This window comes from Squalius cephalus (assembly GCF_949319135.1).
Source record: "Squalius cephalus genome assembly, chromosome: 5".
In the NCBI taxonomy this organism is placed as follows: Eukaryota; Metazoa; Chordata; class Actinopteri; order Cypriniformes; family Leuciscidae; genus Squalius; species Squalius cephalus.
The window spans coordinates 28,705,560-28,821,103 of NC_137126.1; the positions used below are offsets into that span (position 1 = coordinate 28,705,560).

Consider the following 115,544-nt stretch of genomic DNA (forward strand, 5'->3'; position numbering starts at 1 on the left):
TTTTAGAAGACGAGAGAGTTCAACTAAATCAATCACACATGGCAATAAAAATCTTATTCTAGTACCCTGAATTTGGAGGAGGATATTAATTGGCTGACACTTGTACACTGTTGTTGTGCCTTTGATTAGGGGTTGAACTGAATGTAAGTGCCCCCCTCTCCCACGCTACTGGGTTACTCATCATGATCCTTGACACCTGACCCTTGAAAGATAAAGGTCAAGTTGGGAATGTGCTGAGGTTTACAGAACACCACTTATCAGAAAGACACAGCTCAATCTGTGTTCATGTATGTCATTCTCAAAAACTAAAAGAATTAAGTGAAATAAGTATTTATGGATATAAATCAGTGTAATGTGTACTGTACGTGGTGCAAGTGTGTTGTAAAGAGAGTGGTGAAAGGCTGCAGTTTGTCAGAGTGACAGAAGAGGGCAGCAGAATCTTCATGACATACCTCTGTGTGGAATGTGTGTGTGCGCGTAATGAAATGTGCTGATTGATTTTGTGCTTCGGAATTCTCAGAAATACATCCAACTGCTTCATAAGGAGCCATAGAAACCGCAAATCTACACCAAAAACACACATAAGTCAAAGCCCTTCAGTTAAACTGTTTCTTATAACAGTATTCGGGTTCGCTTCAGTCAGAACTGATCTCACAGCACATCCAGGAACTATATTTTAAACTGATTCTATTCTGTTGTTTTGCTTTCTCATATTAAAAATACTCCAACTTGACTGTTACCATTTTTGTCTAGCATATAATGTGAAGAAGTTAAGACTGTTTTAACAGTTTATTTACAGATATTAACAGTATTAAATTAGTTGTAGAGATTTATTAACCTTGGATTAATAAAGATGAAAAGCTAAAGGGGAAACTCTCTGTGACCTTCTCTTTCTTCTTGTAATCTCTTCAGGGTTTGTCCTTCGACAGGCACAGATTCATTTGTTTGTTTCTTTGTTAAACACTAATAGTTAAACTGTCGTGATGTTTATCTTTGGAGAAAAGTCTGCTTGAATATCTGTTGTGAAATGAGATAAATTAAACTCAATGTGAATTAGAAATAGCTTTCCTAATGTTTGAGCTGCTCATATTTTCAGGAGGTGTGTGTGGGTCTTTAAATGCCACAAAAGTGTGGGGTCAGAAATATTTTTTTTTCTGAAACAAATTATACTTTTATTGGTAACACTTTACAATGTGGTAAAATCTATTTTTTTCTGTTTTATTTATATATTGTTTTGCTTTCTTATTGTAAAGGATTTTAGATAAACTGATTGTTAAATGTTGTCTTTAAATAAAGTATGACTTGACACTTTACAATAAGGTTTCATTTGCACCACAAATTATTTAAGCATTGATAATAAGATTTTTTTTTTGAGCAGCAAAACAGAATTTTTAAATTTAAAAGGACCACATGGCTGCCGAAAATGAAGCTTTGCCATCGCAAAAATAAATTACATTTTAAAAGATTATATATAATATGTAAATATGACTGGCCTAATAAAAACAATATTGTGACGCCACATTTAGATGTTGGTTGTATCTGAGTGGCCAAGATTTTTTGATAGGAAAAAAACTTCGACCATCTATATTATCCACAAAGACAATTGAGCAGGGCCAGTAGAAGCCCCCCATGTCCAAGCCATGAGACCCCACACTGTGATTCACAGATGGAGTTGAGTGATGGGCTGTCACAGTTTTTCCCCAGACTCTCTCAGTACCAGCCATATTCATTGCATTAGTCTTTTAGACTTGAATTAATCATGTACATTATATATGCACTAAAAAGGTGTTCCTGGGTCTGTTTTGTGGCCGTTCGGTGGAATATTCATTGTTTGTTTAGAAAAATATATCTATTTTTTTTTTTTCAAAAATTCAAAAAGAACAGGCTATAACTGCTACTTTTGAATATGCAAACTCACACAAACACAAGTGACACCTGTTAATATGTCAGACCCCAGACCTGTAAGACCCAACATGTTGTGTGTGTTTGTATGAATGAATGACAACAGTGTGTGTGCTTCTCTGGAGAACCGCTGTTCTGAGCTGATGTTTGGAGAGCCCGTATCCGCTCAGCTATACAAATACTGACTCACAATTATATTACAGGCTGTGCGTATGAGTGTATCTGAATGTGTGGTCCATGGCCCCGTACACCTTCCCCCAATGACAGAAAAATTGTCCTCTTTGCCAAGTTACATTAGTGTCAGTGCAAAGAGGAGGTGAGGTAAACCATGTGCAATCACATGGTAGATCAGATTAAGTGTGAGTGTTTGTGTGTGTGTGTGTGTGTGTGTGGGAGTGTGATGGAGAAAGATAAAGTACTTTACAATACAGCATCAGGAAAATTACCACCACATCCTGTCTATCTAAATTAAATGAGGTCTGTAATATCTGGAGAAATCCGTTAACATTCCCATTGATCTCAATGGCAGTCGATGGTTGACACAGGACCCGAAGCAAGCAATCGGCAAGGTGCCATCTTAAGCTTCAGGCTTCAGTCAATCACCTGAGCTGTAAATGCCATGTGACTAATCATTCTTGAGTTGATTGGCTGAGGGCAGCACAAAAGCATGCAATGTCCAAAAACCTTCACTGAGCTGTCAAAGGCAGCAGACAGGCATTTGTCAATTTCATGCTTTTAAGTTACAAAAAGTAAAACATTTTTCCATTTAATTTATTTTAAAATGTAATTTATGATGGCAAAGTTTTTTCTGCATCATTACTCCCGTCTTCAGTGTCACATGATCCTTCAGAAATGATTCTAATATGCTGATTTGCTGCTCAAGAAACATTTTTTACACAATTTAACGTGCTCTTGCTGAATATTTATGAATGATTTAAAAATTATATTTCTATAAGTAAATACATATATTGCAAAATAAAAAGTAAAATACATCAATGAAGATATTTTTTCTCTTTTTCCCAGAAAGATGTACAGTAGTTATGGCATTTACCAGCAGAGCTTAACTGCTCATGCTAACTAGCCAACACTTGGATGACTATCAGCCTTTACACACACACACACACACACACACACACACACACACACACACACACACACACACACACACACACACACACACACACACACACACACACACACACACACACACACACACACACACACACACACACACACACACACACAAAATGGTATTACTATCGTTTTCAGGACATTTGGTCCCCATAACATAGCATTTACCAGGACCACACACACACACATACAGTATTACACACACATCTCAGACAAAAGCAAGTAGTGTATTTAGAATGGTGCACACATGCGAAGAAATTACATTCAATGACACTTTCAATTAACTGTGTGTGTGTGTTTTGTTTTGAACTAGATGGTGTTTGAATTTAGACTCGGAAATGAAATGACACCATGTGTTTGATTTTATCGTCGTCTTACTTGATCCTGAACTGTCACATACTATATATCACAGAACTGGCAATTTGCTCAAGATGAAACAAGAGAGAGACAGAGAGCTGTGCTGGTTGAGTAAACTTACTTTTACAGAAAGATACACAGCACAGACACTGCAGACACTACAGTCTTATTTTCATCTATGTTTCTTGAGGTTGACACACAAACCAAAACAACATTTTAATGGAAAACCATGAAAAAAATCCCTGGTTTGAATAAGTGAATAAACGTGTGTGTGTGTGTGTTCTAGAGACACGCAACAGAGAACCATCTCAGAGAACACATATCGCTGTATCCTTTCCCACTTGTCTTTCCCTTTGACCCCTCGGTGCTGACAGATTCATCGTAAGCGGTTGCCTTCCTGCTAAGAAAACTTTTAACACCTTCTATTTGCACAGATGTAGGCATGCAATGCTCACCCTAATCGTCTTCTGTAGAAGTGCTGTGGCTTTCACAGCACAGAGATATATGTTACCCAAGATACCTAAATGAACCACATCTAAATATTTAAGACATTTAATACTGAATCATATGATCTGGACAACACCCAGATTTAAGCTATGCTTTATCCAAAAATGATCCAGTGTGATCAGTCTTATTTTGATGGGAAATCGGGCTGTTTTTGTAATTTGGGGTTGCAGTTCTGACCATATTCTTTCGCAACGTGTCCATGAGACTGGAGAGAAAAGATGTGGGAGGACAAAAAGACATTGTTATGTGAAACATGTTGATAAAAGACACACAACGGCAGTTTGTGCAAGATTGAGTATGTCTGTATCATCATAGTCTTCTCTCCAGAAGCCTTATGAAAGGATCAACCTCAGAGGCTTTACATACTGAAAATCTGAAGGACTTCAAATCCCATGATACTCCACTGAAATAACAAAGGAGAGAGATGATCAACTGGTCCAACATGGAAAAACTCCTGCAGCTGAACGTATTAGAAACACATAAAAGCTCATCTGTTCTAACCCTGGAACAGAGAAATATATATATAGCTGTCATGGTAATGATGTTTCATGTGGTTTTGTGAGGTGACATTTCTATTAACATTTTGGTTTAAATAAAGTCAAAATATTATTCAAATTATAACATATATTTTGATAAGTACTCTATTTTGCAATATCAAAAATATTAAAGTAGAGATGAAACAGACGTAGCGGCAGATCTTTCCTTCCATATTGTGATGTACATCTGAGTGAAACGATTATCAAAAAAATGTTTAAAAAAGTAAGATGCCTTTACAACATAGGCCAATTTTAAGTATTTGAAATATTATTTAAAAAGTCAAAATGTGAAGAATTTATTTAATACATAAATAATATTTAATAAATAAAAAGGAACTTTTTTGTTTATAAAATGCATTAATATATATATATATATATATATATATATATATATATATATATATATATATATATATATAAATTAAATCTATAATTTTTTTTAATATAATTGAATAAACCTGGGTGCATTTAGTTACTTGATCAAAAGTAATTTTAAGAGGCAAATCATGAAGAAATAACTACTAACAAATGCACATAAGTGTAATAACATGTGAGCTCTTCATGTGAAAAGTACTGTATGTCTAAATCAACACACACACACACACGCACGCACACGCACACACACACACACACACACACACACACACACACACACACACACACACACACACACACACACACACACACACACACACACACAGGCTATGTAAAATAAACACTGTGACAGATCTAATATCAAAGTATTTCTCATGAGATGAAGCGTAAGCTAAGGAAACCTTTCCGTCTGTTTCTCTCGGTTTCCCTGTTTTTCTCGGTTTCTGTCTGACACACATTCCTTTGCATGTCTCAGTCTCTCTCTCTGTCTGTCTCACTCGGCTCTTCTGTGTATGAATGTGAGAGACAGAGTCTCTTTTTGTGTTTCTTTGTCTGTCTTGCTTTGTTAACTTTCTCCTTTTCTCTCACATTCACACACACAAAAAGCGAAGAATCGTGAAGCTCTGACCCACGGAAAAGTCAAAGACGGAATTAGAGGAGACTTCAGGAAGCAGACGCTTACTTGGGATGCATAAACGCAGTGAAGCCAAAACCCCCCATTCTGGTCAAAACAGCCAATTTACTCATCAAAGTGTTTAGGCTGCCGCTACTGCTGCGGATGGCTGTGACAAGGCCAGAGAGGAAGATGACAGCGTTGTGCTTTGACGTCTACAGTGAAGGCTGAGGCTTTATGCATAACACAGCAGATCTCTAATAATGGCAACACACGCTGTTGACACCGCAAGCGAGTGGCGTGTTGTGATGTGACTAAACCAGAATGCTCAGTGCAATGGTGTCACATCATGCCTAAATAAAGAAAATACATTATGTATATGAACACTTAATGTAACCAGTTAATTGGGGCATAAATCCTCCAAAATGAGCTTGTTTTAAAGCGACGAAAAACATCTAAATGATACAGTGCAAAGCAAGTGGAATGGTTGATGGATTATACTTTCATATTCATTATATTTCCATACAGTTTTAAGTTGTTGACACATGCAGAGGGTGTTTTCCTACTAAATCACCACAGAACATAACCCATACTTACAGAAAGCAAATTCAGATTAAAAGCAAACTCGCAGTCTCTCTTTCTCATAGCTGGCGGCGTGTATTTGCGGTCCAGCACAAACAATGATCTTAATCCTCGGCTGGTTTTAGGCATGTTTATAGAAGTGAACTGCAGTGGTCTCTCTGTGGTTTGTGAAATGAAGCCTCTCCCTGCACAGGCAAACGCGTTCTGCCGTGAAATCTCTTCTCTTAATCAACCACAGACAACAAGAGAGGAGGGCCGCAAATAATAGTACACGCTGAGCACTGCAAAAACAAACATCCTGTCTATGGAGGACGCACATTCCTCCGTCCCTCATATCTTCCTATTTCTCTTTATCTCTGTCAGTATTTATTTGTCCTGAGACAGTGGAAGTGATGCTGTTTTTCAGCTCTTGTTCTCAGCATGTGCAGATTCAGCCCTTACTGTGCCATTAAAGGGTCAGTCTATAATGTAGCATTAGAGGGTGGAGCATTACCAGTAGCAACCCCTACTGACATAAAAGACCTCAGAAAGCCCCTCTTTTTTACTTAACTGTTTATTTTGCATAACAAAACGTATTAGGAAAGGGGGAAGCTCTACTCTGGGCCTCCATACTGGGGTTTAGTAATGCAGCCTACTTTGAGGAATTGAAGTATTCGTTAAACGTTAAAGGCGACTTCATTAATGTTTAAACCAATGTAGGCTCGTTGGAACTTAGTGTTCCTGTTCAAAATCATCCAATCAGCATAGTTTCGCCTAGATGTCTGATCAGTCTGATATCATTATTATTCATATGTATCATTTTACATGTACAAACTTACAATACTCAGAGCATCTAAAACATAAAAGTATTCACATATGCACAGCTTCAGATACAAATCATTTTGAGCCCCAAACCCTTACCACTTTTACAACAATATAAAAAAATGTACAGTGACAGTGAATTTAATTAAAATACACTATTATACATATGTTTTTAACATTATACTTGCATAAACATTTTAATTATGGCCTTTTCCTCACACTAAGCTATCATTATGGTTTCTGACAACTTGGAATACAGCACACAAGTAAACGGATTAGGTTTATGGTCATTTTTTGGTGCCTTTGTCATTTTTATAGCCGCAGCTGTCAAACAAAATGATTATTCAGTGTGACAATTAAATGATGACTGAATTTCCATTCGATATAACATTTTAAAATTTAGGCTTGTGTAGAGTGATAAAATCCTCAGAAATTAGTCGAATATGACAAAACAGAAAGAAACTATTATAATGTCAAATTACGAAAATGCGTTACATAAATGTGATGGTATTACATATATTTAGTCATTGTTAAAAAACAATAAATCAACCTACTAATTCCATGAAATAAATAACCTAAAAGCATTGTTTATGGATTTCAAAATGTTAACACTGTACTCTACGATTCAAAAGTTTGGGGTCAGTAAGATTTTTTTTTAAAGAAATTAATGCTTTTATTTAGCAAGGACACATTAAATTGATCAAAAGTGACAGTAAATAATTTTATTATGTTACAAAAGATTTCTATTTCAAATAAATGCTGTTCTTTTGAACTTTCTATTCATCAAAGAATCTTGAAAAAAAAAATGCATCATGGTTTCCACAAAAATATTAGCCAGCACAACTGTTTTCAACATTGATAATAATAAGAAATGTTTCTTGAGCACCAAATAAGCATATTAGAATGATTTCTGAAGGATCATGTGACACTGAAGACTGGAGTAATGATGCTGAAAATTACAGTTATAACAATATTACAGTTTTTACTGTAATTTTGATCCAATAAATTCAGCCGTGGTGAGCATAAGATACTTCTTTCAAAACTTCCTTCCCCCTTGAATCTTTGAACAAACTTTTGAACAGTAGTGTACGTTTCAATGTCTATGTAAACATATTCACTCCAAACAAGGTTTCAACAGAAGTAGGTATACTAATAGACTAGTGTGAGTCTTAGATTAATCCAGTGCTAATGCAATAGCCAACTATTTCAGCAGAGACTAAAGCCAGACATGAAGCCAGCGACCAATGCCAACAGGGTTGGGAGCCAAAGCGAGGCCAGGCCGAGCCCTATTACAAACCCACACTCAAAGAGCTGGCTTACAATTCCCTACGCTGTCAAGTCCCTGTTGGATGGGGGAGAAAGAGACCCAGGGACAGCGAGACAGCAGCACATGTACGCAAGTGAGAATGGGTATGCTGTGAGAAATATCATTTAGTTTCCAAAGCAAACAGTCATCAAGTTCATGTACGGTCAGAACCAGGCAACACCCACACACACACACACACAAAACACTAAGATGGAGAACTATCTGCGGCCACAAAAACAATATCGTCCGGTATATAATGTGGTTCGCTGATTGAAGGGTTTTTTGTGTCTTTTCACTGTTCACTCAACTGTAAAATGATTTGAAATAAATAGAAAGCAATTCATTTTGCGGTTATTTAGATTCACACAAACAAACTGCTAATCTCTCTCTCTGCTTCCCTCCTCTTGTGTGAAGCTCCAGCTAAAGAGACAGGAGAAGGGTGTGTGAGTCTTTCCCGGAAGTGGTTGGCTGCTGGGTTGTGTCTCTGATTCCAACCCCAAGGAACAATCAGCGGGAACTTTTACACAGACACAGGAAATGAAGGGGTCAGGCAACGCTAACACACACACACACACACACACGCTAACACACACACACACACACACACACACGCACACGCACACGCACACACACGCGCACACACACACACGTCATGCAGTACTGCATGCAGCTGTTTGTAATTCACACTCTTGGATAAATAAGAAGGTTGGTTTTGGGATGTTTGGGAAATCTAAAGGAGCAGCTGTATCCTCTCAATATGAACAGAGGAATAAAGGTGCACACACACACACACACACACACACACACACACACACACACAAAATGCTTTCTGGGTAATGAATATGAGAGACGTGAAGAATGAAAATGTGTATGTTGCTCTGATGAAAGAATGGAGAAAAACCACCAGATGAAGGAAATGTCCAGCGATGTGTTTTCTTTCTAAATGATCTATTTCATCCCAGCTCTCTTAATGAAGGTCTGAAATATGATTTCATCAGCCACGATAAAGAGAGAGCATTTAGAAATGAGTGCAATGTGTGTGTGTGTTTGTGGTTATATGAGATGCTCGGAGTGTACGCTGCTCTTGTCTCAGAGCCACTTAGCTCTGAAAACGGAGAAGAAAATCTATCCACCCCTTTTCCCCCTCCAACCCTGAAATCAATCTTTTGTGCAATGAGAAATTTGCATTTATTTGCTTGGTTACCCTCACTACACAAGTCATAGAAAAACATGGGATACTGTTCATGCAAATGCTGAAAGTGTCAACATAAAACATATATCACGTTGATACACTATATGCAAACAGACATTTGGTCACAAACCCTAACTCTGGGGTTTCAGAGATACTGAAAGGAAATGACAGAGTGGTCAGTTCTTATAATCAGACAAATACATTGAGTGGCTGATTTATTTTCTGAGTAAAATTCTCAATATTATATATGCTTCTTTTTGTATAATACTATAGCCATAAGAATGTGATGAACAGTTTTCAGATACTGAATATAAAGTATTAAAGTCAACACATTCACAACATATTTTAACACAGCAGTATACACTACTGTTCAAAAGTCTCTTAATCTCACCAAGTATACAGTTATTTGATCAAAAATACAGTAAAACAGTAATATTGTGAAATATTATAGTGTAAAATAACTGTTTTCTATTTTAATATATTTTGAAATGTAATTTATCCCTGTGATGCAAAGATGAGTCTTGCATTATTACTCCAGTCTTCAGTGTCACATAAGCCTTCAGAACTCATTCTAATATGCTGATTTTCAAAAGAACAGCTTTTTCTGAAACAGAAATCTTTTAGTAACATTATAAATGTCTTTACTGTCACTTTAACTTTTCAGATAGCATTCATTTCTTTCAAAAATAATAATAATCTTACTCTCCCCAAACTTTTGAATGGTAGTGTATTCCCAGGTGAAACTAAACATTCAGACCCAGACCCAGATTTGATCCATTGGGAATAGATTGGATCATGAAATGGGATATAACGTTACATACCGTGATGTAGAAAGACCTGAATGTGGTTCACTGAAGTTGAGCACGGTCCATGTGACAGCATCTGAAAAGAAAGTTCAGAGCATTTTTCTTAATATAATTTTACGAAATTAAGACATTTTAAGAAGTTAAGAAATTTAAACTGAGATTTACCCCTAAAATAATCAAGAATTTGGAAGAAAAGAAGCAGCATCTGCATTTGCAGGGATCCCAGCCACGGGACGCACCTTATCAGCTAATGTGTCTGCTGCTTGTTGATTCTCCTGCACGGCCAACACAAAACAAGACACATGCTGAATGCAACAACAGTGTTAAAGCCCATGACCCTGAAGCACCATTTCATTTACAAAGAATCACTTCAGGACTATTAACAGCCACAAAAGCAAGTGGAAACAGTTCAATGTTCACAAAATGTACAGTTATACTAACATACAAAATGGTCTTAAAAATGAATCCAATGAAAGACCACATTTTATAGCAGAAAGAAAAGTGCTCTGCTGTTGCTTTCCAGCCACTGAGATTTCATTTGTGTCCATCTTTGTCATCAGTATCAGTGTCATTACTGCCATTACACACCATATGGCCTGTGGGATGTTTTCTCCATCAGACTCACAGGTCAAATTATTCCACCATGGGATGAGATCTACTAAAACAATTATTTATATTTTTCGAATATTAGTTCATTTAAATTCCAGACTGAATTTATTATTTCACTTCCATTCTATTTTAAAGCACATTTTTAAAAAATGACAATCGTGACCCTGTTGCACAATACAAGCAGGAATGTGAATTTTACATTCAAATTGTCTCTGAAGCTTTCATAATGGTATGTTGGTAGACTTATTAATAATTAATGCTGAAAATATACTAAAATAAAACACAACTCTCCATTTAAAGGTACACCAAATTGCAAATTTAAACTCCATGACTTATTTTTCTAGAATGTGATCTTACAGCTGCTTCTCCATTACCTCATCAAACTTATCAGTGGCTCATCGCTCGTTTGAGTGAGTAAATTACAGCGGATATCTGATAGACAGCGTTTAGTAAGGCAGCAAATTCCATTGAAAGTCTTATCTGAAAGAGATCATAAGAGCATGTTATGTCTCAAGACAGTCAAGTCACAACCGATTTGAGGTGTGCAAGACTACAAGGGAAATTTACGATCACATGAAATTAACTTAGCCTAACTGCCTTTCCTCTCTAGACACAAACCTCAGTCTGCCTGTTTGGATATGGCTTGATGTTCTCTCTTATTTGCCTGAACAAATCATGGCAGACACACATGGAGGAGATGTCAAACAAGTTAATATCTGAAATCACACGAGTATGCAGGTCGCTAATTGTACATGTTTAACAGGGCTACAAACTTGTTGTAAGTCATCTCCAGTCTACAATAAGAAACGGCATGTACATACACACACACACACACACACACACACACACACACACACACACACACACACACACACACACACACACACACACACACACACACACACGTCTGGTCCACTATCTTTGTGGGGACTCTCCATAGACTTAATGGTTTTTATACAGTACAAACTGTATATTCTGTCCCCTTACACTAACCCTACCCCTAAACCTACCCATCACAGAAAACTTTCTGCATTTTTACATTTTCAAAAAAATATAATTTAGTATGTTTATTTACCCATTCCCCTCATGGGGACCGCTGGCTGGTCCCCACAATGGAGGTGATCTCAGGTTTTACTATCCTTGTGGGGACATTTGGTTCCCACAATGTAATATAAATCAAACGCACACGTACGCACGCACACACACACACACACACACACACACACACACACACACACACACACACACACACACACACACACACACACACACACGTCTGGTTCAATACCTTTGTGGGGACTCACTATAGATATACTGACAGTATACAGTTCATCACAGTTATTTCTTTGTCTTTTTATGTGGTCTCTTAGACTCCAAAGACATTTTTTTTTGGAGGATGTTTAAAGCATGTTAGCAAGTTGAAATGTTGTGTATAATCAGTTCTCATAAGGTTAGAAAGAACCATGAAGTCTCAACTTGATACTTCAATGGTAAGTCAAGTTCTGAGCTATTTAAAGGCCCCATCGGGATCTTTCAAACCCCAAAGAGAAAATGAAGGTTTAGCGGTTTCACAGAAACAATGAAAAGTTTTGTGTTACTTTATCCTTCTTAATAACATTCATAGCTTTTCTAGCTGACTGATATCATCACACATACTGAAATGAAAAGGATCCTGGAGAGCGAATGAGAAGTTATCACTGATCAAATTCATTTAGGCATATATTGTATATATTAAAACCTCTCTTCAGCCAGCAGATCTGGAGTTCCTTGAATTATGTATGTATAAATATGTTTTAAAAGTAAACAGCAGAGGAACCTGAACTGCATGAGAATTTAATCAGTGCGCCAACACCAGTCATATTTCAGACGGAAAAACACGTCTGTTTTTCGGCTAAATATGATCTATTTTGATTAAAAACGGATTTTGATTCCAGATGTGTGCAAGTTCCACTTCACATGCCAGTGCATCCAATAGGCTCCTTGGGAAATTTTCTTAGTAGTTAGTGTCAGACGAATTAGCCTGTCTCATGATATCTGGCTTTGAACTGTAGTGTTTGGAGAGTTGCCCTCATAATTTAGTTCGAGTATAATGTGTATGAAATATACTAAGCAGACTATTAATACAAAGAATAGATAAATGCTAATGTGAACTCTATGCAACCTCTTTATGCCTTTAATGCACAGAACAGGATACAGACAGGAAAGTATAGAGGGAAAGAGTGGAGGAAATGGGATCAGGAAATGGCACAGGCCACACTCAAACTTGTGTCCCCAACGAGAGCGCCACGTGTCACAAACATGCCACCGTTTGCTACTGCTGCATTTCCCAGAAGTCCTGCCATGGATAGGTTGAAGAGCACTGATTTATTCAAGGCTTTGGATAAATCAAGTTGTTTATTCAAGTTTGTGCCATACTTTTATGAGACATTTACTCCACTGCTGGTTTTCAAATATATGTATTTATTTCAGACATAAAACTCTCTCATCAGCCCAAATCAAGTGGATAACAGCAGACAGAAGCTGAGCAAGGAAGGTTTATATATGTGCGTCATGTGTTTTTATGTATGCGTGAGGTTAGTTAATCAGTAACGCTTCATAAACAGATAAGGTTCCACCCTCGGGATCTTAATCTACCTCTGCACCGTTCACACAGGGAAATCTCTCAACATTCTCCCCCCAATCACATCTGCCATCCCACTGTGTTATTTAAATCTTTACATTACGTCAGAGATTCTAAAAAGCAGAAAACGTCCAACTTAAACAACACAGAGCCAGACAGATGTGTGTGAGCCACAGAACTTGCGGTATTTACTGTTTTTGTACATAATGAGCTTGTCCAAAAGCAAATGTTACTGTCTATGTGAAAAAGCCTGTTGATTTTTGAAAACATGATTAAAGACAAGAAAAATCTGGCAGTAAAAGAGATCTTTTTATCTCTCTCTCCTGTCTCCCTCCCTCTCTTTATCTATCTCTCTAATGTTCAGTTATAAATCAAAGCTCATTTGTTCTGATAGCGGTTCAAAATAAATTTAACAGAGCAGATTACATTACATTACATTACACAGATTAAGCATAATCACATGCAGTTGGTTATGTGGTATTTCTTTATACACTGATAAAGCAGATATCAAGCAATCTCTGGCCTTTGTGAGTTTTTGAGAAGAAAAAGGAACCTTACATAGAACCTTAAAGGGTTCTGTTAGGTGCTTCATAAATGGGGTTCCCATGGGATCATTTAATGAATTTAGTTTTAATTAATTTTGTTTGGACTGATTTTTATTTTGATTAAATCATATGAATTAAACAGCTCGTAAACATACTTTATTACTAGACAAATTTAAAATAACCCGCTAATCATGAATTTTCCCCTTATATTGAACCTTTTTGGCATAAAATTGAGTAAAAAAAACCTTGTGTTTTCAAATGTAACATTTTGCTTTTGGAGAGTGTTGTTAATATTAACTACAGCAGTGCTAATTCATTAAATCATTAATCAGATGAACATTCTATAAATACACTAAAACTTACTCATACTGCCAACATTTCCAAAATGTCATTCAAATTTGACAAATATTTGCATAATGAACATTATGCAGTTAAACTGGTTTTAATATGTACTGCGTCCATGCTAAATTGCTCATTGCATCATAAATTAAAAATAATAACTAATAAGATATGAATCTAAGACTGCTGTCAGTTTCTTTCTGACACATCATTTTATTATATCCATGTATGTGTTTACAGACATCATATAGAACAGTGAAATTGCTCGAGAAATGATCTATCCTTTTATGCCTTCACTCGAGACGGGTGACATTTGAACTCCACTGACACAGTCTTTAATACAATTAGTTGTGGCCCCCGCAAGTCACTCTTAATTTGCATAAAGTTAAACAATTCTCAACTTTCTCAAGTCGCTGCATGGAAACACCTACGATTGCTGTCGCTCGTGTGGCTGGAAGTCAGCAGCTCTCCATTGAAGGAAGGAAGGAAGGAAGGAAGGAAAAAAAGAAGAAAAGTACAGAAATAAGACAAAATTATTACATTGAAAAACAAAAACAAATAATTGCATAAAAATAAATACATATAAAACAGTAGAACCAATAATAAATAAATAAATTGTGAAAATTAAAATAAGCAAGTATATTTAAGCAAGTAAATAAGTAAATAGAAGGAAGTCGGCAGCTCCCCATTGAAGAAAGAAAGAAAAAGAAAAGAAAGGTGTGTGCATTAGATTAAATGCAGAATAATGAAACGCTTCCCCAACTGATCTACTGCAGAGAGATCAAAGTTCTGCTCTCCTCTTTCCTCTCTCTCTTTCTCCTCCAGAACAAATGGAATATTGCAGACAGTTTATCATTCCAGCGATGAAAGCTAACCTAAACTCACACAATGACCCCAGACCGACGAAGAGTATATCACTCTGTTTCTCTTCCCCTCTGCAGAGAAGAATCATGCGGCGTGATTTTGGGTCTCCTCCTCGCTGATATCACTCCCCCACCCCCATCATCACCCCTAAACACACACGGCCAGGTTGTTCTCTCATCTCCTGCCAGGTTTTTGTAATAATCCTGCTATTCAAATTTTTGGAATAGAATCTGTGTGTCTTCGTTTGTGTGTACGTGCAGTTACGTGTGGCTTGGCAACATTAAATGAACTCTCCTGAGGAATAAGACTAAGATAAGATTGTCACAGATTCAGGAGAGAAACTTTTAGTGCATTATTAAATACAACATTCATAAATCATAAGACGAATGTGACACAGCTATGATGGACTATATAATATGCAGATAAATAAGGAGATGAGAAAGTACCTCTTCTAAATGACAGCTGAGATTGGGCTTGAGAGATGAAGTGGTACAGGAAATGAGAAACAAACTGTCTGTATTCAGTGTGGGGGCTATGAAATACTGTCCCATTACAGCGTCTCTGTCTATAGAACACAAGCTCTAATCACTGTCACTCCCTCCTCAATGTCTTAATAAACTGAAGACAGACAGAGAGAGAGGGTCTGCTGGGATTTAACTGAATCTGAAACCTCTCATAAAATATGAAACATCAGAGCTCGCTGCTCCCACTGAAAAGTGGAACCGGGCAATCGCAAAAAGCTAAAGAAACAAATAGAAGAAGAGAACATTGATAACATAAGGAAAGAAAAGGAAGAATGCTTCTCAGAGAGCATGCTGGGAGCTCTCAGTGGGGGTGTGGGGCCAGCGGAGGGGTGGGGGAAGGGCTTGTTTAATTGATGGACGCTTTGTCAGGGGCTGTGTGCATGATAATGAAGTCAGTTTTCAGAGACCACGTCATGTTGAGGCCTTTATTAAACCGGATTTTTACGGAAAAGTTGGAAACTTATTACTGATTCTATTTACAACTAGAACTGTGCAAATTCAACACACTTTCATTAGCAAACAATAATGTTATCTCTTATCCTGCACCAAAACATCACTCTTGTTCCATATATCGAATGTAACTGGTGTTTGCCTGTTTTTGAATGAGGACTGTGAGTGAGATGGCCACACATTCTCTCTCTCTCTCTCTCTCTCTCTCTCTGTGTGTGTGAGAGTGTTTCAGCATTTTTGCTGGGTCCAGAAGCTGCTTATTTGGTCTTCTTTTAGTGTGGCCAGTATATTTTGGGCTTGTTTTGTCAGACTAGTTCACTAGCTTTTTCTAGCGAGGTCTGGCAACATTGGCCACAAAAGGAGTTAATTTTCAAAATTAAAGTAGGCCAAGACTTTATTTTTATTTTTTACTCATGAAAACCTACTACAAAATCCAGTTTAAAACAATAATGCTATGATCTGAACAAAGACTAAAATAATCATAAACCATTTGAATATTTATTGTATATGATTTCTACACTCCTGTTCACTACACTCAGCAATGATGCATTAAATTGATCAAAAGTAACAGTAAAAACATTTGTATTATTACAACTTTTTATTAATCAAAGAATCCGGAATTGTTGTTTTTTTTAAATCACAATTTTCTTAATATTTTCAACACTGATAATAAGAAATGTTTCTTAAGCAGCAAATCATCATATTAGAATGATTTCTGAAGGATCATGTGACACTGAGGACTGGAATAATGATGCTGGAAATTCAGCTTGACCATCAGAGGAATAAATTACATTTTAAAATATATTAAAATAGAAAACTGTTATTTTTAAAGTGTAATATTTCACAATGTTACTATTTACTTTAGCCTTATTGAGCATGAGACTTGTTTCTCTACCAATCCAAAACTCTTAAACTGTAGTGTATGCGTTTGATTTGAATAATTTCACAGTTGTGTGATTTCCACGACAACAAACAATTTTGCAATTAATAAAGTTCACCCCCAAAATAGTGTTCTTGTTTACAAAAAAGACAGCAGTGTCAGTGAAGATGATCCTTTGAAAACTGAGAATGATACTGCGTTGGGAATATGCATGTCTTAAGAAAAAAAAAAGCCAAAAATAAATTAGTCCATTTATAGGACAAATATTTTAAAAAATGACACATTTCTGCACTTTGCATCATTAAAACACCAGATAATCTGGAGGTGAGAACTGAAGTAAGAATTCCCATATGAATGTTGTTTTGGTGTAACAACATAAGTCGCCAGAGTGACGTTACCCTTATGAAACTAACCATTTGTTTATAAAAAATACTGATTTTTATTATTCAGTTGCTTCAGCTCAATTCTGATTTACTTGTTTGCCATTTTTACAATACCAAGAGTCCTCAGTTCAGAAAGAGTGACAGTGGCAAGAAAAAAACTCCCTGAGAGCAGGGAAGAGATATGTCTGTTATGCTACAAAGCCACAAATAGTCATTGTTTATGGTCACCTGTCAGAATCACCCTGTCCAAAGTGCCCGTGCATGCCAGTGTCAGTGGGGGGATTGTGGGGCTAGAAGAAGGTTGTAAGGGTTTAAACTCATGTTTCACTTTGTGTGTAATCTTGTGTGTGAGTAACGGCTGCATATTTATAAAGTTGTGCTGATTTATTGTGCTGAGAATGTGTACATGTGTGCATGTCTGTATGATTTAGTAGTCAGGTCACGGACAGGTGAGACCCTACTCAGAGTAAGACGGGTCAGACAGGTGCAGTTTGTATAGAGCTGTTGTCTTTGACACAGCAGGGTGTGTGTGTGTGTGTGTGTGCGTGAAACAGAGGAATGTGTTTTGATAAAGATAGCTGTAAACAGTGATAACCTGTCACTACGCACACACACATACACATCTGGAATGTTCGCAGTTAACCATGTAAATTAGCCTACATTACAAGGCAAACTTAAAATTACACATTCGGCTAGAAGCTTGACGTTAACATAATTATTCCCACATCTCTTGCAGCACATGCAATACACACACTTGCCCTGCTGGGAGCGATAGACAGACTGAAGTTACAGGATATTTTTGAGGTTTATCGTGTTGCAGCTGTGAGATGACCTTGGTATGTTTTTTTCCAATGTCCATTTGTGTTCTGATTTTAAATCAGTTTATAATGACATAATGGCATAATGACATAATGGAGGTCATACGTTTCCACTGAACAGCCAAGTGACAACAGCCATGCCAGAATTCGCTGCACTCAATAAGCGCTAAACACTTAAGAGTGAGCACGATTAAACCGTATCGTATGAGATTTAAACTTTAGACTACTGTATAAGTCTACTTAAATGCATCTATGCTCATCCACACACTCCCACACCTGAACAAACACACAAATATCCACACCTGCAAACACACACACATGCACACAAGAATTTTGGAGTCTTTTTCAGGCATGCTAACCTTTTCCCTGACCTTCAAGGCTAAATTTGGAAGTCTGGATATTGTCCTTCCTCTACAAGAGTTTAATAAAAGAAAGCCTAATGGCTCTTTCAAACACACACTCACCTACGTAAACACAATTATAAACACACACACATTCAAAAAGGAAGGATACAGACCTCAGGATGTTTTATTTTTCTCTGTTTTGGCTGCTTGACATTAGCTATACTGTGCTTTTTGTGCCAGCATGCACAAATGTGTCCATTTTCATTAACCTCACGGTTCCCATGGTCATGGACGACTTTTAAGTCGTGATTTCAAGACCAGGAAAAGAAAAAAAAAATACATTGTTCTAGTTATACTCAGCTCTAAAATATATCTGCTACAAATCCTTATCCAGAGCTAAACTGATCCTTATATGTAATATTGTCATTTTCATCTGGTTTTGTACGGGAATATATACACACTACCGTTCAAAACCGTTTGGGGTCAAACAAGTTTCTTATGCTCGCCATGGCTGATCAGAAATAGAGTAAAACAGTGATATATTATTACGATTTAAAATAACCGTTTTTTATTTTAACATATTTTAAAATGTAATTTATTCCTGTGATGTCAAAGCTGAATTTTCATCATTATTACTCCAGTCTTCAGTGTCACATGATCTTTCAGAAATCATTATAATTTGCTGATTTGCTGCTAAAGAAACATTTCTGTTCAGTGTTGTGTTGAAAGCAGCCATATATATATATACATATATATGCACACACATACACGCACACATAAAAACTAAGCTGAAAAATAAAATAAAAAATAACACCAGCCCACATCCCACTAGTACTTTGATGCCTATACAACAGGAAAAAACACAGATGTTTTCTCAATTAAGAAAACACAACAATGCGACCACAGTTCTTATCTATCACTGTCAGGCACACACAGATGGAGTGAAGTTTGATGAAGTCATCACTCAAACACTTAGATAGTTTACCAGCTAATTCAGGATTAGCATTCAAATGTCCATCAGAGTAATGAGAGAAACAGCTTAGCACTGCGACATCATTAGGCTTACTAACTATTCACTTCATTCTCTCTCTCTCTCTCTCTCTCTCTCTCTCTCTCTCTCTCTCTCTCACACACATACACACAAACTTGTTTTTTTATATCTTTACATAGACTTTACATAGATGTAATGGTTTTTATACTGTACAAACTGTATATTCTATCCCCCTACACCCTAACCCAACCCCTAAACCTTCCCATCACAGAAAACTGCATTTTTACATTTTTAAAAAACATCAAATCTTGGTTTGATTTATAGGCTGTTTTCACTGTGGGGCCCGAACAAATGACCCCACAATGTCAAAAATTTTCCATTTTACTGTATTTGTGGGGACATTTGGTCCTTAGTGTAGGTTAAACTAGAACACACACACACATGCACGCACGCACACACACCAGTGTAGAGGAGCCATTCAGATGTGAATGTCAATTCACAGTATTCTACTTTACACTAAAGGTACATGAATGTCCATATTTTAAGTAAGTGGTAAAACAGGGCGTTATAAAATGGACCCCTTTGTCACCTACTGCTTATGTTTACATGAATGTAGCTAAATTTGCTACCTTAAAATCAATTATTACTTAACATGTAGGTTAATTTATTTAACTTTTAGGTTTATTTTGCCTCTCAATCTCATTCCCTGCCATATTTCAGGGTAAATAAAAAGACGGTCCAACTGTACTGTGATCACGGATAATCGTAATTTTGTCTATCATATAGAATAGTGTGCAAATTGTTCATCAGTGAGAGTATGATTTGCAATAACAACATCTCAGCCCAATGAGTAACTAAACCTACTAGCTAAAGGTCTTTAGCGGGCCAAAAACAAAGCCTTTAATATGAGTTACTGTCCACATCAGTAATGCATCTGTCCAGACAGAGATAGAACGAGAAGAGGGCCGGTGATTAATTCAACTGTAGTTGTCAGTGATGTTCAGTGAGATACCACAGGTCATGAGTGGGTTCATATCATACCCTCTCACTCCCTTTTCTCTGGTGTCCTCCTCCTATTTCAGTGATCCACCTTTCCACATCCTCCTCCTCCCACCCTCCCTCTCTGTGTCCTTGGTGAGCACCGAGGCGTGACACTGTGTGTTTGACCTCAACAGAAGTATATTCTAAGTATAATAATTCAAACCTCAATCTATCCTCCTACATGCACCGCCCAACATTTATTATTCTGATTTAATAATTACATTACAAAATCAAAGAGTAAAAGATGATAAACTCGCATTTAGAGGGAGGAGGTAAATGAAACTCAGGTGGTCACGTTTTAACAAAATACATTAACCATTAACCATGAGTACGACTAAATTAACTATTAACTGTACATTACAAACTTGACTCTACATTAAATGATCAACTGCAACATTGTAGACAACCAACATTACATCTCAGATAAATCTACACTAACTGCTCAAAAGTTTGGGGTCAGTAATTTTTATCTTTCTGAAAGAAATTAACACTTTTATCCAGCAGGGAAGCCTTATATTGATCCAAAGTGACTGTAAAGAGATAATATTGCAAAAAAAACCAATATATATCCTTTTTGTTGTACTGTTTTCAACATTCATAATAATAAGTATTGTTTCTTGAGCACCAAATCATCATATTAGAATGATTTCTAAAGGATCATGTGAGGACTGGAGTAATGATGCCGAAAATTCAGATTTGACAATACAGTTTTTATCAAATAAATTCAACCTAGGTGAGCATAAGAGACTTCTTTCAAAGGTATAAAAAAAAGATTACCCCAAACTTTTGAACACTATTTTAACTCTACATAACTAAAATATATCTGTGCAACAACTATCAAAATAAATACTTAGCTAAAAATAATGAAATCATTATAATACATCTGTCCATTTCATAATGCTACCATAATGGCTCCTTCACAGGAAGGAAACCAGTCAGATCGCTGCTTTCCTTAACTTTCCGCTACCATTGATTGGATGGATATAAATACCCATATGACCTCAGATTCGCCCTTTTCAGGTCAAACACACAATCTAGCATATCTGAAATAGGCAGCTAGAATGCTGGGGGAAAAAAATACATTTTATGACATCTATGAGAAATTAGTTTTCATATTGTATCTTTGCTATCTGGCATTACTTAAAATATATTGTTAACACAGTTGCCTGAAGCAATTATGGGTAATTTATTTCAAGGTATAGGCTAGTTCACCCAAAAATTTTCATTCTGTCATCATTTACTCACCCTCAAGTTGTTCTAAACTTCATTCTTCTGCTGAACACAAAAGAAGATATTTTGAAGATTGTCGGTAATCAAACAGTTGATGGGCCTCACTGACTTCCATATGATTTTTTTTTTCCATACTATGGAAGTCAATGGGGTCCATCAGCTGTTTGACAGAATTTTCATTTTTGGGTGAACTATACCTTTAAAAACTAACCCAACTTCAAAGTGACTCTTGCTCATAATATGCTTACATGACATTCATATGTAATAGTTTTTAATCTGTATAAGGCTGTAAAACTGTATAGTACACTGAAAAATGTAAAAATGGCTTAATTTTGTCAGTTAAGCTATAAGCAAGTGGCAAATCCATGGCTTTTCAGATAAAAGCATTCATGAAAACAAATTTAATAAAATTGTCCATGTGAGTCCAATTAGTAATTTCATCATTTGCTAATTCATGATGCATTGATGAAGTCAAAACAAAGCAATATGTGTTCATGGTACTCTGATGAAAAATGCACATTTTAACGTAGACTTAAAAAGAATAAGATTCTTTTGAGTAAGATTCAGGTGAGTAAGAAAGAGAAAGTGATGGAACTTTAAAAAAGAATGAGGGAGAGAGATGGGCAATTTTGTCCTCTTTTAAAAGAGGGAGTGTGTGCGGGGATGGGCAGTAGTAAATAATGTCTGACCAGGCAGACAGCAGCAGATAAAGTGCCTTTATCTGGACAGAGGAATTCTTGTGTTTGAACACACACTAACACACATTATACATGTTCCCACAATGTCACACACACTCCTACCTGTCACTCAGAATGATTGATGTGTACTCCAGCACTCCCAGGCCTTTGATAGGGAGGGGAAGAGGCGGGGCAGTGGGAGGGGGGCCGGCTCAATCTGTGACATCTGTCCCCTCACTTCTGAGGAACAAGAGAAAAACACACATGCAGTGTCCGAAATATACACATTCTGCCTTTTTTTGCTTCCTAAAACTGTTGTTAGGAGAGTAGCTTGTGTAAAAAAAATGTGTGAATGTGGTTTGGGAGCTTCTTTGCTGGGTACACGCACATCTCACTGGCAAAACTACACCGACAAAGCAGCTCACTTTGAAAAGGCGAACTACTTTTCCCCCCTTTCTTACAAAAAACATACTCTCTCACACACACACGCACCTAAATCCACAGCTGAGAGGCAGTTCAGCTCCATTTACTTACACACTGTGCCACTTAGACACGCTTTACTGCACCCACTAATGAACACATACAGGCTCACACACACACACCACGAACAGAGTGGGGTTAATGAACGACAGGGTCCTTTGCTTGCTTGGCACCTTTAAGCTTGTGAACATAATTGGCTTGTATTGTATTTCAGTCTCGTTAGAACAGAAACCTCAGACACAATAAGATTTTAGAGCACTTCAAAAATTTAGAGCAGGTTCTTAGGAGTTGTGTTTTACAGATATTTCATTTCACGTGACGCAATCCTCGGACACTGTTTGCGTGTCTGTGTCCATATCTCTGTAGTCAGAAAGTCTAGACAGTTCTAAATAAGGTATTTTTGTACTTTTCGTAATGTTTAAATTCTCAATATTATTACAGACATTAGAAAATATGGTTTTGCTGAAAGGGAGATGTAGGGTTTATTTTTAACCCCACCAAATCTTTCGGTAAGTGGTGGAATTTCAAAACACAAATGTGTGTGTAAACGTTGAGTGAGTGATGTTAGTCGGTTCTTACGGATATGGGAGTTTTGTTCACTGTCATCTTGTTTTGTTATGTGCGCGCACACACAAAAAACCATTTGAGGAGTTCACGGCCGGTATGGTGGGGTTAGAAATGAATGACAGGTGCTAAAGAAACAGGACAGTCGTTAGAGCTCAAGTTACAGAAGACACACACGCTCATTTGTACAGACACGCACTCAAAATCGTACACTCATTAAAATATATACACAAACGCACATGTGCACACTGAAAAATGAATTATGTGGAGATTCTTTTACACATCTCTAGCGTGAAACCATTGCGTTGCACATAAAACATTACAGTTATCTGTAATGTGAAAAGAGAGGGTGATGTAATTCACATGGCTCCCTCACAACAGCCATTCGCAATCACATCAACTTCTTTCATGATAATATCTTATCTATCACAGACTATAGCTGCAGGCAACACCACAGAAAGAGAACAGAGAGAGAAAAGAGGAGACAATTCTGACTGATATCTGTAACCAGACATCTCAGTGCCAAAGTATTGGGCTCTATACAACCAGATGCACTCAAAAACACAGTTACGACATAATTACATCAGAAGCTAATACCAGCTGGCTGATGTGTGACCATCTTTCAAACTGGAACAAAATGACACACACTAGATTTTCATAAATTCTTCTAGAGATACAGAAAGCTAGAGAGAGAGAGAGAGAGAGAGAGAGAGAGAGAGAGAGAGAGAGAGAGAGAGAGAGAGAGATTAAATTACAATGGAATTTTGGATAATTGTGTGTTGAGAGCAGTGTTCCGCTTTCTGTCCTGTGAGTGTGTGTGTGTGTGTATTCATTTGTTTATTCACGAACTGCGTAGTCAGTCCGCCGTGGTTTGAGAAGCTATAAAACTAATAGATTTATAATGACCATTGAAGAGCATTTCATCATGCACTCTCATTAAGCATGAAATGCATGTTCATCCATCTTCTTCATGTATTTCTCTGGACACAAAAGTAGATATCTGTGGAAACAGATTAAGCAAACAATGTAACATGCATACATGCAGTAAACCAACAGAATACAACCGAAATTAAAATAATACTAATACGAATAATAGCCTTTTTCTCCTAATACACTGCATTATTGATTGATTATGCATGTTTTGTCTATTGAACCTGACTGAGTTTATTATACTTGAGTATGAAAAGACTGTAAATCATAAAAACGTTTAGCATAACAACTGCTATAGTACAGTCTTAATTTTGTTTTCGGCTTTAGATTAATGTTAACAATTCTAAACAAAAATTATAGAACAGTAATTAAAAACTTATATTTCATTGCAGTTTGCAATTTACTCAAGACCTAGACAATTTTTTGCTGTATTTTTAACTTTTTAAATATTAAATTGGCACTGTTTTTATGCCACGAATACTAAAACTATACAGTTACTGTTAATTTAACTTGTTACAACCAGATTCAATCCATTAACCTTTCTCTAATTCACCTTATGATCTTTTTTTTTTCTCTGTGTAAATATTTTTAATGGCATAAATATGACCTCACATGTCCTCTCATACACCAAAACCTGATCTTGACAGATTTCTTTGCTGACAACATTTCAAAAGAATCCACAAATAAAGCTAATTATGCTAAAACTGAGGAGTGAAAGACTGGAAGGTCTGCGTCTAGGTTTAGCCATTACACAATGCAACAAAAATCTCCCTGTCGAGACGTAAAACAATCACCAGCCGACTCTGTGTCTGAACTGAATGCAGTTCTGTGGTTAAGAGCAACCTGCATGCCGAGGTTAAAGGTTATTGATCGGTGATTGATCGGAATCCGGTCACGTTTAAATGGAGTATGTAAGTGCATCGTAGAGTCCATTAGAAATACATTATTTAAGAGTCAGGAAAGACGATCAAACCTGAAACACGGACACTCGTACAATGACATGAAATCAATACAGGATCCATTTGCCGAACATAATGGGTTTTTTAAACAATCATTAAGGGCACTTAACATGACTTTTATTTAGTACTACTTGATACATTCAAGCAGCACACACACACACACACACACATTTTTCTCTTTCTCCAACCTGTTGTCTAAGAACAAAGGTATAGTAATGTGTGTGTGTGAGCACCACTGTCAGAGTGGAAATGAAGATCCGTCACAGTCGCCACCACAATTTCACGCCAAGTTTACCGGTTCAAAAACGCACACACACACACTTATTCACGCATAAAGACACAGAAGTTTTTGAGCCCATTGCTCACTTTGACAACCAGATCATCTGCCTATGGCTGTGTTCCCAGATACACATACTCATAGAGGACTGGTACACTGCATGCGCGTCCATGTGCGTGTGTAGGTGTCTGGTTTTGCTTTTTTAACTAGCCTGTATATGTGTCTCTTTTTGGTCCGAGCAAATGTTTTTGTTGTAATGCTGTGTTCTCAGTGTGTTGAGCTGGGCCTATCGGGGGCTTTCTGGGTGGGGCAGTGTTGGATTGTCATTCATGATTCCCTACTGACTAGTGTAGGAGAGAGAGAATAAGAGAGAGAAGTGTGTGTGCTGGAGCGGGGGATGTGTGTGAAATTGGTCTATTATCTGCTTGAATATTCCATCAACACCCTCCTGAGTTCCTCCATTACAGTCATTCCACCTCCTCGTCTCACACACACACACACACACACACACACACACACACACACACACACACACACACACACACACACACACACACCTTCCCCAGTGAGACTATTCCAAAACATTGTTTAGTTAATCTACTGTATTTTGGACCAAATTCAACATTACTCAATGTAAGACCTTCGCCCACACAAACATGCACAAACATATGCACCTTTATACACATGCAGACATGAATTCAAACTTAGCTTAACTAACAATGATGTCAATTAGTAATATAATAAAGTTCATAAGGGCAGAGTCACGTTAAGCCAACATTACCACCCAATCGACTTTATCTGAACTTTTTGCTGCCTGGTAACAAGTGCTCAGACTTTAACACTCAAGCATGTACACAGGAAAACAGGGATTACATAGATTGACTGTATGTACAGTATGTACTACTTCACACTGTGATGCTGGAGTGACTTTTAGTTTAAGTTTGAAAAATGAATCTAGAAGTAAACATCGAAATAAACATTATACTGATAAAAAATAAAAATAAATATATATATATATATATATATATATATATATATATCAAATGTCAGTTTAGTGTCTGAAAGATGAAAGGATTTTTTTAAAAGAAATTAATACCTAGCAAGGAAACATTTGAATGAAAAGACAGTATTTTATAATGTTACAAAAGATTTTTATCGAATTTTATATTCATTAAAGAATCCTGAACAAAAGTAAACCTGGTTTTCAGAATATAATTGAGTAGCAACACTGTATTTAACTGTTATAATAACACAAAATGTTTCTTGAGTGCCAAATTGGAATATTAGAATGATTTCTGAAGGATCATGTGAAACTGAAGTAATGGATGCTGAAATTTCAGATTAGCATCACAGGAATAAATTACATATTAAAATAAAAAAAACAGCTATTCAATTATAATAATATTTTTGATCAATATAAAAAATCCTTGACAAGTAGGCTATAAAATACTTATTTCAAACACAAACACACACACCCTACAAATAAATATATGCATACAGTATGCATGTATGTGCTTAGTTACCATCTTTGTAAGCAAAGTTCAAAGTGCTTATGTGAGTATGTGTGGGTCTGTATGTCCGTGTGTGCTTCAGGTTTATTAGTAACTGTGTTCAGACAGCAGTGTGGACATATTAGTGAATAGCTGCTGACAAATGCATGGCAGTAATTTATCCTTGGGTGTGTGTGTGGTTTTGCTCTCTCTGAGCTTGATGCAATCCTTCAATTCAGGCTAGCAGTACTAAACGTCAGATCATATCAGATACACAAAGAGCACATTAAAGAAAAATGAGAGGAAAAAGAGGGCGTATGACTGGCTGAAAGGTCTCAATAATAGTCAGGTTAAGGTAGGGGGTTATAATTAGCTCTGAGTACTGGTGAAATAAGAAAAGGTCAGATATTTGTACTTATGCAAAAGGACATGCAAACATTATAACACACAAAACTCCAGAAAGAATCACATGGAAAACACCTAAAAACGTGCCGCGGCTAATTACTTTTAAAGTCATCTATCTCAGAACACAAACTCCTCTTTCTGCCTTAAACAGATCACATGACTGCACATATATCATTTCTAAATGTGTGGCTGGTCTTTCAGACCTGATCTAAATGTGGGCAATGAATAAACTGACATTTCACACACACAAGAGCTCAAAGAGTAAAAGCTACATCACACTCATGTTATCTAAACACAAGCCAGAGGACTAACCCATCTCAAGACATATGGCTCTCTGAAGAACCACACACACACACACACACACACACACACACACACACACACACACACAGAGAGAGACCAGTTGTATAGTAGACTGACAGGACAGGGCACCATATGTCACTCAGAATCACATCTTACTGAGGGAGGAAAACACACAAATTAGCCATAGACCTTATTTACAGATAGTTTTGTTAGCAGACATAGACAAATGAAATTATTAAGATTGTACTTCATATTGTAACATGTCACCGTTTGTTGCACAGTATATTGTAACTATCTGCCAGTAGTCTACTAAAACAACAACAAAATAAAAACTAAATACAAGTCCAAAAAACGTAATTTTTTATAGTTTGAAATATTAAAATGATTTTTATGGCCGATAGGGGGCGGTATTGACTACTGAAAGGATTTGCGTTATCTTTGTTTGACCATCAAATATCATTAGTGTCACTCTCTTGGATGTCTTTGGGATAATGATCCTAAATCTGTTATTAAACACTTGTACGGTGAAGACCCGTGTTTTCAGCTGTAAGCCGTTATGCGTTGTGAATGTAAAACTGACTTACGTATTCACATGACTCCAGAAGTGCATATCTTGGCGAAAATTATAAACTGAGAGGGAAAACGGAAATGCAACCTAAGAGATAAACGTACCTAGGAGTAACCATAGTAACAAACAATCTCGCTAAACGACGTCTAAAGAAAACATTACTTTGCGCCATAGTAAATCTGCACACAAAAAAAACGCTGACAGTGTGTATCTTAAACTCAACTAACGTTACTTTTCAAAAACGTCTTATCTTTAAAAGAATGACTAGACTAACTATAGATTTTTGTAAATACTTCAGTCTTGCAGTTGCAGATGAACTTCTCCGAAACTCGCTGTACACAGAGGGACACCATGTTGTGACGTCGCCCTAAACGTGCGCTTCGATTGGTCCGTGTCTGAACGGGGCGGGGTTTAGCAGCTCGGTGGGAGTGGAGGTGATGGATCGCGAGTCACTGCGCTGTGAACGGTGTGCGGGACTGACTACGGACGCACCGGATCCACGGTCGAGCGCCGAACAAATCCAAACAAGATCCAAGGCTAAAAGTCGCGTCATTAACTCGCCGAGGAAGCGAGCACAGCGCCGAACTGCTGGAGTTTCCCCATCTTTTTTTATATCCTTGAGACGAAACAGTGTGCTCCTTTTGGCACAGGAGCCAGCAGCGGACAGTAGCTGATACCCCGTCTATCAGCATGCACTGAAACGCCAGATCATTCAATAGAAGCAGCCGCAAAACTCGGGAGTTTACTTCTCGTGCCTTTTTTGAAAGAAAATCCAAATGGAATTGGACAGATGTTTTTGGCAGTCCTGCGACTGACAGTTAAGCTTTGTTCATGGACACTTTGAACATGGATTTAGGTCGGTAAATTTCGGACAGAACTGTTGCATATCTAAAGCTCGTCTCTATGATCTGGGATCAAAACCGAAAGGAGTCTAGTTTTAAATCTGACACTCGACCAGGACCGGATTTCTTCACAAACCCGAACCCCAACACGGGATTGATGGTCCTTATACCTGTGTTCACGTCACTCACCCCCGATCTGGCGTGATTTGACCTTTTGTAAGGCTACTAGCTCACTAATAGATGACTACAATAAAACAGTCACGCGCTGCAGTCTACCTAAGTACAAGGTAGCAGCGATTTTGGTAATAGAGAAACGTTGGCCCAGAAGCCGCCTGTGCAACGTTGTGCGACACCTTTTTTCCTCCAGGCAACGCTAGAAAAATTGGATTTGGAAGTTGAGCCATGGAGCCCCTCCGCCTGGACGCCTAACCTACTCCTTTGCATGTGGTTCGGTAACCCGGAGTACAGTCGATCGAAAGGATCTTATCTTCTTGCTGGCTCGTGTCTCTCCGAGAACCCTGTAAGATGGCTGGAAGTGGCGGCTCGTGGAAATATTACCTCTGGATTCTGACAGCCATGTGCAGATACGCGTTACCCGAAGCCAAATCACTGGAGTCTGTCGTGTGGAATTCACAAAATCAAAAGTAAGTGCACGAGCGCGTGTTTAAAATCCCTCAAAGAGCGTATGAAGTGCATCACCACGGTCTCAGGTCGATGATATTACCAGTTCGACTTGTATTGATCATGAAATAGATATACAGTTTGAGCAATCCGATGTGAAAAGCTCCGTTACTCTTGTGACGGCTCGCTCTCCGGCATGATGACACGAAGCTCGCGCTGAGCTCGAGCCTGAAGTGACCGATCAAGCGCGCGCTCTCCCGGGATATATAACACACAGCTGTCATACTCCACCGCCGCATCTCATCAACTCGCAAAATCCCTTGTTGAGCGGGGATTCGACGACAATTTCATGCTTGTACAACTTCGTTAAATGTTTATGCGAAATATCATAGTTTTTTAAAAAAAAAACAATCTCTTGGCTTTCTTAACTACGAATTCGGATACACAAATTTAACGTGTGGCCTTGACGCGGGCCTTATTTCTCCAGACAAAAGCCTACTTTTAAAAATTATAAATAGATCAGCTACTGTTCCGTGTAGTTTTTAGCACGAAATTCGTTATCTCTATCGGCGTGTCCGTCTTTTTTTCTTTTCCCAGAATCCCAGGAGAGGCGAGCTGACTCTCCGCCACCGGCCTGCCCAAATCCCAGCGGCCCAGTGGCTCTCTGCGCCTGTCATATTGATCAAATCAGAGTTGTGTCGAGAGAGTTAATAGGTTTTTAAGCAGGGGTTTCCTAGACGCTCATAAAATCTCTCTGATTGCTGCTCATAAAACGTTCTAGGGAGCGTCCAACGTGTTTACTTAACCTGAATAATGGCTTAAGGCGCCACTGAAGCTTGACAGAATAACAGCTTGTTGTTTGAGTTTTGCATTTGCAAAACAAGTTAAGATGTAGTTATTTTTGTCAAATCTATATCGTAACTAAAAAGTTTCTTTTTATTTGGACTTTTTAGTTGACTAACATGATGGTTGAGCCTTTGTGTGCAGTGTGAAATACTGGTTGTGTCTCAAAACCTAATGGTCTGCCTACACTGCCAGCAGTTTTTGGGCATCTAGACAGCATTTTGGGCACCATGGGCTCGTCGTGGTAGGCAGCTCAAAAGGGTTTGAGACACAGCCGCTGAGTTATGAGCGTAAACAGGGGGACGGGAATAGTGCACATGTGTTTTTCATCTCGTGGGGAATATTTTAATTAAGGAGTCTCTCGGTTGGGCTTGTAAAAGATGAGCAAAAAACTTGAAAACTTTAGCATGTGAGAACCCGAGGGTCGACGCGAAAACATAAATTGTGCTTTTAAAATTAAAACCGCACCATAAATGACGAATTAACTTAAATTTATGTTGTTTTTGTTTTTTCATATTTACTGTTCTCGTGCGAAAATTGAGCAAGGAAGGAAAAAGGGGAAAACTAAACAGTTAACTGCTTTGAAACTGGCAACACTTTATAAAACTTTAAACTCATACAGTTAAACATTACTACATTATATAATGCGTAGCAAATCTTTAGTTAATTTACATCCAAACAGTTAGAAATGTTATGGACCATTTATGAATCAGCTACAACGCTATATGTTAAGCACTGCATAAAGTTTTAAAATACTTTTTAAAGTTATACTTCATAAAGTTTTACCGAGTTCATTCATTCAGACAGAACATATACATATATATTACTTTGAAATTTTAGTAAATCTTTTTTCTTGTTCTTTTTTTTTTTTAAATAAAAAACAATACATCTTGCTACATGCAAAAGCACTAGGGTCCTCAAGACTGATTATAGAAAATGAATGTTGAGTTAATTTTTTTTTACTTTAATTTTATTATTTTATGTAGGAGCTAAACCCATTACAGAGAACCAAAAAAAAAAAAAAAAAAAAAAAAAATTCAGCCACATTTGAGCTTTGTCCTGCGAGAGAAAATTTCAGATCAATTGCTGGAGCCTCTCTGTGTTTCTCGTTGAAGCAGCTTTGAGCTCCACGGCACAGCAGATGCTCAAACTGGCCTGGTCTGTTTTATCACAGTTGCTGCATGTTGTTTTAAGTACTTAATGTTTATTTACTTACAGAATGTGTGTGTTTGCACCTGTGCATGAGCATGTGTGTGTTGTTAGTTACAAGTTCAGAGGCCCTCACAGTACATTGAGAGGAATCGGCTTTGAAAGAGTGTGTGAAGTCGAGAAAAAGAATATCAGTTTGTTGGTGACTGTTTTTGAAATTTCCGAGAGAGACATGTCTGCATATCTCAGTCCCACATCTCATTAAAACACAGCACAATAACTCAATACACAAAGATTATCCTAAGCACTCTCATAAAGGCATATGGGCCTCGGGCAAACACACTCTCCACGCTCTATCTCTGCAGCGGACATATGGGAGCGTCCACCACCACCACTAAGTCCAAGTCACCCTTTAAACCTCTTACCAGACTCTCAGCTGTAAGGCCATCATACACACACACACAGCTCTCTTACCCATAATAATGTGCCATTTGTGTTTTAGGTCAGACCTCTCTCAGACTGAATGCGAAATATAATTGAAGGACTGTAAAATTAGAAAAACTCTGGCTGCGTTCTCCACCCCTCAGCACTCTGATATTTATATCAGCAAAACGCAAAGTTTACTGAATGCTGAAGCTACCGCTGCGTTTTCTCTGGAAGAAACATTTGGTGGAACAAGAGCTTTACTGATTTATTCTGTTGACACAATTATGTAAATTTAATTACTTCTAGACACAACTACACATATACGCGCTCACGCACAGACTTACTGCTGGTTTCAGATGTATAATTCTGTTCCTATCTGCATGGTTCACAGCTATAATTTGGACTGAGAAAAATGTAAAAGCGACACCCCTCCCCTCCCTTCCTCTGCCTTGAGGGAAGAAAAGAGAAGTGGATTCTGCTGGGAATAGAGAGAGAGAGAGAATAAAGTAGCTAATCACTGGGACAATTATCACATTGAGGCACAGATTTCAGGTTATGTCTTATTCTCTTAATGTGTCACATGCTATACATAAACAACAAAATGAAAACTCTCTTTACTTCCCCAAGTAGGCTACATCGTCAAGTTCTTAGTTACAAATTAATATAATTTTACTTCATTCAAGTTCTTGGCAGCCACTCGCTTGTCAAGAAAACACTCTTGCTGTTTAGGAACAATTTTCTGATGAACGACTGCAAATTACCTAAATTCCTTTTGGCTTTTGGATTTTTTAAGAACAAAGTAAGAGGGAATCCATGATATATGTATGAATGTGACTGTGTGTTTTGGCCATATTCCAGTGCTAAGGGAGGAGATGAGGAGCTAATTGGAAATCTGTCTCTCATTAGCTCAAAAATGCTACTGAAGTACTTTACTTATGTGTGTGTGAGTGTGTATTCAAGCGTACGAGTTCGCTCATTTACCCAACACTCTGTGGTGCACAATTAGTCTTAATCAGCAACTTCTATGTGCACATATAACCGTCTAAAGCAGCAGTTAAACATCCTGTTTAGCTCATGAACACTCTTTAAAAATGTAAAGATCAACTGCCTGAAAATTGTGACTTTCTTTTCCTCAACAAAACAATGTTGTTCTATTGACTTAAATCGTCTGGACAAAAACAGTTGAGACGGTCTTGAAAATATCTTTAAGTTCCACAGACGAAAGTTTGGAAATGACACGAGTGTTAGTAAATGACGAAACCGTTTCCTAGCCGTTGGTCTTGGATTTTCAATAAATGATTACACAATAAAAGATAATGACAAGAAAGCATATGATGGAGGCGAGACTCGAACCCGTATCCCTGTGAGCGATTCCAACCTGTTGTGAATACACACGCTGACTGCTTCGCCGCATTTAAAATGTAGAAATTTCTGAACGCAAGTTTTTTGAGTCTGATTATTGCGACGTGAAAAGACATAAATGACCTTTGACCTGCTCAGGGATTATATTGGTCTCAACTGCGATCAAAGTAACAGATTCATGTGTGACTGTTCAGGATCATTTAGGACATGTTTGGGCATATATTCAGTCATCCACTGCAGTAATAATTATTCTCCGAGTCGTGTTACTTTCAATCATTTGTCTGTGTGCATTTACGAGCGTGTAGGCGTGAATCATGTGTGCGTGTGTTTGTGTATGCGTGAGTTAGTGTGTGTGTGTATGTCATGATCAGTGGTGTTATAATAGGAGTTGACAGTGAGGAGATTAACTCTGTCAGAGTTTCAATATGTTGAACAGCAAGAGAGGACTCACGCAGACTCGCACACACACACTTCCCTCTGTCTTAGCCGGCATTTCCACAACAGACCTGTTCCTCTCTGAAGTGTGTGTGTGAAGTGGCTTTTGTTCCACCGTGATAGCATTTCACGGTGTTGTGGATGTTTGTCAGTGTATGTGTGTGTGAGCGAGTTGCGTTCTGTTAATGCCATCTCCTGAGAGTCTAACTATAACGCATGTACATTTTAACGGGGATTCAGTTTGCAACTTAAAACCGTATTTCTGTAGTCGTTATATAACGCAGAGATTGAAAGCGAGAGGGGTTGGCGTGAAACCTAATTTTTATTGTACATCCATGTGTGTGTGCGCATGGAGAGCTTCATTAACAACAGTGCTTAAGTAACAAACGCACATTGTCTGTCCCTGACCAAGCATGACCGCTGGGCTCTCACAGCCTCCTCAAACGGCTCTCACACGCACAGACGCGCTCCGAGCCCAGCGCCCAGCGCCCGTGTTGTTTTAAGGACTGTAATGTTTGTAGTTGTAGGGTCTGTTGGAGCACACGACGGAAGAGGAGCAGTGGCAGCTGCTGGGGGGGGGGTGGGTTTACTTAGTTATACTTTAGGGACAAAATTGTCCCAGAAGTTAGCTCATTTTGACAAAACCTCCCATTGGGGAGGTCCAGGACATCCTCAGAGGTCAAAATCATTTATAAATTAAGCAAAAGTAGCCTAAATAGTTTTTTTTAACTGTAAAAAGGCTAAAAGCTTTCTAATAGGGTTTGGGTTATGGTTAGTCTGTTGTAATCATAATTAGCTTTATTTATAAACAGTAGCAGTTTTTTTTTTTTTGCCGGAATTTCCTTGTTTAGATAACTAGGTAAATGTGTAAGCAGTTTTTGGGGGATTTCAGTGACGTCTGCAAATTTTTTAAAAGGATAGTTCACCCCAAAATGAAAATTTTGTCATCATTTACTCACCCTCATGTCGTTCTACTCTAAACCTATGACTTCATTTCTTCTGTGGAACATAAAAGATATTTTGAGAACTGTCTCCATACAGTTTTTCCATTTTTTATCCATACAGTAGAAGTCAGCAACCAAGTGGTAAGCAAAAATGTAACAACATGAGGTTGAGTACATAATGACAGAATTTTCAGTTTTGGGTGAACTAACCCTTTAAGGTGGTTTCTGTGGTTCATGAAAATGCTAATCATTCAGTGTCTTGATGTATATCGAGATATATATGGTTTCAAAGAAATTCTATCTGATAACAGCCATATCATTGTACCGCCTCATTTCTTTTTTTGTAAACAGCTAAAACGTTTTGTAAACAGTCCCACTATACTTCCTCCTCTGTCCTGTCTTTAATCGTGTACCACCAAAATGACACTATTGTGTATTTCAACTCATTTTAGAGGATTTCATTACTTTACCCAAGGCCTTAACTTCTAGGGTTACAATGAGAATTAACCCTAACCCTAAGGGTGAGTAAATGTAATCATCAGTTTTTTTAAATCCCAGAATGACCAAGCTGCAATGAAAGTAGAGAGTGATTTTTACCGTCGGGCTCCAGTAATGGCAAAAGAACAATAAAAGTATTAAAAATGTTCATTTTCACTCATGTGCTGTATTCCAAGTCTTCTGAAGCAATGTGATCGCTTTGTGTGAGGAACGGACCGAAATTTAAGTCGGCATTCCCTGAAAAACATCCCCTCCTCCTAAGCACTCAAATATCTTTTACACGTTTAACCATTCAGAATTCCCTGCCTCAAGACACACCAAGTTTGAATGTATCTTTTTGAATGAGGTTTGAGAGCCAATAATTTGTCTTTGTTCCTGACACAAAGCTGTCGCGTGGAATATAGTGCGAGTCAAATGCACTTTATGGTGATTTGTCATTTTTGGATTAAATTACTGTAGCTGTACATTTATTAATCTCAATAAAATAAAAATATTTCAATTTAATTTGAAATTGTAGTTAAACCCACTTCTATGTTATACCTAAAGTTTGCTTTGACTCTCACCTCCAAACTGCCATGAGAACGTGACAAGAGTTCATTTAGGCTGCTGGATAAAAGTCACTACAGTGCTGTGATTTGGGGCGGGTGCTCGAATATATCATTACATTTGGGCTGGATTCCTGTCCCACTGTTGTGAACTGTTTCCTCTCTCCTTCTTCTGATCTCCCATTATGCAAATACCTAGACTCATAAACGTCAAACACCAGTTTCTCTGTCAGTCTTTTTAAAGAGGGAGGGAATAGAGCACTGTATCATCACGATTCAACCATCTCATGAAAGATCTGACCATAATGTGTCTCTCCGTAACAACACACTCAGACTTCCCTTTGCACAACAGCTGCAACCTTTCCTGCAAAGTGACTTATTGTGGATAAAGTGGATATTCGGATAGCCTGTCACACACACACACGACAAACACAAGTGTGTGAGGTGGAAAACGATTAGTGTTCTGTAAGGAGAGGTTTGCGATCTGTTTGTTCCTTCTGTTCTCCGTGTGCACATTCACACTCTCATGTTTGCTTTCTCTTTTGACTATGTGAGACAGTACGCACTGGTGGATTATGGGTATATATCTACCCTTAACACATTTATACTCGTAGTGTAAACAAAGAGAGGCATTGCAAGTCTAGCAACTCAAAACCTGCTTAAATTCTGCTACGTATACACACAAACACACACTCTAACACACAGCGGGCCATCAGTCACACCCTTTTAGAGTTCAAAGCTCCTCCATCCTTTTTATCCACTTTCCAGTCGACAGCTCAGACCATCACACTCACTAAACCCATCATTCCTTGCCGGCGTGTGTGCGTGTGTGTCCGGAGAAATGGTCACGCTTTCAGTCAGCTAAATGCCGCTATAAAGCATCAGAGAAGCTGAAGTCTCCAGCCTGCTTTCATCTCCAGCTGATCTGAGCTCAGCGCTCTCTGCATGCAGGTTCAAATCACAATAACCTTTATTAGCTCCAGCTGACCTGAGAACAGATCTCTCACACAGCGGTTTTAAGCTTCTTAGGGTTACCTGCCATTAGAAGACTTACTTCTGAACGCACACGGGAGATTAAACTCTCCTCACTGATCTTAGGTTTGGTTGAAAACACCCAAATATCAGGCTCCGGACGCCCACAGATAGATCAGACTGAAAGCTGTTTACTGGTCCAGGAGCTGTGGAAAGCTGCTTTTAGGGATACGTCTGAATCAGCCATTTTAAAGGCTCATTATTATTTAAAATGGAGGGTAGAAGGAGTTTAGAGCCATTATTGGTGAGACAGTGATCTCTGCCTGCAGCTGGACAGAACAAATGGAAAATCTAATTATAAAACAATGTTGAAAACACACTTGACACAAATACACAATTCATAAAACATGAGTGCGAGAGAGAGAAAGGGAGTTTGTTCATTTGCGTGCGTTTGGCTCTGCAGATTTTGGAAATGTCCTCACAAATGCAGTGAAACCTGTTGAAAAGTGGACTTCACTATATGAAAGGCTCATAAATCATGTTTATCTTTGAATCTGCTAATATCGAAAAGTCTGTGTGATGACTGGGGATGCACGTTAGACTGATACATATGTTCATGTAATGATCGATAATTGAGAAATGGACAATATTAAAATTCTATTCTGCTTTGTCTAAATATAGTTAAAAGTTTGGAGTCTGTAATTTGTTTCTTTTAAAAAAAAAATGAAAGAACTTTTATTCAGCAAGGATGCACAAATTTGATCAAAAGTGACAGTGAAAGAAAAAATCTGTTCTTTTAAACTTTCTATTCATCAAAGAATCCTGAAAAAAAAAAAAAGATCACAGTTTCCACAAAAATATGAACTGTTTTCAACATGATAATAATGTTTCTTGATCACCAAATCATCATATTAGAATGATTTCTGAAGGATCATGTGACACTGAAGACTGGAGTAATGATGCTGAAAATTCAATTCATGAATAAAGTACATTTTAAATGATATTAAAATAATGAAATAGTACAGTATTACAGGTTTTACTGTATTTCTGATCAAATAAATGCAGCCATGGTAAACATAAGAGACTTCTTCTAAAAGCATTACCGAACCCAAAATTTTGAATGAAAATAAAACACTAACAACCACTGGAAAAATGTTTTAAAAAAGGATATGGAAATATTCCATTGTTTTGTTCTTAAAGGTAAATATTAGATGAAACCAACATGTATATTTTTATTAAGATGAGGACAGGGGCTACTACATTCACTCATTCTGGTCCACATTACCATGACAGACATGCTGAAACACAAAAGTGTGATGATGGAGTTATTTAGTTTAATGACAACTTGTCATTTTTATCATGTTGGTTGTGGTTCCCAAGAGTCTCTCTATCTCTCCTATTATATTTCTCATAGGTGTAGATATCAATCAGTGATGCGGTCATAAATAACTACAAATATGCGTTGACATCGCTATTTGTAAAATGTTTTCCTTGTGTGTGTGTGTGTGTGTGTGTTTGATTTCTTTTGCTGTTTCTCCCAGGCATTTCAGAGTGAGCTGTCGAACAAGTATAACCTGTGTGTGTGTGTGTTTGCAGTTGCTTTAATTGCTCTGAAATGTGAGATTCTGTGAGAAAAAAAACACACTTACACGCTAAAACTGTTTATGCATCACTGTGACCTGTAACTTGTACACACACACCCCTACACACACATTAAGAGTGCATATATTACTCTCTCTCTCTGTGTGTGTGTGTTTAACGGTGGTATCCTGGAGGAGCTCTGGAGGAATTCATACCTTTCATCTCACACTCAGACAAACACAATACTCCTGACAGTGAGTGGGAGAGTGTGTATGTGTGTGAGAGAGAGAGAGAAGACGAGACGAGAGGGAGACAGACTTTGACAGAGAGAGGAGAGACAGAGTAAATATGAGCATTTCTGGCTGTGTTTTTCCATTTGCACACTAAATATATATACTGTCTGCCATAGCAACTGTTACCACCGTGCCGTTGCAGTTTGAGCTCAGACAAAGACTTTTAAATTTGGTTATGAATGCTGTTATTAATTAAATTAATACCTGTGTACTGTTATAAATTAGTTTGAATTGTTATTCAGTTGAGAAACTGAGAAATTTAAGAGTTTAGAGATATAGCAATCGCAGTGTTGGAAGATACTTTGAAACTGTAGACTTAGGTTTAGTTAGACTGCAGTCAAGCTCAAAAAAGTTAGCTACAAACAGTAGCTAGCTTGCTGGTTATTTGAAGGAGAAAAAAGAAGGAAAAAATATTACAATTATATGTCAGACTAGATCATTTCTTTAGAAAATCAGGAGGATAGCTTAAAATCGATTTTTCTTTTATGTTCACAAAACACCCAGATTTATATGATGCTGCCTGAAAGATAGTGATAATATTTATAATAATATACATTGTAAAAATGTTATTGTAAAATTTGTAGTGCCATTACTTGTAGTTATTTACCCATTGATTAATGCAGTATAGTCTTTCAATATTGCTATTATTAATATTATCATCATCATTAGGCATTTGTAACAAAATGAAGAGGTTCAGTAAAGTTGGTCACTTAAATTGTAGATTTTTCCCCCTCTTGTGTTAACTTGGAGGTAAGAAAATCCTACAGTGGCTAAAGTCATTGTTTCAGGGCTGAACAGATGCAAGATATCTTCTTGCACTACGGGAAGACCTGTCAGATGTCTTCCTGTAAGCTTGATGTGAAACTATCAGATGTCACAAGAAACTCGTAGAGCAGTCCGATATAAAATGTGAACTGTCACAATTTTTCAAGTGTATTGTCATCACAACTACAAAAATGCAGAATGTACTGCATTGCAAACTAAAAATAGTTTTGTTATTCTTTTGTGGGATCCCTGGTGATTTCCACTCGTGCCGTCAGCACCGGTCCTGGGTGATCGGGGCGAATGGAAGTGTTATGACACTGGTAAACAGTAAAGTGGAAAAGTTCTTGTGAATTCTGTCTGTTCGCATGATGTATTTGCAGATCTTGATAGTTCAGTAGGGAACGTTAGCTTGACCCCTAGCCTCTAGCCTCTTTGAACTGGTGAAAGTAATATGGGTGAAAAACAGCAGCTAAAGACATTGAGGAGGAGAGCAGGAAACGAATCAAGTGAAAGAATGTTCTTCTGTCTGATTGTGTGATGGGGAGTCATCGTTTCCCTCCAAGGCCGACTGATAAAATCCAAGCGCACTGTTGCCCGTTGACTAAAAGTCCCAGAAATCCCCTTTGCTTGCATTCTGTGTTTCAATCAGATACGATATGAAAGGAAATCTATTTAGATTAGGATTTCATGCAGGATATGAACCTTTCATTAAACTTTTAGCTGTGTTAAAGTAAGAAACCGATTCATAAATTAAATAAATATCGTTTTCAATTAAATCAGAAACTAAAATTAACATTTTTTTTTTTTGGGTGGTAGGTTTTGGCTTAATCTGTAGTAATTATATTTAGCCATGTTTAAAAATAATATACCTCAATGATACGCATGTGTGAGTGATGAGTGAGAGAGTGTGTGTGTGTGTGTGTGTGTGTGTGTGTGTACATAGCTATACTTCAGTTCAGAAGTCAGCTAAATCTGACATATAACCTCAATTTGGGAATTGTGTTTATTTGTAAAAACAATATTTAAATAAAGTTAAAAAAAAAAACTAAAAAAAATGCAGTGTGTGTGAGAGAGAGAGAGAGAGAGAGAGAGAGAGAGAGAGAGAGAGAGAGAGAGAGAGAGAGAGAGAGAGAGAGAGAGAGAGAGAGAGAGAGAGAGAATTAATGAGGATGGGGGGCTCTGCTATGGAGATTCCTCATTTCTCTTAGACTCCATTCACTCATTTCTCTCATTCTCAACAAGATGCCCAAGGCTCTGTGTGTTTTTTGAGTGTGTGAGTTTGTGTGCAGTTGTTATTGTGAGTGGGATATGTGTAAGCTGTCTCTCTCTCTTTCTCTCTGTCTCTCTCTCTCTCGCAGACAAAGAGCCACTTGTAGGAGCTCTGCCTTGAGAGTGGACAATCACATGACCACCGCACTCTATACATACACCCGACGTCTCCAAATTGAGTGTGTGTGTGTGTGTGTGTCTGTTTAATGAGAGATAGGTGACTACATTTTCCTGTTGGATATGTTACACACCAAAAATAAAACTGAACTTTCCAGTCTTTAAATTGTAAAATAAGGTCTGTGTGTTGTGTATATAGAAGTAGCCGTTGTTGGTCCATTGTGGAGGTTAGACTTAATGCCAAGACATGTGATTACAGCCCCTTCTCAGAATGTAGGCGCTTGTGTGTTAAGAGGTGTCTGTGTCTATGTCTCTCTCTCTCTCTCTCCTCTTGAATGAGGCTGATTTGCATGGCTGCTGTATTCAGTATTTAATTGGTGCCATTCAGTCCTGGTCTAATCCCGTGTTCACTTGTTTAAAAAGCGAGGAGGCCTCTTATTGAGTGTGTGCGTGTGTGCGTGTGTGTGTGTGTGTGTGTGTGTGTGTGTGTGTGTGTGTAAGCTTGTGGGTGTGTGTAAGCTTGTGGGTCTAACTCTGTTTCACACAGTGCACAGAATCTGAAGTGTGTATGTGTGAGTGTGTGGATAATTACATTTACAATTTGAATTAAGACATCTTCCCCCACTCTCTAATGTGCTACTGATTTAATTTAATTTTAAGCAGGAAATGGCGTTTGTTTATTATCCAAGTCTGTCTAGAATTTTGTTATTCTGATTCCTTAAATATTTTTTCATATATATTTAATTTTTTACATTTATTTTAATTACACAGTGTAAAACACGTAAGAGTAACTTTCATTCATAATAGTTAATGAGAATTGTTACATTATATAAACCTGAACAGATCATCAATGCACATTCAAACTGTAAGAAATATATTATGCATTATATAATGGTTGTTACTGAGTTCGGAATAATTTGAAAGTTCTATAATTATTAATAACTATAATTAATTATGTATATTAATGTATTCTATTCATATCAAATATTTTGATTTAAAAGTTTAATAGTAATTCAACTTTGGATTGGAGTAAACAAGCCTTAATTAAAAATAAAATAACACTATGTCTGACCTATCTGACGCACACAACACAAACGCATGGTGCATTCACACACACAGGGACACAAAGTTCTTAACTTCCTCTAGGAACAGGAAGTGTTATCTAAACGATTATAAATTTGCTGGTGAGATCTTCTCAGAAGCAGCGCTGTGTGTTTCCTCTGAGCTTCCAACACACACACACACACACACATTCGCAAACAATCCCTCTCAGGTCCTGCTTCTGAAATTCTCAGTCTGCAGCAGCTGCTGATTTGACAGGAAGTGATGAAGTCTTTTCTTCAAAGTTGAGGAGGTCAGATTCTTCCTCCTCCTCGCTCGCTTTCTTTTTCTGTTTCTGATTTGTTCAGTCATAGCTGGCCGTCAGAGGAAGGGCACGAGTTTGACATCTTCATTGATGGGGAAAAAAGAGAGGGATGAAAAGAGAATCTAGAAACAGAGGGATAAAAGAAAGGGATAGACAGGAACAGAGAAGAGGCCGCAGACAGAGGAGGCAAATGTCACACAAAGAGTTTAACCCTGCAAAACTTCTTAAGTCATGCAAATCTCTTATTCTCTCACGCGTACACACAGATATTCTCTGGTTCTGCATGTCAACGCCTCAGATATCTGCTTTTATGAACTGCTACAACATTTGACTAAAATCGTTAATCTCTGTGGCTGATCGCCTTCTACCTCATAATATGATACATTTTGCACATGTATATCACTATTTAATAAGTCAGAGATAATCATTAGTTTTTAGTATAATACACCTATTATATATGTTTATTGGTATTTAGTGTTTTATTTTCAATAAACTACTCTTCAAAAGCTGGGGGTTAGTAGATTTTTAATGTTTTTGAAAGAAGTCTCTTATGCTCACCAAGGCGGCATATATGTGATCAAAAATACAGTAAAAATTGTACATTTGTGAAACATTACTATTTAAAACAACAGTTTTATTTTTTGAATATATTTTAAAATATAATTTATTCATGTGATGGCAAAGCTGAATTTTCAGCATCAACTCCAGTCTTCAGTGTCACATGATCCTTCAGAAATCATTCTAATATGATGATTTGCTGCTCAAGAACCATTTCTTATAATTATCCATGTTAAAAACAGTTGTTCTGCTTAAAATTTTTGTGGAAACAGTTATTTCTTTCAGGATTCTTTGATGAATAGATAATTCAAAACAGCATTATTTGAAATAGAAATCTTTTGTAAAAGTATAAATATGTCACATTTGATCAATATAATGCATTCTTGCTGAATAGAAATATTAATTTCTTTCAAAAAAAATTGTATTGACTCAACAGTACTGTTTATATATCCAATATCAACCTTTACCGTTGCATCAAACAATCTCTAATATTATATTTGTTGATAACTGATATGGCACACTATTGACATTTTAATCGCTTTTCTGAAATCCCTGAATTTACATGCCACACACTGTTTGCTGTGGTTTGTTTTCAAGTGACATTTTTTAGCTATTGATGCATTTCCTCTCTACTCTTTTCAATGAGAGCACTGTAAGCTATCATAACTGTGTGTATTCTTGTTTATATAAGTCTATCTTTTCCCATTGTTTCCTTTCTTCTCACTGAGAACATAATTGTGCTTCTCAATGGCCATAATCACTCAGTCATAATTGGATTTCACAATCCTGCACACACCTCAGACACAGACACAAGCATGTGAACGCACATACAGCGTGTTTTGTGAAATAGACGGAAGTCTGTGCCCAAGTAAAAGGTTTTTGTTGTTAATCCGTCTGTGAAGATGTTTTGTGCGCTCTTATGTGTGTTAAACCAGCGAACAGCCTGAAGCGAAGAGTGTGCGCACAAGAGCAGAAATAACCAGCAGAATTACATTATGAGACAATATTTGAGTTTGATCAGGGCCATATATCAGGGAAACATACGTTCTCCTGATGTGTTTTTGTATGTGTGCATGTCTTTTTCATTAGAGTTGTTTGTGTGTGTGTGTGTGTTTTTTGCATACGCTGTTGTACTTTTAGGGGGTTTCTGTTTTTGTCTGTGCATATGTGTATGTAGTTTTAGGACATGTCTGTGTGTGTTTGCTTTTGTTCTTGTGTGTGTTTGTGTGTGTTTGTGTGTGGTTAGCAGTAAAATGTGTAAAGGACTGTGTTGCAATCGTCTCTCTTTACAGACACATATTGATGGGGGTGCACACACACACACACACACACACACGCTAGTCAGTGTTACTAAGAATGAATAATATATTCACTGAATGTGCGAGCAGGGTTGATCAGCGCATGAACAATAAATTTTAAACTCTAATAAATTAAGTGAGATACTTCTCTTTCCCTGTCCAATAAATCCTAGTCAGCAGGTTCAGCTCCATCTCCATCCAGCTCATTTCTGACTCTGCTCTTCTGTTTCTCTCTTTCTTTCATATTTGGAATTGTTTAATATTTTGAAATATGTTATTAAAAGGAAAAAAGAAACGGCGATAGTCCCTCTGGAGCGTTTTGTGGAGGTTCTTGGCAGTCTGGACTCGGAGGGCTATTTGAACCCAAGTTTTTCCTCTCATGATTGTTAAGTCCACAGATGCAGATTCTACTGAGATTCAGTCTCAGAGGATTGTTTAAATGTGTTTGTGATTTATTGTAACTTTGTATGCTTTGTATTGCAGGTTTGTGTCTGGGAAGGGCTTGGTGATCTACCCGGAAATTGGTGACAAACTGGACATTATCTGCCCCAAAGGGGACATTGGGAGACCGTATGAGTTTTATAAACTCTACCTGGTGAAGAAAGAGCAGGCTGAGTCCTGCAGCACCATACTGGACCCCAATGTTCTGGTGACCTGCAACAAACCAGAGAAAGACATCAAATTCACCATCAAGTTCCAGGAGTTCAGTCCAAACTACATGGGACTTGAATTCAAACGCTTCACAAACTATTACATCACCTGTAAGTAACTCCAGCTTTTCTGTATTTGTCTAACCTACCTATACTTTTGGGAACAAATTTGCATTCATGCAGAAATATTTGAAAAATTTTTACCTGTAGGGGTGCAACAGATTGTTGCTGGGGCAGTACTCTTAAATGGACTTTACCCCTAAAAGTTACATATTAGAAGCCTTAGGGCCAGATTTACTAACAGCTTGCACCAGCGCAAACCCTGTTTCGGCGTCAACTACTGTCAGGATTTACTAAAGACACACAGTGAAAAAAAAGGGTTATTTTTGCGGCTGACCTTATTGCATATGCTTTTATAGGAGTTTTCCTTTCATGCACAAAATTTATGGGAGGAGAGTATTTAAATGAATCATGCAAGGTGATTTACTAAGGTTTGTGCTTGTCAATTTACTGGTATTTGTGCCATTATTTACCCAAAAAAGCACGTCTTAAACTAGACACTAATTTGCGCTGCTCTCGGTAGATTGCGTTGGTCATTATGGAAATGATCCGGCTGCGTCTGTTTTCTTTAATTTGCACGTTGTCAGTAGATCATGCGCAGAACTTTACACTCCCATCGGCACATTTTAGGAATTATGCTCTCACGCTAATGTGCCCTGTTTAGTAAATTTGGCCCTAAGGCTACTGCCCCGTGGACAAGCTGTTGTAGCTGTTGTAAATAGAAAAGTATTGATTTACTTCTTAAAATTCTGTAAAGTTGTATTTCACAAGTTTACCAGCATCAATCTATTGTAACTACAAAGATGTTTTTTTCAATATAATAGTAGTTATTGAGTCCCATTTTAGATAGCTAGCTAAACGTGTGTTTGGGTCAGGTTCTTGTCTACCTTAGGGGGTCCAAATGTCCCCAAAATATTAGTAAAACTGGAAATCACATTGTGTGGACCAGCCAAAGGCCCTCAGACTATGTGATGGTTTAGGGAAGGGTTAAGGAATAGAAAATGTCATTAGCGCAATATAGAAACAGTAGAAGTCAATGGAAAGTGTGTGTGTAATATATGTAAGCCAGTTTCTGCCTTAGAGTAAAAAAATAAAATGGCTATTTGAAATATTTTAAACCGAATCCCTTATTTTAAACTAAGAAATAAGCTCACATTGTGATGCAAAGTGTGGGTAATTAAGTCACAAATAGAGTTAGAGAGGCAGGAACAGGCTTTCATGGTAATGGTAGTATGTTTGTGTAAATCTGCAAATGCCACAGTCAAGCTTTTGCGAAACGTTTTCAGTGAGGGATGATTTTCCAGTCACAAACAGCATGCAACAGTTGAACTGAAGCGCTGATTAATGATTCATTCAGAATTAAAGATTTCTAACACATTCAGCATAAATGCATGCTAAACCCTTAGCGAACGAGATGAAAACAGCAGGGAACAGCATGGTAAATGTAACACGCTCCTTTTCTCTTTACCCCGCTTTCTTTTTTTAACTCTTTCCCCAAGGATGGTGGGAGGTGGAGACACTTTCAGTCAGGCATGTCTCATTGGTTGTCTTGCCTCACTGAGTTTTTGGTCTCTTGGCCATGATGCCCAGACATGTCCCATAATCCACTTCACCTCCACTGACCCATCACCACAACTACACCCCCAGAAAGCAGCAGGGCTGCTATTAGATCCAGTAAAACACACACTCTCAATCTCTCTCTTTCACACACACACACACTCCCTAGCAACCAGCTCCTTTATCTTGCTCTGGTAAACAGGATGAGTCTGGTTAAAATAATTTTGCTGAAATGTGTTTGTGTTCTGGGTTCAGTGGTTTTTGCTGTCTGGTCATCTTGTTTTCACTGGTCATTCAAGTTAATAACTCAGCGAGAGACTTTAGAGCGTGACAGTTTCACACGCATCCATTCGCTCCTCAGCAAAAGCCTCTTGAGTTGTTTTTCTACAATGTGTGCTATTGGTATGTCGCATTTACTTTGTTTACATACAGTGAGTCCCTGAACTGATTGTACTTTGGCATAAGTATAGATGCAGTTTAATATAAAACTCCCCGTTTGTGTGTTAAATGTAAGCAAGATGTTTCCAGACATCTAAACTGACCACTCAAACTAGAATCCTTTTTAAAACACACACAAACTCAAGAAAAGCATATTGAACTAATTATGCTCTCAAAATTCCTGAGTAAAAAAGCATTTACTGTGTAGATTTCTACCCGGGGTTGTCTGTCTTACTCGCACTACTTGTGGTTAAGGTTTATGGTGTGTTTTAATTATTACATTAATGATATTTTGTTAGCACCATGTTGTTGTGTGGTTTGATAATGAATAGTTAGTTATTAGCATTTAGCTTGTTGTGAATAGTGCCTGAGCAAATAGATAGAGCTGGAGACTTCATTAATACTGAAAAATCATTAGGGGTCGCTCTGCCCACCCGCCTTGAGGCTGTCTGTCAGGCTTTTTTAGTTGCTACAGCGTCACTCCAGGTGCTTTTCATCCATCCACGAGAATCTGCTGTTTCTCCTGTCACTATATTAGACTCTTTCGGCTTGGTGTCGAGTTTCTTTCTCTCAACCTCTGTGCCTCTCCTGTACCCTCAGTATGTTGATTTCTATGATGCTGACTATGTTTCCTATTCCAGCAGAGCTCAACACTCACCATATTGTCATGCCACCCGCGCCGTACCCTAAAACGGCCCCTTTAATCCATTTTAGGAAGAACTGCTCTTTGATTCTCTCTTTATAGTTCAGCTGCACCCTGCATTTCGTCTGTAATTTTAATTTAAATCTTTCAGGACATGTTATAGTATAAATCTAAATTTCAGAGATTTAATTCATTTGAAAGATCGACTCATGTATAGAAGGCTGCACATGTCCCAGGATTCTCAAGTCGACATGTAGACAATGTAGTCCCTACAGAGGTTCAGTGCATTGGCTCCAGAGGCCAAGTCAGCGTCTTGAAATCTCCTCGTTCCTTTCCTTTATCCATGTAACTATTTGTCATGTCGTCTCCAGTCTGTCTGCTGAGGTTCTTTGAAGCCGGCCGGGTCTGCGCTCACGTATCTTTGTCTCAGCCTCCGAGTCATACATGTTAACTTTATCCTCTCAAGCTGTGCCGCAACATTTAGCTCAAGTGCTCCAGTCACCTTATGCTGTTCCCTAAAAAAAATTTTTTTGGGTGTAAAAAATTTGCAAAAGGGTGTAAAGTTATAAGACTTGTTTTCATAGAATATATTTTGCATTCATTTTATTTCCCTTACCACATTGGCATTATTTAAATAAATCTCACATAAACATAAATCTAACAAAATTTGTTTATGCTCAAGGTTGAAAAGTGAGGTTTATGCTCAAAACAATTAGCCATTGGGGTGAGAAAAATAAACTTCAAGATTAAATTGCATCTCAAATCTCTAGTATTCTCAAGTATTTTTTGTTTTCAGACTCTGTCATGTAATGTTTGTTACAATAATGTTTGCTGTAGTAAATAAAACTGTTTATTAGCATTTTTTTTTTTATTAGTTTAGGACACATGAACAAGTTGGACAAAACTAATATTAACAACCCGATATAATTGAAATACTTGGCTTCAGGATGTTTCGATTTTTATTGGAAAACAAGATAAAAATACAGATGAAAAAAGTTTTTGTAGTGTGGTCCTCATTCGGGTAATACAAGTTTAACCAATGAAATAAAATATATTTCTTATTTCATAGGTTCCTTTGTAATCAAAATCATTTAGGCATGAGTACAAAAACATGCAGTCCTTTTGACATCGCTTTCATTCATGTGTTAAGTTATGTGTGTTTTTATTGTTTGGGTATTTTTCTATGTCTGGACTGGGGTCAGTAAGTCTGTGCTTGGTCAGATTCTGTGTCTGTTTCTAATTGTGAAGAGAGATTCTGAGAATTCACTGTCTTTTATGGCCTGGTTTAATTCCAGTGTGTCTTCCAGAAAGACACTGTGCTGATCATGTCACTCTAGTGTGGATTCATGAAGCAGTACAGGTTTGAAACGGATCCTGGTTCATTGTTTGAGGGCGGCTTCAGAACCTGAATTCAATTCAGAACCATTTGGATGAGAGTGATTTGAGCTCTCGTGTTTCTCGTGATTTAGTAGCGTTTCTAAACGATTTCTGCATTTTTTAGTGACCTGATCATGACATTTACTTTGACAGAGATCAGCTCTGACCCTACGTTTAAAAAAAATTTGATTTAGAAACCAAACCACACCATTTACTCATTCATCAAAATTTTACCTCTATAAACATATCTTGCTGAAAGATATCAAATTTTCAAAAAAGCTGTGTACAGTATGTATGTGTGTTTGAGAAGTTGATTTGAAAAGCATGACAATGGAAACAGTACCGTCATACAGTCAAGGCAGCGCTAAAGATGATGGAAAGAGAAAGAGAAAAAAGCAAAGGATGGAAAGAGAAAAAATGGTGTGCAGTCACAAGATTTTGCGATTATAACTGCATGAAATGCACGTAATGACCAAATGAGGAGGAGTGTGTGGCTGCTAGAAAGGCTCTAATGGTTTATGCAATGTTTTCAGGATTAAGAGCGTTAAAAAGGGCTAAATTAAGGGTTGTTTAGGGTGAGCTTCTCTTCCGTGTGACTGTGTCGAGTGTGTGTGCGAGAGAGCAAGTATGCGTTCGGTTCTGTGTGTATTTTTGTATTAAGGCTGTGTCAGCAACATATGATTCTGATTTCAGACAGTCCAGCTTTGAAGTAATTCTGACCAAACCGCTGCACCAGAATGATGAGTGTGTGTGTGTGTTGTGTATGTGGGTCTTTGTGTAACCTCTCACCATAACTGTCTCTCAGGCCACAGCTGAAGTATGAAAATGAGTGGCTTCATTTCGCTGTGGTCGCTCTGGGGTGAGAGAGGTCAAATATCACATCGAGCTGTATGTGTATGTGTGTGTTAGATGCTTAATTTAAACTACCCCTTTAACATGCACAAAAACGAAGAGCAAACGGTTGGTTTTAGCCGCTTTGTAATGTGAGAAGAAAATGGCTCCTATTGCAAAGGGCTATTGGATAACAATCCAATATCCACCCAGCCTGATATATTCTGCTCTCTGAAATGTTTAACCCGCTATTGCAAGCAGACGTCTAAAGTATGTTATAAATCTTACCTTTTGTAAAATGTAAAGTTATGTTACACTAACGTTTATTATAGTCAAATTGTTTAATGGGATTGATCTTTGCTGTGTTTTTAGTTATTTTAGTATTCTGACATTCACAGATTGGATATTCACTCAATTTCACAAATAATACTAACAAATAATCTAATTTAACAAGTATATTTTAATATAAAAAAACATAAGCTATTTTATTTGTTTCTTTTCATTGTTGCAGCGTTGCCTCAAAAATCCTAGATGGTTGGGGCCACGTCATACATTTATTTCTTTATTTTAATTTTCATATATATATATATATAAAATAAAATGTGACTTTTATTAATCTAGTTTTTTTCTCACTCTCTCTTTGACTTTTACAATTGGGTCTGTTTTTGCTGCTGTGTCCTTAAGACTTGTGTGGGTTGCTTTGTAGTCCAATAGATTTTTTAGCTTACAATTTTTAACAGGGATCTTGCTAAAACTTAACTTCAGGTGCCCCGTTTCTAACGTTGAGATCTTCTGTATCAAAGATCTTCTGTTCTTCAGAGTGGCGGGTGCTATACACAGCCAGAAATAGCACAAGGTTTGGCAGACTTTCCCACATTTTACTCTTATCATTAGGTATTCTGGTGTTTGGAATAATAGTATCTATCCAGCTTCCTCTGTGTTACTTCACCGTGACTGAGAGGGCCAAGTTTCAGAACTCTGAAAAGGCATTGTTGACGTGCAAATGTGAGGTCAACTGAATAATAAACTGCTTTTTAAATTATAGTGAGCTCTTATTGTAAGCATTCATTTGGAATACTTTATACACAAGAGTAACACACAAACACACTCTCTAAATCTGTGGTGCCTTGCAGACAAACACTGGCTGAATATTCAGTTCTATGCTTGTGGTATATCTGACCTCTTTGGCAAGTAAGTACTAGTACAAAAAGACATAGTCAGCTAAACAACTTTTTCTCCCCTTTGAGGCAGAAGCGAATGAGAGCGAAAAGGAAAGAGACTGAGAAAGAAAGCAATATAAGACAGGGAGTTCATCTTTCTTTGTCTTATGGGACATCGAGCACCAGGTGCACCAAACCGAGCAGAATTTCTGCTGTGTGTGTGTGTGTGTGTGTGTAATGTCACTCTGTCTTACGATCAGTGTGTGTATGGATGTGGTTGCTGTAGTAATGGCCACTGTCGCTGTAGTGATGCCCATGCGGATGTCCCAGTGGGCGATGAAGGTCAGTGATGCATGATGGGTCACACACTACCCATGGAGCTAACGCACATAATGAGTGTTTGTCTGGGTGTGTGTTAGAGACAGGGAGCGAGTGTGTGAGCCACATTAGAACAGAGACTAATTGACGTTTAATTACATTGCCATTGTGCACAGTCTCTGTTTTCTCTCTAACACACACAGGTTCAAATATGACGAGGGCAAGCAGGTCTTCAAGGCCAGGATCTGAATGAAACGTGCTCCTGTACATGTTGAATTCTGGGAGATCTGGATTGCTGCCGTCGAGAACACACACACACGCCGCTTTCCCCTCTGCTTCATTAATCACAAAACGCTTTACACAGAAATGCTTTTAATATAGTCCGAATATAATAGGCATAATGGTTTGTGCTGGTGTTTTGAAATGGTCTAATTTGCGAGAACACAGATAGCCATCTTCGATCAGTAACAGAATGTGCTGGTCATTTTCTTCACTTACAGGTAATTTGAGTGAATGGGTGGCAGTGTTTACTAAAGAAAGAAAGAGGAAAGAATGAAAGAAAGAAACAGGAAGGAAATAGAAAGAGAAAGAAACAGAGATGGAAACAGAAATATATAGAAAGAAACGAAGTAAGGGAGGAAAGAAAGAAAGAGACATGAGGAAGGAAGATATAAACAAAGAAAGAAAGAAAGGAGGAATGAAATGAAGAGAAAGAAACAGGAGGGATGGAAACAAAGAAATATAAAGAAAGAAGCGGGAAGTGATGGAGGAAAGAAATTCAAGAAATGCAGAAAGACATGGACAGAAAGAAACAAGCAGGAAGGACAAAGAAACAAGAAATATAAGAAAGGAAGGAACAGGAAGATATAAACAGAAAGCAAGAAAGAAAGTGGAGGGGAAAAACAGAAAGAATGATGGAAGAGAAGGAGGAAACAGAAATGTAAAAAAAGGAAAGAAAGGAAAAAATAAACAGAAAGAAGGGATCAAATAAACAAAAAACAAGCAAGAAGAAAGAAAAAAGAAACAAGCTGAAACAAAAGAAAGGAGCGAGTGGTTACATGATAGAAGTGTTGAATTCCATCAGTCCAGTGATCCATGCAGAGAGAGAGAGAGAGAGAGAGAGAAAGAGAGAGAGAGGGGAACAGCAGGCCGAGCCTCCTCTTGTTTCATTCCTCCCTTCCTAAAACCTCATGAGTGTGTTGGTTCATTTTGAAGGATTTTCTACTGGAACAATATAGGATTTTTAGGCCCCTAAAACACACACACACCTTTATGACGTACCCACTCAAACAAACACTCTGAACCTGTTGGCAGAGATGACAAATGTATGAATTTTTTTGGATTGAGTACTTCTGTTTGTATGTGGATGTAGAAGCACATGGAAGTCGTGAGGTTGGATGAGTATTGCATTTTAATTTTCTTCCACAACACACACACACACACACACACACACACACACACACACACACACACACACACACACACACACACTCTCCCAATGAGCTGCTCGTCCTGCGGATTTAAAGGTCGGCCGTTATGCGACCGCTGGAGCAGTGCAGCGATCTAATTGGATGAGCTTTTGGAATCAAAAGAAGATCTAATCTAGCTGTGTCTGATCTGATGAGTTGTGTACGTGTGTGTGTGTGTGTGTGTGTGTGTGTGTGTGTGTGTGTGTGTGTGTGTGTGTGTGTGTGTGTGTGTCTCGGAGTGATCTGTCACTGGCTCTCTGTGTTATGTCGACTGCATTAGAATGAACACTGACCCAAATCTCACAGACAAACACACATGCTGCTCACCCACCAAAAGACTGAACCTTTAGCAGCTACATTATACATCGTCTGTCTGTCTCGCACAAAGCTGTTTTTCAGATCTTTCTGTGAGCGCAGTGGTCTTTTCCCTGAAGGTTCAGCCCGGAGCTGTTGGCTACTGTGGCTAACTCACTCAGCGAGGCGTCTTTTCCTTCTGCTCTTTGTTTCAGTTACTCATCAATCAGAGACTCGAGGGAAACAGCACTGGGCTCTGCCGACTGAAACGTAAAATGTTACAGCTTAAAAATATTCGTTTTGAAAGCCTGACTCAGCTGTGGTTGTGAGCATTTGAAGTGTGTTCATTGAGGTCTGGATTCTCTTATTCTGTGAGACATGATGGGAGAACTTCAGCTCAATCAGGGCCCGTCGTGTTGATTTAACAGCTGGATGATCATATTCGAAAATGTGGTACAAAAACCCGAGACATGCTGCTGAATATTCAACGCTTCCTTTGAAACTGAACTATTCTTCAGTACTGAATGTTAGAATCTTTAATATTTAGGAAATAGGGAGATTGACTATGAATTTCCAAGTATCTTAAGCCACTGTTTTGAATTATTTATTATTATTAATATTATGAATGATAATCATAATAAGAAAATTCCATACAAAGAGACTTGGATAATGATAATAAAATAATAATAACATTATTACAAAATCTATTACTATTATTTCCTTCTCATTTCATCTTACCGTTTTAATTTTCGCTTTATATAATATATAGCCTATTATACTAATATATATTACAGTTGTCAAATCGATCATCGTGTGATATATATATATATATTAGGGCTGTCAAACGATTAATCGCGATTAATCGCATCCAAAATAAAAGTTTGTGTTTACATAATATATGTGTGTGTATGGAGTATAATTATTTTCTATATATAAATACACACACATGCATATATATTTAAGAAAAATGTGTTATTTATATATAAAATATTTATATATAATATAAATTATATATAATATAAATATATATACACAGTATATACATGCAAATATTTCTTAAATATATACATGCATGTGTGTGTATTTATATATAGAAAATAATTATACTCCATACACACACATATATTATGTAAAAACAAACTTTTATTTTGGATGCGATTAATCGCGATTAATCTTTTGACAGCCCTAATATATATATATATATATATATATATATATATATATATATATATATATATATATATATATATATATATATATATATATATATATATATATATATATATATATACATACACGCACACACACACACACATTATATTTTATAATGTATCAGCCATTTAATCAGCCTGGTGGATATATTGGACTATCACTATTTTTAATAACTCGTTGCAAAACTATGAAATGAAAATATTGGCCAAAAATACTTTAATAATACTGTGTTTTTCTACTTCAGGGATTGTGTGCATGTTTGAGAAAAGATGAGGCAGGCATGAGATGGCTCCATGATGGCAGAAGAATGAGCGTACAGCTACAAACAAACACTGACACACACACACACACACACACACACACACACACACACACACACACACACACACACAAAGCACACCCACACTATATGTCAGTCAATAAGAGATGCTAACTGGGGCAACACTGTATTTATTGTGACAAGACTGAATATTTCATTCTTTGTCTCTCTCTCTCTCACACACACACAAACACACACACACACACACACGCGCACACACACAAACAGAGAGGCAGATGGTAAATCCCCAACCCCTTCACATTTTTTAATGTGTGTTTACACCTTGTTTTAAATCTAAATCACGTTAATCTCCCAGCATGGTCATCTGGGATTTACATGTTTGTGTGTTGCGTTTACGGTATATTCTTTTTAGAAATACCTGCTGTGTTCTCAGTAATGGTTTTGCACTTCTTGGAATTCAGTTCGACATGAGTCTGTCTAGAAATGAAGAGTCTAATTCAATCCGTGCAGAAATTTCTTTTTTTTTTTTTAGTGCACAGAGGCAGGAAACTATTAAGACCAAAATGTTCTGACCAGTTAAAATCCAGCAGTGATGTAGTGACAACAGAATGTGGCCGCAAAAATGCTTCATAGCCAATCCATCCCATTGCTAACAGTACACAGGGTGGGATTACCCTGCCTGTCTGGAATGTCTGTTGTGTTTTAGCCTGAAGTGAGAGTGTGCTGGAGTCAGGGTGATGTGTGTGAGTGTGTGTGTTGAGCAGCACCGTGTGATGCTATTCCGTGGTTGGCACGGTGACAGGTTGGCATGGCGCTACCGTAAGGAGACTGGCACTCTGCCTACTGCCATACATCTCAATCTGCATGACATCATAGCAGCTCCTAGCAACCACACACATCACCCCTCCCCCATACACGCCCACAAAGGACCATTCACAATCACTGTGCCCTGGCCTTTCTCCCTCACTGGAGTCTCTCGCAACTCCTCCCTAACAAGGATACATACTTCTGCTCTGAAGTTTCATAGAGCCAATACTGGTCCAAAGAATGAGAACTAGAAAAAAAAACTTGCTCTTTAAGTGATGGCAATGTTGAAATTGAAAGCAAGAAAGTCGGTATTCGTGGGATCCAAAAACAACAACAACAACGAGGGAGCCAAGCATTTTTAGGGAATTAAATATTAAAGAGTCAATTGACTGATGATTTTAATAGCTGACAAATCACAGAATCCGTCATTAATGCAGTCACCTGATTATGTGTTCCATTATAAATATCACTCTGTTTTGAAAGAATATTTATGTCTACATCTACAAAACTCTTTTGTGAAAATGTATGTTTAATTACTAGTAATGGTTCATGGTTCATTTCAAATCAGCCATAACTGAAAAATAATTTACAGTTCAGTGAGGGAGTTCATTGCAATATCCATAATGACTCGTCTCAACGATTCACGCAGAACTAGTGATTCTGATTCAGTCTGCTTACTCACAAGCAAACTGGTTCATAAGCATCATTAGTTTGCAAAATGGATATTATGGTTCGCTCAGATGTAATTTGTAATAAGTGGCTATAATTTTAAATTATAGTTACAGCTTTTTTTCTTTTTTGCATTTTCGACTCTTTTAGTTGTAGTCTGAGGACCTTATTTGCTGTTCCATTTGGAGGAAATTATGTTTTAGCTTTAGAATGTTTTAAAACAGATACTCGTAGTGAACTACGCCTTGCTCCGTTATCCGGTGCGAACACAGTACTACAAAATGCACGAGTGTGCGAAATGGGACACACCTTTTATCTTTATATTATTCCATGATTAACTTTAGCAATAAAACAGGAAACGCTCCTAAATTAAAATGATGATCTTGTTTGTTTGAAGTGTAAAAACTTTTTTGATAGTTCAGGAAAAAAACATTCCTAATTTTAAAGTGACAAAGCCAGTGAGGAACTCATCATAGTCTGTGTGATAGCTGTGAATGAGTGCGCATTTTAGTGAATAAGCATATTTTCTTATCTTACCTGTTCTGTAGTTCTTCATTAGTGCTTACACTTACACAAGCACACACTCAGCACTTCTCACGCACACCTCTTAATGAGCACAAACTAATGGAAGCTAATAATGTGTATGTGTGTGCGCGTGAACTTGTGCGAGTGTAATTGGGGGTTAAATTGAATGATGGTGGATCACCCGCTGTGACAATATCGGTTTATTTAACTACATAATGGGTGTGTGTGTGTGTTTGTGCATTTTGTATATATGCTTGTGTCTCTTTTGTATTGTATTGTTTTGTGGCATATTTTTCAAACTCACAAAGATCATTCTGTAGAAATTGTTGAGGCTTTTGGGCCTACGACAGAAAAAGAGAAAATTCATACACATGGCTTTCCTTACTGCATTGCTCTCTCTCTCTCTCTCTCTCTCTCTCTCTCTCTCTCTCTCTCTCTCTCTCTGTGTGTGTGTGTGTGTTTTTGTGCATTCCCATGGGATCAGATTACTATCATAGGGACTAGTAACAGGAGAATACACTGAGCTTTTTTCATCTTGTCCATATTCTGAGACACACACACAAACGTTAGTTTGTTTTTGGATGTTTCTAAGGTAATATTAGGTTGCAATGTCTGATTTAAGGGCAGAATGAGCATTTCCTTAGCCAAAGACTGTGTGTGTGTATATGTTTGCATGTGCTTGTGTTTTGCGTGTGATTTATAGAGGTAAATTAGGGTTTCCTTTTCCTGCTTTGGTTTGCAGCAAGAACTCCAATCAAACGTCCTATAAATCTAAACCTAATTCACCCCAACAATCACTAAACCCCTCTCTGTCTCTGTCTCTCTCTCTCTCTCTCTCCAGCAACTTCTAATGGAACACAGGAAGGGTTGGAAAACAGAGAAGGTGGAGTTTGTAGCACGAGATCCATGAAGATCATCATGAAAGTGGGCCAAGGTGAGTTACACAAACACACACACACCTTCTTTATCTTCAGCATGTCCAAGGGTAAAGTTATTTAAGCCCCATTTGGTGAATGATTAAGTCAGCTGACTCATTATCCACCAATTAAATTGTAGTTGAACGTGATCCAAGTTAGCAAGTTAGTTACAAATCTCTAGGATTTGTACTCTACTCTATGGCGCCTGTCTCGTCAACAGAAACTGGACATTTTAAAATCTAAAGGAATACATTCAAACATATGCTGTACTGAAATTGATTTCCTTGAATGTTTTTTGTTCTTAATTTGTTATGTATGTGATTTTATGTTTCAGATCCAAATGCACCAGATCCAGATTTAACGGACCTCCCAGACCGGGACCAGGACAATGAGATCAAGGAGCCCACAACCAGCCCTTCCCGCAAGATAGACCGAGGCCGAGAGAGAGACGTAGATGGGAACGGATCCATAATGCCCGACAGAGGTGAGGAAACACAAATCATCTGTGTTTAAGCCACTTGGTTTGGGAACATGATGGGGTTTTCCTACAAATGACATTGGGTATTCGGAGGACAAACTGATCTAAGTTCAGCAGTGAAGGTCTACCACAGTAAATCTCACCAAGAAAACCAGCAGATGAAATACAGCAATGCAGAGCTACTGCCTCCCTCAGGCAGGTGTGTGTGTGCAAGAGAGAGACAGGAGTTAATGTAGCATGTCTTTATCACGTCCTAGCAGCCATTAACCCACAGGAGGTCTAAACTTCATTAGAAGAGAAAGAAAGAGAGAAACAGAGACAGAATCATTAAGAAAGAACAGAGGGACTCATGCTGCATCTCTGCAGTGATCACACCACACAGATTCTTGAGGTCAGGTTCTTCTGCTCCGAGAGGACACTCAGACATTAACTGCTATTACATCTCAAAATCTGCTAGTCGGCGGGTTATCTGAACAACTAGTCGACTAATTGGTATAATTAAGCGAGGTTCAGGATCAAATGATTCCATTTGGACATGCTTACATAAGATTTTCAAAAATAGCTTGACAAACAAAATAAACCAGAATGCAAGGGTTTTATGGCACATTTTTAACAGTTAAAGTCGGCATAAAATGTAAATTCACTGCATCTATTTTCTATTTGCATGTTATTGATATTATTGTGAAAAATTCAGCCGTTTCATTTTTTTAAAGCTTTTTTTATTTCCACAAAAATATTAAGCAGCACAACTGTTTTCAACATTGATAATAATAAGAAATGTTTCTTGAGCAGCAAATCCGCATATTAGAATGATTTCTGAAGGATCATGTGACACTGAAGACTGGAGTAATGATGCTGAAAAATCAGCTTTGCCATCACATGAATAAAGTACATTTTAAAATAATTGTCATTTGGAATAATATTTCACAATATTGCTGTTTTGACTTAGTATTTTCGATCAAATAAATGCAGCTGTGGTAAGGATTAAAATACTTTTTAAAAACATAAAAAAAAAATCATACTGACCCCAAACATCTGAACGGTAGTGTAGAGATTTAACCTTACTAAGGATGACAAGTTGACCATTGTGAACCATCCCTACTATTAAACCATGAATTCTTCTTAAATTTTGTTTGTAAGACATTGAAATACAAGGCTAGTTTGCGGTGCTAACAGTTTTGTACATACTGGACTACCGTTTGGAAGGATTATTCCAGTCTGGGTGTGTGTTGTTTAGCTTCATACTGCTGTTAAATATACTTGACAAAGTGGATTCTATTGTCAAGCAAAAGTGTGTATTCATAATGCCTGTTTAGCTTCAGGAGTCATCGTTTCAGCTGGCAGCGCAACAATAAACACAGCAACAGTTTTATTTACTTTAATAGTTGCTCAGTGCCAATGCTAACAAACACAAAGTTTTGTTTCTACAGCCATTGTCTGTTATCTTTGCCTCAGACAACAGAGAGCGACTCTAAACACTGATAATCGGAGTGTGTGTTGCTAACATAATCTTTAACGATAAATTACAATGAAAAAGAAAAACGAGTGTGCGCCATTCATAACGGCTTTCTTTTTCCCTCTCAGACACGAGAAACCAGGATAACAGTCCTGGTTCAGTGGAAGGGATTTTTGGCTCTAAACCAGCTCTCTTTGCTGCCATTGGAGCCGGCTGTGTCATCTTCCTCCTCATCATCATCATCCTCATCGTCTTGCTCCTCAAGCTTCGCAAGAGAACCCGCAAGCACTCGCAGCCCAGGGGCGGGACTGCCCTGTCACTCAGCACTCTGGCCACGCCCAAAGGAGCCGCCCAGGCTGGCTCAGAACCCAGTGACATCATCATCCCCCTGCGGACATCAGAGAATAACTACTGTCCACACTATGAAAAAGTGAGTGGTGACTATGGGCACCCCGTCTACATAGTGCAGGAAATGCCACCCCAGAGCCCTGCCAATATCTACTACAAAGTCTGAGAGAACGAGAGCGAAGCAACCGCAATAAGAACTTGTTTTTGTAAGGTATTCTGACTCTTTTTTTCATTACCTAACCCCGTCTGCTCCGCGTGCAAGAGGATGGAGAGGGAGAAGTGGAAAGGAGGAATGAAAAAGACTACGTGGATGATATTCCTCTCAGATTTCCTTCCCGCCATCCCTTTTCCGAACACTACACTGTGTGTATGTGTGTGTGCCGGTCGCTCTCGATGTGCGTGAAATGGTAGAAAACCTCCCCAAGTTGCGTGGCACTCAGGCACGGACTTCACTGCTGAAGAACAGCCGACAACCAATCACAGAAGGACACTAGAGTGACATCACAAAGCAGGAAGCTCTCATTCGTGTGTGGTTTTTGTACCTTTACAACTCTTTGCTTAGTTTTTTGTCTCTTTTTCATCTCTCACTCCATCAGTGTTTTGTTTTTATCAGTATCAACCCAACTCTTGCAGCTTTCACAGTCTCGCTCAAAGAAATGTCTTAAGCACTGTTACTAATGCCGATCTCTTTTTCACACACTCAGTATGTCCTCTCATCTCATTTCCTAGCGTCTCCAGACACTCATTCATTTTACATGCTGTAGAGGCAATTGAACAAAAACTCATACACACACTTTGGTGTTCATGGGTCAGTAACAAACAGGCTCTCGGTGGAAAAGTGAGTGAGTGAAATAGGGAATTTAATATGTAAACACCAGTGTCAGATCTTCCAGAACTCCCAGTCTGCTTTTCGTTCATTTAAGAAACAGTTCAGTTGAAATCCTCTCTCCTCTCAGCCGAAGACAAGTAGATATCCGTTGTCAGTGATGCGTGAAGTGCTAATATTTGTATTTTGCCATTATTTTTTATCTCCCAAAGGTTTGTAGGTCAAAGAAATCTTAAGGGATTTGCCTCTACACCATGAGCCTATGACCTCTTTTCAGTCACAAAACATGCTAATGCATATCTTTGCATAATTTAGTTCACTAACGTCTTTTTTGTGCGTGTATAATTCACGTCTCGCTGTTTGGATGTAGACATGGACTCTTACCAGTATGACCGTGTGTATGTAGAGTACCATGCAGAAGCCAAAAATCCATCGACATACACGTCAAATTATGCCTTCACCTCTCCATCCTCTCAGATATGCACATCAATTATCCCTGTTTGCATACAAACACACGCAGAAAAAAAACCCGTAATCTTCTACGAATCCTGGAAAATCTAGTGCTAGATCTATTTTTATATGGACTGCACGTGAAATGATAAATAGTAAACAGTGGCGGCAGGTGTGTTTACGCCTATGCTAATTTAAAATTAGCAGCATTTGCATCTGGCCTCCAGCGCAGCCAATCAGAGGAAGCCCGATATTTCTCTGTAGCTTTCTCGTAAAATAGATTTTTGAAATTATATTTCGATTAGGGTTTATTGCTGTTGTTTTTTGTTGTCAATTCCTCTTAATTTAGTTTCTAAAGCCCGAGATTATGTAAATAATGTATGTTGGGAAGAAATGTTGAATATAAAGTTCCATTTTATTATAGACCCTGTTAATTAAAATATAATTAGGATTTTTGAAAATGCAAAAGCTTTTGTAAATAGTCTTTTTTGGAAGAAAGACATTTTGTAAGTAAAATTTTCCTGTCTCATGGTTTTCTCTTTTATTTCAAAATTGTTTTTTCGTTTCGGTTGGTTTTTGATTAAGGAGACTTAGAGGTCCCTGTAGAACGGGTTTTAAAAGGTCAACGAAAAGAAGCATAAAACATGCAAGTCCCTTCACATACACACACACACGCACATACACACACTTTATCCTCCCTATTACACAAGGGAATTATGGTATTTTTGTTTTGTTTCATTTTTACAAATGCTGTGATGGAACCAGGTCAAATATTCCATGACATGGTTCAAGGAGGAGAGAGACAGTTATTACTCAAGAAATGTTTAAATACACACACACACACACACACTTACCATTCATTCTTATAGCACACAATATACATACAGTATATATAAACACCATTAGATACAGGGCAAGCACCAGCAAACTACATAAAAAAAAACAAAAAACACTAAACTAAACCAGCAACAGCTTGTGCAACTAAACTGAATATTTATGTATGTTTGTCTGAGTGTTTATGGCAGATCAGGTCTTTACAATTGACATTAGAAGAGCACTTTTTGAAATTCATGGCTTTGTTTTTACCATTGAAATGCAGGGGTGCACTGACTGCACCAGTCAGCTTGTGAAAGCGAACAAGTCGAAGTATTGCACTGCAAAAAAAAATATTTTACTGGAAAAAAGCCCCAAAAAAGGTATGGATTTTTGTTTTTTTGCAGTGCATTAAAAACAGTTACCCCAATTTTGGCATCTCTGTACATTATTTAACAGCAAACGCTATGAATGGTTTGTGTAGTTTATGGATCAGCGCTGCTGTAGTGGGAACTTATTCAGTGACTGACTGTCTTTTGCTGCAGGCTTTTTGCAGCTTAGCTTACACATTTGGTTCACGGCACTCTTAGCAGCTGTAAGGAATACACTTCTTTGACGTTTGTCTGTACCACAACAATAGAGTGAAAAAAAGTCAGCCATCTTGTTTACCGGAATAGACTTGAGGCTTTGATTCCTCCCTAATGCTGCGGTTAGACACCTGTGATGTTGTGTGGATCTTTCAGACATCTGTTAATAGCATTTCTCCCAGTGAAGTTGACTTATTTGAGGAGAACTTATTCAAAACTCAAGCATTCACGCAAACATACGCACACACTCTCATAGCCCCCCCTCCCCCAGCAAAGAGACAGATTGGTGGTGACTCTTGACCCTGTGAGGATTAACACAATATTATGAGAGAGACAAATCTAATGAGAAAACCTTTTCCCTGGCCTAGATTCATCCCCATCACACACAGTTCATCCACTCTTTCACAAAATTTACTTGTTCATAGAGCGGGTCAGTGCAGTGCTGAGGCCTTAGGCCAACCGCGAATCCCACAAAAAATGTTCAGAAAAAAGCTTGTGCTGCACAATGTTTCCTCCTGCTGTTGCTGATTTTTTTAATTATTATTCAGTGAACTACATTATTATTGTTATAATTTTCTTTTACTAAGATTTTGTTGCAGATTTCAGTATTATTGATTTAAGTTTTGATGTATGTGTTGGCAGTGCTGACGCCCCCGTGGCGACAGTGTTTTTTTTTTTTTTTGGTAGAATTCACAGTGTCCTCAGAGTTCCCCCGATATATGACACTAAAGCCAAGTCTCAGCCCTCAGAAAGCATTTTAAAAGGATAAATAAAGTTTTTTCCTATGGAAGCTGCTTGTCTCTTGTGTTTGTGACCTCTTGTCTATGTGAGAGACACAATGAGAGAGAATGAATGAATTTGCATGTGTTTTTGCAGCAGTCATTTTCTGTCCGATGTACTTATGCTATATATCGGGTTTTCTATCTTGAATACACACAAACACAAACTGTGCTGCTATTTCAAACATAACAAGCTGTCTTAGCGAGTGACGTTCTTTGTGTCACAAATATTTCATAATGCCGCTGGGTATCTGTCCCCGGCCACTCAAGACTCGCACACAAACACTCTTGTTTGACTTCAGCGCATTAAAGTTTCAGTGAGTGACTGGACTCCGAAAGCATTCTGTCTCATGTCTAACGGTATTTGTGGAAGTCTTCTGTTTTCTGTTGTCTGCTATCTTGATCCAGGCTAGCATTATGCTATATTAAAACTTTTGACAATATTTCTGATTTATCATGCAAATTTATTTTTGTTTGGCCATAAAATGTTGACTTTTGAAAGGGATTTTAAGATTATGTGATCATCAGAAGACTTTTGCCAAGGTTAACTTTTTCAAAGAGCAGAAATACCAACCCAGGCTCATTGGAAATACATGCATGTGGTGACATTTCTGCAAGCTGATATTACATTGCTTCTTGCACGTTTCGATTGAAATGTCCAATTAGTCGCTCTAAAAGCACATTCAGTTTTACCCGGAACAGATGAACGTGAATCTGGCCTTGTTTTATTATGTTGGTTGTTGTACAAATCCCAGCAGTGTGAAAATAATGTCCGGCGAGTGGCGCTAAAAGGTCAAAGTCCCCATGAAATTAAAATGGAGAATTTTTTTTATTATTATGGGATATAACAGTATTTATTATAAATGATTTAACCGTGCACATCATTCATTTTTTTTTTTTTTTTTATCATGTGCCGTTATCTTTACTTAAAACTAACTTCCCCTCCCTCTTGCAACAACATCTCTTCTCTGATGAAGTGTTTACTGGCACGAGGACGGGACAACCTGTCACTCACCAATCCAACGATCCAATCAATTCCTGATGGACAAAATCAAGTCCCAAAGCTTCTTGTTTGAGAAGTCGTTTCACTGGGATATCACAATATGGAAGAAAAGACTATCGCAACTTCTGATTTATGGCAACTTTTCAACATTTATCATAGTATTAACAAAAGCAAATGTGAGATAAAACACAGTTTCTAAAGTAACCATAACATTTTAACTTGCTTTTACATGTTTTTGAGCTCTTTTATCATGTCTCTGCATCAGAAGCGCAATACCAGTTGAGCTAGCAAAAAAAACTTATACACAACCCATATGGAGCTGGTTATGTGATACAAATGTCAAAATAAATCCGTTTACAAATCATGCACTGTGGTAAAAGCGTTTTGAGGTGATAAGGCCCTGTCCCAAATGGCACACATCATGTGGTCTTGTGGACTTACAATGGCTGCCGCGAGCGCGTGTACGTTAAGTCCGCGAGCACCCCCTTCGCGGTCAATATGCACCCTTGATGCGCACTTATGCTAAGCCGTAGGACTCCGCGAGTGCTTAGGGTGCCATTTGGGACAGGGCCATAGTATTGCACAAGAAGAAATACATGAAAATAGGTCTTAATTGATTTATAATCTGCCTCCGTAATCATAATTTGTTTGAAAAGGAATAAAAGTTGTTGCCGTTTTACTACCTCGAATGTTCATTTCAGCTGGATATGAACCAGAATCCTCTATAGGTACATTTTTGAAATTTTGCCAAATCATAGGTAGAGGCATGTATAGACTGCTGCAGTGATGTATTTTTGTAGGCCAACCTGGACGTTAGCATCACAATGGGTCCCTCGACAAAAACTCAATAGGATTTTTCCATAGGCTTTTGAATTATCGCAAAAAATAAGCTCTGTGATCAACAAAAGTTTATGATTCTTGCACGTTTTGTCCATCAAGCTAATTTTCACAAACGAACACAACTTTAATGAATTTTGAAGCTGAAATACAATCGCCAGAAATAAAAAGCTATGAATGAACGACACCACGGTCGTTCAGCTTCAACGTCACCAAGCTTCCGACAACTCTTTCAGTCTTTGTTAAAAAAAAAAAGAAAATTATATATTTTTTTCGATTATAAACAAAACGAGGCTGTGAAAGCGGACTAATGCATAGATGAGTTTGATGAGTGTGATGATGTTTAATGTCTCCAACAACGTCTGGAGTCCCATTTAGCCACCTGTTAGCAACCTTTTTCGACACGTAAAATCTTTAAAAAAATCACAAGTGGGGTATTACAGGTGTGTTTCATGTCTTAGTATAAAACGTGAAAATATCTCGAGATTGTGTTAACCACAGACCTTATTTCAGCCATTTAACCAAAAACCCATTAAAAAAACCATTGGCTTCAGGACGATGGAACTGGAAATGCTAAAACTTATTTCTGGGTTTTGGCCTACAAAAATACATCATTCCTCCAGCACTCAATTTCCAATGAGCCTATGAGAACTGCAGGGCTAAATACTATGCTAATGCTAACTGCAATACAAAACGCGCCATACAGCTATTTTGACTATTGGGGTGAAGTAGTTCTTAGGTATGTAATGATAAACATGACAAACTATAGGTAAGCAACAGAGACACTGTATAATTGTATTTAGGAAAGACAAACAATTTACTATATTCACTAATATATCACTAAAGTTTTGTGTGTGCGAGACAGAGACACAAGGAGAGACTTAGAGAGTATTAGGCTAGTCATGTGACAGGTGATCAATCTGCACAAGACTGATATTAGATTTACTGCCCACTCACCCCAAGTGCATTCTGGGTAAATGCCGTGGGCTCTGCAAGCTTCTATCTGCTACTATTACAGACCCCAGAGGGAGAGAGAGAATCTACCGAGAGAACCGGAGGAGGGAGTTCAATGGGTGAAGTTAGATATCAGTGGAAAGACTTGAAAACAGTGAAAGAAAGAGAAGGGAAGATATACGTAAATCTGTGAAAGATTGATTTTATTTTATCGTCTGTTTGATGATGCAGCGTTAGATGGAAGAGAACAATCAAGCCTGAGATCTCTCGTCTCGTCAGTAATCCAATCAGACTTGAACACTGAACTGCTCCCAGCAGCTGCCATCAGAACACACTTGATTATTATCCTGAGAAATGGCATCCTCCTGTTTCCAGACAAGTTCCCGCATCCTCATCATTTCACATTTCAAAATACTCAGTGGCTTTTCAAAAAAGTGCTTACTTTGGTTGGTTGACCATTTGAAATGTTTAAACCATTTTTAGCCAAATGTGATTGCATAATAAGGCCTCATTTTTTTTAACACACATTCATTATATTTATTATAAATTAAGTATCGTACAAAGTCTGTTTAAAAAAATCTATATGAAATATATAGAATATATTATACAGTATCGGTCAAAAGTTTGTATTTAGTGTACAACACTTTTATTCAGAAAGTTAAATTAAACGTATCAAAAGAGACAGACTTTTATTTCTAATTTAAATACATTTTCTTTTGAACTTTCTATTCATCAATAAATCCTGAATTTTGATCAATACCACATATAGAGAGATCAAAAATACAGTAAAAAACTGTAATAATGTGAAATATTACGCACACATACATACATACATACATACATACACACATATATATATATATATACTACACACACACACACACACATAGAAATGTGACGATTTCCCCCACTCTGCTGTTCGTTGGTCTCCCTGTGAAAGGTTCATATGTGAATTAGAGCCGCAATCTGGGAATAACATAAATATTGAACTATAGCGTCTGCTACCTTGCAAAGCCGAGAAGGAGAGATTGATGCCCGGAGAGTAAGAGACAGACAGAGTTGGAGGTCGAGGGATTATACAGTTATTTCATTCTCTTCCTCTATTTTACTTGGTTTAATTGTTAATTATTTTTTAACGAGCTCTGTAGAAACAAGTCTTTCCTTCTCTAAATCACTGTTTCCTCCACTCTCCCTGTGTGTAGGACACTTTTAGCAGGAGCAGCAGGAGAATGCTCTTTCTCTCACTGTCTCTCTGCTCTTTCTGCCCCCTAACTCACTCTAATTCCCAGTGATCTGTAGGGGGGAAGTTTCAGGGTGGTTTCATTCATGTCCTCTCATTTGTCTATGTCAGTAGAGTAGCCGCTCTCTCTCTCTCTTATCTTTCTATTTTTTCCCCTCGAATACCTGGTTTAGCAACTTATAATCCAGTGCACAAAAATGTTAACATATATTTAATGTATTTGTAATTATAATTAAGCCTCTACTTTAATTGTGTCAAAATACTTACCAAGATTATATAGATGTATGAGCAGAATATTTTTCTCTTTCTTTCTTACATTCACACAAGTGCACAAACATGTCTCTGAAATGTTATTGGTATCACGCCAAAAGTAATTTCCAAACTGTAAATCATTTTAATTGTCTAAAGGGTGTGTATCTGAGAAGGCTGTTATATTTGTGTGTGTGTCTGTGTGAAACATCTTTCCTTAGTTTTAAAGGAGGGTGACTGTATGAAAAGTGAGGCCGTAGTCGCAGAGGTTCATCTGGGAGTAGCTTGCTCCACTGCCTATTAAATCTTAATGTATTTATGATGAAGCCGCACGGACATGATAGCAAAAATGAGGAACCTGCTTTACTTCCTCACTCTGAGGCTGAAACACTCGTCCAGAACTTGCAGAACCTCACTCTTAAATTCTGTCTGACGCTGGAAAACCAGCCTGCTGGAAATGTGACCTAAATACCACACCACATGCTCACTGTGTCTCTCTCTCTCACTCACTCACTCACTCACTCACTCACTCTCTCTCTCTCTCTCTCTCTCACTCACTCTCTCTCTCTCTCTCTCTCTCTCTCTCTCTCCCTCCCTCCCTCCTAAACCAGCACATACAGCATATCCAACAGCATATAAAACAGATGAGAGATCATGAACTGTCCAGAGCATCTCTCTAATGAGAGAGTTTATGAGTTAAACAGCAACCGACTGCACTGCATTCATATTTTGAGTGTCTTCCAAAAAGGATTTGTTGAGGTTAAAATAAGGTGTGCCTGATAATTAGAGCATTTATACTTGTTACGAAATGAAAAAGCAGAAATGCATAAATATACATAAATATTATCATTTATAATCCAAAAATAAAAGACTGAAACAGAATGACTTGTAATTTTCTTGGAGTCTGGCTGACTGAAGTCTTGGCCGGACTCTGACGTTCTGCTCACTGCATTTCATAATGGTGGTGAACAAACTTGAAACTCTAATTCAGGAATGACTTTCCAAATGCACTGCAGCAGGATTACACAAAACATTAAGCATATATAAATGAAGGTTTTATGTGGACTAAATATTCAGTTGTTGTCTTTTTTTTTTTTAGGTTTTAGGCAAATGGAAAGATTCCGAGAGGCCTGAAAACAAGCAAGGAAAAAAACGGTTCTTATAAATCAACAAGATTTGTGCAACTTATAGGGAAAAACCAAAGATTTATTCTGGATGTGAAACACGACCAAACCCTGTTCCAAATTAATCTTATCCCATATGAATCATCTCTCTCTCTCTCTCTCTCTCTCTCTAAGAGAGGTGCTCTACGGGTCAGGCCTTTTATTATGATTGCCATGTTGTGAAGTGGACTTCTACACATTTTTAAAGGCCGATGAACTGCAGTCATTTAGATTTCATTTCTGAAATAGTGCCCTTAAACAGATGAGTTCATGAACCGCCACTGCATCCTGTTTTCTGTGGAAACCTTTTGACAAATCTGCACCAAAGGACCAAATTCTCAACAGAACACCCTGAAATTCACCAATCATCAGTCCATTTATGTTAATGCTGTTATTCGCTGTATATGAGACCCAGGCGGCATTGCTGACAGCCAGACTTATAAGCTCATCGTGGTATCATCTTGGGAGACCATGAGTGTTTAGAGTTTTGATGAGGTGTGTGTATGAAGTTAGATAAGATTATTTATATGACTGTATAAACCAACTCGCCATTATGTCAATGTGTTACACACACACACACACACACACACACACACACACACACACACACACACACACACACACACACACACACGCACACAGATCTCTGTGGATACAATCAGACTGCCAGGCTAGGCGTGTCAAAGTGAACCCAGCAAAGTGAAATCACTGTTTCAGCAGATTTCATTTGGACAATGGCTAATCTTGTTTATAAAAACCTGATATTATATTCTTAAAATATGCATCGCTTGCCATTGCCTGATTTCTGTGTGTTTGTGTATGAGATGATCGCATTTCTTGTTTTCCTGGAATAGCTTAAGACTGTCACACAGATCTGCTCTGCCTCTGACTAAAACAAACTCTTGTGTTCTCTCTTTCCATTCACCCATCAAAAGATAAAAGGAATGCGAAAACAACAGACTGATGTCAGAACACAACTCATCAGCCAAAGTAACACATTTTTGACTATTTACTTGATATACACAACAAGAAATATACAGTTAAGTACGTCATTCCTTCATTGTTGAACTCGAAAAACAGCAAAGGCTCTTTAGCACACATTTGAATGCAGATAAAAGTCACGTAGGGATGGAAAATACTCAAAAAAAAAACAAGACAAAAAAAAACACACACTTAATGCACAGGCAGCACAATAATCATATTGGTTTTCATCAGCACATCATGGTTTAGTCTTTCCATTTTTATCTGTTCCTACCAGCTGATGAAATTCTTGATGTTGCTTTGCCTAGAAAGCATCTGCCAAGAATATGCACAAGTAATGATGATGTATGAAATTCAATTTGTTGGTAACTCTGCCAAAACAACCACCGTCAATAAATTTTCCCCTATAAATACAAGACATAATTGAAAGTTACATGTTTTAACCATCACACATCTGTTTAATACATAAAAATATGCATAAACTTAAATTAAATTGTATAAAATAATGTCAAACTCTCTTGGCTGTGGTGAAGTTTGCTGTATGTGATATGAATTCAACAAAACGGAATGAAACAAAATCGAACAAAACAAAGCAAAAAAAAAACCCAACAACAACAAAAAAGTCAAACTATCTTGGCTTTGGATATTTTTTGCTGTATGTGATATGAATTCTACTTTTGCTCCTGTGTCAAACTAGGTTCTACTTTAGTCCCTTGCCGACTACGAACCTCATTCATTTCCTCTATCCCTATTCTCCTCATATGCATTATATTAATTGGCAAACTAGTGAAATTTATTTAAAGAGAAAACTCTGCACCAAGGAGCTCATTTACCACTCCAGGATATTTGAATATTAATCACAATTAAGATGATGAATGGTACATGTGTGCTAGCCCTATCTGTGGAGATAAATAGCATTAAGCATGTGGCAAGCATATTAAAGTTGTGTTTCAGGATAAGGCAAATTAGCCAGAGAGCTGCTAATGTTAACTTGGCTGATGTGTTGCTGTAGTGTCCGACTCAGGTACAAATCATCTGTCCTGCAGATGATGTTTGAGATCAATCCACAACATTCATGGACGTTATGGGAGGTCGTACGAGGTTGTATAGCGGTGGAGTGGCGGCCAATAAACTTTAAAACAGTAATAAGAGGTCAAGGCGCTAGGAACATTAACTCCACCGGCTTTTTGGCCTGTAACTTTTAGGTATCACCAACAGAATATATTGGGTGAGGAGGTGCATGTTATGTTCCTCGTATAAGGCAGCTGTTAACACATGCTTTACAACCACGGAAACTGCTGGAGCAAATGAGATGAAATTACAAATGTTCTGACAATTTTTCTGTTCCGATACTTTTTTTGAGCATACATCATTAAAAAAAAAACTCCAATCAACAGAATATTGCGTTTTGGGTTTTGACTGGGAAGGACATTGAGCTGAAGATATGATAAAATATGTTAAAATCCCTAGCGTTAACAAACAAGCAAAGTAAGAATTATGTTTGTTATTATATTAAAGTCATGATGGGGCAGTTGTGGCCTAATGGTTTGAGCAGGGTTCACCAATCTCGGTCCTGGAGGGCCGCTGTCCTGCAGAGTTTAGCTCCAACCCCAATTAAACACACCTGAACCAGCTAATCAAGGTCTCATTAGGCATACTAGAAACTTTCAAACAGGTGTGTTGGAGCTGGTTGGAGCTAAACACACCTGTTTAAAAGTTTCTAGTATGCCTATAATGAGACCTTGATTAGCTGGTTCAGGTGTGTTTAATTGGGGTTGGAGCTAAACTCTGCAGGACAGCGGCCCTCCAGGACCGAGATTGGAGAACCCTGGGTTAGAGAGTCGGACTTGTAACCCGAAGAGTGCGGGTTACTCATTACCCACAACTGAGGTGCCCTTGAGCAAAGGCACCTAACCCCCAATCGCTCCCCTGGGCGCCACAGCAAAAAAATACGAATAAATGGTTGCCCACTGCTCCGAGTGTGTGTTCAAGACTCACTGCTGTGTGTGTGTGCACTTGGATGGCTGAAATGCCGAGCACAAATTTCAAGTATGGGACACCATACTTGGCTACACCAGAAGATTACATTTTGATGTTCTGAATAAATTTCAAGGTAAAAAAATAAAATAACCCATGCTTGACCCTTTTTTTAAATGATTTTTTTATTAAACTGCTATTTTTGCATTTTTAATGTTCAAATCTTTTGAATGCAGCATAATGTATTAAAGCTACAATATGTAATTTTTTCGCCACTAGGGGTCTCTAACCTCTTACAATAACAAAGGCGTAGGTTGATGACGTATAAGTGGAATTATGGAACTTGTCGTCATGCCGAAGGATCTAATAATGTTTATGGATGTGTGAAAACGTTAATGTTTTTAACATGACTGGTATGAAGCAGGGCGCGATTGCTAATGAGAGACAGATATCAGCGCCACACTCGAGTCCAGCGGATATAAAGGAATAACGACATTTCATTCTACCGAACTACCCGCAAGTGCTGAATTAATACTCACACAGGTCAGTTTATTAGACGAATGAAACTTGTGGGGTAACGCAGCGCTGTTTCACTTGGTCTACACTATCACACTAAACTGCATTTGAGTGAGTTGAAAGATAGAATGTTATTCTATGTGTTAGTTTGTTGGCTGTATGAGACTAGCAGTAAGCTAGATCAACATTAGAATAACATACTGATCATATTCTAACATTTCATCATGTTGAGCTATATAACATTGATTAGTTTTATGTACATTTGCTCACCTGTCTAATAAAGCATGCAAGAGAGGTGTCTCTGTCAAGTCGAAGTTTATCACGGACGTGAAGCTCTCGGCGTCTCGAAAACGCCACGCTGATATTGATCCTCATTTTAGTTCTCCTTTTGTCCCAAAGTCTGCTTGCCATGGTCCATAATGTATAAACGAAACAACAACAGCTTGCCGCTAGACGTAACACAGTTGTCCACGTCTGTCGCCATGGTTACTATGGCAGTACGAGCGGAAACCAGGGATAACGCGGATATTACGTCATTGACAGGCGACAAATGAACAGGGACAAGACATTATTTAAAATTAGAATTTCTCTGAAATTAAAAATCTTTGGGAACTTTTGGGATATTGTAAGTACACTACTGCAGGAAATATATCACACTCTGCAAGTGATTTTTGGATATTTTATTACAAAAATCTTACATTGTAGCTTTAACGACATAATGCAATAATATACTAACCATATAATATAATAATTTATAATATAATAACAATAAAATCAAAACAAATCTCAGGGTGCACTACTAATACTTTTTTAAAAACATTTGTAAAACATTTTTTTTTTTAAACAATCAAGAAATGTATAAAGAAAAAGTTCAAACTCTGATATTCCAGTGTAAATTTAACAAGTACAGTATTAGTTTACTTGTTGATTGAAAAAGTCAACATATTTTAAAAACATTACCCCCAACAATAATTGAGATGTCTAACCAAAGACTGAAAATAATAATAATAATAATAATAATAATAATTGAACGTGATGAGACTCTCCCTGATGGGTTTGACGGAAATTCGGGCTATAGTCACCTGATACATTGAAATGATGTTTTCACAATGGTCTCTGTTTGGCAGCTCTCATGCATGAGCTCTGATGAACTACATTCCAAAACACCCCCTGCTCATGGGAAAGATGATGATGCCGTCTGTCTTGTAATGCTGCTCACATCATGTTATGAGAATCTATTTAGAAATCCTGAAATGAGCCTTTTATCCTTTTGTTTCATGTAATTTAGACTCGGTACATGTTCCACCACAGCTTGCCCTCTTTGATCTGACTGTTAACATTTAATCTTTACCATGTCCTCAGACAGCACAGAGTACTCACGCTGCTCAACCCTACGGTTACGCTACAGGAAACACATGGCATTTCAACCCAACACACAATCACGCAATACTAAGGAATTTTCTTAACATAATCCAGGGTTATTTTATTAAAGCATTATTAGCATTAAAACAATAAAATAACTTTAATTACTTGAACTAAAATAAACAAATATATAAAAAATATATAAATAACTTAAGATTATTTTATTTCAGCCAAAGCAACATTTAAGTTGAAATACTAAAATAACTACAACTAAAATCTAATTAAACTAAACAACAACAAAAATGACAAAACACAACAAAATTCATTAAAGGGGACATATCATGCTAAAACTTTTTTAGCCCTTAAATGCATTTTGTTGTATATTTGGAGTGTTTAGAAGTACAGAAAAGTTGAAATTATTCTCTTCAGGTGCTTCGTTGATATCTTTATATTCTGTTTTGGCCTTATTTTTCAACCTGTTCCGATTTTTCTGTTATCTATGACGTTTCGTGAACTATTACGTCACAGTATTTGCAGCGGAACTGCCAAATAAGGACATTGACTTCCAGCCCAACACTTCGAGCAATCCGCCATTTTTATTTCTCGCTGCAATTTTGTAGTCCAACCTAAAAGATGCAGAAGTTACGAGAGGGTAAGTTAAAATGTTCGGTTGTTGGATGTAGTAACCCACACGCTTCATTACACCGTCTAATGTAGATGAACTCCCGCGCTTGTGACAGGACATGTTTAACTGAAAGAACGAGCAGAGAGAGAGAGACCCGGTCGCGCGCACGCACTCTCTCTCTCTTCCGAGCCAGGCGAAAGTGTAAACAAGACACCTTCTCCAAACTAGATGCTGTCTTGCTCTCTCTCCCTCGGACATATTAATCAAAATAAATCGACACGGTGGTAAAAGGTCGGAAGACCAAAGTTTCATGTGTAAGTACAGTAACACACCATTGCGATACATCCATATGAAGACGTTGTTCTGCAGGTTCGTCGTCTTCATTTTCATCTCGCTCCGGCTCCGACTCTGGCTCGAACATGTAAGGCTGGCTGGACAAGTCTTCCGTTGTTGACATTTTGTTAATAACGTGTGAATAAAAAGTTTCTGTGCCGCTAGATAATCGTATCTCTGCTATCAAACTACAAAAATGGCCGAACGGGGTGGAGTTGAACCGAGTGTCACCTCTGCATCCTGGAGAGGGGGCGGGGTATGAAGTGTCTCAATTGTATTTAAAGAGACCGCACCAAAACGAGTTGCTCTCAGACGCACATCAGAAAAGGGGTAGAAAAGGGGCCTGTGGAGCTATAATAATGAGGAATTCAGACGCAAGCATTGCAGTTCCGCTTTATATCGACTACAAATGTATGATTTATATGTAAAAAGGAACGATTTAAAAGCATGATATGTCTCCTTTAAAATGAAAAAGGAAAATACAATAGTATATCAATTATACTAAAATAACACGTGCATAATCTGATGATAGCATATTTATTTAAACATCACAGACACTTATATTAGAGAACTGACTTTTGAGAGCACATTTACCTCTTATTTGTGAAAAAATATTTGAATATTTGATTCATGTTGTTCATGATATATTATCCACTGCAGGAATTTATATACAAACACTTTCCTCTGTTCATTTTTTAGCAGCAAGAAAACTGATTTCTTGTCCAATTAGTATGACATATTATTTTTTACTAGCAGCACTTCTTATTAATGATCAGTTTTTTTTTTACATTGTGGCCAGTTGTGCAGCTCGCTAATGACGCCTTCTAGCGACCAACGGCGACCTGATGACCTGCGGGGCTAAAATCACACAAGACTGCAAGAGAGAGGGCGTAGAATAAGTCTGTTACATGTCATGGTATAATCTGAGCATCACAAATAAAGCCTCTAAAGCCATAAATGTGTCTGTGAGGAACACAGACGTTTTAATTATGAAGCAGCATCTAGAAACAGCCACAAGCCTTACGCTCTCCGTGTGTTTTTCCATTGTCTCCTTTCGCGTTCGTATGTAAATTGCATGAGCATATTTTCATCCAATTAGGCCCTGTTTACACCTGGTATTAAAATGTGTTTTGGATTACAAGTACACGAGAGAGGCACATTCCCGTTTACACCTGGTGTTTTAATCCGTCTCTTTTGTCCGCTTAAACCACTTCTGTCCTGATTTCTTCGAGGGGAGGGTTTATGGGCGGGTAAATGTATGGGATTTTCAGATCTTTCGATCTAAGGCCCTGTTTGCACCTGGAATTAAGATGCGTTTTGGTCAATCGGATCACATGTGAACGACGCTAAATACAAATGCATTCGACCACATTCGCATTTACGCTACAAAAGCAATCCGGTCAAATGTCAATTCTGAGTTTTTTTCTTGAGATTGTGAGTTTATATCACTCAATTCTGAGTTTATAACTCGTAAATGTGACATTATATAATGCAATTCTGACATTATAACTCGCAATTGCATGTTATAAAGTCAGAATTGCGAGATGTAACCCCGCAATTCCGATAAAAAGTCAGAATTGTGAGATAAAAAGTCGCATTTACCTTTTTTTTTATTCTGTGGCGGAAACAAGGTTCCATAATTTTGTGTCATCCACTTGTGATCGGATCGACCAAAACTCGTTTTGATACCAGGTGTAAACAGGGCCTGAGAGAGAGATTGATGGGAACAGAAGGAGAAAGAGAGAGTTAAAGTAGTTGCACTGAGGTGGACTTTTTGCTTATGTAATTTTCCTGTGTTTTCAGAGTGATCAGTCACATGACATTTATGGCTGAGGTGATTAGCTCAACAATTGTGTCCAGTGTCTATGAGCAAAGATGACAGATTTCACCAATGATGAATGGGAATGCTAACTGATAGCTTGTATTATAGATCTCCTAGTGGAAAGACAATAGCTAATAGGAAATATTGTGCTTATATGATTTTACAGTTACTTGATTCTGCCTCTTTTCTTTCCAAGACACATGACATGAACTGGAACGGATGCTGTGCCTTTTATTAAGCTAAAGCGGTCACAGAGAGGTCTGTCCTCTGATAAAGCCTTTTTTCTAGCACTCTCAGTCACATAATATCAATGACAGCTACAGACATCTCTTTCTCACCCCTCACACATCCAAATATACATACTGTTCATGAATATGGTGTTAAATTTGGTATTGTCAGTTCTGGTGCTACTAAAGCTTTTGATAAGAACCAAATAGCCTCGAAAAAAGGACAAATTTGCCCTCAAAACAAACACAGAAAAATACAAAAAGAGCAAGAGAGATGAAAGCAGACTTTTCAACAGTGAGGTTTATAAAAACATCCACTCACGAAAATGCTTTTTATTTTATCGTTGCAGTTTTCATTTAATTTAAAAATGAACATTTCTGAATTTATCTGTTCTTCTTTTGCTTTAAGGCATGAACTCAAACCTGATGATCACATTCTCCAGCATGACTTGAGAATGATCCAAAAAGCATATTGTGCTTCAGTGCTCTCTAGTCACATGGCTCATGTCACAAATGTTTGTATTTGATTAGTGATCTAGAAATTATAATTGTTTAAAATTCGTTTTTTTTTTTTTTACAGTTTTAATTCGATTTTGAATCACATATTTTCAATGTGGACCTTCAATGTTGGGTTTCATGTTTTATGGGGACATTCCATAGACATAATGATTATTATACGGTAGACTGTATACTCAATCACTTAACCCTACACCTAAAACTTTCAGCATTTTTACATTTTCAAAAAAATCACATAGTATAATTTATAAGCTGTTTTCCTAATGGGGACAAAAAAATGTCTCCACAAGGACAAGGATTTCAGATATTGCCATCTTTGTTAGGACATTTCGTCCCCATAATGAAGGGTTTACCAGGCTACACACACACACACACGAATGGCTGTGAGACTGAAATGTCACTTGTGTCTCATCCTTTTGCATCAATCACAAACACCTTCTATTTCCCCTCCATCTGTCCTTTCCTATAGGCAGCTGCTGTCTAAAGAGCAGGGTTTATTTTCTGTGTAGCTGAGACAGTCGAGGTTTATACATGTCCTAAAATCACTGACCCTAAACTACTGCTTGTGTAAATAAACATCTTTCTGGTCGGTCTCATCTAAGGTTCTTTTTTTTTTTTTTTTTCAACATCAACAACTACACAAAAAACAAAATCTGGAAATGCCTAACTTAAAAAACGAGTCAGTAAAGTCTGGAAGACTAGTGAGATAAACAGTTTAAAGAGTCTTTGAGGAACTGAAATACTGCTGAGAGCAGAGTGGCGTAAATATTTTGTTGACATAAAGGCATGAAAATGTGACATCAGAGCATTTTATCACAATGACATCTTTAATTAAAAATGTCCATGGGAGAGAAAACCACTGCTGCTGCAGAGTGTGTTTGTGTGCGTGTTTGCCTGAACATTTTATCTTCCTTAAAATAATTGTATTTCAACTGATTTAAAACTACTGTTCATGAGCTTTGATATTATCTCTCAAACCTTGAGGTGTTTGCACATCTCTTGTGGATATTATGATTAATTAGTCTAATTCAGTAATTCAGTTATTTATGTCTGTGTCAAATATGAAACTGTCAGAAGTAGTCAATATACAGCAGCGTGGCTGTTTAATGACAGTGTTCAGTGACAGTGGCTCAGAGTTTCACTTCTTCACTACAATTGTTTGTTTTTTCTTATCTTTAATATCAACTTTCAGTGCAAACCATGTCACTTTTACACACCTTTACATAACTTAGGTAATGGTTGTCAACATGCAGGAGATGAAATGAAGCGAAGATTTGAGTATGAATACCGAACATTCAGACAGGATTAGTAACTTGTGTGGGAAGATATCTCTGTCTGCTTTCTGCTCTGTCACAATTGAACATATCAAATTCAAAGCAACACCATGAAACCAAGAACCCAACACTCGAGCATTTTCAGATGGCATTTTGAAAATTGCAAACATAAGATGTTTGTCAACTAACCAGTTACTGAACTGGCTAAAGTTGAGTATCACTGCTACACACACTTAAGACAAGTAAACTTTCCATTTAAGCATCAGTGTATGATACAGGTCTATTAAATCAAAGCATCCACGTGGCTCCTTTGATGACAATTAGTTCAAGTTAATTCTCAGACGAATCGCTCTTTTGAGTCTGTTCTTTTAAACTAGTGTGAATCAGACTGAATCAGTCAGAGCGGTTCTTGAGTTAACTCACTGAATCAATTTTTGATTCCAAACGAGCTAGAAACCTGTGAAGACTTCAACTCAAAGCTTGATGTTAAACTTTAATTAAAGAATATAAAATGTCTGGGAACATGCAAGGACATATAAAAGCTGATGAATGTTTTATGTATATAATAATCGCAGCAGACGAGTCCATCAATAGAACTAAGTACAGTAATGAACAGGTGTTATTTATACACAGCAATAGTTTTATAAGTGTTCAGATTGTTAGAAGTTGATCATTATGACTTTATCTGCAGCAGCCAAATGTGTGGAATTTTAAAATGAATCAGTCGTCCTGTTTTAAAGTTCACAGTGGTTTAACTAGTCTGCCTTAATCCACTTTCAAAGTCACACTGCGAATTTATGGGCTACCCTCTGACCTTATGAATTACAAACACATGCACACACAAACACCCACACATACGAGAGATCAGAACCAAAAGGGAACATGTGTAGGCAGCGTGAGGGAATGGGTGCATGGATGATGTCCAGACTTCACAGGCTTCAAAAGAGAAAGAACAAGATTAAGTTTGTGAATGGAAAGGAAGACAGAGAGACGTGGATATATGAAAAGTAAGGTTTGCTTTATAGCTTAACCCACTTAACTTTTTCCTATTTTTCCATCCACATATTCATTTTTACTGACTTTATCACACTTTATCACTCATTTAGAATTGACTTAATACTACAAAAATAGCTGTACAAACACAATCTATTTCTGCACTGAAAAAGTGATAACCTGTAATTGTTACCTCAAGGAGTTACGTCTACCTGATCAATCCCTTTAATTGAGTTTTGTTAGAGTAACCCAAAGGTTCTCAACTCCGGTCCTGGGGACCCACCACTCTGCACATTTTGTATGAATCCCTTATGTTATACTCAGTTCATGGAGCTATATATACATATATATATATCTCAAGGTGGGACTCAAACTCAGGTCGCCGGAGGCACAGCTGCGCTATAAATTGGAGCACTGAACACAAGGCTGTTGCTCTGACAGATTCAGTAATATTTTAAATCAAATAAAATTAATTAATTTAGATTCATTAATTAATTTAAAATTTCAGCGTAGTTTGGACAAAAAAACAAAAAACAAAAATTTATATATATATATATATATATATAATAGAATATAGAATATTTCTAAACAGTGGAAACAGTTACTTCTTATTCTGTCATCATTTACTAAGGCTCATATTGTTCCAAACCTGCATGACTGACTTTCTGCTACAGAACACACAAAAAATATATTTTGAAGTATACTGTTTTTGTCAATTCAATGAAAGTCATTGGGGCGAATAGGTCACCCCAATATGTCACATCAAGCGCTGAGGTTGTTACATTATTATGTATTCATGCTTGTTTGTCTCATGAGTTCATGTGGTGTTGCAATAGTTCAAGACAATAAGAGTGTGGCTCTCCATGAGAAATAAATCTCTCTTATAATATACGAGTTGAACCATTTAAAACCATGCAAATTTCAACTCTTTTTGAGTTGATATAACTTAAAAGTCGGCATGAACAACAGAGAGTATTTTCTCCCCTATTGTGACGTATATTCAAGCCAAATGGCTTCTCGAACAAGAAAAAAAATTTAGGCCGGGACTTGATTTTGTTGGACCATTGTGGTTTGCTATTTGCTGTGATCTGATGTGAGTGACAGGTTGTCCCGCCCCTGCGCCAGTAAACACATCCTCAGAGAAGAGATGTCACTGCAAGATTGGGGTTAAGTTATTTTGATTAAAGATTACAAGCACACATGAAAAATATAATAATGATAAACACAGATAAATCATTTAATAGAATTGTCAATTTTGCTTTCATGGTGACTTTACAAGGTGACAGCATGTGACATTAAGTCATCCCAACATGACATTTTATGTTCAGTCAGCACTCATTATTGTTGCTACTTGTTCAAATTACTTTGTTAAAATGTATATATACATATCTTTTTTTTTTTTAAATTTACATTTTTTTTATATAACCTTGAACTTGATTAGTCTTGGATGTGCACAACAGATCCATCCCATATTTGGCTCCCACTGGCACAGTGTCCTCATTAGACAAAGTTTCTCTCTGCAGGAGAATCTAAAGCACAAACGCCAGAGAAGAGCATCTAAGACTCAGACAGAAGGAAGAACACTTTAATAAATCTCTGCGGTCCATTCAAACACACACACACGTACACACGTTAGACTCGAGTTTATGGAGGGTGACACACACACATGTGGCTGAGATTAAGTGATATCATGTATCAGCAGTGATGACTTTACCAGAACTCATATTAGTAGCAGGCATGACACTACAGATATCACATGCACACACACTGGAACACAGAACAGGGATTTTCCCAGCCAATCAATGTAGAAAGATACTCATGCTATCCATTTTTCAATTGAATTAACTTCAAAAAATGTTTGTAATTATGTGTGGAGGAAACAGAAAAGGAAATCTTGACACAGTGCGTCTGTTTCTATGTGTATGAATGCCTGCGTACATACGTATGTTTAATTGAAGGTCTATGTATATTTGCAACACATGCAACAGCTACAGTATGTCGATAATTGCATATTACATAGCTAACATAACACATAACATATTTTTTTGTACACACACACACGCACGCACGCACGCACGCACACACACACACACACACACACACACACACACACACACACACAAAAAGCAAACACATCCCTCGTCTGTAAATCCATGTGTGGACTTGCATCTACTGTCGTTAATTATAACCTAATTATAGTCATTACAAACTAACCCTAGCACTATTTTTTTTTTTTTGGCATTTTTAATTCTTAATTAAGACAATATTTACTCTTGTCCCTCTTGGGACTGGCCCCACGAGGTGGTTTGGTCAGGTTGAGCTATTCTTCAGGGTATGTTTTCCGATATTTTGTCCCCACATGGACAAAAAAAACAAAAAAACTGCCTATGCGTGTGCACACATAAACACAACTGCTGCACACACATACACACACAAACACAAACACACACACAGACAGGTTTTTCTATTCTTCTGGGGACATTTGCAGAAATTTCATCTCCACAAGAAAAGCAAAACCTGCCCATGTGCGTGCCACCCACACACACACTCACTCACTCACAAACAATATGTCAGAAACCTTGTTAACGCTCGACTAAACACCACTAAAGAGAGATCATGTAAATAAGAGCTAAGTTCATCGACATGGTACACAGAAAAAAGACATGAAAAAAATAAACATAAAAAAGATTAGAGCCTGAAGGATCTGCACAAATGATTTTCTCTGAAAAACAAACAAACAATCAAACAAAAAAAGAGCAATTTCATGAAGATCGAAATAATTAAAAACAATTTGTTAACTGGCCATTTTCAATTCATTTTTAAAGCAGTCCTGTGTCAGAATTATTAATGTTTTTTTTAAGCTGACACACTTGTGAAAAGAGTTTTCCAGTTGGACCAGATCGACTGTGGTACTGTGCATGACAAAGACACTCATGTGAGCCACCCAGATATTACATTAATTCAAACGTACAGTTTTAGGTCACCATCTTGTATACAAATGGAAAAACTCAGAACTCAGAGCAGCTGAGAGCATCAGTCCTGAGCTCAGTTTACAGTGGGACATTCAAGGGTGATTTTCGAAACCTCTAAAGAGTCAAATGCTTAGCTGATCATAACCAAAGTGTGCTTTAAAGTTTTGCTTCTGTGCGCTTACAAAAAAATCTTAAGTTCTCATCAGTATTTCAGCCCAGAGGACATTTTATCTTACTTCTGTAACTAACACACACATACCACCCCCACACACACATATGAAGCCCCGGAGCAAAGTCTAGTCTCCGTAATTAAAAACGGCAAACACCTTTAACTTAAAACTGAAGAACTTTGTGCGTGTGTGAAACATTTCTCTGGTTGTTCCTGTTCTAACCTGTAATCTGAGGAGTGTATCTTTCACAATCCTTTAAACTGAGTAGAACAGCTGCCAACATGGATGATAAATCATCAACAAAAAAATGAAAAAAAAACAAAAAACTGTCTGCTTTGTGACCACAATTTACAAACGAGTTAGATATGTAAATATTTATTTAAAAATTTTGAGCAACTATAACTGTGAAGCCACATCAAGCGACGTAGTACAGTCATTAAGTGTGAACCATAAATTAACAGCTTACACGTTTTTTGATTTAAACTTTATTTTTTCCTTTTCCTACCCTTTTTTTTTTTTCAGTAACACAATTGTCATTAATGGAAATAATGACATTAGGTGGCCCTGATTCAATTATTTTTGACATTTTTAAACAAAATAGTACCAAAAAATGTTAATGTTGGCCATTTAGTTATTGACCATACCATGAAAATAAATGCCGGCATATATTCGTATTGAACATAATTATAATATTGGTGCCTCCCTAATTTTAAATATTAATAACTCAAAATGATCAAATACAAATGTCCATGTGATCAAATTATTCAATTATGTGTTTGGTCAAGATATGTTCTTTCCATATGAATTTAAATATTTTACAAAAGTGCCGTTTTATGTGCACCAAGTAGTTTACTTTTTTATATATATACTGAGAATAATTAATTTTCCTTATATACCATATACAGTATAACAATATGATATTACATTATAATTTTGATTTGAATAATTATCCCATTTAATTGAATAATTATGTTAAAACAATGATATTTAATCACAGTTTCCAGTCTAAAAACTAGTTAACTTTACTTAAATGTTTAAGTTCACTCTTTAAGAAGGCTAAACAAGCTGAAATAGATTGAAAAAAATATATATACTTCCATGGAGAAAGTCACGCAATTCCTAGTCCACTTTACTTGAGTCAAATAAGTAGGTTATGTTTAAATGCTATCAGTTTTTTATTAATCAATCACGCTAACTATATGCTGAATGTCATGGATTTTGGTTTTCTCTTGTATAGTTATCACAAAAAACACAATTCACAACAGAGCAAGAGAAAGAAAGAGTGCATATGGAAATGATCAGAGATTTCGATGGTTAGACGGAAGTGGGGCTTTATGATGGAGAGGAGCCTACTGGAGTTTGTTCTCGTACATCTCTATCTACGGCCTGCATGGGGACGAGGCGAGGGAGGGAAAAACGCTTGAGACAGCACAACGTCTCAGCGGCAGCAGAAGCAGGGATGGTGTGCGTGCTTTATGGTAGATCGCTCTGCCATACGCGTTCACAGCATATAGACGGTAGAGGACATTCCGCTCGGAAAATACTTTAAGCTGAGAAACAGATCATTCCCATTACACTGACCTCCTGCCGCAACACCACAACGGCCCTCCTTTGGCTTCCCCTTGCCTCATGATTGCACACACACACACACACACACACACACACACACACACACACACACACACACACACACACACACACACACACACACACACACAACGTGCAAAAATCTCATTACACACTTTCTCAAAGCAGAATGAAAAAAGGTGATAACATATGTCATCTCACAGACGTTTGCAATTTCCGACAAATATGCAGATGTACAGGCGATATTGCTTTGGGTCGTGCACCGTGTGTTGAGGTTATTGTTACTCTACTGTTAAAACTGTTGAACTGCTTTAGTTCACTGTGCTTTGGGGGAGAAAATCTGGATCATATCTAAAGGGAACACGCAGTCACCGTGTCTTTCTCACGGGCCATAATCCAACTTAAAAAAATGAACACTCACACATACACCTCTGCAGGGTAAATTCTGGGCTCGGCTACAGGAGACCGAAGGGGGGAAGTGTGGGATGATTGGTCTGATTAACAGTTAAATGGATCCAGAGGGCAGCACATCACTAAGAGTATTGTTACCCTATTTATATACAAAAACACATCCTGCACTTAGATAAGAGAACACACACACGCTGTTTATCTCTATTTGTTTTTCACACAGGATTCGGTGAACGCAGATCAGGATCGCAGAACGCCTTTCAGGTTTGTGGCGAGGCAAGTTTAAACTGTTATAGTGGCATAGTGCCAGGTCAGGTTGGCACCTCATAAACTGCTGGAAGTGAATAGAGGTGTGCGTGTGTGTGTGTGTGTGTGTGTGTGTGTGTGTGTGTGCACGTAGGTGGATGAAATTTAGCTCTCAAAGATTATGGTTCAGCTGTAATTTTACCTTTTATTTTAATGCTTTATTTTGCTAATGGGGTTTCATGTTTAAGCAGCATTAATGACATGGAGACACCTCCTGAATGGAAAACCTGTGTGTGCTGAGAGTTATTCACGAACCATTGCATTAGCGAATGTGGCTGTCAAACACACACACACACACACACACACACACACACACACACACACACACACACACACACACACACACACACACACACACACACACACACACACACACACTTTTCGGAATATGTGTTGCAGGCTTTTATTACAGGGACTTTGTTCTCTGAAAGAAACTTTCTTTTTCATATTTTTCTTTTAACTTTGCCCAATTTTTATTTATTTTTATTCATCTTTTGTTCTCTCTGTTCAGAGGAACAAGTGCAGTCGTGCTTTCATTCTGTCTGCGGATCTGTTTGTACGAATTCTGAATCAATTTCGCTAACTAAATAAATAATAAAGAAAATGTTCGGATCAGATTTGTTTTAAATCTAAAAACTTTTTTGCCAAATGTAAAAGGACAGAGACAGATTTAATGATTTCAGCTGTACGGAAAAATGACAGAAATCCTGCTTCCACATCCAAAGATTACCATCACACACACATACAGTGAGAAGGTAATTGACTGAGTCTTTGCACCTGTTGTTAAAGTGGCTTGGAGGATCCGTAGTCAGTCACGTCAATACAGATGCTCTGATACAGTCAGTCTCATCTCTTCTAGAGGACAAACCTTTTATGAATTCCCTAGTCATCCAAAGCACCATCTCTCTCCCTCGCTTTCTTTTTCGCTACGCTTGAGAAGGGCAAATTTCTGAAAATGTCAACACAAATATTCTAAAACCTTCTAAAACAACAACAACTTGTAAGGATGATTTAATTTTTTTATTATAAAAAAAACTTTAATTAAAAAAAAAAAAAAAAAAAAAAAAAAAAAAAACATATTTGTAAAGGGTGCATTTTTGGGTGAACTACCCCTTTAAGGAGTTTTAGCCTTTATGTAGAATGTATTATAAAGGTGTTCATAATGTATGTTATAATGCATTATATCTTTTCATAAATAACTGTAACCAAAGTTAAAATGTAATATAATATTCACAGATTCCTTATTACACCTGAAATTGATTGTGTTTTAATGCATTATACTTTCTAAAGGTGTATAATGTATTATAATTATGGTTACAACTATTCATGAGGCCATACAATGCATTATAAGGCATTATACATAAATGATATAAGTAAAATGTTACTGGAGTGTTTTATACTTTATCTAACACTTGACATTAATTTAATTGTTATAACTTAACAGTTTATTCAGTTATATTGAAGAACAATTAAGGGTATTTTTCTGTCTTTTTCTTATATCCTCTCCCTCTCTCGGTTTTGCACTCTTTGCCCATTTTTCATTATACGGTTTAGTTGGAGCAATTCTGAACACTTTCGTTTAAAGATTAAGATGTCTTCCAAGAACATGTCTATCTTCTGCCTTCCTATATTCATATGTGACTATATTTGTATGTGTCAGTCCTAAATCAAACACAGAGGCATGACCAACCCCTGCTGGTCAAACTCAGGGATACACACACACACACACACACACACACACACACACACACACACACACACGGGCAAACACACACTCAGGGCCAAAACACACACTCAGGGCCAAAGCCCAGGCAAGCGGAACAATTGCTGGCCTCTAGAAATCATTTAGAAACTCTTTTACATCAATTCTGACCAAACTAAGTAGTAGAAGTGCATTTAATAGTGTTCACATCTGTGTGTCTGTGTGTGTGTCATACCAATGAAAAAACAAACACAGCCATTTTTCCCCTCTTTCATGCTCGACTGCAGAGCGACGCAATTCTAATCCGGACTCACACGGTCATGAAACTACAGGAATTCGGTGCGAGTTTAATGCTGGACACAGACGCACTCACATCTGTAGCCTGTTACTGAAAGCAGAGAGGTTATTTCAACAGGGTAATGGAAATAATGGCCACCAACACACGTATGCTGACACAAAACACATTTACACACACACACACACACACACACACACACACACACACACACACACACACACACACACACACACACACACACACACACACACACACACACACACACAGAGCAGGAGGAGAGCTATAGGAGGTACAGTGCCTCATGCTGACCTGTGTCAGTGTGATGAGGTGCAGTCATAAAGATAAAGATGGAATTTGAATCTGAGTGGATCCACAGGATATGTTTTTGTGTGTGTGTGCGTGCGAGAGAGTGTTTCACTACAAAAAAGGCCAGATTTATGGAAATGTCATTACAAATATACTAAAACCTTTTAAAGAGGGGTTTTAATATGAAATGTTGAGAAAAGGTGAAGCTCAAAATGACTATTGTTGGTATAATTTAAAGCTGCAGTCCGTAGCTTTTTTGGGTTAAAATGATCCAAAATACATTTTTGAGCAAGTACATAACCAGCCAGTGTTCAAAACTATCTGCTTGCCTTAGCTCGATTCAAAATGGTAAGCTTGTAATAATGTTTTAATTCCAGTGGTACTGGTGGATTTCCGCGGGAAATTCGAGCATGTCTTTGCGTCATTACGTCACATCTGTTCACATAAAGAAGGAGTCTCTGCTAGTAGGCTATATTGCGTGTGAGGATGTTGGAGATTTATAGCCTTTTCTCACAGCACTTGATATAATTAAACTTATCAATTTGATCAAAATTTCAAACGACAATCACCGCATGCAGTGACAACTGGAGATTCACCCGTTGTAAAACACGAAAGACGGAGAAAAAAAGAGACTGCAACCGGCCCATGCGAAAACAAGGATAAATATCGGAAGGGCATTAAATGTAGTCACGCAATGCTGATGTTGTTAACATTAACAATTTGAGAACAAAGTATAATTTGCACTGTTTGACGTGATATGATAAGCGAGCGTTAGATTTAACCAGCGCGATTTACTGCAATGCTTGTTCCCCCTTAACATTAGTTGGTCAGAACAAAAGTGGATGTTACTATGTGAAAATTATTATGTTGGTCATACTTCCAAAAAGTAGAATCTGTGATTCCGAATGACAGTATCCACACCAGCGCGGTGATTGACAGCCGCACATTCTCCTCAAAACATTGGATTCATCCGCGCTGTGCCGTGCCGAGGCACAACCCACGTAAAGTTGATAACTCCGCGAATAACTCCAATTGCAGATTTCGAACAGAGATGGCGACAAAGAGGAAAAACTACGGACTGCAGCTTTAATATTTAATTCAAATGTATTAAATATTATTTAATACTATATATCAAATCTTTAATATTGAACAAAACATGCATGTAAAGCGATTTTTTTAATTACTTGACAAAACTGTTTTTAAACTGTATAAGCTTAATTTTAGAAATGTTTAAAATATATATGTAAAAACTGTACAAGTCATTTTTAGAAATGTTTGATCAGGGCCGGTATTTATCAAGCTTCTCAAAGTGCCATTTTAGTCTTAAGTGCTGAGAATTCATGAAATGTACTCCTTTCAAACTTAAGTATAAAAGCAAGTTATCAAATTTCTGAAAGCTAAGAATCACTCTTACTCTTCCAGTTATTTACAGTTTTTTTCCAATTGCTAACACACAATTTTGCAAACTAGGCTGGTTTTTATCATTTTGAATGGCAGTGTTTTGAAATGGCAAACATGTGACTATGTCAGATTGTTGTGTCTGCAGATAACCGTGTTCAGTGCATTTAAAGTGCCATTTTGAATTGCAAAATGTGTGTAAAGCAGAAAATGTGTTAAGACTTTTGGAGACTTGAGAAGAGGTTTTGCTCTCTGTGTGTCAGTTTAAATAATTGTGCTGTGCGTGTCATTTTAGTGTGTTAGCAATTGGAAAAAAAACACTGTAAGACAGCTCGAGAGGTCTCTCAAGTGGTTAGGAGTTGCCAGTAGGGGCTTGTGATGGCACTGAGGAGACAGAGTTCAGCAAGCAGTAGCCTAGTACTTCTTCCTCCCGCCATTTTGGTTTTCTTTTGGAATACTTGATAGCTGATTATATAATAAAATCAAGGATATATATATATAAATATAACTATAGATCCGTTAACAGCACACCTAAGACATGGTGGAAAATGTGTTTATCTTTAATTTCCAGTGTGTAAATCATAATGTATTCCCTTGAAAATGATTTATTGTCAAATGTGTGTTGAATATAAACTCCTCTTGGGAATTTCACCATTCACTGTGAATTTATCTGAGAATATTCTTAAATAAGGAAATCTATTCAGTGATTGGTCCATGCCTATGTCGTCATCCAAAATCCCGTTTGTGGCACAGCAAAGTGTCGTGAATCATCTCTAAGACTGACACTTAAGATTTAGTCCCACACTTCACTTAAATTACGACTGAGATGCTTGATAACTAAATTGTAAATCTTTTTTTTTTTTACTCTCAAGTCCATTCTTAGCAGTGTTCTTGTGAGTAATTCTCAGAGGCTTGATAAATACAAGCCCTGATCTATCTATCTGGTCATATTCTAATGTATATATTTATTTGACATATTTATCATTTTACATATAAGTGTAAAGTATTAAAGTTTAAACAAAAATCAATTACTGCACTCACTGGAAAATAATGTGCTTTATGTGGCTGTCAGAGTTATGTTTATTTCTTGAGGCTCAGTTTAGTCCTGATTAGTCCCTACTTTGTTCCCTTGATTACTAATTAGTGTTCACCAGTCAATCATTATGTCTCTCTGTGAATTTAAGTCCTTAGTTTCCTCAGTTCTTTGTTTGGTCTCGTTTGCGTTTATGTTGACGTGGTTGTGATTTTCTCATTTCTGTATATTCCTGAGTATTTGCTATTAAATGTAGTTCTTGTTGAATTCTCCTTCGTTGTGTGATTTCTACAGCCGCCAACCCTGACAGAGGTAACATCTAAATTAATTGATTGAATTGCAAAATATAAATGTAATGAAACAGGAGAATCAGGTAGACATCTGTTACTTCAACTAGCTTGGCAAGACACAACCGTGCCTGCGAGTTCAGGCTTAATAATTTTAATGTAAAAGGAGATGCTCATAAAACATGTTCAATCATGTGATCCAGCCCTTAGGTGTCGTAACACCTTAAAGCAACAGACAATGAACATAATCCCTCAGCCCATGAATCACAACTCACAGTCTGGGGAATTATTAGTTATTATTCCACTGTGGTTTCAGTCTTATGATCTACTCTGTCCAGCACTAACAGAGATTTTCATGTGGGGCGTCTTTAGTTGTTTTACAGTCACCAGTTGATTTGGTGTTGTAATGCGCATACTGCTTATTTATGTTGTACGACTTCTCCAGATGGGTCAGTGATTCAGAGCCTTGATATTATAAGACCTCTGCCGTTAAATCTTCCAAAGATTTCACACCCTCCCTTCAAAATATGCAGCTGTGGGGGATTATATGAAGATCGAAGAGGCTGATGTGAGCCTGTTGCTTGACGCAACCGGCAGTGTAAAAATACAACAGCTTGTGATTGGTTTGTTTAATGGATTCATTGGGAAAACAAAAGGCTGACATAATGAGACTACACCCACGTGGAAAAGAAGCCCTCGGCTGATATCAAAGGAGCGGATAACCAACAGAGGATTGGCAGAACTCCGGGTTGCACCCAGTGATTGTGTGTCTGACACAGATGCCAAACGTTGTGTTTACCCCACGCTGAGCGCCATCCATCAGCCACGCCAGTGCTCTTCAGTGGCCTCCACCTACAATGACAAAGAGTCCTGGCGAGCATTGCAAAATATCTCTGAACTGTTTGTGATGTGCATGAGTGTGTGCTCCGATATCAGAATAAAAACGCTTCTGCAAACCTGTGCTAATGGAAAGAAGACAAAGATGTCTCGAGTGACTCATCATTCATCTCTCAAGTGAGCCATTGTTCATTTTAGAAAAAGGGGGGAGGATGAAAAACGAGTTCACGATATGCATTCATACGGCAATAACATTACTGTATGCAACGTTTATGGGCCAAGCAAAGACGATACATAAAATCTTAAGGATGTTAAATTCAAAAACACTCTAATTATACGAAGCAGGCCATCAACAAGCAGAAATCCTGTCATTAAAGCCAACGTGCCAATTAGAGCATATGTCAGCCATCCGAAACTGCTAACTGAGCTGCTATGGTAAAACAGCAAGAATCAATAAAAGAAAAGTTCATGATTTGCCCTTAAACGCTCAGATCACCACAAATGACTGTATGACTGTGCTGCCTGGATTACTGGAGCTTTTACTATATAAACTACGTATTTTTCAAATGCTTATCATCTTGTGGTAATGGATGTTTACAGTTAAAATGTATATGCAGTATACACACTACCGTTCAAAAGTATGGGCTCAGTACAATTAAAAAAAGAATCTATCTGTTTGTACGTTTAGCCTATTATTTTTATTTGTAAATGTTGATTAGCATAGCACTTCATAGAAAAGTGAATTAATGACATTAGCAAACAGCTCTACATTATGTAATGCTTTAACAGCTCATTAGATAAATACAGTTACACAACTGCCATTATTATATAATGTTTGCATTATATAAGTTTATTAATGAAAGTTATTATAAAAGTAACTAAAACTATGAACTATTATAAAATTAACTAAAAAATACAACTAAAAACGGATAAGATTACTAACATATGTTTATGTAACAATACATAGACAGAACAGAGAAAGGTGTTTCACTAGAAATGTATAAATATATTTACTGGAACAACTGTCACAGTCATACATACATATTATTGATTTTCTGTCAAGTTGCGCCTTTCCATTGCCTTCTGTTATATACTAAGCTAATAATATTGTCTATCATAAACCTGACCAGCACAGACATCATTTTGCATTTTACATCCTCATTAAAATATTATCAATATGTTTAAGTTGTTTTCTTTTGGTCCTCACAACATTTGTGATTTCAGGTTTTAATATGCTTGTTGGTACATTTGGTCCCCCCCCCACCACACACACACACACACACACACACACACACACACACACACACACACACACACACACACACACACACACACACACACACACAAAGCGACAAGTATGACAGAGTGATGATATTTGAGAAAACTCTCAGAGGTAATAAAAGGGAAAATGAGTTCCATTGCACAAAATCATCATGATTCTTTCTTTCCCTCCTTCCCTTTCAATCTTAATCTCTTCCAAGTCGAAAGCAGCAGAGATGGCAGAATAATGAGCTCTTACCTAGTTTGAAAGTCCCTCTCACACACATACACAGAAACACACACAGAGAAAATAGCCAAGGCCTTGGCTGCAGTCGACAGAGACTTCAACAGCAGTGAGAAATATCAGTCTTCGCTTCTAAACGCATATAAAAAGTCTGGAAGCTCTTTTCACTGTCACATAGGTGTGTGTGTGTGTGTGTGTGTGTGTGTGTGTGTGTGTGTGTGTGTGTGTGTGTACGAGCAAGCGTAACACACTTTAACCCATCTGCTTGCCAGACACTACACAGAACCCACAGCAGAAATAACTTAAGACTAAATGAAAATAAATGCCCCTCATCATTCTCCATCATCAAATATATCAGCTCTCTCTCTCTCTTCCTCTGAGTGTGATGGGAGTTCAGGGATGTTATGCTCTCTCTTAGGACTACATCAATCAGCCGTGACCCGCCTGGTGGGCTCAGAGTGTGTGCTTGTGTTTTATCTTCAACAGTTTGCATCTTCTGAGATATCAAAGAGAGAGGAGGGAGAGTGGGAGAGGTTATTTAAACAGAGCGACAGAGAGAGAGAGAGAGAGAGAGAGAGAGAGAGAGAGAGAGACTACAGTATGTGTATGCATGTTGAGTCAGCACTTCTGCATTTTTTAAGTGAAATTACTGGACGTCTGTGGTGTGTGTGTGTGTGTGAACATGACCGGATTACTCATGTTCTGCTCATTCCTCTGCTGCTCGTCACTGTAAATCAGACATGTCTTAACTGAACCTGCAATTTTGTAATTAGTTTGCAATTGAGAACTAAAAAAGTAAAGGTAACACTCTGCTTTGTAATAACTTGTTTAAAATTCAGAACCTGCACAACACATTTGCTTTGTTGTTTTAGTTAATGATGTCTATAGAGAAACATCAATATCATAAACTGTGTATGGCTGCCAAGGACTAAACACCTGTCAACAACATTTAGATGTGTCATGCCTATTCACACGCCTCCAATGATTTTTCAGCCAAGTGGATTTTCAATGCAACTTGACAAAACATATGGAAAATTAACTTAAAGTAAAAAAAAAAAAAAAAAAAAAAAAAAAAAAAACAGTGGAAATCAGCATTCACAAGTCTAAATTTGCTCATCCAGGTCATTTGCATTAAACAAATTTTTTGTCATTATCTACCCACCCTCATGGCAAAAAATGTCAAAGTTAATATTTCACACACAAAACAAAAACGTGACAGTTGGCTGTCAAATTCAGTTGCAATCTTTTATTTAATTTATTAAAAACTAAGGAAACTTATTTAAGCAATATAACAAGCAAGCAAGAGTGCTGAACCTGCAATTTTGTAATTAGTTTGCTATAGAGAACAAAATTGGACATGATTGCGAGTTTGATATTGTCTTGACACAACAGTTTAATAAACAAGAAGTTAATACCAAGTAACTTACATTTGATGTTTAATATGGGAGTTACTTTGAAAATGTTTTGCTCTGCCAATGAAAGTATTTCTAAACCTATCTATCCACAGCCAAAATAACCATTGAGCGTCTTTTGGCAACACACAGGCTTTCCATTTCTGAACGAAACAGTATTTTGATTGATTCACTTGAGTGCATGATTCAATGACTCACTCATAAAGCCAGTCACTTGCTTTGTTCCCGAATGAATCAGTGTTTTTGACCAAATCGGTTGAATTAATGATTCAATGTCTCTTTTAGAAAGTCACTTATTGTGTGTACCAATGTAATGATGTGTCTGGAAGGTCTGCAAAACCAACCAAATTTGAAAATCAGAAATAACTGTTATATAAAATAGATTGGGTCACATGCTCAAATGTATCACCAAACTTCAGAAACAACTTCTGAAAGCTCTTTGCTTGAATTTTACAAATAAATAAATGAACAAACAAACAGATACATAAATAAAACTGAAACAGGGTCCCTTTTTGTTTATGCACGTTTAAATTCTGTGAAAGCGGAACATGAATCCTATCCAAATTGTCTGTTTCCTTTTAGTTACAGTTGTGAGCCAAATAAAAGAACTGCAGTGATGGCTGTGGAACACCTGTGGTGTGCCTGTATGTGATATGCCCATTGCACGGGAGGGTTCTCCCTTTACGGCACACTCAGGAGTCTGTCTTGATGAATTGTCTGTGTAAATCAGAGCGGCTAAGTTAAAAACATCTGTGGCATGAAGATCTAACCAGCACAACTTCCTTTATGTCAATGAAACAGTGGCACTTGCATACTCACAACAGATACCAATATCTACTTTCTGATAATCTTTTGATGAAATATGTAGCAGGCTGCAGTGATGTAAACTTTGTTTATAGTACGGCCTGAAACGGATTTCATCAAAAGTTTTGATTTCATCAAAACTTTGTTTACATCGCTTCAGCCCGCTGCAAATTTCACTTTGCTTACATCACTGCAGAAACGTGTTTTGATGCGTGGTGTGATGAATGAGCATCATCTTCCTGCTATAAAGAGAAGAAGTTTGTAATTCTAGAATAGAGTTTTAGAGTATCGACATAACACATGCCAATGTCGAAAACTAAGGTTTTTGTAGTATATCCTTCTGGACATCATGGTTTCACTTTATTTTGATAGTCCCTTTAACACATTCCGTTGACTATAAGCAATGTTACCCCTATATGTCTACTAACTCTCATTAGAGTGTTAGTAGAGTATTAGTAGACTGGTAGGGTTAGGGTTAGAATAAGCTGACATGTAGTTGCAAAGTTACTTATATTCAGTAGAATGTCTGTTGGAGGAGCATCACAATAAAGAGTTAGCAGATATTGAGAAGACAGTCTACTAATACTCTAATGACATGCAGTTACAAAGGTACTTAATGTCAACAGAATGTTCAAAAGGGACCATCAAAATAGAGTGTTACCGACATCACCCATGTTTTTAAGCGCATTCAAGCAGCATTGGTTCGAATCTGGTTCTCAGAATGTATTGTTTCCATTTCCCCTCTTTCCCCCGATTATTTCCTGTCTTAATTCTCTCAAAATGGGCTAAAATAAAAAGTAGATTCTATGTGACACAGCGACTTTACACAGACAGCCATTAAAGTAATAAATTCACATGAAAGGCCACGGTAGGTAATGAGAACCACAGTATCCTGCAAGCAGATGGCTCAAAAACATCATATCCCACTGAGAGAGATAAAGAATTCAAAGCCTTTTGAAACACCTGCTTCAGTTCAGCCTGCAATTGCTCAGTTTTAGCACGTCACCAACTGAGCTAATCAGAGTCTGTGCCCAGAGAGGTGTTTATGAACAGAGCGCTTCTGAAAAATCATCTCCTAATAAGAAGCAGAGAGGACCAACACATGTACGGACATTCCTAAACACGCTGTTGTGTTAACAGACTCACTGGCTTTCTGTGAATCTCTGGCGGTGTGATAGTTTTATATTACTGCATTGCTCTCTGTAATGATCGATTCCGATTGGTTAATTGCTGTATTCAGTGGTCAGATATTTCATATTATACACTTAATATGAGACATATTATAAATATCAGACAGTGCTTCTTTCTTGTCTCTTGTATTACTTTTCGTACTTGCTCTATTGTTTCATACAAAAGCAACTGTCACCATCTCAGTTATCGATTTTAGTGGCCACATACTGTACACATTGCAGCTAAATTCGGTTGTCACTTCACCTTTTAGTGCTTAATCCTGTTCTGTCCACACAGTTAGTAATTTATGGGAGTGACAACTGCATTTTACAACTGAATTAACTCCCAAAATTCAGGCAACAAAACTGGATCACTAAACCCAAATAACAAGCCCAAAGACGCTTATAATATGTGGACATGACAACACTGCAAAAGAATGCTCTGCGATCATCAATAATCCAGCACCAGTTACTATCTGGTTGGCACTGCAAAATTGTAGGCAGCGATATTGCAGTTTAACGCTGGTTGCCACCCATCACAAAACAGAAAAATAGTGCAACTAGTGTGTAGTTAATGTTGCTGCCAATAATTGGAGGAGATAACAGATGAAAGTGAGACTACCCGCACCGGGGAAAAAAAGTTAGCTCGCAAGTGTGGGAGTTTTTTGGATTTTGGTTAAACACCCCACTCTGTAGGAAGTGCATATTAGCATTAAGTTATTTTTGTACACTTTTGTACAGTTATGTGTACAAACTCTTTTCCGCCTCCCTACAATCGTATTTTGAGTGTGATTCAAATAAACAAAGTTAAAGATGAATTTGACTTATAACATTATGTTTTTCTATAGATGCCCTGATAATATTGTTATTGTGAAATCTTTAGGCCACGATAATTGTGTAGTGAAAATCTATATTGTGACAGCCCTAGTACAATGTAATGGATAGATTCTATCTTAGCAGAATCTTTAAGATAATATAGGTATAAAATAGTAAACTCAAACATGTAATGTCCACGTATTTTTAAGATAATATATAGATTCTAAAATATAAACTCAAAAGGTAACAATTTACAATAAGGTTCATTAGTTAACTGCATTAGTTAGCATGAATGGTAATTTCAACATTTACTAATACTTTATTAAAATTTTGTTAACATTAGTTAATGCACTCTGAACTAACATGAACAAATAATGAACAGCTGGAATTTTATTAACTAACGTTAACAAAGATGAACAAATACAGGAACAAATGTAGGTAACACTTTATTTTACAGTGTCATTGTTACACATGTACTTACCATAGTAATAAGAGTAAATTATGCATAATTACATGCAATTAACCCTAAACCAAAACCTAATCCTAACCCTATAGCAAGTAGTCTACATGTTAATTATTATTACTCAGTACTTAAATATATAATTACACTGTAAAAATGACACCTTAAAATAAAGTGTAACCCAAATGGATTGCTTATGGTTAGTTCATGTTAGTTAATTAATTAACTAATGTTAACTAATGAACCTTATTGTAAAGTGTTACCACTCAAAAATGTAATCTCCATATATTTAGTGATTTGTTGAGTATAGCCATTTAAGCATTATGAAATACATTATAATATCTCACACTGTAGGTGTGACCATGTGCCCAGGTGATTATCCTCGTGAAGTCATGTGAATATTTTATTTGAGTTTTACTTCCTTAACTTCATGCGTTGCCAGTGCCACCCAGTGAAATCATCAGAACATTAAACCATGTTCACTTTTATGTGAACCTGTCAGGGCTGAAGTGAACTCATAAGGGCCGCTCTTACTGATCTGGGAGCAGTTTGCTTTGATATTCCTCACTGGGTTGTCAGCAGAATGTGTCAGGCTTCTGTCTGCTCCCTCACAGCCACTGTTTGCTTCAATTGACTTCAAACCAGCTAGTCCAAAAATATAAAATGCGCACAAGACAAACAAGCCAAGAAAAGAACAGAAGGACAAGGAGACTGTTACAAAAGACCCGCTGTCATGCTATTCCCCATGCTGTGTAAGCTCTCTAAAAAGCTGTCTAACCTGTACAATACTGTGTTAACTCTGTCAATACCTTGATCTATGAAATCTGCAAAAATGATTAATTTAGGGATATGTGCTACCACTTAAAAAAAAAAAAAAAAAAAATCACATTGTAATGTCCATTAAATGAAAAATCTGAACTTACTATGGTTTTTTTTTTTTTAAACTCTGGAAATATCTGACAGCACTGAAACGTTTCTCCCCCATTATTAGGAAAGTGTTGCAGGAATGTTATACTGTGCCTGCAGCAATGATGAGGAGGTAAGAATAGTTGACACACTTTTGCGAAGTCTGATGGTTTTCTCTAGAGGGACACTGGGACATCTCGCACACACACAGACCTCTTTTTCCCCCGGTCTGTTTGCCTGTGTGAGTGGGGAAGATCTCATTAGACCTTGATAACTGGGCATCCTGGCAAATAATGTATACAGGTGCGAGTGTGAACGTTAACTCGCTTTCATCAGGAGTATTTCTGTTCACTCAGTTCTAGGTGAATGCATATTCTATTAATATTAATACACTCATTTGCGTGCCTGAGTGGGACCCAATATGGCATCACCCATTTAATAATTAATTGGAGTTTTTGCATATTCATGAGTATGTCATTCCAAAGCACAAGGATTTGGAAGCCAACAGATGCCACTGAGATGTTTAGCTCTTAATTCAGGCCACTGAGATAAATCCTCCAATTTCTGTCAGTGAGTTGATCTGCCCGAACGGTACAAACCAAAAGGACGAGATGTGAGAGAGAGAGAGAGCGAGAGTGAAAGGGACTGCGTGAGTCTCTGGAATATCAAACTCTTATTAGAGCTTGAAATGACAGTTTGAAATGTGACTGGCAGATTGACATACTGGAGTTGCCATGGTGACAGAGAACAAGACAGAGACAGATTCTTTTGAGTAATCACTCACGAGGGTGTTTAATTAAAGTGACAGATTTCTGTAAAATATTAAAAGAGGGATGTTATTCATTTAAGACTCTCGCCAGCCAGTCTGAGTCATGGAGGTGACACGAACAAGAAAATATCTCGCTGTTTGATTCGTTGGTCCTGGACCAATTCCTGAACTTCAAACATCCCAGTCGGGATTCTGGCAAAACAACGAGCGTTCTGTCAGGCTGGGGTAGTCCAGACTGCGTTCGCTTACTTTGATGTGATCCCCAAAACTTGCATATGCCGAGAGAATGTCTGTGTAACTCTTCCAAGAGTCATGCCGTGGGCTCTTGGCTCCGTGTTCGGGCTGATTAAATGATGATCGGAGAGTTTTAACACTTAGGCTTGCGCTGCTTCTGCTGCTGTATCGTTCTCTGAAGCCAATTAAAGCAAAGCAGCAGATAATTACTCCCCCCATGAGCTTTAATACCAGGGTGTGCGAGAATGCTGATTAACTGCCCAAGTAACAACCCTGAGTGTGAGTGCGTGCTTGTGAGATGTTATCCTCTTTGTTCCTTGCTGATTGCAGCGTTATTGGTGTGAAAATGATGGTCTTCAATTGGCTATGAGGTGTGCTGTGGAGGCACTGCTACGGTACTTTCGCTCCCTCTCATGCACTTCCTAAGCTGATGGAAAACATTTATTACCTGTTGTTCAGGAATGCTCTCCATGCTCAAGCACATGTGCAGGCTTATTCAGTAAGCCATTCTTAGGTATTTTATGCACTCTCTGAACCCTAATTAGATTCAGGATTGCATCCTTGTCCCCTTGAGGAAAGAACATTGGATTTTATAGAGAACATTGCGCTATCATAACTACATCTACGATCGCTCAGTATTGATTAAGTCCCCAGACTCCAGCCATCAAACTAGCCTTGCATGTGCTTTTGCACAGTGGAAACGTCATGACTGGCATATATTACATGATATATGGAAATAGAATGGATATAGGCTTTTGGATTGTCGAGCATGCTGATGCCCATTGTCACCATATTTTCCCAGTGATTTTGGTTTGGCACCTTTTCTGGTTGTAGGAAGTTTGATTTAAAGCCAAAAATGAAAATTCTGTCACATTTTTTTCTCAACTTCATGTCGTTCCAAACCTTTATGCTGTTAATTTCTCAGTGAAGTACAAATTCAGAGAGGATTCAACGAATCTTTATGCAGCTCTTTTCCGTACAAGATTCTGATAAACTCCAAAAACATGCAGTACATCATAAAATTAGGCCAGATGACTCACTGGTTGACGAACACACTGAAAGTTACAACTTTCGTCTGTTTGTCACACTATGCTTTTTCATGATTTCAGAAGACTTGGAATACTGCAAATCGTCTGTCCTAGTTTCCTCAAAATTTGGAACAACATAAGGTTATGGAAAATAATGAAAACAGTTTGAAAAATTATTCATTTTTGAGCTCGCTATTTCTTTGATTTCAGGGTTCATTTTTCACCCAAAACTAAAAATGTAGTCATCATTTATTCACCTTCAAGTCGTTCCAGACTTGTATAATCCCCCTGCCCCTTAAGCAGAACACAAAAGATGATGTTTGAATGCTTCAGCTGTTTTTGCCCATACAATTAAAGTCAGTGGGATCCAAAAATGTTCATTCTTAATTGAACTATTCCAGTTAAGTATTCCAGTACCTTACAGTAATCTCTCTGTGTTATGTGCACACTGATCATCATCCTGTTTGTTACGAGGCAAAGTTTATTGATAACAAGCCTCTCATATATAATTAACAATCAAATATGTATTCAGATCTCAATAAACACTTCTCTAATACTTAAAATAGATGTACACTTAGGAATTCAGAAAACATCATTTAGAAACATTTTTTGTGACACAGACAAATTACCTTTATTTTAACTTTAACAGGAGACTAGCCAGCACTGAAACTGTAACAGTTGGTTGCAAATAAAGATGAGTGCAGGATCTAATCGCAGGCAGCAGTTTAGATTTAACTAAGAAATCAGGATAGAGAAAACAACAACGGAACAACATAAAAACATAAACGCAAAGATAATGGACAATGAACTGAAAGAAACAGAGCTTAAATACACTGACCAAACTAATTAACAAAATGAGCAACGTGTGCAAATTAATCAAACAATGAAAAACCATAGCAATGAACTGAAAACTAGAACACAGAACTAAAACACATGACAAAATCCACCCAAAACAGAAACAAACCCAGATGATGCCCTACACAAACATCATTTTTAAATTTTATTTACTATGAAAGCTTTAGAAATGCTTTTTGACACCAACTCAGCGACACCCTAACCCTGCTCTCTCTCTCTCTCTCTCTCTCTCTCTCTCTCTCTCTCTCTCTCTCACACACACACACACACACACACATACACCTTCTTAAGAATCGGGTCGACAGAGATGATTCAGTCTCTAATATGTTGTGATGACTTTCTGCCTTGGGGAAACTGACCTTTCCCCCTTGTTCTTGTTTTGTATTTCATGTTTTTAATCTCGCTTTTTTTCTATCAGATGAAGAGCAAAGGAGGGAGAAAAGCAAGTAAGAAATGAAAAGAGTAAAATTGACATAAAGAAGCTAAAACATGATGAGAGAAATTAATCTGAGAGTACTCACATTTTTGATAAACCAAATCTTTCAGATTAACCGCAAATGCTGGATCATCCTCATTCCTGTTGGTAGATGACTAGACTTTTGAATGTTTTTGATTAGTTCTGTGTAGTATGGACTCATTTCTTTGTCTATTTTCATTATTGTTATTTTAAGCCATCAAGAAGGAATTTGTTTAATGTAGTTGCTCATTAGTTGGGTAATTATGCGTGTTTAATCTCGGTGCTGATTGGCCCCCTAACCCCTCACTTCCTGCCAGCATTTAAACACTTCACCTGTCAATCAATTAATCTATTTTGAGAACTAATGACAGTGTAATTACCATAATTAACCTCAAGAGAGAGAGAGAGAACAGAGAATGGCAGAAATAAAGAAACGGGAGATTTGGGCAAAGACATCTGTACAATGATCCAGCATGTTCCTTTCTCAGCCATGTTTGAGTCTCTGGAAGGTGCATTTTCATTGGCTAGTGAATGCAGCATCACTGCATAATCTATAGTCAGTGCTAATCACGGTCATTACATTCCCTTTCTTCACTTGTCTTGAAGCACAAGTGGCTCCTATTGATTTTCACGGGAGCCTGTCACCTTAATACTTGGTGATGAACTTGTTTTTTGTTCCTGTGCCATTGAACACACAAATCTATTGTTTACCAGTGACATATCACATATAAAGGCTTTCAATTGGTTTTGTGAACTTCCTACATTCCCTTCTGCATTCTAGGTGGGTCTATTCCCAAATCTGATATGAATTCTTTCAAGCTTAATGCTGCTGGCTAAAAGCCTGACATTGAGAGGGTATGCTTGGTGTGCTCTTAAGGAACATTGGGTGAAGGGCCTGTGTGTGTGTGCGTGTGTGTTCATGCAGAGCCACTGGGACTGTCCTGCTGTTGGACACGAGCAATGAAATCCCTACTCAATTATACCAGTACAGCCTCCGGACACGAGGACACATAGACACACATGCCAGAGCCATATTGCATTAACCCTTATCAGACCCCATCCTCTCTAATATTAACCCTTCAGTGCTCACTTTCAGTTCATTAATGCCTCCAGGCCAAACTGCCATGATCACACACACTCACACAGACTCTCTGAGCACCTAAATGAGGATAGGCTACGACTGTTTGAGCATATTCGACTGTTAAAATATTTAGTGAGTATTTACTGTGAGTACTATTACAATTTCAAATAACTTTTTTATGTGAATATATTTTAAAATGTAATTTATTCCTGTGATGGCACAAAATAATTTTCAGCATCATTACGCTTCTGTGTCACATGATCTTTCAGAAACCATTACAATATGCTGATTTGGTGATCAAGAAACATTTATCAATGTTGAAAACAGTTATGTATTGTTTTCAGCTTTGATGAATAGAAAGTTCAAAAGAACAGACATTTTTGAAACAATGTAAAAGTTGATACATATTTTTTGTAATAAAGTTGATATAAATATCTATTATTTGCAGGCTGCTTTCATTGTAATTCTGCTAAACCGCTTTTCTTAATAGCATAATAGTAATTGAAAATAATGAAATTGAAAATAACTACAAGGATTTAAAGTCTGGTTTAACTGGATTTTCTTTTTTTTTGTGTGTGCTGAAAATATTGAGTGAACACAACTAAACAAAACACTAAATATTACCTAAATATACTAAACCACTCTTGGAAATATTAGAGTTCTTTGCCAAAAGGAACAACAAGCAGAGTCCTGCTCAAACGAACATGAACAGACTGCAATTTTAATGTTGCCAAAAGCATGCTCTGTTGAATCAGCAATAACCTGCTCAGAGACACAAACTCACACACTGATGTGACTGCAATAAAGTTATCAATTATTAAACCCTCATATTTGCTTATGTATAACCATAACTCTCACTTTTGATCCACTGTATCACTGACCTCATTCTCTAATGAGGCCTTTATTTAGTAAATAAATGAAATATTTTTATGTTACATTTATGTGCACTCTATACACCGCCTCGGGTCTTTCTGCTTTAACCATCTGACAGACAGAAATCGTGCTGAAGACTTCTACTAGGACGAGAAGGTCAGAGATCTGTAGTGGCTTGCAGGGAAAATGTCTACAGAGATCAGAAAACTCCCCACCCTGCCCTCACCCGCTCTGACTGTTTCCAAGAAAATGGTTTCGCTTCTCATTTGCATCAGTTTTGATGAGATGAATGTTAGAACAAAACATCCATAAAAGAGAGAAAGAGAGAAAGGGTGATTGAAAAAGAGCTCACATCTGTAGAGGTTATGCTAAATGAAGGTTAAATTGGTTTCGCTTGTCACAGCGCATAAACAGCTGAGGATCCACTGCAGGGCACTTCGAAAATCCCAAACCACACACACAGCTGATTGAATTTCATTGTTTTAATATCTAATCAACTCTACACAGATATTTCTATACAGATGCTGCATATTCATCATCCTAATCATCATTACACAGAGCAAATGTGTGTATACAAACACCCAGCATGCCCATCTGTGAATGAACCCTTATGAAAGCCCAGCTGCGTAGAGAGGCGGAGATGGGGGCATTTCTTCCGAAAAGCTTTCACAATTTTCCAAATCCAGACACATCCATTAACGACAGAATCCTGTAACTCGTCATGCGCCCTAGCTTTGACGGCACATTATTTTAGGCATCATCTTCAATGAGAAATATCATTAATCTTGCACCGCTCAGAATATTGTCCATCAAAACATCTCCGGAGTCATCAGATGTTTTGTCGAGCTTAAGCATTCTGGGCTTTGTCTCAAGGTCGGTGTGTGTGAGGGTGCATAATCACTGTTCCTAAGTGCCCTAGAGAGGGATGTCAGCTCTAAACACTCAAACGGATACTGACAGCGTGTTTACCCGCTAAAACATTCCTTAATGCTCTCGCAGAGAAACAAGCGCATTCTCCAAAACCCTCCTACCAACAGTCAAGCCCCTAATCTCATGTCTTCTGCTGTATTCCTCTACAAGGTGAACCTTGTTTTGACACAAACACACACAGCGAGTGAAACAAATCAGCTCTTCGCATTTATCAAATAAGGCCAGTAACTGCTGTTTGTAGACTGATTAAAATAATCACTACCTGCTTTAAAGTATCAGCATTATGAACGTGAAGGATTTCATTTCGCTTGACTGCGTCTTTATGGACTCCTTCATGGATGATGTGAACAGAATCCAACAGAATTTGGCTACAGAATTGTTATGCGTCATGACAACCTCTACAACAAGTGCACTGAACTGTAAAGGTGCCTGTGTGGTATCTTAAAGCCTTCATTCCCAGCATATATTTCATACCCTTGGTAATCGGCTTGGCTCTGTCCCACTATGGAGCTGTATCCTAGAGGCATGCCAATCTGAATTTTGATCTGGATTAGGCATCATGTCAGCTGCATTCCTGAAAGTGAACCGTGCTCTAGAAAGAGGCAGCACTGGCTTGTCAAGGTCATCTGGCTGTTACGTATACAAACATGAACTGATTCATCATGGTGGATTAGTTGATGCAGGGTTTGGTTTTGACATAAAAATTTGAGGATGTTTTTTTGAGGGATGTTTGTTTTCCTCACTCTATACAAATCTGGCTGAGAGCACAATCATGGATTATACATTGATTATGCTGGGAAGAATGAGTTGCGTTTTGCACACAGACACATTGCAATGACACGCATATGTCGAAGCAATATTATTACGCGAACCGGAGAACTGTTGTTAAGAAAATCAGTAGCACGGTCTTGACATTCAGGCCAACAGCACAACTGTGTAATATTTATACAACAGTTCAGAAAACAAGAAGTTTACACTGATTAACTTACATTTAAGACACAATGTGTCCAGATGACTTGTCTGTTTATATTAATCTAAAGAAAATAGTTTTAAAGTCAAAGCAGAATCAGCCATTGCACATCACCAGCAACACGCAGCAGAGATGTTTTGTTCCTGAATGAACCGGTGTTATTGAACAAATCGACAGAGTAAATTATTTATTGACTTGCTCATAAATACAAGCTGTGTCGAAAGTTTAAGCTTGTTGCCTTGTTACCCAATCTCAAAACTCTTGCTACCACTCAAAACTTATTTCGAACAGGCATTATATTATATATATTTATATATATACAGTATATATGTGTGTATATACTGTATAACAGTACACAAGTGGCAGAGAGAATCTGTAACCATTGAATACCTCTGTGATAGAAGATGAGAAGCATTTCTTGATTGTTCTTTGTATGTGGATCTGCATAAGAAATATTGGGTGATCTCACTCTTGTTGGAGATTTTTGTATTGATGTGTCACATGTTTGTGATTCACATGGAGGCTGGCACTGTATATATACAGTGCAATGCATAAGTTAATACACCCATGCTAAAGTTGACTAAAAAGAGGAATAAAAAATCATATTTTGGAAATTGAACTTAATGCCTTAATTTAAAAAATTAGGAAAAATCCAACCTTTTAGGACACCAATTTTCTTTGTGAATGAGTAATGTATCGTAAATAAATAAATGTTCTTCCTTAAAATACATGGTGCATAAGTGTGTACACCCCTATGTTAAATTCCCATAGAGGCAGGCAGATTTTTATTTTTAAGTATTTTTTTTTAATTAATTTTTAGGATACTATGCATCCTGATAAAGTTCCCTTGGCCTTTGGAATTAAAATAGCCCCACATCATCACATAGCCTTCACCATACCTAGAGATTGGCATGGAGTACTTTCCATTAGATCATCTCTCAATGCAAATCAAACCAGCTATTAGGCTAACTGAAATAAAACCATGCCAATCTCTAGGTATCGTGAAGGCTATGTGATGATGTGGGGCTATTTTAATTCCAAAGGCCAAGGGAACTTTATCAGGATGCCTAGTATCCTAAAAATTAATAAAAAAAAAAAACTTAAAAATAAAAATCTGCCTGCCTCTATGGGAATGTAACATAGGGGTGTACACACTTATGCACCATGTATTTTAAGAAAGAACATTTATTTATTTACGATACATTATTCATTCACAAAGAAAATTGGTGTCCTAAAAGTTTGGATTTTTCCTAATTTTTTAAATTAAGGCATTAAGTTCAATTTCCAAAATATGATTTTTTATTCCTCTTTTTAGTCAACTTTAGCATGGGTGTATTAACTTATGCATTGCACTGTATATATATATATATATATAATGAAGAAAAGAGCATCTGCCATGTTATTGTGATTCTGTGGAACTATGGACCGAGAAGCCATGAATTAAACTAAAACTACTACAGTATATACAGTAAACACACACAGATATATAAACAATATATATAAATATAATAATATACATACACACACACATATTATGTAAACACAGACTTTTATGTTAGATGCGATTAATCGCGATTAATCGATTTTACAGCCCTAATTCTGAGGCAACACAACCGTTTAATAATCTACAACAAAATAGACAGTTTGGTGATAACTACGCAAATATTTAATTAGCACAATGCTAATTTCTTTTTAGAAATTAAATTAAAAGTTGATTTTCTTTTTTCAAAAACATACATTTGCACAAAAACTGCAAAAAATATTTTGTTTAATCTCAAACCAAAACTAAAACAAAAATATAGCTAAATAGAAAATACAAAAATAAAAAATGAAAATATAAAAATAAAAGCTATATTTAAAATATGAATAAACACTATATTAGTATATAAATAATACTAAAATAACACTGAGTGGGGCTCCTAGATGACAGTCTGTCTGGAACGCACAATTTGCAGTGATTCAAAGAGTGAAACCTACCAGTGCTGTTGGCCTGTTACATCAGCATGCTTGAAACTTTGATCAGCCAATCAAATTCAGTACTATATAGTTATGAGAGACATGCATCAGGGGTTTGTGGCACTATAAACACAAGGGAGGATGTGATTATGTCTCTATGTAGTGTCGGGATCATACTAGCACAGTGCATTCAGTTTGGAAGCACTTTGTCATTGCTACATTTGTGCTGAGTTAATGTATAAAACTCCACCGAGAGCTGCTCAGATATTCCTCCTTAGTCGTTTTCCCATGAAAGCCATTTTGATAACAACTGTGAGTGCAAAGTTACATCAGAGCAGCATCTCTAAAATCCTCTGAGCTCCTTACGTCTTTCTCTCTCACTCTACATAAATATCAGATATGTCCTTTTAGCATTAGAGACAGTGACCCTGCATGGAACAGGCCCAAACACAGATACAACACACTCAAGCAATGCTTTCCGCTTTTAGCAAAGCTGGACGGAGACTTAATTCTCAGTGTGAATATTTTATGGCTCTCTGAGCTGCTAATGCCAGCCAAGAGGAGATATGCTTCTAAACCATACGCACAACACAACTCTTCTCTACTTCTCGCTGTGTTTATCTCCAGGAAATCAGCATATGGTATTGTCATTTTCTTTTCTGACTAATATTTGCTAATTAATGAGACAGACAGAGTTAAATTACCAATACAGAGAGAGTGAGAGCGAGAGAGAGAGAGAGCATACTCTTTCTGTTTGCCATAGAAATGTACATAATATAAATGTTTTATTTGATATCAGCATTCCAGTGAGTCTATCATGAGACAGACTTTCCATTGACTTCTAAGGTTTGCATACCCTACACATACCCCTCACAAAAAAACATTTTTCTTTTTTACATTTTTAGTATGTTTATTAATCTGTTTTCCTTGTTGGCTGGTTCACACATTGTAGGCGAACCTGACTCCCACACACATATGCTAACCGAGCTATGTACAATAAATGAGGACATTCCTCAGATTTCAACTGTTAAAATGAAAATAAATAACCGTTTAAATAAAGCTAATTAAATTGAACGAATTAAACCCTAAACCTAACCCTAAAAAAAAAAACGTTTTTTAAATGACCTTAGATACACTTACTAACACTTAAAGTATATGTCCCACTATATTTAATTTATTTAATTTTTTTTGAAGATACCCCTAAAACATCCTCTATTCTCATTCTATTTTTCCTGTTTATTTACTCTTTTAACATATTTATAAATAAATAGGAATAAATGTGTGAAAAGAACAAAACGAACGAAATATCCTTTTCTATATTTTAACTGCCACAGGGTTAAAAAGGTAATTGCTTATTTATTGTAATTGTGACTTTTCAAATTTGCAGCTTTTTTAATTAATTTAAAACAAAATACTTTTCATTCGTTTTTATTTTGAAAATATCTCACAATTGTTACTTTATTTCTCATAACTGCAACATTATACTGTATCTCACAATAGTCACTTTATATCTCATAACTAAAATTTTATATCTCACAATTGTATGTTATACATAATGCGAACATTTCTTTATTTGTCATTTAGCTTACTGCTGGGAATATATTTAATATATGCTGTCCCCCCCCCAAAAAAAAAACACATGCACGCACGCGCACACACACCCACACAACACACGCACGCACACACACACACGTTGGGTTTTCATGTTTTATGGGGACTTTCCATAGACATACAGACGAGATATACACTTACAAACACACAAAGCCTCCCACTATGCTCCATTTCTTGCTTGTGTTTGCAAAATCCTGGCATCCTGGAGCACCATTAGCACCGCAGAGAAACCGAGAGAAATATGAATATTTGTTATACGAGAAGGGAGGAAAGCAGATGGCTGATTGACTTAAGAGTGTCAGCAAGAACAAGTTAAGCATGAACACACATGTACAGAGGTACATGTGTTAGAGCTACAGGAAGTTATAATGGTGGGCATTGTGGGTAACTATAAAAACACTGTAATCAGCTAATCAAAGCCCTTGAACACACACACACACACACACACACACACACACACACACACACACACACACACACACACACACACACACACACACACACACACACACACACACACAATCCCTGTACTGTAGGCCTAAAAGCACATTCAGCCTAATCAAGGTCTTTATGTAACCCAGATATGCCTCTGTTTCAGGCACACAATATCCATCACACAAACACACATACCGTGTGGCTACTGTAGAGTTAGGCTCTGTTCTCTCTCTGTGTATCTCAATGATTCTGAGCATATAATGAAGATAAATGAGTATTGCCAGACCACCGCACTGCCTCGTTCACTGTCGCTCCTGTTCTGCGCTGGGAGAGAAGGAACGGGGCCCAGAACTGTGGTTATGGTTGGCATTTGCCAAAAATCATCTCTCGGACTCAGAGGGAAAGATTCATTTATTCTAAATAAGTGCACATTGATTTTTATAGCCGTGTTCTATGCGATGGAATAGAGTCTGCGAGTCATTATAGGAACTCATAGAGGAAAGTATGTCACACACAAACTAGTGCACTGATGAAGGCAAATAAAAACAGGCTCACATAACATTCATCACCACATAAACACATCTGCCTCTATGTTCCCCCCGCGTAAGCAGAGCACCTTTGTGTACCTTTAATGTCTCTTAGCTCATCTCTCTCTCTCTCTCTCTCTCTCGCCGTTCCATTCACCTACAGTAAAATTATAAGCAATGATAAATGTACTTTAATTCACAGATGCTTTGATATTGCTTTTTACTGGCCAGAGGCTGACAAACACACAGCAGCACAGCAGTATTACAACTCCGCGGCTGATAATATCTCTCCAGATGAGATGAATGATTAATACCCCAAATAAACGAACAAGTAGTAGGCAGAGCATTTTTTTTCACACCCGCTGGCAAGTGCTCAGCACATCTTCAGTACTTCACTCTGGCCCTCGAACACAATACAAATAATGCAATTACGTTTGATGCGTTTATGCTTTCGGCCTGTCTAATCTAATACAGCGACTGTTGCTGTCGAACCACTCAGGGCCTGGCAAAAACAATTCAAATGTCTTGCCAATTGGTTTTGTTTTTACCTCAATTAATTATGAACGGCTAGATTCTCATGTTCCATGTTCAGAGAATGTGTGATCTTGTTTTAAATTTTAAATTCGGTGCTTGAGAGAAGGAATGAAGAAGCGTTTAAAGAGAATTTAATGCGTTTTTTAAATCATGTCATTAAATGACTCAGTGCGAATCACAAGCAAATATGCAAAAATATTCAACTATGAAGTCATCACATTTTTTTTAATTCATGTGTCACGCACACAGAACACTAGAGGCAGATGAAACAGGCCTCATGAAAGGACGTTTCCCTCTGAAAAAGTGAACCAAACAGAACTCTTTTATGTGTTTTCATCTCATTGGTGGCTACGGAGAGGTGAGATATGAATATTAATTCACATCAAAGTGAAAAAACACTTCTTTTTTTATCCGGTAAATGCAACATTACCAAATTAATTATGGATCAACTCAAATTTACCCAGAGTTCCTCATGTTCCAGCTCTCTGTGTAAAAGGCTTACAGTCGTCCAACAGATTTCATATAATCTCATCCAGAGCTGACGTATGCTCCTGACCCGCTTCCTCTTTAACTGACTACTGACCCACACACACACACACACACACACACACACACGTAATGAGGTGCACTGGTGCTTATCCACTGAGTGAAAGGTGTTTCTCTCCATATTTTCCTCTCATTTGATGTTGAGAAAGTCATTTCACACCTGAGAAAGTTCGCTGACAGGAACTCATATACATGCATGTGTGTGAATTATACATACCACTGAAAAAAATGATGTAGAGTTACAAGAGTCTGTCTGCTACCGAATACATTAGACTCCTAAAATATAAGTGTACAATGCATAAAGTTCCAAGGATTATCATAAGGAAAGGCCTTGTACAATTCATCCTAACCCTAACCTAAAGGAATAGTTCATTCATGAATGAAACTTTTATCAACATTTACACATCCCCTCATGTTGTTCCAAGTCTGTTCTGTCACTTTCTTTGTTCACTGTAACCTAAAAGGTTAGTTCTCTTTGAAAATATTTCAAGTGGACGGACGAGAATTGGGCAGTTTGGTTAGGTTTGGTACATTATGTTTCAAGTCTTGTAAAGTTATAGAGTAGCTTTGTGTGAGAAACTGAAATTTAAGTTATTATAATGTTAATCCGCCCTTCCCACTGAACCTGAATCATTGATTCAGTGTGTTCAAGTTGAGAACTGAATCCGTTTGATTGGGGACTGAATCATTTAGACCAGTTTTGTGAACTGGAATCAACTGATTCATTGAAAAGATTTGACCCCAAATACAATTTGTTCATGAATCAAACATCTGTCATGACCAAAAGACTGTACAGTATGACTTCAGAAGACTTTGAATATAGCACATATGGATCACATTTATAATACTTTTATGGTGCACTTTGTCATGCATTCACTTTCTTTATACTGGAAAGATTGGCCAAGATATTCTTCAGAAAATCTTAAAAATGTTCTGTTGTGATTTATCCCAAAGCCAAACTTATCTCTGCCCATAAGCCAAGCAATGTTCTGAATCCAACTAAAAGCCTAATCTTCCGTCATTTTTGAATGTCTTCAAGGTAATGAAGATATGCTTACTAAGTAGATCCTGTAGATCACTGATTCTCAAAGTGTAGTACACAGGCTCCCTCTAGTGGTACGCAGAGGAATCACTGAATTTCGCACGATCACACCGGTGTGATTACAACGGTCAGTGCATCACGTCACGTGATCAACTGCTAAATTTAAATGTGCTTTTGTGTGTTGGCTGGCACTGAGCCAGAGATGGACGCGCTCAGTACTTGTCATATTTACGTTAACCGCATAAAGTTTATTTTAGGTTTCAGACATTTCAATTCAGTAGTGCACTTTATCGCGCTCGTAGAGCCCTCTAGTGGTCGGGAGCATTTCCGTTGCGGCTGTATTTCGTTGTGATGTCCATTTTCCGTTGTGTTGTGGATTCATTTCGTTGTGTGGTGCACTACTGGGCCACCGTACAATAATAATCCTTTCCATTATAATTAGACGACATATTGTATTTATATCAGATACACACTGTGTAAGTAACTTTAAAGTTTACTCTATTCTTCTCCCAGGTCACCGGCCACTAACTTTCATGTATTTCGGGAGAAGTAGATGAATTCATGTGTTGTAAATCGAACAGATCCGATTCTCTGAACAGCGGCACACACTAACAAGGCGGCGCCCATCGCGCGTATAGCTCAACTAACGCGATCATATTTTATTTTCAGCTTTCCACTGTCTGTTTTTGTTTTCTCTTGCAGCAATTTTTTTCTTTTCTTTCAATTAGCCTACAGTACTTTTTTTTTTTACTTAACATTTAAATGCAGTACAGTTTTTATTTAACTTTTAAGTACAATACATTTCCATTTAATCTTTAAGTAAATGTTTTTTTTTTTTTTTTACATTTAGGTGCGATACATTTTCATTGAATCATTATTTACCTGTATGTAAGCAGCACAGTGCAGTGTTAATGTTCAAACTGGGTTTTTACACTGTATAAAAAGTTGCTGACAATAATAAATATTCTTATTAGAAATAAAACTACCTCGTTTTTTGAGCTGTGCATAGCTATAGCTGAATAGTTAGGCCTACTACACTACTGTATTTTAATATTGGTCATTATGGTGGTACTTGGAGTGCCAACTATTTTCTGATGTGGTACTTGGTGTAAAAAGTTTGAGAACCACTGCTGTAGATCACTCAGACCATCCAGCTAAACACAAGTAAAAAGTGGCTAATGAGCCTTTATTTACCACGATTCCAAGTTGTAGACACGAGAGACCTACGAGCAGTTATTCCAAACTTTTAAAAAGCATCTCAAAGAACACTTGTTTACTAGGGCATTTCCAAAGGCAAGTTAATCATCTTCTTCTCACCGAGTATTGCAGTTTATTCAGACCCCCCCCCCCCCCCCTTCCTCTCCAACCTCTGTAGCTCTTTATTGTCTCTTGTTGATGCAGCCATATTAAGCCTGATCCTCATCCAGCATCATAATCACATTTCTCTCTCTCCATTACACACACACACAATCAAACAGAAGCACACAGATGCATTTCACACACTCACACCATTCCTCATCTGGAAGATGTCATTAAAACTCTCTTTTACACACAGATTGATCACTGATGAGGCTGGAACATATAAAGATAAAAGAGAATGTGTTTGCGAGGCCTGAATATCACTCACACTAGCATTCACACTCCTCCACTCGCACATGCTCAGATATTACCATGGCACTGGCTGGCTCTTCGTTTACCCAAGATGGCCCTATTGTCTGGTTGTCTGAGGTCCTCTGGTAATTTACTATTTCCACCTGTTTGTTTAGACAGATTTCCTGCAGTCAGACAAATCGATTCTTTCTCTTGCCATTTTCTTTTTAGTAATTTTCTCCATTGATTCACAATAGACATCTTTAAACTGCCTCTCTGGTTTAAAGCTTACTTGGCTAATTCATATCCAAGACTTAAGACTTATGTATATGTATACACATGTTGTGTTTTCATGTTTTATGGGGACTTCCCATAGACATAATGATTTTATACTGTACAAACTATATTCTATCCCCTTACACTACCCCTACCCCTAAACCTTCCCATCAAAGAAAACTTTCTGCAGTTTTACATTTAAAAAAAAATATCTGTAAGATTTATAAGCTGTTTCCCTGATGGGGACCAAAAAAATATCCCCACAAGGACAAGGATTTCGGATATTAACATCTTATCACCTATCATATATATATATATATATATGTATATGTATGTATATGTATATGTATATATGTACACACACCTTTATAAGGTATTATAAAGGTATTTATATATAAATGTTTAAAGGTAATTTTGCATCTATCTCATGACTTTCTATGCAAATTTGTACTTTATCTCACAATGACCTGAAGTAAAACATGTTATATTGCAAATGGATGGATTTTTTTTTTTTTTTTTTAACAAATGAACCTGCTTTCTCACATCTCGAGAGGAAGAGAAATGCATATTTTTTAGACAGTGCGATGATGAAAAGCACTGTGAACCATTTGAGGAGTAGAGTTCCTTGAATCCTGTAATGCAGATATCCCATTATGCCATATGAAACAGGATATTAATGGCTATGCTTAACTAGATAGAACTCTGGAGGTTTAACTGGAGAGCTTGTCATCAGCTAGCCAGCAGCTGCACACTGCACTATTAGCAGTATGAATATACAATAACTGCGCTTGCAGATCAAATGTTTCTGACAGGATCTGAATTGTGGAGGTTTTAAGTTTCTTTGCAGGCAGATATGTCAGCTGTTTTGGAAATGGAGAGTCTATGGGTCTAAAAACCAAAGCAACTATAAAAGCTTCTTCTGACTTTGAGTGTGAGAATATTATCCAGTGTGAAGGGACAGGACATAATACTGACTCACACAGGCCAATTTGATTCACTTTTCTATTTCAGTCCACACACAATCTTTCCCTAACCTCATGCGTGAGTCATGTGGACGACATGTGGCCTTTATAATTATATTTCAAGTGTGTTTGTGTGCTTGTGTTTTATGTATATGTGTGCTTTTGTGTTCTTTGTATATGTGTGTGTTGGCCTCTGCTGATGGTTCAGACAAAAGCCACTTTAATTCTGTTCCATCAGATCAGGCTGGCATCCAATAGAATCAGTAACCAGGGCAACCTGGTATTCCAGTGCCCCAGGGAGAGAGACTATGTGTGTGTGTGTGTGTGTGTGTGTGTGTGTGTGTGTGTGTGTGTGTGTGAGAGAGAGAGAGAGAGAGAGAGAGAGAGTGCTTGTGTGTGTGCATGTGTGTCTGTGTGTGTGTTGACCAAATGTTTTTAAGCCATCTTCCAAAAATGGAACACAAGAGTGCAGGAGGCAACATTTGTGTTTTTGCTGCAAGGAGATGCTGAGTAGATCTGAAATGATCTAAGTTGTGTTAATTCCAAGTGACCCGTTTTTGTGTGTGTGTGTGTGTGTGTGTGTGTGTGTGTGTGTGTGTGTGTGTGTGTGTGTGTGTGTGTGTGTGTGTGTGTGTGCTCTCAGCAGTTTGTGCAAAAATAATGTATGCCAGAAATATTAAATAAAACAAAGATATGAATTAAAACAGATGGCAAAAAAGCAGAAAATAATGAAAGAAAAAAAACAAAACAATGAAAGATACAGATGGAAAAGTGGAGAGGTGAGAAATGGAGGTAGATTTTTTTAAAAAAAGAAGAGAGCGAGAGAGCGAGGCGGAGAGTGGAACGAAAGAAAGAGAGAGGCCTTGTCATTTGTCTCATGGCTGACAATTTTTAAACATGAAGGGAAAGGACCAATTAGGTCAATTAAATGTTCCTGTGTAGTGTTCACCATGAAATATTTAGCTAACCATTTAGCTGTGTGTGTGTGTGTGTGTGTGTGTGTGTGTGTGTGTGTGTGTGTGTGTGTGTGTGTGTGTGTGTGTGTGTGTGTGTGTGTGTGTTGATCTACAGGTCAGAGTGAGGTAATGGCTAAATGAATGTAATAGGGCTTTTAATCAGCCCTTCCTGACAACAAGATAGACTCAAATCACAAGCAAAACACTTATTATTTGAGCGCTATTATCTCCACAACAC

The 115,544-nt window shown here is 37.5% G+C and overlaps 1 protein-coding gene and 1 long non-coding RNA gene across 2 annotated transcripts; one reads left to right on the top strand and one right to left on the bottom strand.

The window, feature by feature from the left end:
* Positions 1–10,315: 10,315 nt before the first annotated feature.
* LOC307158737 lies at positions 10,316–29,876 on the bottom strand. Its single transcript, XR_013821272.1, has 3 exons — positions 29,800–29,876; positions 22,547–22,663; positions 10,316–10,383 (listed from the first exon to the last, which is right to left on the bottom strand). It is a non-coding gene; the product is annotated as an uncharacterized lncRNA (long non-coding RNA).
* Positions 28,830–63,080, top strand: efnb1 (ephrin-B1). Its single transcript, XM_079871595.1, has 5 exons — positions 28,830–29,885; positions 44,767–45,044; positions 57,415–57,507; positions 57,825–57,974; positions 59,553–63,080. Exons 1-5 carry the CDS (start codon positions 29,767–29,769, stop codon positions 59,936–59,938), a joined length of 1,026 nt encoding a protein of 341 aa, XP_079727721.1. The 5' UTR covers positions 28,830–29,766; the 3' UTR covers positions 59,939–63,080.
* Positions 63,081–115,544: the final 52,464 nt, after the last annotated feature.

Coding starts and splice junctions, on each gene's coding strand:
- efnb1 (XM_079871595.1), top strand. CDS start 29,767: ATGGCTGGAAGTGGCGGCTCGTGGAAATATTACCTCTGGATTCTGACA. Junction 57,508..57,824: donor CATCATGAAAGTGGGCCAAG/GTGAGTTACACA, acceptor TTTATGTTTCAG/ATCCAAATGCACCAGATCCA. Junction 57,975..59,552: donor ATCCATAATGCCCGACAGAG/GTGAGGAAACAC, acceptor TTTCCCTCTCAG/ACACGAGAAACCAGGATAAC.